At 40.6% G+C, this 140,565-nt stretch overlaps 1 protein-coding gene and 1 long non-coding RNA gene across 3 annotated transcripts; one reads left to right on the top strand and one right to left on the bottom strand.

Moving 5' to 3' along the window:
• The first annotated feature begins 23,931 nt into the window (after positions 1-23,931).
• Positions 23,932-129,217, top strand: PDGFC (platelet derived growth factor C). The gene is made up of 6 exons (XM_082237279.1): positions 23,932-25,310; positions 80,729-80,924; positions 99,745-99,925; positions 115,172-115,373; positions 125,985-126,202; positions 127,349-129,217. Exons 1-6 carry the CDS (start codon positions 25,193-25,195, stop codon positions 127,463-127,465), a joined length of 1,032 nt encoding a protein of 343 aa, XP_082093405.1. The 5' UTR covers positions 23,932-25,192; the 3' UTR covers positions 127,466-129,217.
• Positions 77,711-93,472, bottom strand: LOC309540453. Of its 2 annotated transcripts, none has more exons than XR_014223302.1 (3): positions 93,286-93,472; positions 80,083-80,299; positions 77,711-77,900 (listed from the first exon to the last, which is right to left on the bottom strand). It is a non-coding gene; the product is annotated as an uncharacterized lncRNA (long non-coding RNA). The 2 variants fall into 2 exon arrangements; XR_014223303.1 differs by lacking the exon at positions 77,711-77,900 and adding an exon at positions 77,925-78,971.
• Positions 129,218-140,565: the final 11,348 nt, after the last annotated feature.

The raw sequence follows: 140,565 nt of genomic DNA, 5'->3' as shown, positions 1-140,565 counted from the left end.
CTGGAAATTCTCATTGCTTAGAAAAGTGGAGTAATGGTAACAATATTCCATAACTTTCCAGCTGCTGCAGTCAGCATTTGCTTTCAGGTTATTCTCTCATCCTGGGTTTTGTTGTATGGGTGTCAGCTTATTATTACTGGAAAGCAAATGATCCTCCTGAAAATCAGGTGTACATGGGGTCTCTTGCATTTTTGGCAAGGAGCTGTATCAGCGCTCCCCCCCCCCAGGGGGGATCACTTTACTGCATGCTTTTGTGACATGGACAGGAAGCTTCTTCTGCATTTGATAATGCCGCAACATCTGCATCATGTTGCCACACACATATACGTCATGCACTCCATAGTCTAATGGGTAATTTGTGCCCCTCACTAGGTCTGCATCCCCTGGCAGGAGTTGGTTTTGCCAGCCCCTAGGTAATCTCTGTACCCATGAGCCAAAGAAAAGTCATGACTGTCACCCAGAAGAAGGCATACACTGAATTCTTCCTTTGCATTTTCCCTTGGTATAAGAGCCCCTGCCCACAACACCAGCATGCAACTGAAGCTCCTCAGTTTCACATACTGGACTGAAATCTTTGGCTGCCAGCCTCTAGTATCATCAGGGATTACTAGTTGTTGGGGGTCATGACCACTAGGGTGCTATTGTGCCCATGTCCTCCTTGTGGGCTTTCCATGGACATCTACTTGGCCACTGGAGAAAGAGCATGCTGAGCCAGAAAGGCCTTTGGTCTGATGCATCAGGGCTCTTCTTGTGCTGTTAAGTTTACATGATCAGTTGCCATAAATGGGCTGTAAGTTATCCCCCAGTGTATGCAAACACCATTTTGTTTCACCCACCCACCCACTGCACTGGTGGGCACGCATTCTGCTTCTGAGGAAAGTGGGCATGTGCTCAGCATATGATATCCAGAGATGCCAATTGCCACATAAAATGCATTATTTGGGCACATTTTTTGTTTGCTTTCAGCAGTAACCACACAACTCTCACTGACTCATGAAGAAATTATAGGGCTGCATATGTGGGCAAAAAGAAGGCCCAATGAAGTGGAAGCTGAGAGTTTCCACTTGCTGACCGCAATGCATGCCTACTCTCTCATTAGACGGGTGATGTTTTTGACTGAGCTTTGTCCTTAACTGCTTCTTGATTTAGACATGGTCCACATCTTCGTCAACTACCTGCTAGGCATCAGCTGCCCAAGGTCAACAGAGTGACACCACTTAAAATCTCAGGACAGTCAGCTTCCTTCGTTTGAAGGCAGCAATGTTTTAAAGAAATAATTGCTTTTGGTTTGTGCAGGCAAACAACACAAACAGTATTAATAACTGCAAAGGGGAAAGGGCTGGGTTGAGAATGTTGCGGATGAATGCCATGCAGATCAGCTCTGTTGTTGGTGTTGGTGTTGTTTTAAAAAGGCACCCCTGATTTGGGGAACAAAGGATTTCCAAACACAGAATTATAGAATTGTAGAATTGGAAGGGACTCTGAGGATTGTCTAGTCCAACACCCTGCAATCCAGGAATATGCAGCGGCCCTATACGAGGATCGAACCTGCAACCTTGGCAACATCAGCACCACAATCTAACCAACTAAGCTATGTGTGATGTCTTACAGACATTTTGATAAATATATCATGAAAGCAGTAAAGACTGATCCACCAACCTTAGTCTGACCTCAGCCCTCAACCTGCCTTCTTACAACTGGTCCAGAGAGTGGCACTGCCTGCAAGACTCTTTCTCCTTAGTCTCAGTGTTGCCCTTCTGGAACTCAGTGGGGAGGGGGAGGGCATGTCGACAGAGAAATCCACCACTGCAAGAACCCAGTCTGCCCTGTTGGAGGGGGGTGGGATGAGCAGTGACTGGTGTATGCCCCAAGACTGGGCATTTGGAGAGTGGCAAGGGGGGTGGGTAAACTTTTGCTAGCCATGGATCCAGCTAAGCCAGTCCAGCTACATACCGCATCAGACCTGATCTGAATTTTTCTGCTGTGCCAGCCTGGAGCTGGCGCAGCAAAAAAATAATAATCCTGAATTTCCCCCTCCTGCCCCTCTCCTCCCTTCTGCCTTGTCCAGCACAAGTGGGGTTGGGAATGAGGGGGCTTCAGCTGTAGTGATGGTGCTGGCTCCACCTCTCGGTTAAGTCCTGCTGGGGTTTGGGTTGCTTTGTTCCTACATTACACATAAAGCGAAATTCAAATTCTGAGTCATGTGATAAGCACAATAATAAACCACAACTATTTATTTTATTCTATTTTAAAGGAGGAAAACTTGATCTTCCTAGCATCTTTAAAATTAGCGTGCCATTTATGAATGTGAGTTTTTATAGACTACAGTTCACTTTGTCAGACGCTGACATTGGCTGAATGATAGCAAGCATGTAAGAGCAGTTGCCGAGCAGACCCCATTCCCCCCCAACCCCAACCAGCTGCCCTTATACTGTATACTTGCTGTTGTTCGATTTATGTTAGCATCTGATTAAATGGACTCTATAAAGTTCATGATTTTAAAATAAAATAGGTTAATCTTTACAACGCCAACAAGCATAACGTAAGGGCTGGTTTTCATCCTCATATGGCAACATCACACTCCTTCCAAACAAAACTAAGTTACATGTGAATTAAACCTAACAAAGGCATTTAAACCAAAACACATATTGCTCACAAAGATACCTCATTTTCATTTTCAGCATCACCACTTCAAGGGAACTCTTTAGGTCCACTTGGTATCAATGATTCATATGCTATACAGTATATGTATTGTATTGTATTGTATTGTATTGTATTGTGTGTGTGGATTGATATACTGTAGAGGTATACATAGTCGCTTTGAGTTCTTGTTTTGTAAAAAAAAAAGTGACTAAGTCCAAGAAACAGGATGATGATGATGATATACAGGAGCTGTCAATATTGTACCACCCAATATGTGTTAGCACAATGTGTAGGATCATAATAAAGGACAGCCGCACTAAAACCACCATTGGTCTCGGGCTACAATGGTCTAAAACAGCAGCAGGGAATGGGGAAAGAGGGTTAATAGTGCAGGAATAAGTGAGGTGTGGGGAAGAGGGAATATATTCAGATCAGGGGCAGGGGGGGCACTACAGTAAAGTATATTTGTATGCGGGAGATGCATATGAGCATGTGCACATAGCCTCAACTATGCGCAGGTAGTTAGGAATATGCAAATATTAATAAATGCATTAAACTAATATACTTTCTACCTTGCAGCTGGTACTGCAGTTCTTACCCTATCTTTGTAGTGCTCTTTATTACCAGAGTAATAACAAGGTCAGTCACTGCAAGTTAATTCATTGAAGCTGAATATTAAGAGCAAAACTTACTCCTGTTCAAACAATGTATATTCTCTTCTCCAATTCAGTTGGTCAGAAAAGTCAGAAACTACCAGAAGTAAATTTGCATTGCTTCCCTTTGTTAATGTGAAAGGCATGGCAACAATACCAGTTGAGTTTGGTTGTTTGCCAGTCATTATCTTGGCCTGAAATATTAGTTTGGGAATGAATGTCTCTACCGGTTGCTAAGCTACGCAGAAGTATTCTGAGAAGAATTTTGCACACTGGTTGAAGGAAAACGCCTCCTTCTGGGGTCCTTGATCGCAATGTGACTACATATTTCATGTTAATTTTGCAGAAGGGAAGTAATGGACTTGATCAGAGCGAGCAAAGAGGGACCCAAAAGATGTTCATCGGTTAAAATGGTAAAATTATTGTCTTCTGCTATGAAAAAGCCATCCGAGAACTGTAGAGTTGCAATTTTATACATGCTCATTTGGGAGTAAGTCGTACTCAACTCATTGAAATTTACTTCTAACTAAATATTACATAGGTGCAGGCTGCAAAGCAGCGAATATTAGAGTGTCCCATGGGAGTACCTATACCCAGATGTAAAACTGGATACTAATTACACTTGCTATAATTTATCATACTTGTTGTAAGACAAACCTTGGCACATAAGTGCTGGATTTACATACACCTGTGCTCTTTTTGAGAGTAGCTTTCAACAGTGGCACTCTGGAGGGGAGTTGCTCTACTAGCTATGTACCTCAATGTGTGGCACGGAAAGCCTCAATTAAATGATCAAAACTGAATGAATTGCAGTGTTCTCAGAGGAGGTACAGAAGGGGGGGGGGTTGAAATAAAAACTCAAATGATTATGTGTGGGAATCTATCACTCACGAGCAACTGCACGTCGTATTCGGCAGCAGGGCAGGGGGAAGGGGGATTTAAACCTTTGACTCACTCCATTTCTGCTCCAGATCAATTTTTCCATGCATCTGATTCTGCAGCAGGAGAGGAGGTTGTCTTGATCCAGATCACATCCTTGCACTCACACAATTTACAATGTAAGGAACAAAAGTCCCATTAAAATGAATGGGATCTCTCTCTGTGTGTGTGTGTGTGTTTGTGTGTTTGTGCATGCAATGCAAAGTGTTGGAGTTGGGTCTCCAATCTAGACTGGGGCCACAAAAGAGAGAAAATGGTTAAAGCCGTGTTTGCCAAAGCAATCTTCTAAGAATTCAGTCCCATTAAGGAACATCAGCTGACTATATGACAGATTTCTAGCATTCCTTTATTTATTTTTTTAAAAGCAACATATACTAATTTTATTTATAAAATAAAGCAGCTTACACACACACACACACACACACACACACACACACACAAATGTAAAATGCATAAAATATAGCAAACCACTCCAAATTACTAAAATCGGTTGTATACAATAAAACCAAGAACATGATAAAATAATTCTGCATTGAAACAGGGATGCTGAACTTTAATCCATACTAAAAAAGCTCAGCAAAATGAAAAGTTCTTTGCAGTCTGTCTGAAGCTTAAGATAGAATGAACCAGCCAGGCTTTCCTAGGGAGAGTCCTACAACTTGAGTATCATAACAGAAAAAAATCTGTGTTGTGTCCAATGCATTATGCTTCTGTAGTGTTGTACAGGAGAAACAGCTCCTTCACATATCCTACTGAAATATTAAGGGCTTTGCAGTTATGAACCAACATTTTGAATAACTCCTGGAAATGAGCTGGGCGTCAGTGCAAATAACATGGGAAGGCAACAGAAACAAAATAAAAAAGTCTCAGAAAATGGAACCTTTTTTGAGAAAAAATATAGCAAATATCAATGAGGTTCCCAAGGAAGACCTAATTGTTCAACCCATATTCCGTTCATTTAGGGGGGCAGGGGGTCATATGGAGAGAAAAAAATCCCTGAATACAGCTTGGGGCTCCACTAGATTAGGACAGGAGGGAGGTTTGGGTAAATAATAATAATAATAATAATAATAATAATAATAATAATAATAATATATTTATACCTTACCAGTTTGGCTGGGTTTCCCCAGCCACTCTGGGTGGTTCCCAATAAAATATTAAAAGCACAATAAAACATCAAACATTAAAAACTTCCCTAAACAGGGCTGCCTTCAGATGTCTTCTAAAAGTCAGATAGTTGTTTATTTCATTGACATCTGATGGGAGGGCGTTCCACGGGGTAGGCGCCACTACTGAGAAGGCCCTCTGCCTGGTTCCCTGTAACTTCACTTCTCACAGTGAGTGAACCGCCAGAAGGCCCTCAGCACTGGACCTTAGTGTCTGGGCTGAATGATGGGGGTGGAGATGCTCCTTCAGGTATGCTGGGCCGAGGCCATTTAGAGCTTTAAATGTCAGCACCAACACTTTGAATTGTGCTCAGAAATGTACTGGGAGCCTATGTAGGTCTTTCAGGACTGGTGTTATATGGTCTCGGTATTTGCCATCTCAGGAGTTTCCCCAGCCCAACCAGCCAGTAGTTTTCAGCAGGAAACATCTGCATCCACCCAGATTTGTCCTTTGAAGTCAAGCCTCCATGCAGCTTATATTTCCTAGGCTAAATAGCACCTTTTGGAAAAGGAACTACAACTCCCCCCCCCGCCCCAATGCAAGGGTACGATGGGTCTCTTAAGATAGATGTACGGATGAAGGCTACAGCTACAGGGTCTGCTATCATGCTTTAGTGTTGAGTATGATCAAATCCACCTCCTTACATTGTTTGGTAGTAAGCTGAAGCAATAGGAGTGGCTGGGGGAACCCAGCCAAATGGGCGGGGTATAAATAATACACAAATCCAGCATAGAGCAGCATGGGTCTATAACTAGAGGACATTCTATTTACCCAGGACTAGTGTGGAAGGAATTTGCCATCTGCTTCAGGGTCCATCCCTGAAATTTCACAGCTCCTCCCAAATGTTACCCACTCCAGAGTTTGAAAATCACTTAACTCCAGCAACAGAATTGCTGTTTCTATATGATTGATTCCCACCCTGTTCTGGTGATATAGGATATAGGTTGGATGACATCAGAGGGACATTTTACTTAGATAATTCCATACATCATACATTCTATAGATTATGCTTTTCTCTCTTTGTATTATATGATTACCTCCCTTTTCTGTGGTATAATGGATTTCCACATTTATTTCTTTAAACTTGGAGACATCACCTTGCCGACAAAGGTCCATATAGTTAAAGCTATGGTTTTCCCAGTAGTGATGTATGGAAGTGAGAGCTGGACCATAAAGAAGGCTGATCGCCGAAGAATTGATGCTTTTGAATTGCGTGGACAGGCGGAGTCCCCAGATCCTGCACGGTCCCCCCGTCATGTGGAATAACGACTCAAGACAACGTGCTATGGGATTAAATTGGCCACAACTTTATTAAATTTCAAATGTGGGTAGACCTTGGCTCAGGCATTGGGCGTTCTCCCTCCCTGGTCCCCAGCCAGGGACCTAGGGAGCATCAGGGTTATCTAGTGTGTGTGGGGGGGATGGGCCAGCTCTGGAGAACATATGTTCAAGCAGAGATGGCCGCCCCCGTAACGCCACCGCCGCCGCAGGAGAGAGCAATGACGACCTTTCAGTGTACGGCCAAAGCCTCCCTTCAGAAAACCCCTTTAACGGGGAACCCTGGTATCGCCGCCGCAAGAGGAAGATGGACAAAAGGAAGAAGATGGACAAAAGGCCCAAGGCCTGATACCGCCAAAGTTGTGACGTTTTGTTACGGGAAAGGCGAAACCTGCCAATGCAGGGAAATTCCTTTCCGGCCCTTTAACAGCGACCTTAGCGTAGCAGCGCCCGCATACCTGTGAAGAAAAGTTAACCTGCAAAACCTGTGAAGAAAAGTTAACCTGCAAAATAAGACATTAACTGAGGGTGGGTAGGGTGGGAGAAGCTCTGGAGCCAAGTGAGGATTCCTAGGTAAGATCCTCCCTCTATTGTGTGGGCAGGTAATCCCTCCCCTACCTGGCCTGGTCTCCTTGGCAACGCTTCCCCCAGGTGGGATTGGACAACTGACTGAGGTAGGCGGAGACCTCCAGGTATCACACCTGAGGGAAGGCAAAGCCAAGCCTATGCTGTTGGGGCCGCTCCAGATCTAGGGGCTGCACGCGCCCACGCAAAGGGCGCCCCCCGTTTTAAGCGGGGAGCGGTCATTATGGTGCTGGAGGAGACTCTTGCGAGTCCCATGGACTGCAAGAAGATCAAACCTATCCATTCTGAAGGAAATCAGCCCTGAGTGCTCACTGGAAGGACAGATCCTGAAGCTGAGGCTCCAATACTGTGGCCACCTCATGAGAAGAGAAGATTCCCTGGAAAAGACCCTGATGTTGGGAAAAATGGAGGGCACAAGGAGAAGGGGACGACAGAGGATGAGATGATTGGACAGTGTTCTCGAAGCCACAAACATGGGTCTGACTAAACTGCGGGAGGCAGTGGTAGACAGGAGTGCCTGGCGTGCTCTGGTCCATGGGGTCGCGAAGAGTCGGACACGACTAAATGACTAAATAACAGCAACAACCTTTGGGTGACGAGTGACTAATAAGTTAAATAAAAAAAAACTTACAATAACTACCTCTGCCACCCATGAGAGCATCAGCAGTGACAAGTGAAGTAAACAGTGAATGAACTAACTTTTTTGACCCTATGAGATCACAATATGAAATCTGATACATCCAGAGACAAATACTTTATGCACAGAACCTGGAAAATGAATTTTGCAGACACAAAGATTATCTGCTTCTTTGTGTCACAGATGATTTAAACATTATTCATGGGAATTCTTTTTATTTATTGTCTGCAGATACAACATGATTTATTGAAGCAAAGCGGACTATCATTTTGTTTTGCTTTTGCAGGACACATAGGATTTCCTTGCTTGTTAAAACTGATGAGAGAAAGACCACAAGATTCCATGAAACTGAATTTTAAAGAGCTGCTGAGAAACAGCACTTTACAGAGTTTGCCAAGAGCATCCCATGGATCAAAGCCATTAGATTAAGATACGTTTGTCCGTCGGTTGTCACTATAATGAAAAGATGTATCATCAGCCAACAAATGGGGAGTTTAAAGTTGCTTGTGCAACAGGAGTCTTCTAACTTCAGGTTTGAGTATCAGTCTACAGAAAATAGTTCTTGACTGGAGATCGCTCATCCAAGAAGAAAAGCTTAACATTGTCTAGGCTGAGTTCCCAGATGATGAGATTTCCAGATCTTGAGATCTCTTTATCAATGGCAGCATTGATTCCAATGACATTTCAATTATGAATGGTGTTTTTATTTTATTTTTGCTATAATAATTGATTTGTTCCCATTTTTGTTCTATTATTCTTAGAATGATTTTAAAGAAAGAAATCATCTGGGTGATAAATTTAGCTAGTTAGAAAGTATGCATCTAATAATATACTTTTTTCCACAACACATGCAGCAGACTGGTAATTCTTGTCCAAAATTGTCACCTGTTTCTCAGACAGGGCCAAACTGCACATTAGGTTAAATGCACAATGAATATTTTAATACTTTACCAGGATACGATTGCGTTCCCAAACTAGTCTAGCTTTTTAGGCAGTAAGTGAGCAATAACTCTGAACTCTAAGGATATAGGGTATGTTGATCTGGAAAACATTAAGCAAAAAAACAAGATTGTGTGAATTTTTATGGCTCTTCTACAGCAAAGAAAATAAGAAGTCTGCTTTCCTTTGTTATCTTTATAATTCTGATAAATTTGCAAATACTGGTTTAGTAAATATTGTCCAATGGATTCAGATATGTCTCATATGCTAGGTGACTCCTGTAGGTCTGGCTGAGTTGGACATGCATGTGTCACCTGGCCCCCTACAACATTTTATTTTATTTTTAAATAAACTGTCTTATCAAAAGGGGGGGGGGAGGAACCATCAAGTTGGCATTGCAACAAAATATGCAATGCAATAAAACATCAAGTACCATGAAAACAACACAAAATAATCATAAAAAGACTGGCTGATCTTGAAAATGTATAAAACAACAACAACCCCTCAATAGGCCTATCAGTATAAAAAAAGGATTCAAGAGACATCTGAAAATAAGTAGCAAGGACACCTGCTAGAAGAGTACTCTACAACGTGGAAACAACAAGACTAAATTAACAACTTCTGGTTGGAGACAGATGGACTTCTAAAACACAGAGGACATCTATTAGCACTCCTCTGGATGATCTCAGTGCTTGAGCTGAGATATAAGGACTTAGGTCCTGAAGGTATCATTGATACAAGGTGTTCAGGGCTTTGTGTGTTAGTGCAAGAGCCTTGAACCTAGCCTGGTAGGACATAAGCAGACTTATCTTAGCAGAAGTGTCACATGCTGTTGGCCATCTGCCTTCATCAGTGGTCTAGTCACTGCATTCTGCACTAGCTGGAGCTTCTGGACCAGGCCAAAGGGCAACTCCATACAGAGTGCACTGCAGAAACCTAGTCTTGAGATCAACAATGCAGGGATTACTCTGGCTGGGCTATCACAGTTCAGGAACATCCATAGCTGGCATAACACTCCTAAGCACTCCTAGTCACAAAGGTCCCCTGGGCTCTTCTCTGACAGAACCTCTGCATTTAGGATTGTGACACTGCTTTTCTGGAACTCCCTCTTGACTGAGTTCAGACAGTGCCCCCCCCCCCCGTTGAACTTCAGCCACTTGACACAGACCTTTTGATTCCAATGGGCATTTTAATGAGTTTTCTTTTTGACTTTATCTACTATATGTTTTTTCTTATGCTCAGAAACTTTGGTGATTATTAGTTGGCATCCATCTGTCTCAGGAGATAATGGAAGAGTGGGAGTGAAGTCAAAGCATTGGAGAGTTACAGCATCTTCTGTGGCTGTAGAGACTGATACAAGAGAAACATGTTGCAGCTGGGGGGATGAAGGCACTGGGTTATGCTGATGCAGGTGTACCTTGGCGTTTCCTCTTTTTGTGCTCCTCCCAGTGGTCGTTCCTCCTCTGGTCACTGCTGTGGATACATGAACTGATTGTCTCCAGGCGCTGTGCTCATCTGCAATGGATTCCCATGCAGTGGGGTTGACGTTGTCAGTCTTCATGACACATTTGCAGACATCTTTGTAACAAAGAGTTGACCTGCCAGTGGGCCAGACACCAATACAATACCAGAAATATTCCAGCAAAATGTGTGGGGTGTGTGTGTGCGTGGTGCCCTCACCTGCATTCTCAAAGTTAGGCTCTCCAAGGAGAGACATACTTTGACATAGTCCTTTCAGAGACAACCCAATGGGGTTAGCCAGCCAGTGGTGGCCCACTGGGTCACAGTATCTCTGTTTTTATGATGATACCTATTGATATTGCAAGGACGCGGGTGGCGCTGTGGGTTAAACCGCAGAGCCTAGGACTTGCCAATCAGAAGGTCGGCGGTTCGAATCCCCGCGACGGGGTGAGCTCCCGTTGCTCGGTCCCTGCTCCTGCCAACATAGCAGTTCGAAAGCACGAAGTGCAAGTAGATAAATAGGTACCGCTCCGGTGGGAAGGTAAACGGCGTTTCCATGCGCTGCTCTGGTTCGCCAGAAGTGGCTTAGTCATGCTGGCCACATGACCCAGAAGCTGTACGCCGGCTCCCTTGGCCAATAAAGCGAGATGATTGCCGCAACCCCAGAGTCGGTCACGACTGGACCTAATGGTCAGGGGTCCCTTTACCTTTACCTTTTATTGATATTGCATTTAAACAAACAAACCAAAACTCTTGTACCAATTCTTGGCCCATTGCAGAGAACAGTATTAATGCGATTAGAGTTTTAGATAGGTTCAGGCCCTCATTCCCTTCCATCACTATGATGACGATGGCTACAGAGCAAGCCTTGACCAGCGCTGACCAGCACACGATAACCCATTTTGTGTGTGTATGTTTTGTTCTGTTTTAAAGTAACACTTCAGAAGACAGAAGCTGCTTTGTTGCCTTTTGACCTAAAGTGTCTCCTGACTCTTGAGCTTTCATAATCTATGGTAAATTTCCTGCCTACCTGCCACAGACATCTGATTGCTGCTTTTCCACACATCAGAAATGTAATGAAATTCCTGCCCTGAATAACTGACAATATGATGGTGGTGAAACAGAGGAAGAGAACAAGCTATTGTTGAGGCTGGAAGTGTCTGCAGCCAAGAATAACAAGGATCCCTCTGGTGCCACTTCTTTCATCAACATTCTTATTCTTTTCTATTGTATGCCACTGTGCCAGGAATGTATTATGAACTGAAAGCAACCAAATAACAAATATATATATGTAGAGAGAGAGAGAGCGCTCACCAACTCAAACTTCCAAATGTCAGGCTTTCCTCTGATGACACATGTGAACAAAGAATAAAACAAGACACTCTATAAGAATGTCTATATACTGCTCCCCCCCTTAAAAATGGTTTTCACCAAAGCATCTAACAATCTTAAAAGGTTTCATGTGTCAGCCTTTATACAAACGTAAAATTTAATTTCAAACTTCATTTAATCCTAAGAATCGATCGCAAGCTGCCATCACAAGCCTATTTCTCAGGGAGATATTAGCTTAGTAATGACCTTCCAACGCACAAGAAACTAAAGAGACTGTGAGAGCTTGTTTGATCTTCACCCAGACAGTCTGAGACAGAAAATTCCCATCCATTCTTAACAGAAACAAGAGCAGGCTTTTTTCTTCAGATGTATTTTAAAGCACAAAGCAGAGTTGATTAGGCCTTTCCACAGTTTCTCAAGTACTAGAAGTCAATAAATAACAGCAATCCATACTGTATTTGTTTCTAAAAGTGGAATGTTTAAGCTTTCAAGTTCAACTTATATAGCCAGCTAATTCACTGGTTCTGAATCTTTGCAGTGCACACCCTTGTGCCCAGCTGTCCTCTTCGCTGAATTTAACAGGGAAGCCATTAAGGTCAGGAAGCTCTCTGGTTGCACCAGAACACTCACAAGGAACTGTTGGATCATGATGACACTGTGTCTCTAACCATTACACCGGGTAAGACACCGGGATAAAAAAAGCATACTTTTGCTTTCCAATGGCTGAATTGTGGAACTTTTAACTGGCCCTAGCCCTAACTGGCTCTGTTAAACATGGGTAAGAATTTCCTTGGCCAAATTAGTAAAGAGCATGATAATGGCAAAGCTGACTCACCCACCTGTTGATTTCAGGCGATGAAAGAAAGGATGAGGTCTCAAGCTGAAGAAGATGCTGTTGCTGGTTTATAAAAATGCCCAAGAACTACACATCTAGTGATAGGTAGGGTCTATATGCAATGCATCTTGTATTGCCTAAATTGTCCCTCTCAAAAAAAATGCAAAAAACCATTTTTTCTAGTTTAGGGCATGCCTAGGTTAGTTAAGTAAAAGTGGAAAAGGCATGGCAGGAAAGACAGGGCTGACCTGGAAGGTAGAGAAAAAGCTAAGGAAGGAAACAGAGTAGGTAACTGGAAGGGGAACTGAAAGAGTTTGTAGGTGCTTTATGCCAGCACTGTATACCTGCCACGAGCTCTGCTTAGCAAGCAACCAGGTCTCTAGTTAGTCACAAAATCTTTAAAAACTTCCCAGCTCTATCTGCTTATCCTTATTTTTGTGGACAAACTCTCTGCAAAGAAACCAAATGAAACAAGCCCCAGACTTTCAATAAACTGGGTGGGTACAAACATATAGACTGGTTTTGATTTATGCTCAGTAATACATGTTTGCATCTGTGTAGTGTCCAGTATGACACTTGTGGTAGAAGCCACATCTCAGTGCTGGGGGAAAGGAAGCCAGACAGAGTGTGACTCCGTGTGTGAATGTAAGAGTGTTGGTTACAGTCACAGCCTATGTGAGTGCAAAAGCTTTCAGTGAGGCTTGCTTCCATGTAAGCGTACACAGGATTGCCATCACCCCATCACTGTCAGATTCTCAGCAGTTGTGCTTAACTTTGCAAAGAAGTCATTTTCATTTGTCCACGGCATCATTTGCAAAGATGGCAGCAACTGTTGAGGTGTGCACCAGGGTGAGGGGAGGACACAGAAGTAGCTTCTCTTTCTTCTTCCACTTGGACTACTGGTCACCATTATGTCCAGTTAAATTAAAATTAATGTGGCTTACTTTCCAGTAAACTCACATAGGACAAAGGTCATACTCATGTACACAGCAATAAGACTCATTGGCATCCAGTGGAAGTTACCTCCAAGTAAACATGTGCAGGGTTGAATGAGCCTCTATCATCACTAGAGAGACAGGAGATTTTGGGTGAGAAGGTTGGAGAGGGAGAAAAAAGAACAGAGTTTACCATGCATTGCAAAATCCTAAAACATGCAAGGAGTTCTTATGCAAATGAAGACACTTCCTTCACCTGCTGGAAAGAGTTACAGCTTATTATTTATAATTTATCTTGGCTACAGAAACTTCTAATAAAGTTTTTCATTTCGTAGTCATGGAATGGACATGAAGCTACACAGGAGTCTAACAATTCCCAGGTGTACATTCAAAGTTCACAGGATATAAGAAGAGTGCAATTTTCTTGGTAGGCTTTTGTAAGCTTCCTTTCCGTAGCCTCCATGTGAAAAGTGACTGACAAAAGAATGGAAAACTTAACAGTAGGGCAAAATATCTGATTTATTTATTTGCTGGTTCTTTGTTGAAACACGAATAGATTTGATAAAAGAGGAAACATTGCAGAAGACAAAAAGGCAGGTTTTATTTGATTTATACATCACCGTTCAACAGGTTCCCTGGGCACATTACAAAAGGATAAAAATTATAATAAAACACAGCAATATAAATGAACCTTATCAAAGAAGTCAACACAATTAAAAAGAAACACCAAGCAGTAAAATAGCATAAAACTAGGACTGTACATCAAATTTGGGGCTTGATCTATAACTTTGGAGTGGCCTTGATCTGACTCAACCTGGACTCAGGCCATGAACTCAATCTGAGGTCTTGCACAGTGTTTAATTAGGGTTTTAAACTGTAATTAAATATGTGGTTGAGGGAGCAGGGAAGAGATGCATGCAGGCAGAAGTAAATTCAGTCCTTGTTCTTCCTTTCCTTTCCTTGCCACCTGACCACCTTCCTTTTGACAGGGCTGGGTGGCTTTAAGTGGACCCAATTGAACCCAGGGATTCCTCAACTCTCTCCAGCTGATTATCGGTTCAGCTGGGGAATCCAGTATTTGGCTGGAGCCCATGCACAGTCCAACTTAAAACCAGTCTGGGGGGGGAAAACAACAACAACAGTCTGGGTCTAAGGTTATAAGTAAATAAGATTTCTGAGCCACTGATCTTGAGAGAATAAAGTAAACAAAGAATGAAAGCATTATATACACTTATTGAAGATTCTGGAAGAAAAATCTGACCTCCAAAACATGCACAATGGATTATCGTGTCATACCAGTTACAAAAATTATGCCATTTATTTATTTGCAGAGAGGTAGCTGTGCTAGTCTTTCACATCCAGAAAAAAGTCTTGCTTTGCACTTACCGTAGTTATCATCTCAAAGACTAACAACTTTTTATAAGTATACATTTATAAACTTTCATGAACCCACCCCTGCTTTAGGTGCTGTTATGAAGTGTGGTTTTTTTTAAGTTTAACATTAGTATCTTCTAACACATCTAATTTCACAATGACTTGTTGTACAATGTCTTGTTTACAAACACAAACCACATTTTAAGAAGGTTTTTCACATGAGGACATTTAATCATAGGTTAATTTAATATGCTGTAAGCTATTTTCTTCAAGAAATGTGCGATAGATGGCAGATACTCAAACCTGGGGCCAGGAGAGGGCACCACATCTGTGTTCTCGGACCTTTACAACATCATTACTGGCTCATAATGCTAGAGAAAAGAAGTTATGGGGCATCATGCACAGTGGCTAATATTTAGATATTACTCATATTCCCATTTAAAATTGTTCCTATGCATGCCAAGTCTAGCCTGAAGCAAGTTTTTATGATGTTGGTTATAAACTCCTGAAAAACTAGATTTATATTGGAAATGCTAACAATCTGAACTCATATTGGACACAGCTGCTGCTACTTCCAGACCTGCCAGTTATCCAGGTTTCACATAGAAATGACTTACTATTTGCAAGGAAGTCACAGGAATTTTAGAGACAGATGGTGGCTATTTATTGGGTTGGGTGGTTATTAAGTGCTACAACAACTATTAAATGCTACCTACTTCTGTTCAAACAGGGAACACAGGCTCAATTCTGAATTCGCACCATATTACTCTTCATATAACCCTGGGGCGTCTTAGCATGATTAAAGGAAACACAACCCTATAAAACATTAGCCTTACCATATCTCTGCAAGTCTCTTTGAAGAGACTATTCCATATATTTATCTTCTACATAAATGAATGAGAAAGGCTTGCATTTGCCATTTTAAGCAAAAAAAGAAGGGAAGATATACTCCCTGTAACTACCGCTCAGGGATATATCTAAAACACACTTCTTAAACGTTCACAAATTGGCATGGGCTGTATGGATACACGGCTTGTAACTAGTAATGCCACAGTATTGCTGTGATCCTAGTACAATCACATTCTAATGGGGATGAATGAATCTATCAATTTTGACTTCTCATTTTATCTATCATAGCTTCAAATTGCCCCATTCATTTCTACACCACTGTGTGAACTTAAAATTTTAAAAAAATCTTGAAAATTTGTATGCCTTTCTGTGTGCATTTCCTCCTAATATATACATTTTTGCAACTGCAAATGCATCATATTTTTACTATTGTTCTTAATTTTGTGCACACTTTCCCATAATATACATGCACATTCTTTGGTTGGAGAAATACACCAGAAAATTCAGACAACTGTGAATTTCAAAGGATAGCTGGGTTTTGGATTGTGTATTGATTCAGGAAGTGCAAATTAGGTAGGTTGGCTTTCTGATGTGAACTGAATAAGTTCCTCTTCTATCCCAGCATTCTACTCAGCACTAGCAAGAGATGCAAAAGCTGGAGGATAAACTGTATTTTCCCAGGGTCAGCATATTGAGATTTAAGCAATGAGAAAATGTGATTTCCTTGCAGCAATAGCCTTTCCCTGGAAAAGGGCAGCTGTCTTCTTTACGACAATGAGTCCCACCAGTGCCAGGATTTCCACTTGCACAATGGGGCTTTCATCCCTCCATATGCACTCCCATGTCTGCCCCAAATCAGCCCCCAAGGGTTGAGGGAACTCTTAGAACAGGTTTAGGAGGCATATGGCAGAGAGGGAGAGAATGCACAAGCAGAATTCCCTGCACTGATGGAATGTTTACCTTAGCACAATGCTGAATTACACCCATCATATTAAAAAGATGGTCTCGGCTGAGGTGCCGGGCAGTTCATGCATTCAAGTCATGTACTCATGCAGTGTGGAAAGTCTCTAGAAAAACACCTTTTCCTTGGGGGGTGGGTGGGCATTCCCATGCTTACTCTCTGAGGCTAAGCCATGAAGAGTGCACAGTTAATGTGGGCTCCTACCACCCATTCAAGCTAATGGATGGTCAAGGATGGACTGAAGTTCCCAGCCATCTGTACTGGAAGGATCTGAAGTGGTGAGACAGTGTACACAATCCCCCAAATTAGAGCCATCTGGACCTGACCTAACAGAGAACATATATCTTCTTATTCTCATTCTTATTAATCCCACATGTCTACAAGCCAGTGTTTTCTGCATTCTTCCACAATGGTGTTTCATTTCAGTTGAAAGATTTTACCTTTGCTGCTCCCGTTATAAATGAGCAAATGTCCTCTCCAACTAACAAAGAATCAATCAGGTTCTCTCCAAATGTCCCTTGAATTATCATTTTGGGGCATGGACATGGGAATCTGACAGCAGGTTCACATAAATCATAGATCCTTTGATTGTTTATGCTGCAGATCTCTGAAAACAGATCCACCTTTTCCAACCTCAGATCTAGAAACTATTCTAGCCCTATGTGCTGAATTTCCACAAACATCCAGTGTTGGCAGGGCTCCTTTAACCCAGCAGAAATTATTTGGATCTTGAAGATGTCAGTTCTACTTCTACTGACAGAATGGAAGATATTCACAAGCAAATATGGTATTCAAGCAAGCAGTTCTTGGCAATTGAAAATATCAGATATTGTCTTATTGCGCTTTTATAAATTCCTTTTCCATAAAGCTTCCAAATGACTGGATGGAAAAAAACAAGAACCCACTTTTGTTAATAGCATGGGAAAGAAGTCTTGAAATATCAAAGCTGCTAGTGAAACAATATATATTTTCCAGATATACTGCATCAAATGAGACAGGATGACTACAAAACCCAGGACATAAATGTGGGGCACCTCTGGGGTATATATGGAAAAATGCTGCTCCATTCTGTCATTAAAACTGAAGAATTATAGTTATCGCTGATATTAAAAAGAAAACTCTAGCAGTTCCAGTGGCTACAGAACTCCCACCCAGGTTTCTGCAGAAAGTTAGAAATATTTTACTACAAAGGTTTTATAGTGCATGCCTGGATGGGTCTCCTCATTCCTTTTTCAAATGCAATTGGGGAAAACGAAAACAAGGAAGAAATAGATAGTGCAGTGTGTTACTGAATATTGTGACAGCCGGCAAAACAAGGGTCTTAGGGAAGAGTTGGTGCATGCACCTAGGGAGATGGTTTGGGCAGCCAAAGATATGTTAGACAGAGTTAAATGTCCTGGTTTTGAATACATCTCAGCCAAACTGGAAGTGGTGATATGAATATTGTTATGCAGTTTTACTTTCTACTTCATTTACATTATTAATTATTCAACTAATTTGTTGTAAGTTTTTTATTCAGCTTGTGTACACCAGAGAGCAGTGTAATATTGTGGTGAGCTACAAATTAGGAAGCTATGGTTTAAATGGGGCCTTTGCCATTTGCTTATTAATACTGCAATCCCATGCATGCCATCTCAAACAGAGGTAAGTCCAACTGACTTCAATGGTACTTACTAAAAGTAAATGTGTATACTGGATTGCAGTGTAAGGTACATATACTAACAAAGCAATCCTAAGGACAGGAAGCTGGCAGAACTTGCAGCGGCCAAACTTAAGCTGACATATTACCCCTATTCCAAACTCTGTTCTGGAGCCACTGGCGGAGGAAGAGGAGTGCGGGGGGAGCGCACCGCCCCTGGCAGCACAATCCCAGTGGGGTGCCATTGTGACTGCCCCCCCTGCGTAAACAGTGTTTCCATGCTCTGGTTCACCAGAAGTGGCTATCTGCGGACAAACGCTGGCTCCCTCGGCCAGTAAATTGAGATGAGCGCTGCAACCCCGCGACTGGACTTAACAGTCAGGGGTCCCTTTACCTTTAAGCTTACCAAGGAATGTGGGCACCCATGTATATGGAATTAGCTCATTTCTTATATTGTGCTAACTTTTGCAAATGTAACAAATCTTGGCCAGTCTTAAGAGTCGAGGCTGCTTGAAACTTTACTCATTTGACCCATGTAAAGGCACCATAAATAATTTCTTTGATGAAAAAAAATGTCTATTTGCAAGTCAGACATTCTTTCTGGCTTGTTGATATTCCAAGTCTGACTGGCAAATAGACATGGATATAAATCCTGCCAGCATTTTGTTTATACCACTCCATATCGGCAGCATTCTTTTGCATAAAGGTAACAGAATAGCTAACAGGAAGAACTGGAAAATTTTAAAAGGTGGCACAACTATGGTATCCTAGCCTTTGGTCTGAAGGCTCATCACAATGTAAGCTTGCTGAAGCGAAGCAGGTCTGCACCTGATTGGGATATTGCCTGAGGAAACCTATCCAGATGTGTGTGAGTCCCATGTGAGAAATGTGGGATGACAGTCACAACTGCAACCATTAGGAATGGGCAAGCAGTCTGTAACTTTCCCTCCCCTCCAAAATCAGTGGGGCCCTTTGAACGTTCAAGCTCTCAGCTGCACACTACCTTTTGCACATCTCTTTCTCTCTCTCCCCTCTCTCTGTGTATGTGTTTGTGTGTTCCTGTGGTTAGAGCAAATTTGGTAGCAGCTAATTGAAAATTTGTATTTTAAAAAAGGGTGAGAGAGCCCCTCACCGTTTAGGTAACTAATATTGCTAGTCTTATTTATACCCAAGAATCATGGGACTGAACTAAAAACTTAGCAATTTCCAGCAGCAGTGGTGGATCTTGGGGTCTCAAATTTCAGCGGTGTCCTGTGCAACACCAAAATTTGGCTCCCCCTCTGCCTTTCATGCTCCATTGTAAATCGTTGTTGTGGCATCCTCGAGGCTCCGCACCCAGTGCGACCAAACCAGTCGTGCTCCCCTAATCCACCTCTGCCTGCAGGAAAGCAGGTGATCATGGAGACCAATTAGGCTTCTCTCGTCTTTGTTGTAGCCTCATGCCAACTGGTGCCACTGTTACTTTTGCTAAGGAGAGTTCTTTGTCTTGGGGAGGGAAAGCAGCTAGCAGAAGGCTTGGAGATGGGAGACAAATTGAGGTAGGGTTAACAGACCTAATGAAGCCTTATGGGTTGCATAGGTACAGGTTTTGCTTCAGAAAGGATGGCAAATCCTAAATCACAGAGTCTAGCGGGAAGCAAGGGAAATTGGGCGAAGCAAAATTAAAAGGGTATAAGTGGAGGGCAGTGCAAGTTCACAGGGAGGGGAGAATTCATGAGAAGCTGAGGAGAATCTCTCGCATCCTTTGCTTGTTAAAAAAAAAAATGTCCTGAAATGGGCCACTTCATGGAATCCAACTTCTTCCTCACCTGACCTAATTCCAAGCTTTTAACAATTAATCTGGTGCTATCTTTATAAGAAGATTGGGCTATTAACAGGCTCAGGGAACTACAAGATCCTTCCCTGATAGATTAATAGACCAGGCAAGTTCAGACTTGTCCTAGTGGTAATACACATTCACTGAATCGAGTTGCCAATAAACATCTGGAGGCACTGATACTGTCTGGGGTTATGAGAAACATAAACCAGAAGTAAGCAGTAGTTAGTCACATGCATCTCAACCTATTAGAAACTGAAGCAACTTTGGCCACTGAAAGGCACAAATTTATAGAGGATTTTATGTAACTCTGACAACTTAATATATTCCTAACTCTACATGACAGGCCCTCCAAATACATATTAGAAACAGCCTCTCTTGATGCAATATTGTAGGAGAAAGAGTTAAAGCTAAGTTAGTTTCTTTAATCTGCAGGACATGACTACATAAGGATTTAATGTGAAGTACATATTAAATAAACAACCTTAGGTAATACAGCTTAATTTTAGAACTTCCCTCCGTGCTAAAGATGATGTTGAGACATTGCTTCTGCTCCAGAAGTCTCTTACAGTTTCTTTGTGGCTTGTTTCTTTCAAAGCCATAGCGGAGTGACTTTACCTTCCAGCACCACAAACTGAAACTGATCGTATTTAAAACTTTATATCTTAAGAATGGAAAAAGCAGACAAAAGCTGCAGGCTTTTGAATCTACACATACTTTATAGAAGCTAATCCAGATGGTTCAAATTATCAAATGATGTAAATTGGTATAATTCTTAGTGGGATTGTTCTACTGAAAATGGCCATTCTAAAACAGAACGAGCTTTCTATTGTAGATTATTTTTTTTTTTAAAAAAAATGAAGATAAACTTATTGAAACCATACTGTCCTAAAATAGTCTGGCAGCTTACATTTACTAATAATTTATGATCATATACATTTTTTACTTAGGAACAGCGCATTCCTTTTTTATTTCTGACTCTGGGAGTGACAGCTAGTATCCTATATAATACCTAGGACCTGGGCTCGTCTACTATATAAATTATACACTAGAATTAGACTGAAACGAATTGCTGTTGGAACATACTTGGCAGGAATGTGTAATTAAATTTTATTGCCCTTGCTAAAAAGCATCTATACCTGATTTACAAACTCTTTAGATCACAGTTAAGGTTGGTTTATTTATTATAGGTTGCATATTTAAACTCTGTGTAGGATATATTCCTAATGGCCTCACATGTATGAACATACTTTTGTTTTCATTAGTCTTTAACTGTGATTATTTCACAACTGTATATCAAATAATAAAACTGTAATAATATATTAATGCAATGAACATTGGTATAACAGAAGCAGAGAGGGTGGCTGTTGGATTGGAAGTATCAAAATGTTGCCGTTTTGGTTTTAACTTATTGTGCTCTGCCAGCACACAGCAGTTGCCTCTACTCGTACCCAGTGTGGGACCTTGTTATCTTCACAGGCTGAAGGAGTTTCTCTTTGTAACTGGGGTCCCCGGGCTCCAGTCCTGTTTGCTACAGCTGCCCCACTGCTCCCAATAATTTCCTTGCATCCAAGATAATGAAAATATGTCATTCATTGCAATATTGTATTTATTTTGATGGTTCTGGAGTACTGCTTGCACGTACTGTATGCCCTGTAAAGGTAACCGGACCCCTGACCATTAGGTCCAGTCGTGACTGACTCTGGGGTTGCGGCGCTCATCTCGCTTTACTGGCCGAGGGAGCCGGCGTACAGCTTCCGGGTCATGTGGCCAGCATGACTAAGCCGCTTCTGGCGAACCAGAGCAGCGCACGGAAACGCCGTTTACCTTCCCGCCGGAGCATTACCTATTTATCTACTTGTACTTTGATGTGCTTTCGAACTGCTAGGTTGGCAGGAGCAGGGACCGAGCAACGGGAGCTCACCCCATCGTGGGGATTCGAACCGCCGACCTTCTGAGCGGAAAGCCCTAGGCTCTGTGGTTTAACCCACAGCACCACCCATGTCCCTGTATGCCTTGTAGTAGCGAGTATATTGTGACGAACACATTCGTTGCACTCTGCTTGCCATATATTGTGTCTTTGTGTACTGGCTTGAACCCATCTCCCCACCCCTATTTGTGTATGTCCCTATACAGTGGGTTCCTTATTTTTGTGCTTCAATATTTTGTTTAAAGCAGACCTCATCAACCTGGTGTCATCTAGATGTTTTGGAATGACAACTCTCATCAGCATGTGACGACACTTCCAGTCCATCGGGAGGGCACCAGGTCGGTAGAGGCTTGTTTACAGAGTAATTAGTAGGACTGGACTCATAACAGTGGAGCTTCAGACACTTGATGCAGAGGGAACTCAAATGAAATGATTCAGCCTGGCACTCAATCCTTTACTTCTCCTTTCTTACCCAAAATTACCTGGTGGCAGGCAGGGGGCTCCATTAGACCCTGGAACAGAGATGGGCAAAGCATAGCAGGCCTCTGGAAGTTTTCTATCAGGCTTGGGAGCAGCATCTTCCCCTTCCTCTACCTAGCCTTACTAGTCAACAATTTTTCACTGGTCTTGCTAGCCAATCCAAGAACTGCAGTTGCCAGTGTCCCTGAAAAGAGCAATTCCACAATCTGTGACTTCTATTGTCACCTCAGCAATCTTAAGGGGCAATGATGGCCAACAAAGCAGTGAGGCGAGATTTCATACAAAGGGCCAAACTGTACTACATAGTCTGAGATTTGATCTTGGCTTAAATCAGAGCTTCCCGCCAGGGGGAACTCACAGGAACTCCTCTCAAGTGGGTTATGGGACCTCTCAGGTGAGCCGCATGGAACGAGGGAGGTGTTCATGGTGAGTTTCGGCATCTCTTTTTCTAGAAAAATAGCACTGGCTTAAATACGTTTTAGCAAATCTATAGCAAACCCAGAGTTTCTCACTTCAGACATTATTAACAGGGAACTCTGGATTGAACAAACCAGGACTAGAATTGCCAAAGCTTAATTTGTTACTTGTTTTACATCCTACCTTTTCACCAAGAAGGTTATGGTGGTTTACCTGGTTTCCCTAACCTCACAAAAACTATGTGAGGTAGATTAGTCTGACAGATAGTAACTGGCCCAAGGTCACCCGGGGAACTTCAGGACCCAAAGGAGAACAGGGTTCACACACCCGCACACCAATCCTAGTATGTGAAAAGAGCTGGGGAGGAGCAAAGAGGGGTGAGGACAGTGTGTGTTGGTGGAAAAGCTCACACCAAACCATAGTTTACCAAGTCAGCTTTGTTAAGTGCAAGAGAGCCCACTGAGCTGAACTTGACGTGGGGGGGGACTTCTACCATGCCCCCCTCCTTTTTCCTTTGCTTCAAAACATTCCCCCTGTTTGCATAAGGAAGCTAAACCGAGTGACCATTCTAATACATAGTTGATTTCTAAAAAGGAAGATGCGAGGGTACATGGAAGCTCCTAACCTCCCATGCGGGGAGGGTGGGATCGCTGCGGGAGAAAATGCACTCTGCGTACGCCCAGAGACACAGCGCTCCTGTGCAGCTTCAGAAACCGCAGCAGCAGCAGCAGTCAGCGGTGGAACCCTTGGCCCAACAACGCGCCTTATCATCCGCTGCTCTTTCCTCCTTTACAGCACCTGTTCTTACGCGGCCAGTTGGCAGCCGTCGAGAAAGAGGGAGCGCGCACGGGAGTCCAGCAGCAGCTCGCTTGAACTTTGCACGACTTTTCGGTTGCTGGTGCCGCCGCCGCCGCCTGCTGAACAAGAGCGAACGTCACCCTGCGCCGCAGCCGGGCACGCCTGACTGACTGGCCGCTCCTGCCTGGGCTTCCTGCGCGCTCCTGCTGCTGCTGCTGTTGCGGCGGCGGCGGCGGCGGCCCTTCCTGCAGTGGCGGCGGGAGGCGGGGGGAGGATTCCTTCTCACCACAACCACCTTTTCCCGCCAGACCTGGAGGAGGAGGAGGAAGAGGAGGAGGCGACAGCGGGGCAGGTTGGGGCCGCCAGCTGCGAGTGGAGGGGAAGAAAGGAGGATCTTTGGGTAGTTCGAAGGAGACTCCAGAACTGGCCTGTGATAAGACCATAGAAGGCTCTGCGAGGAGGAGAGTTGGCGCGAGAAGGGAGGGCGCGCAAGAATTCGGGGTGGAGCAGACCAAGACGCCGCGCGCGCGCTCGTGTGTGCGCGCGTGTGTGTGACAGAAAGTAGCTCTGAGGTTAAAAGAAAGAAAGAAAAAGGTTGCTTTTCAGGGGACTCTCGCGTTTTTTTCAACTCCTTCCAAGCAAAACTTCTGGGGCGCAAAACTGAAACCAGGTGCTGCTCCTTGGGAAAGGCTCACTCGCTTCCTTGCTTATCCTCCTTCTCTCCTCCCTCCCCCCTTCCCTGCCGGCCTGCCTGGGTCGTGGCTTGCTGCTCACTTTTATTTTCCTTTCCCACCCATTCCGAGCCTCCGCCCCCTCCCTCCTTCTCCTCCGGAGCGATGAGGGGGAATGGCAGAAACACGTGAAGGCGAGGAGAGAAAAAAACCCGGGACTCCCAGCCAGGGGCTGAAAGAAGCTGGCTCGCCTGGCAGCGTCGTGGCTGCTTAGTCGCGGGGAGAGAGAAAGAGAAGCCGAGAAGGTGGTGTGTGTGTGTGTGTGCGTGCGTGTGTGGTGTCCCCCTCCCCGCTTCCTTTCCTCCCAAAGGGAGCTCTTTTCCCCACCCCTTTCCCTCGGTTTGTTGGGTAGTTTCTTGTTCCCGAAGCTGACAGGTGCTCCTCCGACCCAGCAGTGCCTTCTGGCGCCCCCTTTTCTTCTGCTTCTGCTTCCCCCAGCAACTATTTTCCAGGATTGTTGCGTCCTCTTTAGGGAAGCTGATTTGTGAACCTTAGAAGAAGGAGGAAAAGAAGGAGAAGGAGAAGAAGAAGAAGGGTGGGGGTTGAACCCTGGAGACGCGGAGGGGAAAAGGCTGCCGAGGGAGACAAAAGTTTTGGATGGGATTATGTGGAAACTACCCCGCGCTTCTCGGCTGCTCGAGCAGGCTCACTGCTGCTGCTGCTGCTGCTCCTTTCTCGCCAGCGCTGCAGGCTTCGCGGGCTGGTGGAGGTGGTGAAAAGGACCTGATCTCTCGGCAAGTGCCTGGCTTGCGTTGTGTGCCTGCGAAGAGCTTCAACCCCCCCAGCCTGCCAAATGCTCCTCTTCGGGTTCTTCTTGCTGACATCTGCCCTGGTCAGCCCAAGACAGGGAACCCAAGGCGAGTCGAACCTCAGCAGCAAGTTCCAGTTCTCCAGCGCCAAGGAGCAAAACGGTAAGGAAACCCCCACATCACCCGAGATCTCTCTCTCTCTTTTGCGTGCGTGTTTTTGTTGTGTCTAGAGACAAGGCATAATAAAAGTGTAGTTGCAGCGAGCAACACGCGCTGGGGGAGAAGGAGGAGTCGCCGGGGCAGGGAAGGGTGTTTTTTTTGGTGTTTTTGCATTCCCTTCTTCTTGCTGCTTCTGCAAAAAAAGGAAAAAAAAAGAGCCTCAGGGGTTGGGCTGTCGTGGAGCGGCTGGGTGACAACTTTTTAAAGGGCGCCTGTGTTTTCACGCTGGAAACAAGAAGCCCTCCCTACTGTTTCCAGCGAGGCTGTAAAGATCTCTTTTGAAACTCGCACACTGGGAGGGAAAACATCGCCCTATGCCAGAGTGAGCCTGGAAAGACTGAAGCCAAAATGAATGAGACTTGGCAGGTCGGACTTCACGGCGTGTTTGTCACTCCAGGAAACTTGTCAACCTCGTTAACTAGAGCAGGATAGGTAAAAAGGGCACCAATTAAGCGCTCTAGAAGATAGGGAACTTATTAACTCTTCCTCCCTCCCTCCCTCCTTGAAAGTGCTTTCTGTGAATTGGTTGGTGTGCCTGTTCTAATTACCTTTTTTGTACCCCCCCCCCAATATGCCTCTGTATAGTGTGGGTTCCTGGAGAATGACCTCTTCCTTTGCACGTGCTGGAAACAAGCTAATCTGCTGCATAGGAAATGAGAGTAACTTTTTTAAGCCTTCAAGTGTACCTGAAATGTTTAGAAAACTCTCAAATGCAAGTTCCTTTGGGCTGGGGTTGAGCAGACCTGGAGAAAGGCTCCTTTCATAGAGAGGGCAGCTTCAGTGTGTGTAATTTGCTTAGCCTCCGAACTCCATATGATTTACATTATTCAGATTTTTGAAGGCCTTCCCCCCTTGATCTTCTATTACAAAGCCATTTAAAGGAATACTTTGCAAACAGAAATGTTATACGCCATATGAAACCGCACCACGAATGTAGGCTGCCTAAATTTAGGCTGTTAAACACCCTGTTTTCCAGTGGTGTGTGCTAATGTAAGGGAAAAATGTTTTAGTAGTTTCCTTGCTAGCTAGAAAGATGTGATTTCATCAGGATGCAAACTAGCCAAACAGGCATCAGTAAGAAGGTGGCGGGGGATGGGGGGAAGAGAGAGATCTTAAACTTGCAGTAGGAAAAAGTGAATGTAGTATTGAATGACATATCAGCTTTGAAGATGTCAGTGCAGACCAGTGAAAATCCCTTGTGTTCCTTAAAAATTGGTCTTCCTCCATATATATTGCGTGAGGGATTTTTTGTTACAAAGTTAACAGAGAACCAAATAGTCCCCCACTGTTATATGAATTTGTAGAATGTGCCTTGCACTATTAAATTCAGCAAGAGGGATCCGTATTGCTGTTGGTTTCTAATATGATGACATATGGCACCTGCATAGTGCTAGAGCTACTGATCAAAGAACAGCCCAGGGATCAGAGTGACTGCAGAGGGCATGGGAATATGATCAAAAGAGTCAGAAGCCCAACTCAACATCCACAGAAAACTGATCACACCAACCTTTGTATTTGAAGCTAAGGAAAGCATCTACCTTTCATAACAGTAGAGATTTCTTCATCTTCATTGCCCTCCAGTTCCTCAGTGGGGTGGAGGTTTCAGGGTTCCACAGGATTCTGTGATAACCAATGAACAGAAAACCTATATTATACCGTGATTCTGCTAACCATTTCAATGGGAACATTTCCTCTTGAACAGGTTTAGCTTTGTGAGAGAATGAACATGGTGGCTGATGTTGCTTGTGGATTGCACTGCCTCTGTAATCACATGGGATGTGGGCTGAAGAGATCAAAAGTACCCTTTCATCCTTAGTTGAGATAAAACAGGGCCCCCTATTTGTTGGTTAAATGTGTAAACTGTATTTCCCCTAGGAGTTTGGCGATGAATACCTCCACATCTTGTCTTTTCTGCTGAAGGAGGCGATTTCATTAAGGTCCCTTAAAGATATATTTGTATGACAATATGCCTGAGTTTAACAACAACAACAACACTTTTATAATTTATACCCCACCCATCTGGCTGGGTTTCCCCAGCCACTCTGGGCTGCTTACAGCACATATAAGAACATAGTAAAATGTCAAACATTAAAAACTTCCCATTCCAGGCTGTCTTCAGATGTCTTCCAAAAGTTGTGTAGTTCTTTATCACCTTGACATCTGATGGGAAGGCATTCCACAGGGAGGGTGCCACTACTGAGAAGACCATCTGCCTGGTACCCTGTAACTTCACTTCTCGCAGTGATGAAACTGCCAGAAGACCCTCAGACCAGGACTTCAGAGTCTGGGATGAGTGATGGATGTGGAAATGCTCCTTCAGGTATCCTGGGTCAGGGCCGTTTAGTGCTTTAAAGGTCAGCACCAACACTTTGAATTGTGCTCGGAAACGTACTGCGAGCCAATGTAGGTATTTCAGGACCAGTGTTATATGATCTTGGTATTTGCCAGCCCAACTAGCCAACACTTTGAATTGTGCTTGGAAACATACTGGGAGCCAGTGGAGATCTTTTAGGACCAGTGTTATATGATCCCAGTGGCTGCTCCCAGTCACCAGTCTAGCTGCCGCATACTGGATTAGTTGTAGTTTCCAAATCAGCTTCAAAGGTAGCCCCATGCAGAGTGCATTGCAGGAGTCCAAGCAGGAGATAACCAGAAAATACACCACTCTGGTGAAACAGACTGCAGGCAGGTATGGTCTCAGCCAGCATATCAGTTGGAGTTGGTAAATAGGTGCCCTGGACACAGAATTGACCTGTGCCTCTATAGAGTACAGCTGTGAGTACAAAATGACTCCCAGGCTGCACACCTGCTCCTTCAGGAGCAGTTTCCCCATTCGGGACCAGGGAGTCCCTGACACCCACCTGCCCCCTATCCCCCCAAAAAACCAGTATTTCTGTCTTGTCAGGATTCAACCTCAATCCATTAGCTGCCATCCATCCTCCAACCGCCTCCAGAAACTCACACAGGACATTTATTTGGGGATCACAGGGTGGTTTACAATATTAAAAGACAAAAATGCACAACATAGTAACAGACAAATACCCCTTTAAAAGAGGGGTATTGTTTAATTAACCAAAGGCTTAGAAGAAGAGGACTGTTTTTGCCTGGCACCTCCATAAAGATATGTAACAAAGGTGACAGGCGAGCTTCTCTGGGGAGAGCATTCTACAAGCATGGAGCTGCCACAGAAAAGGCCCAATCTCATGTTGCTGCTCTTGGACGAGGCACACGAAGAAAGGCCTCAGATGACGATTGAAGGGTCTGGGTTGGTTCATATGTAAACTTGTAAGCAAAGAGAAATTACTAGAATAGTAGCACTTTCTATACTACACTTCATAGAGTTTTGATAGTTGCATTTTTTTTTACTTCAGTACCCAAGTTCCACCTGGCATGGAATGAGATATACTAGTGGCATCACTGGGTCTTAAGTGAACCTTAAGTAAATAAATGAACCACAAAACACCCCTTTTTGTAATTATACTGTCTTAAGTCTGTTTATATATCTGAACTGCAGGCTACGTTGATTTATAGTCTCTACTTTGGTAGTGCAGCATGGATTGTAATGTAAAAATTAGCCTAAACCTCCACTTAACGTTCTTATCACATTATTTATTATTTATTAACCCGTTAATTCTGGTTGGACTATTTTAACTTACCATAATTAGAGTGATTTTTGCACCTTAAAACGCTTTGTGCCTGTTAGATTAAGCTACCTGAAGCAAGTAAAACTACTTGAAGTTGCCATTGTAATGTAGCTGTTCTCATGGCATTATTACATATACCGTCTTAATAACAGTACTATCAAGGGTGGTGTTTTTTTTTGGGGGGGGTTGTCTGCTAGCTTGATAGCATGTTTTACTTCAAAGCATGTTCTACTGAGTTCAATGAGATTCATTTCCAAGGAAGTGCACATAGGATTGCAGTGTCACAGTCTGATCCTAATTCTATACATTTGTTCTCTAAGGGAACATAGGATGTTGCATTATATCTGGTCAGATATTTGCCTATCCAGCCTAGTATGTGGACTGGCATTGAATTTTATGGTTTAGGGTTTCAAGTCTTTCACATCACCTGCTATCAGATACTTTTAACTGGAGATGCCAGAAATTGCCCCGGGGGCTTCTGAATGCAATGCATATGTTCTACCACTGCCTCCTAAATTGTGGCCACTGTCTATTACAGGGGTCAGCAAACTTACTGCGCCTCGGGCCGGTGTCTCCAGCACCGATCACGTGGCAGGCCGGAGGGCGGGGGAGCACGTGCCCATACGCATGCACACACACTATTTCCAGCACACTTCTGGGTTGGAGGAGCACCGGAAATAGCTTGTGCGCATGTGCATGGGCCTCCTCCGACTCGGATGTGCACCAGAAATAACGCGCATGCACACAAGCTATTTCCAGTGCTCCTTCGACCTGGAAGTGGGCAGCCGTGCAGCGTAGTGCCAGTAAGAGCGGGCGGCAGTAGTGGGCAGTGGGGGTAGCCGCGGGCCGGATAAACGAGTCCCTCGGGCCTTATCCAGCCCACGAGCCTTAGTTTGGGGACCCCTGGTCTATTACATAACAATATTTTATATGGTTCTTTAGACTAGCCATTACATCATGTCAACTGCTACAATTCCCTCTGACTTTTAACCAGTGAAATGGCTGCAGTAAATGTTGCTCCAGATTTTCAAATTCTTTTTTTGTTCTAAACTTTCTACCTGAATATTAAATAAGGGCACTTGAGTGCCTTTGAGGAATAAGGTCCTTGCTTCAAGTATCTAAATCATTACTGTAATATTACTTTCAAAGCCTTGCATTACACATAAAGAAAAATATTTTTCATAGCAACTTCCAAGTCTGGTGTTCTTCCCCTTCTCCCTCCATATAATTAGCTGTGTTATGAGAAGCATGCATTTTCCATTGCCTCCCAGGAATTCAAACTGATAGGTGTTTTGAGGTCAGTAAAGCTGGGTTTCCTTATAAAACGAATACAGTATAGCTTTATTGTGGGAACTTTATCTTTTGCAACAAATGATGCCACAAACAAGAAGAAAACATTTATGTGAAATTTTACATGTCAGAACTTTTATTGCTTTCAGCTCAAACATTTTGATCATTCAGTTTCTGCTTAAAGTATCACAATATTAATAGGGGATTTCATGATTTTGAAATACAAATTTAAAATATCTGAAGTAAGTTATTCCTTAAATATCTTAAAAGAGAAGTCTGCCTGAGCAGGTCATCAGGTTTATAACCATTGTGCTGTTTCTGCTGCTACTGTTTAAATCATATCCATCATGAGAGGTTCAAGTGTGACGCTATAATTCAAGCTAAATTGAGCAGTTGTAAGTTCCATTGATTCCAATAGAAGTTCGCTAAACAGAATATTAACACTTCCAACTATCTTCCATAGAAACCAATAAGGCTTACATGTGGGTACCTTGGAATGAATGAACAGATAAATGTGTTAAGAAGAAAGACTGAATTAATTAAAGCAGTTTATTTGATATTTTCACTGCCACTTCTTATCTTTGTCCTCGTATTGGGCACAAAAATCATGACTATAGCCTAGAGGCCACACATACACATAATGCTAAACCATGGTTTAGTGTTGTGTGGACAAGTCAGAATGAAGCATTATGCTTGCACATTCTGCCTTCTGTTTCCACCCACATGACTAGGAGGAGGACTTCAAAAGAGATTGGTTTCACTTTTACAGGTTCCTGGGTTATGGTTAATGTAAACCAGCAATCCTGGTTTACAAGAAACTGGTTAGTTCAACAAGCCTACTTCATAACCCATGCTTTGAAGCTGGCTTGTTATGAAACTTGCAAGAGTATTTTTTAAACTGGGGTCCCTGGTTTGAAATAGCAACCGTGGATTTGTAAAAATGAAACTAACTACTGTCAAGGTCCTTCTTTGCTTGGGTTCATTCTTGCTTGCCCATGTATTGCTAAACCATGATTCAACAGTATGTGTGAACGTAGCCATTTTCTTTTCACTGAGTTATGAAAAAAATACCTAACAATTTCTGCCCAGTAGGGAAGTACACAGGTATTTTGTATCATCCAGTCAAATTTTTATGCATTCCTTTTTCTTTTCTAGAAGAAATTTAAAACTAAATTAACAATTGTTAATAATCCGTACATGGAAAGTGTTCAGTGGAACACTTTGTTACCTAGAACTGAACCAAAAGTTATTGGGCAAAAGTTTTTCTTTTTCTTGAAAATCCTCATTGCTCACATTTTCACTTCCTTTTGTTGCCTGTTTGTGATCCTGGCGTGATTCTAACATTGTGTACTATGCTGTTTTTTCCCCTACATTTTTTTCTCAAATGCCAGTGAAAGCAGGAAACATTGTTGCAGCACTGATAATGATTGCAAACACCATCATTTGTAGCCCAAAGTCGTTACTTTGTTCTGTTGCATCTTCCTGACTCATCAAGAGAAAATGGTGTCAACCAGCAAGAGGGAGAACTATTGGCATGACAACAAGGCCACACAACATACATTTATAGCACGTGGAAAGCATTCACCACCCCCAAAACTCCTGAAATTGTATTTTACCTCTCTGAGAACTACAATTTCCAGCACCTTTAAGCTACAGTTCCCCAGATTCTTGGGTAGTGGGTGTAGGGAAACGTGTTTTCAATGTGTTTTTAATGTATGGTGTATACACAGCCTAAGTGTAGCAAACACTTTAGCTCTGTTTTCAGTGCTCTCCTCTTCCCCCCCCAAAAAAAAAAGATTTCAAAAAGCGTATTACTTTTTTTGTAACTCACAAGTTGGCTGATAAAGTTGAGAGCGGAGGCCATTTCAGCTGATCCCTAATTAATACATTAAAGTATCTATATCAGCAATGACTCGCTGGCTGTTCCTTCTGGATAGAGTAGAAATGTTGAAAAGAGCGAGTGAACTTGAAGAGTAAGAATGAAAGTTTATCTCTCTGTTTAATGATAACTTTTATACCTACATTGAGGTTATTTGGTGAATGGTCACTGACTCTAGTATATCATCAAAAACTTCAAAGCAGGGAAAGAGCAATGCATTCTTTGTTTATCATATCCATTCAAAGAAACGTAATGGAATAAAAATGTAAGGAATGTAGTTGTTGAAAGTTGAATGCTAACTAAGAGCACTATAAGCACTGTAAATCCACATCTTGCCAACAACGTCAGTGATTCATAGTGGGTGGCATGTTCTTCATTCTATGTTCATAAAGAGATTGGAATATGTGGTGTCAAAAGAAGAATAAATAGTGCAAAACTTAGGCTGCATACACACCACACTTTTAGAGTGTGACCCCTAACAAACCACAGTGCTTAGGAAGGAAAATCTGCTTTGAATGTGCTTCAAAGGTACAGTTTGTATGCAGCCCTATAGTTCTCTTCATTCTTGCTTTTTTGACCAGCTCAATACATTTTGTTGCACCATCTATAAAATATTTTACAGGAGGACGTGTTTTTACTTGGCTAAATCTACAGAAAATGCTTAGCAATGCAGTATATTGTTATGCAAGGCAAATGTTAAATTCTTTATTAATTTGGAAGTTCGGTCAGTATTATTACTATAGTGAGTCACTGGTCTTACAAGAAAAGGGGCAGGGAGCCTCTAGGACCAGTAACTAGTTTGGCACACTCCAGATGTTGTTAGACTACAGCTCATATCCCTGACATATTTCTGGTGGTGGTGGAAGTTGTAATTCTACAGTTAATGAAGGGTATGATATTATTCAGAAATACTTCAGTAGCCACACCACAAATACATTTCTCACAAGGAAGAAGTAAATTGATACCTTGGGGTTATTACTCCATTTTCTAGAGAGAAATAGGGTGCCATTTTTAGAGTGGAGAGAGAGAGGGGGGGGGACTCTGGGTAAGGGTAGAGTGAATCCTAGTCTTATAATCTGATTACAGTGGTGCCTCGCAAGACAAAAAGAATCCGTTCTGTGATTCTCTTCGTCTAGCATTTTTTTCGTCTTGCGAAGCAAGCCCATTGACGGATTAGCGCTATTAGCGGCTTTTAGCGGCTTATCGGATCAGCTGATCGGATCGGCTTAGAAAAAGGGGGGGAGGGGAAAAAAACCGCAGGAACTCGCAAGACATTTTCATCTTGCAAAACAAGCCCATAGGAGATTCGTTTTGCGAAGCACCTCCAAAACGGAAAACTCTTTCGTCTAGCGAGTTTTCCGTCTTGCGAGGCATTCGTCTTGCGGGGCACCACTGTATATCATAATGGTTGCAGAGCATCAGGCTCCATCTTTCATTCCCCAAGCTTTGCTTTTAATTGGGGTTATTTGCTTGCTCCAGATACTAAGTGTAGATATTATTATTTATTGAATTTATATACCACCCTGTACCTGGAGGTATAGATTCTGAGAAAGCATTTACCAGCAAAGCAACTGGCTCTGCTTCATCTTTCTCCACGCCTTTGGAATTAGTGTTGACATTTCACAAGCAAAAGTAAAACTTCATTTCCCATTGTGTTTACTTCCCAGAACAGGTAAAATCAAAGTCATGATTATTCCAGGGGATGTTTTGTTGAAGACTGATCATAAACATCACATTGAGACACCATTAATAAACAAGAGCAATAAAAATGCTAATCTTTTATCATTGCAAATGCTTTCAGTATCATCATTTGTGGACAATGAAGAGCCAGACTATATGTTGCACTACAGCCATATTTAACATTAGCCCAATAATCCCTCTTATTGCAAAGCACGTTCATGAATGTGCAATGTGTAGTGTCTAGATACATTTGTACAAGACTTCCCCCAATGATCCTTTGTGGTTAAATCTCCCTGGCAGCTCTGTTTATGGACAGAGGACATTGAGGACCACATAGTTTCTTGGGATTAAAGTGTGACAAATGCAAGAAGGGATGGCGTGACCACATTTGAAATGCATCTTTTGTTTCTTGGTCATCAATAGTTCTAAGTGTGTACTTTGGTTAGGTACAATTATTCGGATGTACTAAAATAGTTTTGCTACACCCATATTCAGTAAGATCATGTTTAGAGTCAAATCATTCATAGAAATTGCTTTTCTTAACTCTCTCCTAAGAAACAATGCATTCTACCAGTTTCTTGGCACACCTAACGAGACAGCTCTTGGGTGATCTCTTACACTGATGTAATTTCATTGAAGTCAAAAGAGAGAAGTTTATAATGTGAGTGTATTGTTTCCTAAATTAGTATGGATTGCATTCTCAATGGCTTCAATCCAGTGAAGTCTGGGATATGAGCCGGGAAGGAGTGTACTGATTTTCCCTTCCTGGCAGCCTAACAAGTCTAATGAAATGCTGCTCTGGAGGGTTCTCTGACCTTTGGGTGGCTTTAACAGGGACTGCCATTAAATGGAGAGCTGAATCCCCCTTCCCACCTAACATGGGCACTTGAATTCCAGACATAGGATTTCAACAGAAAGCAGCCCCCAGTAGATATGACGAGTTCTCTGAATGAAAAAGCACAGGAAATGTTTTGTGTGTGTTTCTATATGGTGTTTTCATCTACAAAATACCAAAAACCATGTGCAAGCATTGTTCCAAACATTTCACCAGTGGTGGTGAATTTATATGAGGCCACTTCCATCAGGAAAGAGCTTGTTCAACTTGCTTGTGGTTATGGACCTCATTCAAACACTCTAAAACAAAATAAAAGGAATGGATGCAATAACTTCTTTATGGAAAAACTATAAAAAGTTGCAGGGTTGTGTAAACAAATTGGGTCATTTACTAGACGTTTAAGTGATGGATATGAAATCCAAACTCAAGAGTCTGGGTTATTTTACAGCTATCTTGATTATATTTCACCTGTAAAATCAGGCATGACATAATTTTCTTTTAGTCATTTTATTTAGATGAAGAGTGACAAACTGCATTATTATGAAATTGTGGTAATATTTCATTTCCCATTGTGCTAAAACTTAACTATTGTGGCAAACATATTAGTCATTTTCTTGAGGTTTTCTTTAACAGTTCTAAAGAGATAAATTATGGGAGGATTATGAATTCCAGGAAGAAAGGGGAGGGGGAACCTAAACTGAAGCCTTGGTTTTGAGATGTGGATTATGATTCAGTAGACAGTAGCCATTCAGTTCATGGGATTCTCTTTGGAATGAGAATCACCTTTGATTAGAAGAAATTTCTTAGAATTGGAAGACCAAATATAGCACATACACAGTTATGTTCTAGACGTCTGTTCAGCTGTTCAGCCAGGCACCCGGGCCCCTGCAGTGACGGGGGTGGGGAGATTGATGCTCCTCTCGTGCTATCCTGGCTGCGTTACCAGCTCTGGGCAGGACCACGGCCAGGAGTGGCCCCGCTGAATAATTAGTGACAGTAGGGGCCTGGCCATGGGGAATTTAAACCATGGCATGGCTGGGGCCCCCTCCTCTCTTGTCCATCACTGTATCTCCTAAACCCACCCACCCTCTTTTTTAATGCTTTGCTATGGCATGACTTTTCTATGGACAAATGTCAGCTGCCACATTGTTGGGGCCAGGTAGGAATTACCGTATTTTTTGCACCATAACACTCACTTTTTTCCTCCTAAAAAGTAAGGGGAAATGTCTGTGCGTATTATGGAGGGAATGCCTACAGGTAGCATGCCTACGGATTTTCCTCCTCTAAAAACTACGTGCGTGTTATGGTCGGGTGCGTGTTATAGAGCGAAAAATACGGTAATTCCACTTGGCAAATTGGCACCATCCATTTGGTTTTCGCTTACCTTGTAACAATCGTCACAACTTTGTGAGGTTAGGCATTGGGTAAGTGTTTGAATGGAGGGGAGGTTGTAGCCTCCGCCCGCCCCTCCTCATTAAGGGTATCCTGTTAAAGGGATCCGGGTGTGTGGATTTTGTCTGATCCCAAATATGGGCTAGGGCAATGCCACAACCTCAACGGGGACCTCTCACAGTGCCCCTATTTGATGTAAGTCATAGGGCTCCCCCTATTGGTGACTTACCCTTAGATGGACTCCCTGCAGACAGATATAGCCTGGCTTCACCCAATGCCTAAACCAAACCACTCACATCTGTAACCAATAAATTTATGGCCTATTTGAACCCATAAACCTAATACTCATGTCTGTGTGTTTATTATCCACTAGGGGACTGTGGGTCACAGGGCCCTGGCATTCAAGCTCTCAGACTTGCAATGGTTAGTAGAAAAATTGCGTCAATAAGCTATTGAATATTTGATAATAGCGGTTGATTGACCTAGCGTTAAATGCTTTCTCTCAGTGTTCTTCCTTTGTTTTTTACTTTAACGCTGTTGCCATTTGTGAACGGTCTTCTTTTAATACTATGGCAATTTGGATGCCTTGCTTTCTATTAATGTGCCAGATTATAAAGCAGGGAAGGTACACCTGGAGCCTTCCAGATGTTCTGGGCTCCATTTCCAGCTGCAGTCTTCCACAGGTTTGCCATCACTGTCATAAAGTCTATTTTAATACCCTTCCTTTACTTTGTACCAGAATGATTTTCTTTCTGTGGGAACTTTATTCTCCTGAAATTATTGACCTGAAAAAAGTAGGATGCATAAGTATTTGCTAAACTGGTGAACTAGTTAAACTGAAGCAATTTGTTTGCTTAATGAACACTAACTGAAAGAGTCATTAAAAGTGTCTGAAAACATATCCCCTTGACATCATCAGGAGTAAATAAGGATGTTAGTTGATGGAAAAGTAAACTGAAAATAGAGTAAAGGCCTTCCTGGGAAGCCTTAAAGAGCAAGGTTGGTGGGGAGTGGAGAGTTCTGTAAAGTTAAGCAGAATTGTGGCTGAAAATGACTGAAAGAACATTGTCATTTGTAGCATCCTAGGTCTCCTACTTTATCTGGCCACAGCATGCATTAAAAGTATTCAAGGATAAAGAGGGTATAATGAGAAAGGTATTTGAATTCAGTGTTTAGTTTCTAGGTTGGTATGTTGTAACACTGTAAATTAGTCAAGAGGGGAAAACAAGGCCTTGACAACAAGCAAAGTGAGGAATTTATTGTGCCTGCACAAAGTTGGAAAATAAGCCATTTATGACTGATGGCTTAGTAATATCAGAAAGCTGACATACAGAGTTACACTTTCTGAGAAAGCGAAGCAAAATCTCAAATGCTCGGAAAAAGTGTTATGCAATATGTTTTGGTTTTTTTTTAAAGTTTTGTCTTGTAACACCCAACCACATCTAGAGAGTAATTATCAGGAAGCGGGGAAGAAGGAATCAAACATTTAGTCTCTAGGACAGTAGTAACCAACAATTAAATGAGAAATCTCATTTCTGGTACATTGACTTTTTATCATGTTCCTTTGGCCCATGCTCTGTTATGCTCAGGCCATCTGGTTCCAGAATGCAGTGAATTGGGCTATTTGCAAATGGTGTGGTAGGATGGATTTTAAAAAACCAACACATTAGCTTTATTGGTGGAACGTGATTTTTAGTATGCTTTTTCTTAGTTTTCTTACTTAACAAACACACAAAAAAAATTAACAAAAATGATAAAGTGATAGCATAAAGAAAAACATACATAATTCCATGAATCCGTAAGTTCTTACAAGAAAACTTACACCACCATATTCTTAGTTCCCATTTACTTATCTTTCTCAATAGACTTCCATCTTCCTCAAAGCGAATCTGTCTTATCTTTTTGTTATATTGCTTCTTTGACCATTTCTCCATTTCTTTTATTTTCTGAATGCTATACTTACAATCTTTCTTGTAATTTGTGAAAACTTAATTGAAGCATGTCCAGGGTTTGACTTGAAGACACAGATTTTTTTAGATATTCTTTATAGGTTTCCCACTCTTTTTTGAATCTTTAGTTTGGCTGTCTGCTAATTGTCTCTGCCATTTTTGCCAGTTCAAGATATTCAAATAATTTATCCTGCCATTCCTCTTTTGTTGGTCCTAATTCTCCTTTCCATTTTCTAGCAATTAATACTCTTGCTGCAGTTGAGGCATATAAGAATATTCTCCTTTTTTCATTTGGGATATCTGAGTCTAAGATGCCCAAGAGGAAGGCTTCTGGTTTCTTTATGAAGGTTTGCTTGAACATTTTTTTTCAGTTCCTCATAAACAATATCCCAGAAACTCTTAAATTTTTTGTAGCCCCACCACATATGAAACAGTGTCCCTTCTGCCAGCAAATGTTAGATTTTTGTTTTATATATATTGGCCAGTTTGCTGGGAGTTATATACCACCTACAGAACTATCTTCACTAAATTTTCCTTTAGTGTATAACAGGCCGTAAATTTCCATTCTTTATTCCATAATCTTTCCCATGCCGATAATTGGATATTTTTTACCAAAATCTTTCGCCCACTTAATCATTATTTCTTTCACCTCTTCATCTTTTACCTCCCACTCTAAAAGAAGCCTGTACATTCTGGATATTACTCTTTTCTTATTTTGTATTAATTCTTTGTCTATTTTTGATTCTTCCATTGCAAAACCCTTTCTCCTGTCTATCTTAAAAACCTCATTTAATTGATGATATTGTAGCCAGCCCGTTAGGAGATGGAACGTGATTTTTTGTCCTCCTGCTGTCTCTCCATAGGCAATTTTGTTGGTTCTGGTTTGCCATGAAAGAAGCTGGCTTCAAAGTTTTTCGATACATTTTCAAGGGTTCAGTGGAATCAGACAGGATGCTAATGGGGCAGATTTATGTTCCTTAGGAGGCATTATCAACAGACAAGGGGTAGCTGCCTTATGACCTTGATGTAGTTCCCCTTCTTACCTCAAGATAAGCAGAGCTTATAAGGCAGCTTCTATTCAACTTTCATAAGCCTTGCATTCAACTTTTGCCTTCCTAATGGGATGGACCCTACCTTTTCAGGGCTTGAAAGCCCACTGACTCCTTCACAGACTTGCAGTAGCAAAAAGAGAGAGAAGCTAATGCAGTTCTAGGTTGCATAAACAGTACTGTCCAGATAAACAGAAGTAATAGTATCACACTATTCTGCTTTGAATGATATTGACAAGCTGGAACATGTGCAAAGGAGATTATGAACAGTCTGGAAACCAAGCCTTATGAGGAATGGTTGAAGGAGTTTGGTAGTTTTCTCTGAGCGTTTTTGGAAAATGCTTTAGAAAAATGTGCTGGCTTTAATGAAGATATTCCAAACTTGGAATTACCTTAGCCTAGGTAGCTCCTCTTCCATTGCTCACCTTCTTGTCTGCCATCTTCCTTCCTTCTTTTCCCTCCCTTTCTCCCTTTACTTTCCCAAACTTTTCAAACTTGCAGCTGGAGAAGGTGTACAAGGGGGAACTGCAGAAGCCAAGGGTTGTGTCTTAAAGTTTACAGTGAGGACTTTTTTTTAGTGTGGTTGAATGTCAACAGGAATTCTAGAAATTGTAGTTTTTATTAGTAAATGAGTCAGGAAGAATAGAAACTGCATTTCCCAGAGTTTGCAATGCAGGCTTTGAGCATGCTCAAAAAACTTAATTGCAGAGTGAGAAACTGCTTAGAAAACAGTGCTCTGCTTAACTGTGGCACACGCTGATGTCTCCTAGTCACTGAGTCAGGAGGGAAAAAACCCAACATTTACCAGAGGTTGGGGTTATTTTTTGGTCTTTCAACATTTACCAGAGTTGATGTCATCCCCCAGCTTTAGACTAAGCTGCTGTTTTCTCTCTCCCTGCTCATCCCCACTCCAACTTGGTACGTGTCTGAAAGTGGAAAAGATGGTAGCAGCGGGGCGGGGCAACTGGTATATGAGAAGTTTGATAATGAGCCATTCTAAACTGGGGCAAAATATTTTAATTGGTCTTGACTTGGCTCCTAATAATTCAATGAATACCAAACCAGAATAGTTCATTTCCATTCCTCCATTTCCATTCTTCGTCCCTAGTAATTGTGGGGACATAATATCTTTGTATCAGTTTCACTTTTCCTTTTTAAAAGCTCTTGCACAAATTTTTTAAAGTACGTTTCCGAGCACAATTCAAAGTGCTGGTGTTGACCTTTAAAGCCCTAAACGGCCTCGGCCCAGTATACCTGAAGGAGCGTCTCCACCCCCATCATTCTGCCCGGACACTGAGGTCCAGCGCCGAGGGCCTTCTGGCGGTTCCCTCATTGCGAGAAGCAAAGCTACAGGGAACCAGGCAGAGGGCCTTCTCGGTAGTGGTGCCCGCCCTGTGGAACGCCCTCCCATCAGATGTCAAAGCGATAAATAACTACCTGACATTCAGAAGACATCTTAAGGCAGCCCTGTTCAGGGAAGTTTTTAATCTGTGATATTTTAGTGTATTTTTGGTTTCTATGGAAGCCGCCCAGAGTGGCTGGGGAAACCCAGCTAGATGGGCGGGGTACAAATAATAAATTATTATTATTATTATTATTTATTAAATTGCTTTTTGAATACACAAGACTTTGGTTCTACGGAAACATCAGGAATTCATTACAAAAATAGATCTGCACACCTCTCTCTAGATTATGGCTTGTATCATTCTCTTGTAATGTACAGTGGTTTACTTAGCACATCCATGCTAAACCATTGTTTAGCACTATGGGCATAAACAGGATAGAGCCACTGTGAGTCACATGCTTCTCCCTTCTTCTGTGTAGGCTGTGAAGCTGGCTTGTTTAACCAATCAGTTTGTTTTAAATCATGGCCTCTGGATTGTGCATAATAACAAGCCAATTTTTATAGAAAGTGAAACTAAACTCCGCTGTAGTTTCACTTGTATTGCATATGTGGGAGGAGAAGACCATTGTAGAGAGCAAAGAAGTCTGAGGCTCATAGAGGCTTTTTCCTGCTGATGCATGTAGCATTAAACCATGGTTTATCATTGCATGTAGCATTAAACCATGGTTTATCATTGCATGTAGCATTAAACCATGGTTTATCATTGCATACAAATATGGCCAGTGAAGGAAAGATATATCTCTAGTGGGCAAACCTGTACTCCCACATAATAATTTACTGCAACTCAAGTATTAGAATTTCTGATCAACATGTTTTAAACAGTATGCTTACATTTTGTTAGAATTAAAGTGGCATGATATGAAAACACATGTTGATAAAATACTAATCTGTGTGGATACGTTATAGATTTATTGTTTTTGACCTTGTCTGCTTTCCCTTGCTTTTTCTGGCTCATTTTCAAGAGGGCATATGAGCACAAAAGAATGGCATGTATTTATACATTTGTAAATTCTCTCTTTCTCTCCACTTTAAAACATGCACATTGACCTTTTATGGTCAGTATTGGAGTGTTCCCCTCTATATTTGTGGTGGTTACTGATGAAACCAGATCAAGTATGCTGTTTAATTTAATTTAATTTGTATTTTTTAATGAATGTAACATAAAATGTAAAAAAGACTAGGAGCACTATTAAATTTTTTCCTGTTATCTTCCTTCCTGTTTGAATAGACTTTGCTCTAACAATGAGCATATTCTAAAAATAAGGCTCTGGTTCTTTGTTGCTGCTTATTTGAGTTGAATCATTGTTTCTATTTCTGAAAATAGGACTTGACTATATTTCTTCTCCTTTACAAATTGCATGGATGCTTTTTCACATGTACAACTTTTGGTTTATTATGTTGTGTGTATCTGTAAAGCAATATTTAAAAAAATAGCTGTAGTAGGAGCATTACTAACTTATGATAAAGATAAGAATAAGGTCTAATTAGTGGTTTTAGGGCTAATTTGCACACTAATGCCTACATATGAAGGCTGCTAAAAACAGTCCTCTGTGATGACCTCTATACAGTGGTGCCTCGCAAGATGAAAATAATTCGTTCCGCGAGTCTTTTCGTCTTGCGATGTTTTTCGTCTTGCGAAGCACGGTCCGTCGCAACTGCACCTTTTCAAGCGGCTTTAAGAAAAAAGCGCAAGATGTTTTCGTCTTGCTAAGCAAGCCCATAGGGAAATGCGTCTAGCGAAGCAACGCAAAACCGAAAAACCCTTTCGTCTAGCGAGTTTTTCATCTTGCGAGGCATTCGTCTTGCGGGGCACCACTGTATATGGCTATGTAAGAACTAGCAGCCTGGTGGTGAAATGGGAAGCTGGCAATATGTCAAACAAAATGCCAAGATGGTAAGTCCAAGAACCCAGTTTGTCTCCCACCCTACCCCAGAATAAGAACATGAGACACTTAAGTTGAGTGAAGAGCTCAAAGCTTTATTAACACCGTAACTGCAACTCATGCATAAAAACATGGGCTGTTAGCTCTGGAGGCCTCTTACCTCAGCCATCAACATTTCTGAAGAAACCCACCTGGCTCAGCCAGCCAAATTGTGAACTGCCTCTTCACAAGTGTGAACTGGGGAGGCACTGCTGACCCATCCTGCTTGTGCTGCCTGATGTTTAATGAAGGGAATTAGGTGGTTCCCAAGGGTTAGTACCCTCCCACTTTTCTCAAGCTGGCTAGCAGTGGTACAGGTTGGTGACAGTCCTTCACCAACTACAGTACCTATTTCTTGGGTGCCTGCCATGGCATTCCAACCAACCTTTCACCACCTAACTGCATGTCCTGCTACCTATGATCCAAAAGACCAGATTAACAAGTGTCACCATATAATGCAGGAGGCAGAAAAATGGGACTCCTGGTAGCTAATCAGGAGCTTGACAACAACACAGCTGAAGCCCATACTGTCTGCAGCCCACAACTGATGAGGGAGAGGCAGCAACACACCCAGCCATCACCTTCCTGACTGACAAACTGACACCATAATCTCCCCTCAGCATGATCCCCGTTCTGAGCTCAGGGGGTGGCTAATATGTTCTTATATGCAGGGACTGACATCTTGCCATAGTATTGAATTGCTCATGCTAAGCTACCAATACATAAAGTTTTGGCTTTAACAAGCCACATTGGAATCCTTTTGACATCTTGTGTCAGCTGACTCTAAGTGAGCTGGTAGCTGCAGTACCATTATCTTAAAATCTGCCGTACTGCGGCTGAAGTTCAGCAGAGAACATGGATGAAATCTTGGCTGAAATCAAGATATACTATGTCTGCAGCATTCCCCTGCTCTACCCAGCTACTAACTGTTAAAAAAGGAAGATAAAGTTGGTCTGGCATGACATGTTCTTTAGAAACCCACGCTGGTACTTTATAATTTCAGCATTGTTTTCTGATTGCTACACAACATCTTCCCTATGGAAAGTTCTCTTTCCATTATGATGCTTGTGTTTTAATGAGTGACAACAATGCAGCTTTTCAAGAAAGTTGTTTTCTTTTATCACTGCTGTTTGTTTAGCTGTCTAGTTTTGATCTTCTGTTGGTTGTATTATTATTATTTTGAATAGTTTAATTAGAATTGGTTTATCAGCAGATGGTTTTAGCTTCCTTGAGTATCATTCATTGGGAAGATGGGATATACAGGCAACTGTCAGCTTAGGCTGGAGATACATTCCAGGGGTAGCGCTTAAAGCAAAAATCATGTATAAAAACACATTGGTTCCAATGGTGGGTAGGATTGCCAAAGCCACCCCCCCCCAAGACGCCTGCTCCCTTTTTATTTATTTATGTTTTTGCCAAGTGCATAAAGCTGAATGTGGATAAGTTGCAAATAACCTGTAGATAATTTAATGACTCAGTGAATATGTATTCATTTATATCTATTTTCTTCTTGTATTGGCCTTTATTTTGTACAAAGTTATTCTAAAAGGTAGACTGTATGTCATTAATTGAAATGGTTAAATACAGTGGTACCTCTAGTTACGAACTTAATTCATTCCGGAGGTCCGTTCTTAACCTGAAACTGTTCTTAACTAGAGGCGTGCTTTCGCTAATGGGGCCTCTTGCTGCCACTGCGCTGTCGGCACATGATTTCTGTTCTCATCCTGGGGCAAAGTTCTCAACTCGAGGTAACTCTTCCAGGTTAGCGGAGTTTGTAACATGAAGTGTTTGTAACCTGAGGTGTTTGTAACTCGAGGTACCACTGTATATGTATTAGGCTAGCAGGAATGTTTCGGGAAAATGTTAATTCTCCTTAATTGTAGAAGAGGAAGAGGAAGGCATGCCAACACATTTGTTCTGCAGCTTTAGGCAACTCTCAGAAATAAAGTCTGTCATGCATTTAGATCAGCCTCTTTGCATTTGTGAATAGATAAAAAATAAAATAACACAGCAAATATTTCAAAGAATATAATTTTGTGGGTTTGGGTCAAGAAGTGAGGTATGTATTAAACACATGAAGCAGGCAACGTGACCCGGGCTAATTGCAAGCCAAGCCAACTAAACATGTGTTTGGCTGAATCTTACATTTCTAGCAGGATTCTTAAGTTGCTGCTGTAGCAGGAATAAGTTCAGCTGCTTTTATATCTAAGGATATAAAACAAATGTCCCCCCCCCATTTGTTTACATAGATTTGACAGTCTAGCAGTATTTTTGCAGTAGCTAGGAGTAATAATATTATAAAGAGAGCACTTGATTAAAGTTGTGAAATACCTCTTTCCAGGGCATATAGCTAGGGATAAACTGATATTTCCCAATTCATTCAATTAGTGTTCTGTAGCTTTGCTCCATCCAGAATTCTGCTCTTGCCTGTCCTCCAGAATATTTTTTTAAAATTATAAAATTAATTGTGTAGTTGGTAGATGCACAGTTTGCTCTCAGGTCAAGACTTTTCTTTTTCTGTTAGGTTATCTATGGATATGATATGATACCAAGATAAACTTTTCTTGAAGCATTTTAATATATGTGTGCTTTGGCAACCTATATGGAAGGGGAAATGGATGAAGGAAAAATATAGCATTTTGTGCATGTGCCAATTGCAAAACTAGCTAATTATATAACTAATCCTGCTGAGAAAATGCATTTGTATCTGTCTGTTAATAAATCAGTTACAGAGCCTGCTTGAAAAGGCAGTTAACTAGGTGAGAAGGCAGCAGGGATCTTAAAGGCTTCAAAAAGATAAAGGATTAGTGGGTGGCTAGCTGCAATTTGTATAAAAGGAAAGACTTTGCAGATATGCAGTGTTAGAGAGAACATATGATAATCCTTTAATTTACTAATGGCTGCTTTTCCTCTGCAACGGTAATAAAACAATGTGGGATATTAAAATAGGATATAAAACAGACAGCCATGCTTAGTTTATACAAGTTCAAAGAAGTGACTCTGGGTATTTTCTGTGGTTCAGTTATATTCACAAAATATGGCAATAGAGAGACAAATGCAGCATTAACTGGAGGAAACATGATGTATCCTGTAACTGCTTCATCGCGGTTCTTTGCCAGCATTCTCCCTGTAACAGTCTCTAAAACTGGCTTGGTGGTGATGGTGGTGTGTGCATGTACATCCAATGGAATGTACTTGAGCACGCTGGAACCCTTCATAAGCCCCAAAGGCCCTGGAGGGGTGGAATTTGGAAGGTATTAAATATATACATAGTATGAATATTTGCAGCTTAAAAAAAATGCTTTGCTATGTGAAGGACTGATTGATTCAGGTACCAGACACTTATTGATGGAAAACACCTTAGTAATTTGGTAATACTTCCACTTCTCTTACAGCAATATTCTTTATGAAACATATTGGATTGAAGCCAATGTTGCATAAGTGTTCTGATTTCTCAATGGAACTTCCTCTTCCTCTCCTCCCATCTGCATCCCCTGTGCTTTGCTTGGAAGATAAAAGCTCAAATCTCTTCTGGAGCATCCCCAACCCTCCAGATCAAATGTTGGGGGCACACGGGTGTCTACATGGGGGAGAAGAGGAAGGTCTTACTGTGTCAGCGAAGCTGCTCCACGTAAGCATGGACACCAAAGGTTTTTCCAGGGAAGAGGTGAGGGAGAAGTGAGTACAAAGCCCAGATTCATTCACCAAATGTCAAAATGTGACAGAGCATATGCTTCATCCCATAAAAATAACTTATAATTTGTCGATGACAAGTGCTACTGGGACTGTGCTCATGTTGATGATGTTCCTGCGTGCTGTTAAGGTTTCAGACACTGCAAATCCTTTGGGCAGACGGGCATGTCACATTAGCTAGGAAACGACGATCATATGCATTTGGGCAGCAATAACAAGAAATGCACATGCGAAGTCCTCAAAGAAACATTGAGTTGCTAGATGTTAAAATCTAGGATACACAAGCATTCTCAGCAGTATGAGCTTTTTTTATGTACAGGATCAGCAAGGTAGGTGGTGAGACTTGTGTCAGGGAGAATAGTTTTAGATTTGTTGGGTAAAATGGAATATTTTGGCATAAGCTGAGCCTATATAAAAGGGGTAGGCTCAACATTAACTGAAATGGAATTAGACCGTTGATGCCTTAATGTTAGCAAGAGTTGTAGAGCAGCTTGACCTTTGAAGAAAAGGAGCTGGGAAGCATCCAGTTTGGTATGAATCATCCCCAAGGTTGAAGATTTATTTATAACATTTATATGTATGTCAGAGAAATGGATAAATGGCCTGTTAAAGGAGCAACACCAAACTCTTTCCACACTTGTAAGACAACATTATTTTAGTGCGGCAGCACCTACACTTTCAAAAGCACGTGCCAGTTTATATCAGGCAGATACCTTTGCTATGTTCTTTTTGGCACCTGCCTAAAACATTTTTGTTTAAACAAGCCTATTCACACTCATAGACATTGACCTGCTTTAATTCCTTTTACTGCTGTTTTTAATGGCATTTTAGATGCTTGCAAGCTGTTTTGATTGATAATTCTAATATTTAATTTAAACCGCTTAGATGTTTTCTTACCATTAAGTTCTACTTAACCTTTGTTAAATAAAATGAATATATGTGGTCTTCATCAAAAGACCACAAGGCAGTTTACAACACAGAACATAATAAACAATATATGTCAATTCAAAACATAGTATCCATATGGAACAAACAAAATAATTATTTAAATACAAGTCATAATAAGTAATATGTAGTAATAAATAATATGCAATACATAATGAACATAATGAATGCATATGATGCTGCAATATCAACATTATACACAATGTCATCCCAGAAATAAGTTCCATAATGCTTGTAAAATACAAAGTCATAAATTATTACCTAATTTTCATGGGTGCAAGATTAAAACATGATGCATATATAACTACAGCAACGTCCTGAAAAATAAGGGAGGGGAAAATCAGCAAGGGGATACATAAAATACCTTTATAGTATACAAAACTAGCTATTAACACCCATCACCCTGGAAATGACAGGCCCTCCCATCTCTCACTTGGGAGGGTTCCTTTACTCTCCCAGTCACACCCTGAAAGATGTCCCCTTCCCCACCTCACAATGTCTTTCTACTATCTATCTGTCACTTTCTTATAGGCCCCCTAATGGCATCCCAGAAGGAGAGACACTGAAGTAGCAATTCCCTGTGATGACTCCCCCTCAAGGTGACCCACTCCCCGTCATTGACCTATCACTGCCTACACCTTGTCCAGCTTCTCCCTTTCCATCCTGAAACACCCTGAGTGTGGGTAGAGACCAGTTTGTTTGCCTCTGTGTAGGAGCACTCTTGCCAACCTAGCAGTTCAAAAGCATGTCAAAGTGCAAGTAGATAAATAGGTACCACTCCGGCAGGAAGGTAAACGGTGTTTCCATGTGCTGGTCTGGTTCACCAGAAGCGGCTTAGTCATGCTGGCCACATGACCCGGAAGCTGTACGCCGGCTCCCTCGGCCAATAAAGCGGGATGAGCGCTGCAATCCCAGAGTCGGCCATGACTGGACCTAATGGTCAGGGGTCCCTTTACCTTTTCCCCTTATGTAGGAGCAACTATTTAATACTGCCCCATGCACCATATTACTAGCATGAATTAGAATAGAAAGTTAAGTGGTCATAGAAAATAGCTTCTGTTATGAAGGACAGGGAGTAAGGTGTCTGGAGTTTGTTTTGCTTGATAACCCAGCTAACACACCCTTCCCCTTGCTCCCAAGTTTGTTCATTGTCGTCGCTTACAGCTTACCTGGCTTTATCTCTCCCCATCCTGAAGCACACCAGGTAGGGTCAAGCTGGCCTACCTCTGTGCAGCAGCAGCTAATTAACACTGTTAGTGAACCAAGTTGCTGGTACATTTGTGCAAAGAAAAAAATAATCTTGCCCCGTGGATGTAAAATACTTTACTTCATTCAAATGGAACTGTGGTGAAACTTGTCAGCACTACAGGGCATGATACTGGGTCAAAGGGCCCAAAGAGCTATAGCCAGAAAATGCATGTGACAAAGATATTCGGAGAGAGAGCAATTGTTAGTTCAAATGAGAATGCTTGAAATCTTTTGTGCTAAGATGGGAGATCTGGATATTCTGGATACAGTCCTTAAAGATGGGACAGAGATCTGCATGCTGAGAGTAGCTTTGGTTTTCAAAAAAGTAATAGAATTAAATAAACTAGAAATTTTAAGATGTCCAGACTCCTCCACAGAATTTTGGGTAGTAGGTAATGCCAGGCCCAGAAAGTAAATACTGTAAGTGCTAAAAGAGTCTGCAAGTCTGTTGTGCAAACGGAACTGCAGCAATGAATGCAGACGCTGTGCACCTGTAATTCAAGTATAAAACCTACGTTGGCAATATTGGTTTTACAAATGATTCATTCTCTTTCTGCATTTTATTAATGTTCAAAGATGCACACAAATAGCTTACAAAGGGCTCAAAGGCTATTAGTGTCATGGCTGAAAACACGATACAATTGAACACCAATTGCAAGAACAGTAGCTATGTTTGTGTCTGTAACAATTGCCAGTAGGTTTTTATAATTATTTTAGCACTAACTTAAAACTTGTGATACATAAATTCTGCTTTTTTTGTTTATAGTTGGCATGTGTGGTATATCTTTGTATGTTAAATGTTACACAAAAACGAATATGAAACTGATTTTTAAAATAAATAAAGCTTATATCAACCCCTGAAGGAACTGAGTTCTCAGTTTGCAGATAATGTATGTAACTTTTTAAATCAAAATAATTGCTCTGATAGTAATGAAACAATAGGAATTGACAGTGGTAATTCTTCATTAATAATAAGTATGTAGTTTTGCTTTTGAATAATGTATCTTGTTTAACAGAGGTGTGATTATAGTGTATTTAAGGTAATGGTGATTATGTTTTCATTTCTCAATTGACTTCAGTTCTCCCTATTTATTGCTCAGTTTCATTATCTGTCTTTTTAATGGTCCTAACAGTGTTGTTGCTTGGATGAGAATACACCAGTGAAATGCCGTATAGTACATAATCTTTACAGCATAAATTACAATATGAAGTTATATGTAGCTGTATTTTATTTCATAACTGGGTTTGTTCTTAAGAACATTTACTAGTTGAATTTACTCAAACAATATTTCTTCTGAGCATTTTACAAAATGAGTAAAAGAAGCCACCCACATTTTTCATTGTTGGGGAGAGAAAGAGAGAGAAATCAGTTTTTGGCCTTGAAACTATTATTGGTTTTTTTCTGGAGCTGGAAATAGTAAAGGCCTCTGAAAACTGAATGTTTTTGTCTTAAGAATGGAATTAAAAATAAATGAAGAAGTTACCCTTTCAGCTACTAACTTATTTTGATCACTTTGGTGTACTTAGGGAGCTGGAGAAATGGCTCTTTTCAGACATGAAACTCCCAAAGTCTCTGAGGTTGTCAAGAAAACTCTGAGTGTGTTAATTTTTGGAGGTGACATTGGTGGAGTATAATAGCCTTGGTACCATGATATGATAATTTTGATTTCTCTGTACAGGGAAATTTTCTTTCCAACAATTATTGTACTCTATTGTGTAATAAAAGCCTTGAAAGGTGGTTTTTGTTTTTTTTTTGGTATTACTGTTGTGGCTAGGTCACATTCCTATATTTGGAATGTTAGATTGCTTAGTGTTTTGATTGCCCAGTGCTTTGCACTTGAAATAGAAAAGCATTTTTGTACATTTTAATGCTGAGTAATATTTTGATGATCTGCATGCTCAGCTTACATACTTCAGCGTCTCAGACTTTTCAGAACCATTTATGATATGTTAATATGTTGTAGCTGATATATAAACTTGAAAAAGCTGAAATTTCTGCAAGAAACATAGAAAGTTGCTCCACCCCTAAAACAAAACGAAGACTGAGAACAGGGTACAATGGTGCCCCGCAAGATGAATGCCTCGCAAGACAGAAAACCCGCTAGACGAAAGGGTTTTCCGTTTTTGAGCTGCTTCGCAAGACGATTTTCCCTATGGGCTTGCGAGTGTTCCGATTTTTCCCTGCTCCCCCCTTTTTCTAAGCCGCTAATAGCCTTTTAGCCGCTAATCCGCTAAGCCTTTAATAGCCGCTAAACTGCTAATAGCACTAATCCGCTAATCCGCTAATAGGGTTACTTCGCAAGACGAAAAAACCGCTAGACGAAGAGACTCGCGGAACGGATTAATTTCGTCTTGCGAGGCACCACTGTACTTTGTCATAGATGCAGTCCTACTAGGGTACATTTCCATCATTACTACCATATTGTTTGCATAAGCATTGAGCCAATTGGGCCATACACCATAAATTGTTCTTTCCCTACGAGTCTTCCTGCCCTTTCTCCGTTGGCTTCACTTTAGATTCACAAAATAACAAGGAGAATAAATCTATAAATTCTTTGCTCCATGTCTTATCCTTAATCACTGGGAACAGATTCTCTCCAAGTGGTCAGTGGGATGGGCAGCTCTTGAGCTTTCTTTACACTACCTCCAGGCTGGAGATATTTGGCAAGTCACTGGTGCTACTAAGGCTGCAGCTGCAGGAATGCTGTACTGGAGGGGCAAAAACAACCAAGGTAGAGGTGGCAGATGGGCAAGTTATGCCGGCTGGGGAGTGGCAGACACTTCAGGAACCTGCAGGGCCAGCAGCAGAGAGCACATTCCCTGTTAGACAGCCTCAGGCAGCTGAACCAAAACACCCAGTTATGACCCAGGTACCCCCTGAGAATCCCATGACCTCAAGAGAAAGAGACTCACCATCTGATGCCACAGGAGATATCTCCACTGATGGAGCAAGAACCTATGGCACTGGGATTGGCAGTGGTGGGGCTTTCAGCCACCCCCAGTGGTGGGGCAGTGGCAGACATGATGGGCAGGGGCTCACTCTCCTATCCAAGGATCTGAGCTGAGGGAATGTAAAAATTCAGCCTTTGAATGGGAACCTTGCCCCCTGCCTTTTCCCTGGATCTCAGGATCCATTCCAATCTTTTTCAATCGCCTTGAGCCTTGAAACAATAGCTCTAACACCAGGAACATCATTTTCTTCATCTGAAGAAAGAACAGTAGGGAGTGGCTTCTTAGCAGGTGGATGTAAAATCTTCTCCTGCCCTTTGCTTGACTTTTTTGGGGGAAGCATTGCAAAACTAGGCATACCCAGAAGTCTGGGAGAAAGTTGAGAGAAAAACAAATTATTAAAGCACAATCTCTCTACACTGCAGCACTGCTTCAGTCAAGCTACTGCAATGCAGGACTCATACAGCAGAACAAATGTGCTAAAATCAAGCAGCAAAAATCCATTTAATTATTTCCCCAAAGTATCCCCACTAATCAACAACTGAAGTAATTTATTTCAAAAGCTGTGAAACATGAATCTATGTATAAATAATGCATCATTTATTTATTTTCCCAATATACCCATTGATCAATCCAATTAATTAATTCAAAAGATATCAAATAGAAATTTATTCATTTATAAATATGCATTGATTGATTTATAAATATAAATTCATTTATTTCCCCAGCATACCCACTGATCAACTCAAGCAATCAAGTCAAAAAGGAATGAAATGTAAATCTCCCCCCTTTATAATCATACAGTGGTGCCTCGCAAGACGAAATTAATCCGTTCCGCCAGTCTCTTCGTCTAGCGGTTTTTTCGTCTTGCGAAGCAACCCGATTAGCGGATTAGCGCTATTAGCGGTTTAGCGGCTATTAAAGGCTTAGCGGCTATTACAGGCTTAGCGGATTAGCGGCTAAAAGGCTATTAGCAGCTTAGCGGCTTAGAAAAAGGGGGGAAGCGGGGAAAAATCGGAACACTCGCAAGACGTTTTCGTCTTGCAAAGCAAGCCCATAGGGAAAATCATCTTGCGAAGCAGCTCAAAAACGGAAAACCCTTTTGTCTAGCGGGTTTTCCATCTTGCGAGGCATTCGTCTTGTGGGGCACCACTGTAAAATCATTCTCTTGAATGCAATCTAATGACTAGGGGAAGAAAGGAAGCATGGAAGATGCAGGCCCATGCAGCTTCAACTATGTCCCTGCACTTTCCAACAGTTGCACCAAGGTCCACAGTGCAGAGCCCACTAAGGGCCTCAAAATGGCCACACTATGTATCCTACCTCCCCAATGAGCTTGATGTGAAGAACATAAAACTAGAAGATTCCAGGCTCAACATGCCTCTGCAGACCTGCAGCTACATGGGGAAGGCAAAAGCCAAACCACTGGTTCACAAAATAAGGATCTCAAGAACACTGTGCTGTGTAAGAATCAGCAGTGCGGGGAGCACAAAAGCCAGAAACCAGTGTGTTGCCACACCTTAATGCTGGGCTTCTCTAAATACACAAAACATCAGTGAAGGAAAGTGAGGAAGCACAGGCCAAGGCACAGGCCAAAGCTACCAAAATGTGATGCCATACTTTCCAGTGGTTGCACTCAGCAACAACACAGCATTCCAAGAGATGTTGCTGCGAATCAGGAGGAAAACTCAGGAGGAGCAAGCCTCCTCCAAGCCCATTAGCCAAAACCTACCATGTGGTCAGGAACCAAATGCCCCCTCCCCTCAGATGAAAGCTGCACAGGACTTTCTTTTTCATTGGGGTGGAACAGCCCCACCTCAAGCTAATGGTTTGGAACAAGGGTCCAGAAACATGAACTGTCTCATATAATATAGTTTGTGCCATTTAAATAATCAGTGCATTAGTTACACATTAAGAAACTTATGCAGTTGCTCATTCCCTTTAAACTGCCTGCTATCCATTTCAAAATGTGATAAGCAAATTCCTGGTTTTCCAAAATTCTCACTTTTTTATCCTTCCCCACAACCCCCCTCCCAGAAACACCCACCCACTCTATATTGTTTTTTTTAAACAAAACAAAACAACTTCTTTGTTAATGTAATCTTTAGAGTCTGATGTCTGTTAAATAATTCTAGAATCCCCTTTTTAATGGGTGTGACTGAGGTTCGCCAGGAAGTGATTAGGATCAGCAATGTTTGTGCTCAGTGCGATGGTAGGCTTGCCTAGATCAAATTGCAAAGGATCAAACTTAGTCGTTGAAGTGCTTTTGCTTTGATTCAGACAGATTAGGTCTTGTTTAGGAAATATCTGTGAAAATGAAACTGGCCACAGTGACAAAGGAAAAGTCAGAAGATTGGATTTCAAAGTTAAAGGGTTTGTATTATCATCGGGTGTCTCCTCCCATTTAAGTGAAAGCATTGGCAGCAGCATGAAACACAAGTTCTCTCAATTTTTTGGAATGATTTAGTTAATCCGCTGATGTTGGTGTATTTCTGTTGTTAGTGTAATATTAGATTTTATTGATTGATTGTGGCAAGAGGTTGTATGACCCGTTTCCCACCAAGAAACTGGGCTATGGACTTTTAATGCCTTACATTTTTAAGATTCTATGAAACAAACCAGTTCAGTTGTACAGGACAGCTGTTATATATTTTGAAGATAATGTTTTTGAACATTGCTTAACTCTCTGATCAGTCATGAAAAGCTTGGCCTTTGGTGTGGAGTGGTAGAAAGCTCCTTGTTGAATAATGACAGTGTGTGTCACAATAGATTTTCTAACACCTGCATGGCCTTTTGAAATGGAGAATATGATCAAAGCTATCTAATCAAGGTTGAATGTGAAGGCAAACATTTGCCAGTTGTAATTCACCCCATTGGTTATTGCAACACCGCTTCTTCTTAACTTGGGTTTTCTCTTTTGGAAATTTTCTTGCAGTGCATTATGCCGGACTAATTTACTTGCAATGCATTATGCCTAAGGAACATCAAAATACCTAACGTCTGAAAACAAAATTGTAACAAAACATATCCATAAACTCAAATAAGACAAAATCAGCAATTCAATAAACATAGGATATGTTCAGTATTACAATGACACACACATACACACACAGACACAAATACCAGAGCTAAATTTGGTCAATAATTAAATAAAAACAAATATATACTCCTAATTCTTAGTCTTGCTGCACTCCAAGGTGCTATAAATACAATTCAAGAGTTTTATTGCCATGATAGATGGTTCACAACTGGCTCCTTCATCTCACCTCCAAAGCATGATGGACAGAGACAAAAAAAAGTGCTGGGGGGGCAGTAACAAGTCCTCTTTCCCAGCCTCCTAGATATTCCAACTGCTGGTATTAGTCTTACTGTTCATTCTTAATTCATTCTTATTATAGAACAAGGCAGCCCTGAAACTGAAACAAAGCTACTCTCTTTTATAGCCTGAACATGTCAAGGCCTGGGTAACTACCCAAACTTCTTATAAAGCTACAATGATACAATATTAATATTGTATTTTTGTACTCTGTGTACTATAACTTAGTGAGTTCTTTGTGAAACTCAGAAGCTCTCATTCATAATATCGCTTCCACATTGTTTTGCGTGACTTTTGCTGGCTAATTTCTGTGTGAAACCTACTCTTATTCCCTTTTATTTTCAATATAATTTGAACTGATGAAAATATACCAGGGGTCAGCAATGTTTTTCAGCCGTGGGCCGGTCCACTGTCCCTCAGCCCATGTAGTGTGCTGGGCTATATTTTTTTGGGGGGGGGGGGAGGGAGATGAATGAATTCCTATGCTCCACAAATAACCCAGAGATGCATTTTAAATAAAAGTACACATTCTACTCATGTAAAAACACGCTGATTTCCGGACTGTCCGTGGGCTGGATTGAGAAGGTGATTGGGCCACATCTGGCCCACGGGCCTTAGGTTGCCTACGCCTGCTATATACAGTATATTGAACTAAATTCTTCTGGAACAGTGCTGAGCCTTCTATCACAGGCCCACTTGTCTGACACTAAGCCTCATTGAACCTCATGCACAGTGAGACTCGCTTGAGTAAACTTGCATAATTGCACAGCTCATCTTGGTTTAAAGCCTTGCTGAATTTTTGTTAGCTTTTTAAGGAAGAATAGAGTAGTGAAGAATGGCAGGGTATTCTGGTTGCTCCCTTACTAATCTGCACTGACCCCAACATATCAACTATATTTTTTCTCCTCCCCCACATTCCCCACCAGAGACCCACCACATTCTGTTCAGTTTCTGATCTCCCCCAAAGTAACAGTGACTAAAAGTTCCTTAAATGACTTCTTTAATCTTAGCAATAAATCAGAAATTCTCCGGATAAGCATTACTGCTGAGCGCAGTTGGTGTTCTAAATCTTAAACTAGATTATATTCTCATCTAAATCTCTACTCTCTCCACCAGTTCAAATAGTTTGCTCTTGTATTACGACCTCCTTCTGTAGTTCTTTTTTAGCTTGTAGTGTTCCTTTATCACATAAAATGAATCAATTTGTGTATCCATGCCGGGGGTTACCTGGCTGATTCTGAAACTTCTTTTAAACAGAGGAAACACAGCCAAATAACCACCAGCATGCTAATAATAATTAATTTGCTTGTGCCAGTGAGTACTTTATTAGTGAAAAACACTCACTCAGCATTTTTGTAACGGAAAAAGCCACTACGCTATTCTTTTAGACCTCTCCCTCATTTTTTTGAGGGTGCTATCACTGTTTCCATAATGTGTTGCCTAAGGAAACTGGCTAAGTCTATCTAATGACAGGACTGGCCCCAGGGGCAGAGGAAGGGGTGTGTGGTGGGCAGTGGCGTAGCGTGGGTTGTCAGCACCCGGGGCAAGGCAAGTAATTTGCGCCCCCTAACCCATGGATTTGCGCCCCCTAACCCGTGGGTTTGCGCCCCCTAACCCTAACCCCCGGATGTTGCGCCCGGTGCGGCCGGCCCCCCCTGCACCCCCCACGCTACGCCACTGGTGGTGGGTGTCACCACTGAGGGGGGTGACAAAATGGCGGGCAGCACTCACCGCAGGGCCTGCAGCATGCCCAAGCCACACATCTCTCCTGGGAGTGATGTAGTGGCTTGTGCGCCCACAGGCTCCCTGCTGCCCCAAACGGTCCTCCCGCTGCCTCCCCCTCAGCAGCAGGGCGGCTGAGTGGGAGGAGGCAGGCAGACTCCTCGGAGGCCCCGCGGAACGTCCTGCTCTGGCTTGCCCCATCCCGCAGGCAGCTGGCCCCGCCCCTGGGTGCAGGGCATGAGTGCCACCCCAGGCGCCCAATCGGCTTGCTCCACTGCTGACTGGTCCTATCCTTGTTCCCTGATTTAGGCACTTTAGTGAAGCATCTTTCTGTGGCAAAGAAGCACCTAAAGTGCTACTGGTGATGCAGTTTCAAGAACCAGTGTTGTATAGTGGTTTGAGTGTCAGACTAGTACTGGGGAGACCTTAGTTTAAATTCCCATTCAACCACTGAGCTTACTGGGTGACAGTAGTGATAAAGGCAGGGCAATATGGCTGTTAGGGTGTTGTGACAGACTGAGGCTGGTGCGATCTGGGATCAGGAGGCTCCCTGAATGACCTTTGTGTTCACGCAGCAAAATGTGTGAGAGAGTGAGATGCAGTTGCATAACTTGACTATAAGCATTAATTACTTGAACATAAAGCTCTTCTGGTCTTATAAAGGGTTACTGAAATGTTAGGCTTCTTTCCCCATCCAAACAGGCCAGCCATGTTATAGCTGTACCCAATAAAATGTGCTAGAGGGGAATGAAAAGATTCCACTTGATGTGTTTGACTTGATGAGAAGGATAAGCTGCACCAGGCAAAGCTAATGGCATGGTTCACAAAATGGCATATAAATGTGGTATCTAATTAGAAAGTGATGGTTTTCCTCTGCTTTTTGTGGTCTAGGGCATATGTTAATGAGTAGTATACTAAATGTGTCCTGCAGTTGAAATTACTGAGCAAAATCTCTTTCTAAAAATGTAGTTTCAGGTTATAGAGCGAACTGAAAAATGTGCAGGTCAAGAGCTGCCGGACTTGGGTATAAATCATATTGGCCAAAACTGAAATTACAACCTAGTTTAGAGTAGAATATCTTGAGTAGTAATACATTCAACTTAATGCTGAGTAATTGTGGATATTAGTATTCACAGATCCAATTATTTGTTTCTTCATCCTACAGTAATTTTTTGTTCCCATTTTCAACAAATGTATCACTTTAGTTTGTCTAAATGCTGTTCTGTAAATGTTGAGTATCAAGGGCAACATGCAGTTTATAAATTGTATACCAAACATAGCTTGTTTCCCCTGTAGTGTAACACATATTCCAAATTATTCTCTTCCAACATGGGCTTGTAGTTACACTTTCATGTGCTAATATGACTGATGACTGGTTTGAATTTAGATTGCATTTGGAAGTTATTTTCTTTATGCTTGAAGACATTTTTGTGATTCTAAAAATGTTGTTTTAATTATGCTAGAGACATGTTTGAGTGAGGTAAGTGTTAAATCACACGTACCTCTGGAGACACGCACTCCCTGTTTTATGCATTGGCTGTGCTCATCCATATTCACAGAAACTTTGTCATATGTCTTGTTGGACTTGGTGTAATTGGACATGTTTATTCAAGTACCAGTGTTACTTGGCGGTTGTCAGCTTTTGACCAATTTCACATATTTTTGGACTGATCATTTTAGCATACAGGAAAGGAGCAAAGTAGCACACCATGATGACCCGGGACTGTCCCAAATGACTTGTTCTCTGACTCCTTTCCAAGTCCTTCCTAAAGTATGTTTCCTATGATTGAGGATTATGCTTCAATACTGGATTATTTGGAGGTTGATTCACATGTTGGATGTTTTTGGACATGTGAGAAACATTTTAAGCTTGACACCATACTGTTGAAGCTAGCTGTCTATACAGTGGTACCTCGGGTTAAGTACTTAATTCGTTCCAGAGGTCCTGAAACTGTTCTTAACCTGAAGCACCACTTTAGCTAATGGGGCCTCTCGCTGCTGCTGCGCCGCTGGAGCACGATTTCTCTTCTCATCCTGAAGCAAAGTTCTTAACCTGAAGCACGATTTCTGAGTTAGTGGAGTCTGTAACCTGAAGCGTATGTAACCTGAAGCGTAGTAACCCGAGGTACCACCGTACCAGCATGCCCTCAAACTATGAATTTGCTTCAAGCTTGGGAACAGATGACTGTTGTATACAAACAGGAACAGGCCGACCATGAATGCTAGGTCAGGGCAGCCTACCAGCCACAATCTTTTTCCTCCCAGTGACATACTGGCCTCTGCTCTTGAGAGGTGTCTACTTTCTTCTACGTTGTAGCACTGGGCTCTCAGCTTAGCACTGTGAAGGGGATGAATGTAGCGTTCTTGTATGTGTGTAGAATGTGTGTGGACTGCAGCCCTTGGAATGCTAGCATTGAATATAGCCTTTAACCTGAAATGGTTGCCAACCCTTGTTATGAACAATTTGCACCACTTGGAAATTGTGGTTCACTTTTAGAGCCACAGTATATTTCCTCACCCCTGCTATAAACAAGATAAGCTCTCATGATATGACCTAGTTAAACTTGCTTTCCATAGCAGATGCTGGTTTTTAAAAACTACCGTATTTTGGTTTATTTCATTTTCTAGGCAGTCTCTTGCCCCATACAAAGAAAGAAGAATTGAGGCAGGGATACATATCAATGATACATCTATTAAAACATAACAAGGAAGACTTGAACCAAATCAAATGGAAATGTGGACAGGCGTAACCTTGTGCTAGCAGGCAGAAAATCAACTTCCTGCTTCTAGGCCACCTCACCCAATTCCTTCACCCAAGTTGTCGTGAAGAGAGGCAAAACCATCTTCCCACGAAGAGAAGCTGTAGGCATGTGAGCATCTACCATCACTGCTCAGTGTTTAGCAGGTGGCACCTGCTAGGCCCTAGAAGCGCCATACTAAGCAGCTCCATAAGCTGGTCATTAATACTAATACGGTCGGAACATTTCCCAAGAAATGCCAAAAGCATCAGTCTTGTACAACACCTTAAAAAGAAGTTATCTGGCTTGTGGCCTATGTGGAAAAGTATACCTAGTAACTTAGTGAAAGAGACAGGGATTTATTCAGATGTAATTGACAATTGGCCCACAAGGGATGTTCAGATATATTTTTAAGTATTTTATCTCCAAACACAAGAATCAAAATGTATGATATCAAACACATGCATACCGTAAAGTTTTCAAAATGGATATCAATATGTCAAAACTAACATCTTTTTTTGCATGTAGTTTTGTTATTTTGGCATTGTAAGCCATACAGAAACATTTTCTGCCTGAGTTGCTCATTTTGGGCTTGCCCATAGTGTATGAAGGGAGAAGAGAGAAGGAACACTGAATTATCAGGACTAAGCTCTATGGATAGATTGATCAGATTAAAGCATGCTTATTATGACCTTTTAGTAATCAGAGTTGCATGATGAGTATCTCACAGATTTGTTGGGAAAGTACTAAGAATGGCAAAATATTAAGAAATAGTCAGGCTTACAAAGAATGAAGTACATCTATGAGAAAAATATGCTTTCATTTACAGATCAAATACATAATTAGTTTAATGTAGTAAAGGTAAAGGTAAAGGTACCCCTGCCCGAACGGGCCAGTCTTGACAGACTCTGGGGTTTGTGCGCCCATCTCACATCTATTGGCCGGGGGCCAGCGCTGTCCGAAGACACTTCCGGGTCACGTGGCCAGCATGACAACGCTGCTCTGGCGAGCCAGAGCCGCACACGGAACGCCGTTTACCTTCCCGCTGGTAAGCGGTACCTATTTATCTACTTGCCCCCGGGGGTGCTTTCGAACTGCTAGGTGGGCAGGCGCTGGGACCGAGCAGCGGGAGCGCACCCCGCCGCGGGGATTCGAACCGCCGACCTTTCGATCGGCAAGCCCTAGGCGCTGAGGCTTTAGCCCACAGCGCCACCCGCGTCCCTAATGTAGTAAAAGGTCCCATTTCAGCAACTGTCATGTAATTAATCTTCTGAAAGTGTAAAATGACATGCTTCATAATCTAAACTGACACTGGAAAATGAGAGGCTATATTCATACACTGAAACTTTGGAAAAGTAGTATGGTAGCAAAGCGGTGCTGATGATTTTTTAAATCTCCAAATATTGTGGTTTACAAATATTTGATGCTAGGCACATTAAGCAGTTTATGTATATTGATCAGTGTTAAATTATGTACATGATTCTCTAGAAATTTTTATATGTGCTGTTGTCACTATCATCATTTAAGTAGAAGACAAATCTATTTAAACGTATCTACTCTTCTTTCATGCTCATTTCAGCTACATATATTGCTTTCAGAGTGAGAGGAGTATGAAGAATTGTGTAAGGGTATGTTCTGCCAATGTCTTTGCTAGTCTCCCTGTGCATCTCAATAAGAAGAGTTATAAACAGGGACATAGGAGAAATCTGTTTAGTCCACATTTTAAAGTCAACTGGCCTTATATGCCAGTCTTAAATTTATGTTCAGAATGCAGCTATCAGTGGGGTGACACACTTCTTTGAATTTTGCTATTTTACTTATTTAATTTGCCTACCACTTTATATTTTTGGCAACTCTCAAAGTAGTTTACAAATATCATAGAACATTACAAACAGAAAAAACAAAAGACAATTTCAATAAAATGATACAAACTGAGCAGCATAACACAGTTCCTAACACAAAGTAGAACTGTAGTTCACACTCATAGCTGTTATGCATACATTCTGACACAGTGACCTTCAAAATGTGTGTGTATTTAACCACTAATTGGATTTCAGGGAAATAAAATCTAAGTGAAGCTGATTGAAGAACATTTCTGTTCTCCCATGTTTAATGGGGCATGGTTGCAGCGACTACAGGTCTAAGAAGTTTTGTTTTGTCTACTTTGCAGAGTGGTCAGTGGTTCATTATAAAGTAACCTCAGACTTTGTAATTTCCTGTTGTTCATTTTGTTTAGCTTTGTACCAGCAAATTTACGTTTGGCTCCATTACAAAGTATTAGCATATGAATTTGAGCACGATAAGAGATAGGAAGAATAGTGTACTTTTTAATATTCAACAACTTTGTTGTTGTAGGATTGTAATGCATAGTGCGACAAAAAGATGTGACAAAAGGGTTAGCACTGTTTTATTTTTTTAATGTAGTTGAAAATGTTCAGAATGACATGCAGATGCTAACACATTCTGCTTACCTGTTCATCCATACAGCCAGGGTATTTATGGATGCTTATTAGTGGAGTGTCTGACTTTAGTCCACATCAATGATTGTGACACTGAAACCAATGGTGGTAGCTAACCTACCTATAGCTTTCACTATAAGAACTTGCTATAAATGTGCAATTAAAAGTTTATGTAAATAAATGCACTTAGTTTCATTACTGGATCATTTTGCCAAACTGAAGAACAGTGGTACCTCTGGTTAAGTACTTAATTCGTTCCGGAGGTCCGTTCTTAACCTGAAACTGTTCTTAACCTGAAGCACCACTTTAGCTAATGGGGCTTCCCGCTGCTGCTGCGCTGCCGGAGCACGATATCCTGAAGCAAAGTTATTAACCCGAGGTAATATTTCTGGGTTAGCGGAGTCTGTAACCTGAAGCGTATGTAAACTGAAGCGTATGTAACCCGAGGTACCACCGTAGCAGCAAGACAGTGGTGGAAATCATGGAATCCAGAATTGTAGAGTTGGAATCTCAACACACGGTGCCCCATTCAATTTCAAACCATTTCAGACCCTTCTTTCCTTTGCAAATATGCTTGCAGTTGTTGTTTTTTTAAAAAACAAACCAAAACACTTCCCCAGTTGATATAATGATGTTGTCTTGAATAGGAGCTTGGACATTTGCACGTAGAAGGGTGATTTGACTCTCCAACATAAATGTTGCACTTATGGTAACTTGGTCTTATAATGAAATATTTGCACAGCCTTTGCAGTGAATGGAACATTTTAACATGGAACTCATCTTCCAGCTGTCAGCATCTGATGAATGTGTTTACAGTAGTTTCAGTGACTATGGCTTTTTGATCACAACAGCTGCAAACTACCCTTTCTTACCAGAGACCGACAATATGCAACATGTCTATCATTTTGTCAGACGGTACAATTCTGTCATCAAAATATGTTTTCCCCATTTGTGAGTGAGTGTAGAATTAATATGATGGATGGTGGCAGAAGTGTGTTTTGGTTATATTTTGGGGGTGGGAATCGGATGGTGTAGGAAATGGAAAGAAGAAGGTGGCACTCCCAAGTGTTAAAGTTATAGTCTGCCATTCAGGAGCAAATTGCCTTGGGTGACTTAGTACATCATAGCACTGAACAAGAAGTAACACAACACAGAGTCCTCTGGAACCTTAAAAACACCTTTTAAGACATGCCACAAGACGCTGTGATTTTGCAGCAGAAAACTAACACAGCTCCTACTCTAGATTTTTTTTTTTAGTACGAGAGAGAGGAAAGCAGTTATTAGCACAGTATTAATTATATGCCATTGTGATTCCCTTAACTGTCCTATAATGTTAGATCTTAAGCTCACGATTTGGTTGTATATTTGGAGAAGAGGACAGATTAAGAACTGAACGTTTTAAACTCTTAAGCAACATTTTATTTGAGAATTTTTCTTCTGTTCCTCATATAAAGCTCCATTTGATGAATTGCATTGTTTATGTCAATATAATTTAAAGGTCTGTTGATGAGCAAGTTGGTTCATGTGTTTGTTTCACAGTACAATTTTGCTTCGGAGAACAAAGCCTTTTATTGCCACCCCCATTTCTTCAGCACAGTTAGGTGTGTTTTTCTGCTGCTTATTTGAGTCTCTCTTCAAAGTAATTGCTTGTTCTGTGAACTACATTATACAGGGGAAAAGTCAAACCGAGTTTAAGCTCCCAAAATGGATATCAAAATGTCTGCACTCTAGCAGTTGTAGGCCACAGGCCAATATGCAGACCTTATATTGCAGTTAACAGCTTCCCAATGATATAAATATTGAGTGTTAGAAAATAGCAATAGGTTTTCTTTTCAGCTTTCACTTTTACCTTATTTAAAGGTGTTCATAAACTCAGCATAGAATAGTGGAGCTAGTAGTAAGTGTTGCTTTGCTTTTAAGTTTAAAGATAAAGTTCACCCCCCATAAGACAAATAGATTTAAAAACTGCAACTTGCCACTTTTAAAAAATTTCAGTCATTTATGTACTTAGATGGGAGTCCCATATTGAACTCAATGGGAATTCCTTCTAGTTAGACATGCATAGTATTAGGCTCTAAAAAGGCATAGGTTAACGGGGCCATTAATTTTATATAATTACAGATAGTGCTCAGAGTAGGTTGGTGTCAGTTCAAATTAGGTAAGTCTTGATTAGATACATAGGAAAAAAGTGACATACTGTTCTACATCCGCTTAAAAGTACAGTGGTACCTCGGGTTAAGTACTTAATTCGTTCTGGAGGTCCGTTCTTAATCTGAAACTGTTCTTAACCTGAAGCACTACTTTAGCTAATGGGGTCTCCCACTGCTGCTGTGCCGCCAGAGCACGATTTCTGTTCTCATCCTGAAGCAAAGTTCTTAACCCGAGGTACTATTTCTGGGTTAGCGGAGTCTGTAACTGAAGCGTCTGTAACCCAAGGTACCACTGTACCGATCTCAGAAATACGTAATGGCATGAAACATCATTTTCATTATGGAAATAAAGGTATCTGATAAATAAAAAGCATTTTAGGAACTGAGAAGAAATTTGAAATGATTATTAATCAACTAGTAAAAGGATGCTATCGGAACTATATCAATCTATGTCAAAAATAGTTCATTGCACAGATTGGTCAAGACCCATATCCAGCTTTTCCTCCAAGGAGCTTCAGACGGCATACATGGTTCCTCCTCCTCATTTGATCCTCACAACAACCCTGTGAGGTAAGTTAGGCTGAGTGATAATGACTGGCTCAAGGTCAGCCAGTGAGCTTTCTGGCAGAGTGGTGATTTGAACCCTGGTCTCCCAGATCATAGTCTGCATCAGAATATATCCTTAACTCTGAAAATGTGGGTAATTTGGATGGAGGTGTAATTCAGAGCATGGCAAGCCATGGCATTTTAGCAGAGGACTGTTAGCTTTTAGAGAGGAAGATCATTCTGTCAAACCTGGCAATTGCCTGCACTGGGAATACAGATCCGCCTGGCTTGTAATGTCTGCGTGTATAATTAATAACATATAATTGCCCTTAGTTCTTCTACAGCTTGGAATGAAAAATGAGATCCTGCACATGTGCAGAATGTGTTTTTAGTTTAATACTGTTTTTGTTTAATCCTTGGGCAAAGCTCAGAGGGAGCTAGCAAATGACCCTAAAGAGGTATTTTCTAAGGTCTAGACAACACAATTTCATTTAATGCAGAGCATCATAAAAAGTTAAAAAAACTCAAGGATAGGGAGAGAGATAACAAAGACATGAAAACCATTTTCAGAAGCTGTAAGGAGTTTGGATGATGTAACCATGACATTGATTTACCTGTATCAATATTCACCAACTACTGGAATTCCAGAATCCAACCTGTACAAAAAAGCAAGCCCAGAGCATATCCTTTTAACATGTGCAGAGCCCAATTCAACCTTGGATGGGAGACTCCTATAAAGTTCTGAGCTGTGCCATGCAAGGTGTCTAGAGATAAATATTGAACTTATACAGAATGATCAACCCTGTAACACAACATCCAGATTTATCCCTGCCAGCTCAAACAGGCAATCACTTGGGCAGTTGGGAGATATCACACCTGCAGGATCGCTTGTCTATTCTCTGGATTTGAATCCAAATTACACACAATCAAAGCCAGACATTGTGCATCCTCAATATCTGATGTGGAGGGGGGGGAATCATGATAAGTAAGACAGAATAAGAAATTCTGTTGATATTTATCAACAGAATGGTTGAGTCAGAGGTTTGAAGGGTAATTGCCTCTATTTTTCCCAACAAGGTGAAAGATGAAATATTTAAAATATATTAATTGTGCCTGCTGTTCATTCAGCATTTAAATTCATTCAGGAATTTAAAGTCTTCCTTTATCCTTACCATGTCTACATTATTGGTCACTGTCAGCGTTGGCAGGGGGTATACAAGGAGGAAACCCATTTGTACACCTGCGTTGGCACACAGACATGATGCAGAACCTCAGAAACCTGTGATATTTTCAGATGCAACAACTTCTCTCAGTTATTGATGGAGAATGTGAAAAAATGTAGACCTTTTCTGCACGGCACTTGCAAAAACATTGAATACAGAAAAAATAACTCAGGGTTTACACATCTGTTCTTTCGTTTTCTATTCTCTCTGATCTCTTTCAAGATTAAAAAAAATATTTTGTTGAGAAGCAGGAATTAATGTACAAGCACACCCACATAGTTAAAATAGTTGTGCATTTTGGAACCAAGATACAGTCCCAAGAGTGTTCCATGTATGATTGTTTCTAAGGAATGTCAGAGGATTGATGCTTCTGTCTTGACAGGATTCACTTCAGCTTATTGTCTCTCATCTAGTGAATTACCAGATTTAAGCATTAGCCTAGCTCCTGAGCAGCCTGATTCACATAGTAAAGAGAAACAGAGTTGCACGTCATCAGCATATTGGTGATGTCTTAGTCCAAGCCTCCTGATTGCCTTGCAAAATGGCTTCATAAAGATGTTAAAGAACTTGGAAGACACAAGACTTTGCTGATGAGGTTCACATACATCCCTGAGGAGCACCCCACCACCATCACAAACCCTTCAAGAGCCAGAAGTGAGGGAAAAGGTAATGTCAGAGGCAGTCTTGAATCCATACACCTCAAAATGGCTACTAACTACACCAGTCCTGGGACTAGTATAGTTCCTCCAGCCATGTCAATGGGATGAATTTAAAAATAAAAATATGGAGAAGGGAGGGGGAAAACAGTCACACATTCAGCTGCAAAGAGCTAGCAAGTGGTCGTATCTCCACTATGGTTTTGCTCCCACCATTATCATAGGTTTGTTCTGCCATTAATACTACTAATAACTTATTTGTATCTCTATAGGATGATCACGATGTTATGCTAGGCTGCAGTCTATACTTATCTAGGAGTAGGTTCCATTAAATCAGACATGTATTGAATTACACTGTCAACTTTTTGCTGACTGCTGGGATTGTAGCAGCTAGAATTTTGTAAAATACTGCAAGGAGGGCAATATGTGGTATGGGCAGCTATGGGATTATGCAGCAGTGTCCAAAATTTGAAATTTGATTGATGTAAAGATGAATGGTGGATGTTGAGCAGGTCTAATGAAAAATGTCTTAATTTTTCCTAGCCTAAAGTTGGATGTATGTAATAAGCATTTATTTCATAAGATGTAAGAATGTGTTGCTGTTTTGTCCCCTTCCCCAATACAAAAAAGATAGGTCTACGTTTTTCTGTGTTGTGCACTATGTAGATTTTGTTCATAGGCATCCCTGATGCAACTTTCATGTAAACCTTTAAGGTCATCCAAGTGTCTTGGCATTCCTTTGGCCCAAGATAATACTTATCACCAACTTGGGCAGTCATCTAGATTTATATTTGGGTGGGAAAATCCCACCTACTCTTTGTAGGATTCCCTTTCTTGTCACTGAAACCACCTGAGATCCTTAACTGTCAGCATCCCTACCGACTACTATATCCTCTCCATAAAATGTGAATACTTGGATTTAATTCAGCTGGGTTTACTAACTGGAGCCAGAGCTATAGCAGTAATTAGCTCTTAAAAGGTATTTTTCAGCATTTTGCAAACTGTGGACACAGGTTTAGATCCTGTGTTTACTTTTGTCCTTGCATCCAATATATGCAATTTAAATTAAATCTTGAGTTAGGTTACTGCCTTAATATCACATTACATACAACCTGTGTGTCCTTTTAAAATTGACCCTTGTTATCAGTTTTCTTTTAATTTACCATATATAGAATTAATACACTCCTTTGCTGAAGAGTATGCTTTGAGACTTTGAACAGACACAGGCCAGTTTTTGCAGCTGTGTTTTATGTGACATCTGGAATGCATCCACAGTACCAGCTGTAGTGTAAATGGAATAAAAGAAAACAATGGCAGATGAGAGGGATTCCAGTAAGTTGTGTCATCAAACTTATGAGGCTAGCCTAAACATTCAGGTATTGATAGGGAAATAGCTCTGTAGGCTGGAACTATTATTTCGCTAATTATTTATTGTTTTAATAAATATCTGCAAGCCCAGGCAGATTGTGAACTCATGGGCAGTGTACATAGGAATTTCAGAAGAGTGGGTGATAGTTTCAATCTTCAATTAATTTTTCAAGCTTTCCTTTCTTCAGAGGTAAATAACCATTAAACTCACAGACTTGAAAAGAATCTCTGTGGACACTTGCTTTATCTGTGACTACAACAGTTTACCTGACACTATTTTTGAGATGCTTCCTTGCCAAAGGCTCCCATAGCAGCCCACAGAACAATTTCAAAGCCAACTAAACTACAACAAAATAAATATGTAGTGTTATGAAGGCTACAGTGGTGTTTTCCTCTTGTTGTGATGGGAGTTTCTGGTGGGAAAATGCCACTCTAAAGAGTCCAGGTTTGCATCTGCTCCACCGTTAATTGGTAATGTTTTAACTGTACAATGGTTATCTTGGCGTTTTATAATTCCCTCCCTATCTAGACCTCTTGTACAAAATGTGGATGAAAATCATAAGCAGTTACTGAGGAATGTGTTTCAGAGACTTCAGCTAGCACACTCTAATAAGATCTTGTTCACGCTCCCCTTCACCCCTCCCATTTTCAATTATGTGTTATTTAAAACATAGTAGTGGCATGATGGGACACGGGTGGTGCTGTGGGTTAAATCACAGAGCCTAGAACTTGCCAATCAGAAGGTCTGCGGTTCAAATCCGCGTGACGGGGTGAGCTCTCGTTGCTTGGTCCCTGCTCCTGCCAACCTAGCAGTTTGAAAGCATGTCAAAGTGCAAGTAGATAAATAGGTACCGCTCCGGCGGGAAGGTAAATGGCGTTTCTGTGTGCTGCTCTGGTTCGCCAGAAGCGGCTTAGTAATGCTGGCCACATGACCCAGAAGCTGTACACTAGCTCCTTCGGCCAATAAAGCAAGATGAGCGCCGCAACCCCAGAGTCGGCCACGACTGGACCTAATGGTCAGGGGTCCCTTTACCTTTACCTAATGGCATGACACACAATCAACAAGGCAGGCAGGAGCAGCTGACACATTTGTTCACAATCTTGTTCCTTTCTCCTAGATCCTTAGAATATCTCATTAAACATATTTCATTTCTGCATGCATGCGCACTTCTACCTGCTGTAACCATCATTCTCAGATGTACAAATTATATAGTAGTTCCCTGCCTAGCAAAAGTCTTCTGTACTAAAACTGGGAAACATGATTTGGGGCTGTTCATGACTCTTGTTATGAAGATATCACTCTGTACTCAAGTTTGAGTTACAAATTGTCTCTACCCTCTGTAGGAATGAAAGACCAATTTTATCCTTGGTCATTAAGAGAATTTGGGTGGGAAGAGGCTTACCCCCAAAGACCTGCTCTGACAAATTTGTATTGTGTTTTGTAATTGTTCATATCTGCCGTTACTTGGAAAATAGAGCTAGAGATGTATGTAGCCATGACACCTTCTGGTCTTGTCAAAGATACTTGTCAGCTTCCTCAGGTTGCACAAAATGAAATGCTTCCTGGAGGCCGAAGTCCTACCATCTTCTCCCTTAGATGCTTGTCTTTCCTGGCAATGAAATCAGTCAGGGCTGGATTTGCAGTATGAATATTGGCAGTGGTCAATGCATCATTAGATTTCTTTCTTTCTTTCTTTCTTTCTTTCTTTCTTTCTTTCTTTCTTTCTTTCTTTCTTCTTGAGGTTTGCATCTACTGCTTTTTGTTTGTTATGCCACCAAACTGGTTTCCATGTAAAGATGGGGTACTTAGAGAGAGAGGAGGGAGGTGTGTGCTTATATGAAAGGGGTGGGAGAGAGATGCACTTGGGCAGAGGGGGAGGAGAGAGGTCTCTCTGTGTGGTCTGTGTGAGAAAGGTATGTGTGTCAGTCTGTGAAAATGAATGACTGGGAGGGTAGATGTTCTAAAGAGGGAGCGAAGGGTGTTTGGTCAGTGTGTGTGTGAGAGAGAAATGTAATAATGTATGGTCTGATCACTATGCAGGTGGCATTTTAGATACCAGTTTTCTAGATAGTAGAAAAGGTAGGTAGAGCTAAGCTGCTAAAACCCTGAACAGATGTTTAGGAGGAGATAGAATAGAGTATAACATTTCCTATCCTGTGTTTGGACATGCTTTTGAAGCAGTGTTGTGTGCATGTTGGGAAGAACCAACAGTGTGAGCAAGGAATTTTGTTTTTAAGGTTTTTGTGTGATCCTCAACTGTGCCATGCAGTTACTCCAAGTTAGGAATACAGCTAGGCAATGAAATTATTTACCTTAGCACTTCCTGGTCCCATCTCCTTGCAAGTAAAGTGACCTTCTCCAGTGGAGAAGAAGTGGCCAAAGTCCCTGTATGGTACAGTAGGACAAGGCTTTCTCCAGTCATCTAGAAGGCGGGCTGGGATTTACTCCATACTAGTCAGTTTCCTATTAGGAACTGGGTGGTTTCCTCTAATAAGATTTTCTTTCATGATTGGGGTAGAGATTAATCCATGCCTCAGGAAGGGTGTTAGTTTGCCTGTTCCTGGTTTCCTAATATGCATTGCTTTACTTTCCTAGGTGCAAATATAGGTGGATTATCTGTCTTTGCCAAGAGGAAATAGCACTTTGGAAGGGGCAAATGTTGATTAAATTACCAATGCCTTACTGTAGCCACCCAAGAGTCAGGCAGAGTAGAGAGCAAAGCAGCCTGCTGCTATGACTTATTTTATTATATAGGCCTACAAACCCATGAGCCTGTTTGAGCATTAATATATGCGTCAAGAGGCCCTAAGAGCAGTTGGCCTGGTAGGTACTAGGGATAAGGGTTGGGTTTGCTTAAAAAAAAAAAAACTTTGAAGTTACACACATACACAACCCTCAAAAAAACCCAAAACCAAATACAGGCTGTATAAAATCTGCTTGGGGAAACTTTTTTTTTAAAAAAAACTGCTTTTGGGTAGTGGTAGTATTAAAATCAAAGAGCATTTTATTCATCTGCCTGTTGTACTGTTCCCTGCTCAGAGACATAGATACTCTAAACGGATCCTAAACTGACAACCAGGGAACACAACAGCAAGTCATGCAGCAAGTTTTCAATTCAGATCAGGAGTTGGCTGTATGAACCAAACAGTTTGAAATTGTTTGGAGAAAAATAAAACAATATATTTCAATAAAAATGGAAGGGTGAACTGCCTGAATAAGCAGTGATATTGATGCAATAAATAAATAAAGGAGCCATACTTTTTGTAGGAAAAGATTAATAATTATTAAAATATCCATGTTTATCCCTTCAACTGTAGCAAGGAAATCAAATCAGACAGGGCTCAGGATACCATGTGTGTATCTCCATATATCTGTAGATGGCTATAAAATATGGATTTGTGTATATAAATGTCTAATATGCAATCCTTCTAAATCTCATGTAAGTGAAACAAAAATATCATGTAAGTGAAACAAAGTAACACTTTATCAAAAAGAATCCAAAAGTATCACCAGGAAGAGAATGGCTAGCCAATATGTAGGCTTTGACTCTCATGGCTAAATTGACAAGTGCAAAAATATGGGTACTGATTTGAAAGTTTACAATTGATTGTTGTGGGGAAAATCGTTGCTTCAATAAAATGTCATTTTTCAAATATCTTAGGATACTCATAAATATAAGTAAAGTACCCCCGACAGTTAAGTCCAGTTGCAAATGTCTCTGGGGTTGCGACACTCATCTCGCTTTACTGGCCGAGGGAGTCGGCATACAGCTTCCGGGTCATGTGGCCAACATGACTATGGCCTATTTACCTTCCCGCCAGAGTGGTACCTATTTATCTACTTGCACTTCATGCTTTCGAACTGCTAGGTTGGCAGGAGCTGGGACTGAGCAACGGGAGCTCACCCCGTTGCGGGGATTTGAAGCGCCGACCTTTTGATCGGCAAGCCCTAGGCTCTGTGGTTTAACCCATAGCGTCACGTGCATTCATAAATATACAGTGTACTTATTTGTTTACAAAAGTATCTGTTAGAAATGATTTGTACTTTCTGTTTTCTATTTTACAAAAGAAATACAATGAACAACAACAATAAAAACCTTTCTCTGAAATGATTGTGAAAAAGAGTAAAAGCAAATGGGGACAAAAATAAACTTTACAACAATGTTTACTAGAGCTTTTCCCTTATATTAGAGCCCAGGAGGTTATGTATATTTTCATTTGGTTTTAATGCAAATACATTGTTTAATTTTTTAAAAAACTGCCATTAACAAACCTTTTGCTTGGGCAGTCTAGTTCCTGCCCCCAATTTATGATTCAGACAGAGTAGATTTGGCATCCAGCACTTCATATTTCTTTCTTGACAGCAGTGCTTTGATGTATAGATAATACCTTGCTTTAATGTGGCATATTACAATCCCTTCTTGAAGCCTCCTACTTTAAACAGCTGTTATAGCTTTTAGCTCTCTGATTTTCATTTTATTTTTTAAAATGAAACTGACTTTGTGGTATTTTGGAAATAAAATGTTTGGTTCAGTTATGTACGCAACCTAATAATTGTTTCAGATCTGCTCTTAAATATTTTGAAATGCCCGGGATTCTTTCATGCAGTGCCATGGTGGATTGTGTAAACAAAAGTAAGGTATAAAAGTTTATTAGATGCTTGTGTTCTAAGGCTGATTCAGTCCCGCCTTCCTCACCCACATCCTCTCCCATTATGATAAAAGGGTTGCATTCTGCTGCAGAAGGTTGGTAATCAAATACAAGAATGATGTGCAGCTACCTTGCTTGCTCTCTTTCTATAAATGCTACTTGTTGTGCTGTGCTTTAGGGTTGCCACTGGCTGCAGTCACACAAACCAAGTACTTGGGATTATGGTATGTTTCTCCCTAAAAGGGCAGGATTCATAAGACAAAACTGATTCTTAGTTTAAGATAGACTCATCATCATCATCATCATCATTCTTTAGCCTCTCTTCATCTTAATCAGGCTTCCTCAACCTCAGCTTTCCAGATGTTTTTGGCCTACAACTCCCATGATCCCTAGCTAGCAGGACCAGTGGTCAGGGATGATGGGAACTGTAGTCTCAAAACATCTGGAGGGCCGAGGTTGAGGAAGCCTGATCTTAATGTTGCGGAGTGGATTACAACTATTAAAACTCTTATGTTGAAAACAGTGTCAAACAACTTACAATCGCAGGAATCAGGTGAATCCTAAAGATACGCATCTCACCTGTCAAAAGCCAGGATAAAGAGGAGTGTGTGTTTCATTTTGTGATCCTGGGTGCAAACATCATTTTAAGCTATCCACTTTCTGGCTTGTTTAGCAATTCATGCAGAAGGAGGAACAATGGGGTTGCATGCACTGGCAAAGTTTATTGCACAATGCTCTTAACTTATTGTTATGTCAATACAGCCAGTACACATGAGAGAGAGGACCAAAACAATCCACTTCTGGCTGAATGCAGAACTAAACTGTGTTCATTTCATTATATTCTAAGTAAGCTTGTAAACAGTCACATTTCTGGTCACTGACAGTAATAACAAGTTGCTTCCAGAAAACAAGTTAAACTTTCCAAAAGTAGTAGCAGCAGCAGTTGTTACACGAGGACTATGAAAGACCTAACACTTCTATATAATATACCAGCAGGCTAGGGAAAACTGTGGGCTAGTATTTTCTGAGGACTTATTTGCAGCTCTAGTCTAGAATATGTCAGCATCAACTAATTGGTAACCAGTCATCGTCTGGAAATGGCAGAAGCAGCTTGTGAAGCTTGCACTGTTGCTGTATATATGTAGATGGCCACTTTGAATATGGACAAACAAGGCCTTTCCAGCTTTTCCACATTCATATTTAAAGTGACAACCCATAGCTGATTTGGAACACACATTGTTGAAATTTCAGGCAATTGTTTTATATTTATACAGCTCTCTAGAGAGAAACAATGAAGCAGTCATTGATTTCAGAATTTGTGTGTCCTGTTACCGTAATCCCGTTTGACAGATCTGTCATTAAAAACTAATTGAGATTAAAGCAGCTGGCATAAAGAGATGTCAGCTGTAATGCAGGAAAGATGGTGGATTCCCTCCTTCCATTGATACAATGAAATGAATTACTAGTCAGTTAAACAAAATGGTTATAACTTATATACTAATAATGTTCTTCTTGCAGAAAATGCATTACAGTTGTTAACTAATAAGCAACATTAATAAACAGCTGTTGCATTGAGAACTAAGTACACTAAAATGATGCCAGTCATATGCAAACCCGTCTAGAATTATTGTATGGATTGTCTTGTTTCTATGGCATGCTTATTGCAGCATTCACTCAAATGTCACAAATGAAAATTGAGAGAGACTGCCCTGTTTGTGAGCAGTTTGTCTTGGCAAACAGTAATGGAGCCAACAAGCAGAAAGTGACTGATAAAACTGGCAGCAAGCAGATGACTCAATATGAGGAAAGGTGCAAGGAAAATGCCTGCCTGCCTGCCTGAATGTATACAATGCTCAGGATAGTTTCTAGTAGGTCAAAAACACAACGACATTAAAAACAAAATGTAGAAAATTAAAGATGAAGAGGGGCACAGCAGATAAAGTCAGTGTAGTCTGTACTAAAATACATACAAAACATGTATGGAGTATATTGCATTTGTATAATCTGGAGGACATTGGTCCCATTTTACAGATGTGGGCAAGTGATTAACCTAAAATCAGTCTTGAGAAATCACTAGCCTAGGGGGAGCATGAGAGAAAGCTGCTCTCCTTCACAGGACGGTGGGGTTGTGGACTGGCCCCACACTCTCCCGCGTGTAGTGGGGGCATGACAAGCCCCCGGTGTCATTGGGAGTGCCGGCCTGCGTCACACCTACAGCCATCCAACCCGGCTGGCTGGGGGGGGGGTGCTTTGCTGCATTTAAGCAGAGGAGCAAAGTGGCTGTGTTTTTCTCTGATAGCTTTCATGTTTCCTTTTTCATTGCTAAGCCATGGTTGCTCTAGTTGTGTATAATGTGCCACATCACATGCAGACAAAATGCCTAAATGTAGCAAATATTGTGTATTATCTAAGGGGGGAAATGTTGGGGGACCTTTGGGCTGAAATAGTTTTTCAAAAGAATAGTTTTTCAAAAGAATTTGGTTTGGAATCACCTTGAGCTGTTACTTTATTGGAGGACTGTTATGAAACCCTGTTTTGATTGCCCTCCTTTTCTTTGAGGGAAAGCCAGAAAATAAGGTGAAAGTTGGCAACACATTTAAAAATTGCACATTTTAGGCTCATTTTGGTTAATTTTACTACCTGGAATCAAAAGGCAAGTTGTTTGTTTTTCTAGTAATAAGCATGATCTAAATCAAGGGGTTGTCAAAGGTGAGCCTCTGTAGCAAGTGAAAACACACTTTTTAGTTAAGGATATTTTTTAAAAAGTGTTTCCCTTCCATGTATTGTCCAGAGTTTGCTTCAGATTCAGAATAGGAAACGGAGACAATCTTATCATTGACTTAGGAAGTCACACATTTGAGAAAGGGAAGTCACAGCAGAAGATCTGTCCCCACAGGGGGCAACCAGGATCCTCTTTCCACTATTTCATTAAAAGTGGATGGAATGACAGCCAGTGTGCCTCAGCCAATGGGTGCATGCATATCTACTTAGAATGAAATCTGATTCTGGTCTTCCATATTACTTTTTTGAATTAAGTTGGTGCATTGAGGAAAAGATTTATAGCGCTGAGATTTGAAATTATGCCCTCATCATATTTGGATAGCGTATATGGCATAACATGTCTGTATCCGTGGCTAGGGTGATGTTAAAATTCTTAATAAAAAAAAATCCTTCCAGTAGCACCTTAAAGACCAACTAAGTTAGTTCTTGGTATGAGCTTTCGTGTGCATGCACACTTCTTCAGATACACTATCTGAAGCTCATACCAAGAACTAACTTAGTTGGTCTTTAAGGTGCTACTGGAAGGAATTTTTTTATTTTGACTATGGCAGACCAACACGGCTACCTATCTGTAACTGTTAAAATTCTTGTTCATTATGGACTGCATTCTTCTATACAGAATTCTTCTAGGGATAGATTTCTCAACAAATTATACAAACAGTTTCTATTTTGGAAATAAGGGAGAAAATCTGTTGTTTGCTGGTGGATGTGGGATAAATACTCTACACATGTTGTATCTATGTTTGCCTTGGCAGCCCAACACATCAGATAAAGTTTAATTGTACAGCATTGCACACTGATTGTAATGTGTGAAGATCTCTCATGTGGTCGTTGAATCTTTAACTGTGCCACAGTTTATCAACGCACACACAGAGCGGTGCAGTGTGGTGGTAAAATTGCAGGTCATGACATAGAAATGGTTTGCCACATCCACATGAACTGTTCCTTAGGAACAGTACACAAATACTTTTCTTTGAATTAAGATAAGATAAGGAACATTCTTGTAATTCCTGACCATGCCTTGTTGGAGTTATTGTAAAAATCCAAATCATCACTTTTATACCACAAAACATAAATATTAGCCTGTGTTTTGCCATTTTTTAAAAAATTCCAGTTCAGAAATGCTCTAAAATACTTTAAAATGCATATTCATTAATATATCCACTTTCATACTGTGAAGTATCGTTTCCATCTTATATTCTCACAAATTCAACCTTAGCTTCATACCAGGGTTGATATACTTTCAGGAGTTGTCACCATAATCCTCATAGCATTATAATGAGGATTATAATGATTATATAGGATGACAATGGCTGTTTGTCTTTCCAAATATGAGGCCTGTTCTTTCTGAAATAAATGGTGCCTAAGGGGGAAGAGACCTACTTTGAGATTGACATGACTATACTTGCCCAGTTAAGGTTTTCAGCTTTTGTTTACGATAGCAAGGCTTATCTAATTCTGTTACCTGACATGATTCCAGTTTTCTTTGCTTGGTTATGGAGCCAATGTGTAATAGTGCTTTAAAGAAATTCCAAAGTGGTTTCAGTGATATATGCTGTACCTACAAAAGTCCCCTTGTCACTTGTTCTGAAAAGAAAAGCTGCTATTTGAATGGAAAGTAGGTTTCCTTTCAGTCTAGTCACCAGTAGAAATGGCACCACTGCATTTCCCCCCTCCATCTCAGGATTTACATTGGCATAATATATCTGCCTTTCAGTTTTCAAATATTTCATTCCTTTCTTACCAGTGTAATTTTATGCATGCTCGTTTAAAGTAAGGTCCACTGTTTTCAGCGGGGCTTATTGTCAGAGAAGTATGCATAAGATTGCAGCATTAATCTTCAGTGTATCTCAAACTGAGTAATACTATTTGTCTATCTAGCTCTGTATAATCTGCACAGACTGCTAGTGGCTCTCTAGGGTTTCAGACGTAGCGTTTTTCCCTACCTGGAGCTGCTGGTGATTGGACCTATGACATTCTGCATGCAAATCAGATGTGCCACCACTGCTCTAAGGCCTTTCCCCAAGCATACTTAGTGCTCACAGGTGTGTTGTGTTTGTGTGCTTGTTTACCAGTATGTACAGGACAAGTGTTGAAATGCCGAAACCAGATACCTTGATTACATTAAAATAGGTCACTAAGATATCTGCTAGAACTCTAAGGATCATTTTTACAGGGTTGCCATATTCTGAAGAGCGAAAAAGAGGACACATTTGCCATTCTACTTTTAACAATGGATCACTATGATGACTCTCATTTTACATACCCATGAAAAAGAGGATGTGTCCTAGAAAAAGAGGACATGTGGCAACCTTATTTTTTTGTGCTGCTTTCAGGTTAAGAAGTGTTTTCCACCTAAAGAATTGGTTTTCTCAGCATGCACACAGATGGCCTTAAGCTAAACAACTAAAATAATATTGCTTATGAAGCAAAAACAGAGTACAAGGAGGAGATTCTTAATTTAGGTACCTCATTTGCTTTGTACCTGTCAAATTTGTCAAACATTTCTTCAGAAGATATTTAAGCTAATATTTCCACATTAAATACTGGCTCCAATTGCAATAGAATAACAGATTATATGAGCATTCTGGAAAACTCTTGATGGATTTGTGTTTACCTGTGTCTCAGACTTGTTCCTAATGGAATTGATGATGACATGCTGAACAACACACTTAATACGAGCCTTGCGCTACAATCCTGAAGTAATTTATTTCCACAGGGGCCTTAGTGGTTTATTTTCTTTTTCATATATCCACACTACTTCAGTGACACTGAGGTTGGATCACTCATGCAAATATGATCTGTTATTTATTTATTTAATTTCTATTTATTTATTAAGAACTTATATGCCCCCTTCACCAAAAGATCACAAAGTTGGATTACAACATAATAAACAGCAAAGGGCAGAACACAAGAACTTAAAAAACAAAACAAAAACATTTTAGTACAGCTCATAATAAAAGCAGCAGCATCAAAACTATCCATAAATTACTCAGTCACAGTTTCCTTCTTCCAGCAGCATGCTGGAAGACATGAATCTTCACCTGTTTCCAAAACAAAACAAAACAAAAAAACAATGATGTGGCTAGGTACACCACAGTAGGGAGAACATTCCATAGAACTAGAACCACCACTAAAAAGGGCACCTATACTTTTCATCCTACTAAAGGACCCTTAGTTGGGCTTCTCCACAGACCTTAAGGCATGGGGGCAGGTTGGTACCAGAGCTCTAAGCATCAATGTAAGGATCTTCAATGGGCACAGAAAACTGGCAACCAGTGAAATTCTGTTAAAATGGAACTTGTATGTGTTTTGTCTATAACTCCCATAACCTCTGTGGCCCCCACATTTTGCCCTAGTTGTAATTATACCAGAGTATCTTAAAGGGAAACCTTGTGTTGGCTTACTGAATTGCTGCTCACTGAGCTTTCTTTCTAAAGGCTCCTTCACATGTGGATGTAAATTCATCACCATTTGATGGCATGCCTGTATGAACAGGACCTTGATACTACTTAGGTTAACCAAGGATATATATGCAATAGTGACAGGTGAACTGCCCCAGGATCAGTTGAGATTGACATGAGTAATTACAACTAAAAGCAGAGAATGCTTAGGAAGAAGTTCTCATTTTCATTGAGACTTGTAAATTGGTTTTATAGTTGATGAGCCCCTATATTATATCTTTAACTACTGATGGTTGTTCATACAGGAGGGAGGTGTTCATGTGTGTATGTCTCCCTCTTTCCTTCTTCCTGGCACCTAGAATCCTGTAAGAAAACATTCCTGGCACCAGAAGGTCTAGGAAATGTAGCTTTTCCTGGGTACTTGGCGTACACAGAGGAGTTTTCCCTCTTTCCTTGCACACATTATTACAGGAGTTGCTGCAAAGCAGCTACAAGGTGGGGGAAATAATTCTTGTATTGGAGTCCACTTGGAGGCTTAATATCTTTTCATTGTATTAGTTACCAAGTCTGTATTCTGAGCCAAGAAATTAAAACTCAGCATTCTTAATTTGCATCAGACAATTTTCGTATGATGTGTTCCAAGAAATATTGCCGGTAGTTTGTGCAGGGTCAACAAATCCTATATGCCTTTTCTCAATTAATGTTTCATTTCTTGAAAAATTAATACTAAATTAGTACTTAATACAGAAACAAGTTTAGCTTTATTAGTTTTCCTGAGTTTCACTTTAAGGTTTTAGCATTACTAATATACTTAAGTTGCATATAATCCTCTGTAAATGTGTTCTATGCCATACAAGTTCTAATGGTCAGGCTACACTCCTCACAATTATTTCTGATAACCCCACATGGTTTCAAAACACCCAGATGTGTATTACCTGTGATGACAAGCCTGACCTATTATTCTATCATCCTGGATCAAGTTGTGGCCTGGGGCTAATTCACAGCCATAAGTATGCCATCAAAGCTATTGTAAGACTGTTCAATCATTGAGCTGGCAAAAGATGAATTTGATGCTGCATTTTTCTGACCAAGAGGTAAAGTAGCTCATTGGATTTCTGACCTAGGAATGACTGCCTTTTTGTTTTAGATTATCTGTAACCAAGTAACATAAATATGCTGACATGTTATGTCAGCTGAGGCAGATATATGAATCAGTAGAGATGTTGCTTTTTATTTCTCTCAGTGTAATTTTATGCTTCATGTTAACTAAAAAAATAAAATAATGAAAGGTAAGTAAAACACTGCATTCTGCTATTGTCAAGTGAGAGTACGATAACCCTTTTTGAGAGAGTGCTGTGGTTAGAGATTGGAGGTTGACAATGTTATAACTAAATGCCAGAGTTAAGAATTCTTAAATTGACTATTCCTGATACCAATAGCCACTGAAACAAATAATTACTGTTCCTGACACCAAGTATCACTGGATCAGCTCAGATGTAACAATCCCATTCTGATATATCTTGTTGGCCAGGAAGAAGCTATGTCATCTGATCCTGACTTCATATTCTAAGGAACCCTAACATTACTGTGTCTTGCTGTGTAGGTCATACATAGGAAATTAAAATAGCTGCAGTATCATGGCCACAGACCAGGAATCCTCAGGTGCAAAGTCCAACAGTTAAGGCAGCTGGAGATGGATCCATTCCCTAATCTGTCCCATGTAGAGCTGTGATAAGAAAGGATACCACTGAGACACCACTGAGACAACTTGCATGTTCTGTCTCAGCTGCAAGCTCACTAACCGTGGTCCTGAAATCCTTACCTTGGTCTCTCTCCAAAGTGCTGATCCTGCTTTGCCTCACCACCCTGACTGCCTGGATCCTTAGGACTGTTGACCTTCTTGCTGCTTTGGCCATCACCCATCTGTAGTGGTGGGCATCTCCATGGAACAGAACAGCAGGTTGACATGGAAACAAATGTTCTCTCAAATAACCCAAATAACCTAAATTGCTTAGAATTTCTTCGTACTACTAAATTATCTGAGTAGAGACAGAAAACATAATTTATTTGATGATCAGCACTGTTATCTGAATATTATAGTTTCTTTACCATGTAAACATTAGTATTTGCATTTATGTTTTTGGTAATATATCCCCATCTTTTAAGAAACAAAGGGAGAAGTTTTCTATTTCTGTCTATTTTATTTGTGGTAATGCCATCTTTAATTCTAAAAACAGTGGGACATGTTCTGAACATCCAGGAGAAATTTGGACTTAATTCTCAAGCAGCATCTTAAACCTATTTTGAAAGTGGGAAATTGATATGGTTTGGTGTCTACAAGTGAAAAGGAAAATTCAAAATCCCATTAAGTGCATCTAAAGTAGTTTTCTGGATCATCTTGTTCAGTGTATTCTTCATTGTACAAATCATTGATTCTTCTATTTTTTGTGTATTTCTTTTTGTTATAGGAGTACAAGAACCACAACATGAAAAGATTATTACAGTGTCTGCTAATGGAAGTATTCACAGCCCAAAGTTCCCATATACTTATCCCCGTAACACAGTACTGGTGTGGCGATTAGTAGCAGTTGAGGAGAATGTGTTGATACAGCTCACTTTTGATGAAAGGTTTGGGCTTGAGGACCCAGAAGATGACATATGCAAGTAAGTTACTATTGCTGAGTTCATATAAGCCTATTAGAAGTGGTGATGGATGACGTACTACAAACTTTGCCCTCAACAATGGTCTGTCATTTCAGATTTTTAATTAGACCTCTGCACCCTGCATAGCATCTACAAACCTTTATGTATATAAACCCGGTGCCATATTTTTTTAAAAAAACCCAACACAATAATATCTGCTGGTATTTGTGGGTAACTTTCAATTCTACAAAGCATTGATATAACCGTCACAATGGAGTTAGAATTGCTTACGTATACAATAATCCTTTCTTGCAGAATGCGTGAAGTCAAAGAGTTAAATATGTTGTTAAGTATTTCAGGGCATAACCTGATTATTCAGCAGACCTGCTGGTTTAATGAGATTACTCATCAGTGTTATTTCAGATGGCTGTGTACCATTAAAATTAAATTATTGCTGAAGAAATGATTAACACCTTTGAGAAAGTTCTGTAGTGCATCACATTACACAGTAGGTACATAAAACGTCTGAATAGTTAAAAATTTAGATAACTGGAAGAGTGACTGATAATTCAGATGACTGTGTGCTACAGACACAATGAATTCACATCATCCATATTTTCAGATTATCCCTGATGCAAGAAAATGGGTTCTCCTGTATTGTTTACACACCTGTTTATAAGTAAATCTATAAATTGCTAAATGGCCTTTGATGAAATATCCACAGCTTATATATGAAAGAGACTTGCAACTGGGTGCAATTCAAAAAGAATTATATACATATCAATTCCATTTATATCAAGGATACTAAATCATGCACCACCTTTAATGGATTTGTGCATATTTTACCTGAATCATTTAAGCAGAAAAGGATGCAGATAAATATGGGTTCATGTTTTCTTTCTTTCACGCACACACACTGTCTTAGGTTTGAATCAGTAAACCAGTGGTTAGGACTGAAATACGCTGTACAAATGCACTGTAATCGAAGACTCTGCATGCCCAATGTAATGGGGGGAAAGCTTAAAAATAATAATAATCTGATTACACCTTTAATTCTCCACCCCGAAAGTCAGTCACTGCTCATATTTACAATGTGCATAAGTATAAAAACAGAGGGTACTGAGGCCCCTTGTGAGAGAAGGCATCTGTTTCATAGGGTAAGCACCTTATGAATAATTTGACAGTTTGCAGCTGGAGTTATGGGCTGCTCTTACATAGATCTGGCATAATTCAAAATCCGTTTAACATGGGACATTGGTAGTACATATCATGAATTCATCTCAAAGGACAGCTGTGCACAAAATCTCCACCCTAATACTGCACAGAAAAATTGGGAGGACCATTTCACTTAATTTGGGGGGAGAGGGGTATCATTCAACAGTTTCTTGTGGATGGGGCCCACTGTTTTTTCTTTCTGTTTTTTGTCTTCTTTTTCTGTTGTGCTTCTGCTGCAAGTGACAGCAATAGCAACTGGGTTAGCAGTCTAACTGCCATTTTGCATTCGCTGTTATGCAGCAGACCTCGATTTTGTTCTGGGGGCATTGCTTGTGAGTTGATGGGACATGGTGTGGTGGCCACACATACACAGATGGTGCAGAATATCAAGTGAAAATTCCGCAAAATGGTCTTCTTGCTCCACTTCATTTCTGCATCATTAGGGTGGAAAAAGTGGTCACTAATGCTTCCTTTCCCAATCAAACTGTGTAAGTGTTTTCTCATAATAGGGTAGGCCAGAAAAGGAATGGAAAAACTGAAAAAAGGACAAATATAGATTCCCTTGATAGATCAGAAGTGGTTTATTTATTTTATTTGCATTTATAGTCCACATTTACTCTAATGAGTTCAAAGTGCTCTTTATCTTCACAACAATCCTAATTAGACTCTGAGCTGTTGACGAGCCCAAGATCACACAGTGAGCCTCTAGTTTGAGTGGACATTTCAATCTGGGGGTCCCAGTTGGCTGCCCAAGGCAGCATTCCCATATGCATCTTGGAATTTAGTGAAAATATGTTCCTATCAACTGTGAGTGAAAGTTCTTGGTTAATGTAAAAATTATATAGATTCTTGATCGCTTGTCACCATGAGTCAAGATGGGCTTGAAGCAGGTGCACAGCACTTCTTTCTTCCCACTGAGCCACATTCAGTAAGACACAGAGCACATGAGAGTTAAGGAAATTATTTCAGACTTTGAGTCTAGGAAAATTCTCCTCTTTGATGCTACTTCAAAGAGTGCTTTGTGGTCCTTAGCCAATTTTTGTAAAGACATGTAATAAAACCAAAGTTGGAAGATTGGTCCAGTGAATGACATCAATATCCACAATAATATCTTTGAAGTCAGTACAGTATGGAAGATTCCATTTTATTAAGTTTTTCCCCCCTTTTTAAAATTTAAAATGCTGATAAACCTCTCCCATAGATTACGTTGGTCACTTTATAGAAGCACAATATAAAATCAGTCATATTGTAGTCACTGTAATCATCACATTCTTTTTGTAGGCTTGAATTTTCCCCTTCTAGTTCCAGGAGCATGCCTGAAACTCATTCACTGTCTTCAGTTTTCTTTTTCTGTAACTCTCCATGTGAGGAAAATGAGACTGAATGCAATTAAAAGTACAAGATATTTGGATAATTGACTAAGAAAAACATGATATATTTTGGAATTGATTATTGATTTGTGTGTTCCACTGAAAACAAGTGATACCTTGAAAAGATAACCTCAGCGAAAGAAATGGGTTAGAATCATTGGGTAACCGAATCAATATGTAGGAGAAGATGGCTGATAGAAAATGATGCAGGTGGACTGGCTTATAAAGGTTTTTCTACCAGGAGAGAGAGAGAGAGAGAGAGAGAGAGAGAGAGAGTTTAGCTTGTTTAACAATAGTACAAGCAGTGCTTTTTTCCACTAGAAAAATAGGTGCTGGTATTCACCATGAAGTTGTTACAGTACGTACCACACTTTTTAACAACAAAAAAGAGGTGCCGGTACTGCATACCCTTGAGTACCCGCTGAAAAAAATATCACTGAGCACAAGGAATAAGTTCAATGGCAGGAGGTCAAGTGAATGGCTAGCAGCTAAGAGTAGTATTGGAGTAGACCAGTGACTCAAATCCTCTGTGCCTTATGCTTATTTTGCTGGTGCAATGTTTCATTCAGCACTACTGCACTGGCCATTGCAATAACAGTGCATGTTGTCTGATGGATTTGCCTGTTTGCCCAGCAGAGGATGCCATTGCAGCTACCAGAGCTATATAATAATGGGGTCTAAGATGTGCAGAGAGTCTTGGCTTTAAAAAAATGAGATATTGCAGCATAAAGGAAATTAGAAAGCACTAATGTAGAAAATTCAGATGATGCAAAAGAGCTGCAGGAAAAATATTTGCATTGAACATTCTGAATAACCTGTCGTTGGGAAAGAGAGAGTCATTTATTCCTTTTTCTGGCAGTGATGAAACGGTCATTTTAGAAATTACGTCACCTTATTACCAATTCATTTTAATAATTGGTTTATAAAATGAGCAAGAGTGCTTCTGGAGCTGCTTCTCATCCCTGAATAGTGATACAAATATTTCAGACAGAAACAATAGCAACTACTTTGCTTTCCTTTGAAGTACGTACTTACACAGTGGAAAGTTATTTGCTTAGCTATGGAGTTCATTGAATGAGTACTATGGAGTTGTGAGTTATGATAAACATAATAAATAGACTAAACATTGGGATATCTGAGGGCTCACTGTCGCAAAGGATTATAAAAAACATATGAGCTAAGCCTTTCATGCTGAATACATCAGTGTATATCTGAGAATCTTAACAAGATCTTAAACTGGAAAGCCAGAGTTCTCTCTTGTTGTTGATTGAGCAAAGTTAGTAACCCCTATCTATTATTTCCCACCTATTTTCCGGGGTGTGGCATCTTTTACATGCACGTGAGACACAGCTTTCTGGAGTCCCTCTTAAGTTATCTCTCTTATGGTTGCACCACAAGCAGGAATAAGGAAGGATGAGGTCGCTGGAGTCTACTTGGTGTTTTGCTAAGTATAAGCCATCTCAACCTCTGAGCAGTGCAAGATGCAGTGGAGACTGCGGTATCTTTATGATATATAGTTTATTTACACATATTGACAACCCGAGCCTACAATGGAGGGATTCACAGCATTAACACCCCAAGTGAGTCTTGCTTCTCCCATAGCCATAGCCTTCAAACAGGAATCAGGCATGGTTCTGTCTCCCAGCTGCACAGCCCGCTGCCTGCCAGCTCACCTTCTAGCTCACACAACTCAGCTCTGGCTTTGGCTTTCTAAGTACCAGGTGGTTGAGGGCCCACTGTGACAGACCTACTTAACAACCCATACTTAGGCCATTACCTTACCAGGAAGCTAGTCTGGCTATTCCAGGAATCAAATCTGGGGCCAAGGCATATAGCCTACTCCCCCCGCCCAAAAAACCCTCTTAACAATTTGTTAAGAGGCATTCATTGTTGCTGAACAATGAAGTCATATTTGCACCTCCTCTCTGCTACTTAAAAGAAGAAAAATGGCTGTAAAGGAAAAGCCTTTGGTAAGCTACGTCATCAAGCTTTTTGAAAGTCTTCAGTAAAGGTAAAGATAAAGTTAAGTCCAGTCGCGAATGACTCTGGGGTTGCAGCGCTCATCTCGCTTTACTGGCCAAGGGAGCCGACGTTTGTCCGCAGACAGTTTTTCTAGGTCATGTGGCCAGCATGACTAAGCCGCTTCTGGCGAAACCAGAGCAGCGCACGGAAATGCCGTTTGTCTTCCTGCCAGAGCGGTACCTATTTATCTACTTGCACTTGATGTGCTTTTGAAATGCTAGGTTGGCAGGAGCTGGGACCGAGCAACAGGAGCTCACCCTGTCGCGGGGATTCGAGCCGGCGACCTTCCGATCGGCAATTATTAGGCACAGTGGTTTAGACCACAGCACCACCCACGTCCCTTAAGTATGCAATATCAACTGGATAACCTCTCTCTATATGCTTGTTTATACTCTCAAATAATTTTAATAGGTCAGTAAGATAGGACTTACCCTTGCAGGAGGCATCCTAGCTGTGCTGCAGCAAAACCAGTTATTCTACATGCTTGAGAATTCTATTATTTTCCCTGAACAGATGTTAAGCCAACCAACTTGTGATTTCCTGGGTTATCCTTAGATCAGTTTTTTTAAAAAAAAATAAAAAAAATGATGTTGCATTAGCTACTTTCCAGTCATGAGAGATGGAGATTGATTTTAGGGACAATTTTTTTTTTGGGGGGGGGGTGTATCTTCAGATTGTCAATATTCATGCACATACGAAAACTTTAGGTTTAAACAATTAAAGTGGATATAAGCAATGTTACCATAGCACAACAAATCCAAGAAGAAGAAGAAGACAACTTTGGGCAGTTTAGAAAGTGAAAGTAAAATGTATTGAAACAGGTCAATAACCAGAAAACATGTAAACGCACCACAAGCAAATCAGGATACTACTGCCCTGTAAAAAAAAATAAAAAATCAGGAGAAATGTTAGTTAGTTGAACCCCCATGTTAGCTTTGTGCAAGAAAATCAGGGTGAACACAGAATAAACAGTTCATGGGGAGCAGCCCTTAGAAGTACAAAAAGTTCAAATTTGACAACTATCTTTAAGAACTCTCGGGTGCTATCTAGACCCAGTGATTTGCTATTTCTTGTAATTTGTCTCTCGCCATCATTATTTGCCTCAGTTCCTCAAATCCCTTCTTGAGAAAGTTAAGTTAGGCTTCTGCAATCTCTGATTTCTCCCTTAGCACACTTTTTTGTTTCCTGTATTTTGAAGGAGTAGATCCATGATTGGCTTTTCTAGGGAAGAATATTCAGCACAACGCTATTATAATCATTCCATCAGTGCAAGCACTAGGGCTGGGTGCTATATCGATATATCATCCAAAACTGGTTTGAAGTCCATATCGTAATATTGGTTTCATAATTTTTGACCTGGCAATATATTGCGTATCAGTGTGTGTGTGTGTGTGTGTGTGTGTGTGTGTGTGCACATGTTTAGTTGAACCCCAAGTGCTTCTGTTTTTCTAAAGCCAATCCTCTGGACTGGGAAATTCAGGTTTCTTGATCGAAATTGTACATCCCTACCAGACATTGCTGTGAATAAATAATCCCAGTAAAACTAGCAAAAAAACTATCAAAGCCATATGCTGTGGTAGCCTTTTCAACTATGGGCTCCGTTGTCTACATCTCATCTGTGGCAATTGCTGTATGTCCCAGGTGTGTAGGTGAAGAGCTAATTACACATCTGATAAAATGTATAAAAGTCATAATAGGAGATGCTCATAGCCAAGAGTGATGAAAGTGAATATTCTTTGCCTGAAGAAAAGATTAAGTGTTAACATACTGCCAGCTTTCAGTTACTGAAAAGGATTCCAGAGAGTGAGTGCCTTTATCCATGGATAAAAGAAAATAAAGCAATGATATTTAGAGTGCAGGATGTAGACATATATTAAGGATTAAAGAATGTGTCCTAATTACAGTAGTAGTTTAGTAATAGAATAAGATGCTCAAGGAGATTATGGAATTCACTTCTTTGAAGATTCCCAAAAAGTTAGGAAGGTATTTCTCAATGTATTCTGTAATAGGTCTCTGTTTGATTGTCTCCTAGACCCATCCAGCTCTAATTCTTTAATTTTGATTTTTATCTGGATTTTTAAAATGGAAAAAGGGCTGTTTCATGTATTATATTCTCCCTATGAAGTCTGCCAAAACCTGCTTTCATGTGGCAGTGCTCCATGTAGGGTTATAACATTTATTAGCCACTTATAGCATATGCTGTCTTGATTGATGTTTTATACCAGCAGCTACCAAGACATTTTATTAGATTTAGGGACAAACTATCCTGGGATTTGGAGAATACCATGTGTCTGCTTCGAAGTGGTGTTTCTCCCCCACCCCCATGTATGATTTTCCTAGTCATATGCAAATAAAAGTAAGATTAGATTAGGGTTAGTTTGAAAGCACAACCAAGGAATCAAAGGACAATTTTTTTGGTTGCTACATATGTATAATACCTGACTAGAATGGATTACATGAGTGCCAGTCCAATATTTAGATTGAGTTCATTCATCTAACATTTTGTTATATTTAATGAACACTTCATAGAATGTCTATTTTAATGTGTGGGAATATTTAAACACTAAACTACTGCTTGATTGTAATGAAGCCTTAAAGTGTAGTAAGAGTATTACATATGCCTTTGAGAAATGATTTTCAGAAGATCTCTTGTTGGGATTGTCATGAATGAAGTGGCCCTACAATGCCTAGGAAAAGATGAGGGGGTTTATAACCAACTTTCCATATACTGCTTTTTAAAGTTTTTTTTTTTTAAAAAGATACAGTTTCAGACAGCCTTCCTCCATGTTGTTAATTGCTGTATTCTGCTAACCTAGCAATTCAAAAGCATACCAGTGCAAACAGATAAATAGGTACCACTGTGGCGGGAAGGTAAACGGCGTTTCCATGTGCTCTGGCTTCCGTCACGGTGTTCCGTTGTGCCAGAAGCGGTTTAGTCATGTTGGACACATGACCTGGAAAGCTGTCTGTGGGCAAAGGCCGTCTCCCTCAGCCTGAAGCGACATGAATGCTGCACCTGATAATCACCTTTGACTGGACTTAACCGTCCAGGAGTCCTTTATCTTTAACCTTTACCTAATCACTGTTCAGATTTCAAAAGAGTCCCTTAGATGTTTTTAGAATCTTCTGGATGAAGATGTTTAGTTTGGGGGTTAGATTTAATTGGTAGGTCCTATGAATCAAGTTGTACACAGAGATTTCATACTTTGCAAGCTGTGAACCAGGTTTGAAGTGGTAACATATGTCTAAAAAATGGAAGATCATGCAGGGTTTCCCAAACTTGGATCTCCAGCTGTTTTCCCATCATCCCTGACCATTGGTTCTGCTAGCTAGGGAAGATAGGGGTTGTAGTCCAAAAACAGCTGGAGACTCAAGTTTGGAAACCCTGAGCAGGGCTTTTTTGCATCTGGAACTCACTGGAACTCAGTTCCATCACCTCTCAGGTGGGCGTGAGTTTGGCACAGCCTGATAGATTGGAGATTGGGATTCTAGATGGTGAGCCCTAATGGGGTTCTGGGAACGAGACAGAAAATATTTCCTAGGTATCCAGGCCCCTACCTTTGTCATTAGTTAATTTTTAGTCCAGTCAATTTTGTGCTGATTTGTAATGCAGTCTTCATAACGTAATCAACTTTCCAATTCATAAACAAACAAGCAAAATTAAAAATGTCTATAAACAGAATTGTAACTTAAAGAAAAGATCACGTACATTTTCAGAAAGGTTAATTTTAGAGAAACATTTTAGTGACCCACTTACGTCACTGTCAATATTTAAAAGCTTGCTGCTCACAGCTGTGCCTTATTTATTTGAACAACTGTTCTCACAGCCAATGTAAGGTTAGCATCTAGGTCAGCAAGGGTTATACTATGATAGGCTGCAGTTCTGTACTTATTTACCTGAGAGCAAGTCCCTCTGAACTTAGTAGGGTCCCCCCCCTATTTCTTATTTTTAAAAATTGTATCCTGCTCTCCACCGTGTAGGTTTGGAAGCTGTGTACTTCTGAGTAGACATGAATAGGATTGTACTGTTAGTGTTTTATTTCTTTTATAGTATCTGCAGGATCTGTATCTGCAGATCTGGTTTGGATAATGTTTTATATTTCTTAAAACACATCACTCGGGTGTTCTCTGCTGAACAGCCCATTCAAATGAAGTAAACTAGTTTTCAGTATCAAAATATTTTGCTAAATGAACCTAATCCAAACTGTATTGCTTCTAAAATTGTTTCATGTTACTTTTGCTGACTTTGTTTTTAATAGGGTTATTTTTCCTTTGAAATGACTGGTGCACTCTCAGATCTTGTTTCTGTCAAGAGGATTCTGGGGAAAATTAATGTTGATAGAGCATTTTCTTTCTTCGTTACTAAAAGTAGCACGAGTGCAGCAAAGGGACAAAAACCCACACTCTATTCTGGGTTATGTATTTTAGTTGTACACTGCAAACCTGAACATGTAAGTCTGTAACCAAGAATTCAGGTCCTTCTGTGTGAATTCATAAATGGTGAAGAAAAGAGTTAAAAGCAAGCAGTTTTATAGAAAGAACCATAATAAAAGCACACTATGTATGGGCTCTAGACACAATTTATGCACATATTGGGCACTATATTTTCATTATAGTATAAATGTCCTACCAATAGCAGATTTACCTCTAGAAGTAAGTTTGTTCTGCTGTTTAATTAGCATAAACAGCAGGCACCTAGTCCTAGAGACAGTTGTTTCCTGTCCCATTCCCAGGTCCCCCCCCTTACTTTTCATTTCTTACAAACACTTCTCTTTTTTCCAATATTCAGCACTGCTTATCTAGTTGCATAGAACTATCATTGCTGTCTTCTCAATATAGTGACTATACTGGGGCAGGACTAAAATAATTTGGATGCTAGTAATGATGATCTTTCATAATGAAACATGGAGATATCCTTAACTAAAAATTAATATGGAGTTGTTTGCTTTTGAGGGCCCCTGTTTGCACTGGAAATTTCCCCCGTATGAATGTCTTTTAAAGGTTTATTTAATATGTGTCTGCATGGCATAAAGCCAGGAACTAGTTTAGTCATAAAAAAAGTTCCAGTCTGGAATGTTAAATTTTGCACCAAATAGTACGATATATTCAACATCAGATTTCAATAACAGCCTTCCCCCCAACCTTGTGCTTTCTGGATGTTTTGGGCCCAACTCCCATCAGCCCCAAGTAGCATGGCCAACAGTAGGGATAAATTATAATCCAAAACATTTGGAAGGCATGAGATTGAAGAAGACTGGGCACAATTCTCACTTTGGACATGAGAGTTCTTGGCCTCTGTCAGAAAGATGGTGGATTTGACTGTTAGTGTGATTCAGCAGAGCCCTTTTACGCTCTTAACCCCCATTGCACGATGAATTAAATATTGATTTAATATATGGAATGTTTAGGCCAGCTTATTTTGTGGCCATTTTTGGTACTTGTGGGTGCAAGAGTACACCATAGGGAGCTAAGAAGATGCAGTGGCATATTAGATTTCTGTGTTATTTTTCCTCTTAAACTCAGGTTAAGTAATCTAAGAAAATAACAGTAGCTAGATTTATTTGATTTTAAAATATTTTCTAAGGCTGCTATGCTATAAGGGCAGAATATTGTGTAAATAGAACATCTGTTCAGTATGGAGTAAGGGTTTGGGGGTGTCGAATCATTTTTATTTTATTCCACAGAGGAGTCTGTATGAATTTATGTACTTAATAAAATAATATTTAGAATGTCTAAACTCAAAACATGTCCTTCAGGTTGTCTCAGCATCTGGAAAAACAAGATGGTGTTGGTGGTGGTTGGATGCTGCTGTTTATGTACCTGGTGCTTTGCAAGGTACATGTTGCTTTACATGGTGTAATGTTCTTGCTCCAAGGGGAATACAGTCTAAAAGCATATACGTACAAGGAAACTACAGTAAACAGAAGAAGAATATGTGACTTTTAAAACTGAATTTGGCTTATTTACAACGGAGTTGGGTATATGTGGTTGTTCAAAAGACTTTCTGGGATTGAGGGATTTGAAGGAAGGAAGATTTGTGGTTTCTGGGTGGCAGTTCCTTTCCATTAAATACAGCCATAGAGGGGCAGGATACCTTTAGATGGCTGCTCCCTGAATGGGTGTCTGGTCAGTTTTGGAGCTGATGAGGGCAAAGAAGCTGAACTTTAATCCAGATGAGAGACAGAGGTGTTGTACACTAGCAACCCAGAATAAGGGTGACATTATTGCCCCAGGCTTTCTTGGATAGTACCTTTTCGCCTTTGGAGTAATAGAGTGAAGGAATTTGTCATTTGGAGCCGATTTTATCCTCACTATCTGGTACAGTGGTACCTTGGGTTACATACGCTTCAGGTTACAGACGCTTCAGGTTACAGACTCCGCTACCCCAGAAATAGAGCTTCAGGTTAAGAACTTTGCTTCAGGATGAGAACAGAAATTGTGCAGCGGTGGTAGCGGGAGGCCCCATTAGCTAAAGTGGTGCTTCAGGTTAAGAACAGTTTCAGGTTAAGAACGGACCTCTGGAACAAATTAAGTACGTAACCAGAGGTACCACTGTATTGTATTTATGAAAACCCCTCAACTTTAAATAGGTGGGGATGGAGAAACTGTGGCCCTCCATATGTTGTTGGACTGCTGCTCTCAGTCCAGTGTTAACTGAGGATGATGGGAGTTTGAATCCAACAATGGAGGGCCACAGGTTCCCTACCCTTCTGCTTCGTATAAATCATCCCTGTTTGTTCATTTTACTTAATCCTGATCCTCTCAAGCATTTTTATTCCGTTTCCCGCTTTCATTCCTTGTTTGTACTGGTGTTGGTCTCTCTCATGGCTTGTTAAGATTTCATCTTCCTTTTAATGCAGTAATGCAGGACATGACTAAAAGATTCCCAAACCCTAAATCACATTTACCTTATACCTGCCTACTTCCCTGTTCCTGTTTATTGCAGTGCACTCTGATTGCTGGGTCTCCCAAGGATGCTCATCCAAAAGGAATTATTTGCCTCAGGTGACTGGCTAACTGGAAGGCTGCTTTAAAAATGGGGAGGGGGGTATTATGATGGTGTCATTGGTATTGAGGGCAATTCTCTACTTGGCAACTAGACAGAAATAACAAATAATACACTAACACTGCATGGATATTTTTTTTAAAAAAGCTGAAATGTCAAACAGTTGCTTAAGGCTACAATTTTAAGTATATTTACTGGGAAGTAAATTGCTTTGAAATCAGTAGGACTTAATTCTGAGAAAACATGTGGATACAGAGGAGAGGGGGAGTGCAATAATTTAACAGTTGTTGGACCGTGAAAGACTCACTGGTAAGATAGCAGATTGAAATGGTGCAAACCAAGCTCTTTTAATATGAATAGAGAATGTGCTGAAACATTTCAATTTGAGATGACAAAATGAAGTGGAATTTTGAGTTCATATTTGGTGTTACATAATGTATTTACATACTTATGATTGGTTGATAATGAATCACATTCTGAAGGGCAGATTATTTGCATGAATGACTAACATAATAGTTTCTGCTAAATTAGTTTGGGTTTCATTTTAATTTCATTTATACAAAGACAGAGGAAACAAATTACGTGAACTGAGTAAATTAGATATTAAGGCAAATTACCCAGACTTGAACTATGTGAAAGTGAATTTAATTAAGGTATATTTTATTAGTATGAATCTGATATGAAGTCCTCAGAGATTGTAGATAATGAAGCAGGGTGTTTTTAAAAGATCTGAATATTTGATTTTTAATAGTAAATTGTGATGTCTTACCTTTAAAATATCACTGGTGTATAGTAGAGTCAGGAAGCTAACTGTTTCTAACTGCCATAATTGATGTCACTAGCAAGAAGACCCACTTAACATGTGTCATTTAATTTAATAGTGGGGAACCTGTGGCCCTCCAGATATGGTTGAACTCAACTCCCACCAACTGTAACTAGCTTAGTCAAGGATGATAGGTTTGTTATTAAACTTGTTCCTCACTAACCATAAAGGTAAAGGTAAAGCACTCAAGAGGCTGAGGGCCAACGCTGTCCGGAGACACTTCCGAGTCACGTGGCCAGCGTGACAAAGCTGCATCTGGCGAGCCAGCGCAGCACACGGAAACACCGTTTACCTTCCCGCCAGTAAGCTGTCCCTATTTATCTACTTGCACCCAGGGGTGCTTTCGAACTGCTAGGTTGGCAGGCGCTGGGACCGAGCAACGGGAGCACACCCCACCGCGGGGATTCGAACCACTGACCTTTCGATCGGCAAGCCCTAGGCGCTGAGGCTTTTATCCACAGCGCCACCCGCATCCCTTCACTAACTATAAGTTGTGGCTAATGTTTTGTGCTTGGTTACGGCTTATGGTTAAGGAAGTGAGCGCTTAACTGCTAAGCTAAACCTTGGTTTAGTTGCTGCATAGCACTGAACTAAAAGTACTGGGGAGGAACAAAGCAACTGTGGTGCCTTCTATGCATCCTTTTGGCAACTATTGTAGCCAAGCTGGTGCCAGAGGTATTGCTCTGTTTGGACCACATCAGCGAGGCCTTGTCATCTGGGCAGCCCAGGACCTCCATACACTCTGCCTAGTCTTGCATTTCAGGGAAGTTACTTTGGTGCTGCTAGTGCAGCAGTTTGACTTCATCCCCAGAGGTGCACTCCATTATTTCTTGATACAGAGAGATGCCAACAACTGCTAAATGATTGGCTCTGTATTTCATTTCATTTCACTTTTAATTTTCATGCTGCCTTTCTATATTACTATATACAAGGCAGTTCTGATAGTACAGTCCTACACAAAGTATAGGTTGGGCCATATTGTCTTTTTCGCTACATATGTCTACTCAGAAGTAAATTCCATTGAAGTCCTAGTGAAGTGTGCCAGGAACAGCAACCTAGATGAAGTAATTATATGGCCTTTTATTACACCAAAGTACTTTGAGGCAGAGTTTTCAAATTATTAAACTGGGATGGATGAACCTAAATATAGTTTCTGTTCTATCTGAACATAGCCTTGGATGTAAACAGGAACTATTATGAGTTCCTGTGTTTTATATCCATTAGCTTCTTTTTAAGTTCATAGAAGGTTAATGTTACACAATGAGTATTGAACTGCAAGCCAAGGTAAGCAGTCTGTCCCAACAGATTTAACAAATGAAAACCATGTTTTGAAAAATGAAATAAATAAAATTCAAAGTTGGAAGAAAGTTTATATCTTAAGAAAGTACTTTTAATGGTTCATCATTTGATTTAAGTTTTATGAGACAGAGGAAGGTTCTTGAGAGACACTGAGGCATTTTTGATAATTTCCATACTATGGAGAAATAGTTTCTTCTCAGGTGATCAGTCAAGCAAACCTATTCCTCATCAGCAACAAATGCAAAATAAGAAGCTCTCCTTATATTGTTTCCCTTAGCAGAAGGGTAAATAAAGTGGTTATCTTGAAATTATTCTATAGCATATTAGCAACCTCATACCTAGCATTGTTAGGGAATTCTAAGAAACCAAAAAAATCAGTGCAGCTTTGAAAGGTTCGGTCCACCATCTTGATTCAAAATGATATCAAATTAAATCCAAACATAGACAAAACCTGCTCTTTCAACTCAGGAAAATTCATTCAAAATTTGACTACAATGTGTTGTGTCTAAATGCATAGTGAACGTACAAAGAAACAACTTTCCAAAATATGTACTAGACAATAACATATATTGATTGATGCACTCAACCCTGCATTCACTATACATTTTCCTTATATAAAATAAGCTACAGGATATTGCAATAAAGAATTTACCACTTACTGCTGACAAGTCTCTGTCTCTTGATTACTGTATATATATTTTTTGGCTATGTCTGTTGTTCAGACCAGTCATATCTAGCTTCCATGCTGTGCTTTAACCAGCATCACAGGGTTTCTGTAAACACCTGAGCACCTTTGCAATTTCACCTGCTTCATGATCTCTCACAGCAGCTTAGATTTCAGTCAGCATGTGCAGTACAAGGAGAGTTGTGGTGGACATCTGATTCAGTTGGCAGGCTGTCAAAATACATTTAGCGAATGGGCAAAGTGCCACTTCATACTGTAAATGCATTGTCTTGTGAAATAGACAGTTCATGCCTTATATCATTCAGTGTGTGCAGCACACTAACCACACTGAAGGGCAAAAATCTTGAAAACCTTACTGTGAGATTTTTGCCCTTCAATTGTTACTAAGGAGATACATATGGACCAGAGTTTTAGTAAGGTTGTGCAATGTGGGTTTTCTAGGAGTTATTCCTTGTCTGTTCCTCCATTTGAGTCTTGAGGACCAATCAGGCTTGAATGGGTGGAGCTGATGGAAGGGTGTGATGGATACTTGAGTATCCTAATTTCTGGAGGTGCCAGCTACCACAGGCAAAAGTTTTTTTCTTTTAATTCTTTTCTTTTTTCTCACTGTTAGTTACAGAGAGCATAAGTCACTTTAATTTATGTACCACAGAGTTTAAAATAGAAATATTCAGCTGTATGGTTTGGTCACCTGTAGGAATGAGTTAGAGACCTGATTTGGTTTGCATTTAAATACAAATCTACCTGATTCACACTTTCCAAAACAATGAGAATCAAAACACAGCCATTCTTCAAACTTTGTACTTCTCTGAATTTTGCAGTGCAGTTCTCCTGCCAAGTAACGTGGACTAGAAGGCATATGTTAGGGTAAAGTATGCATTAAAGTGCATATAATTGGCAAAAATAGCATGCACTTATTCGAAAACAGTTGCATTTAAAATATTAAAATGTGTAAATTAGGGGGAAATGCACTAAAATACTGATGAACATTCATGAGGACTACACACACACACACACACACACACAAACTCATGATGAAATATTGAGAACTGAACTTAAGTTTGGGAAAATGAGAAACCGAAGGAACCCAAAATTTATAAATTTGCCAGGCCGTTAAAAACATGATCCCTCCCCCTGCAAAATTCTGCAGTTCATGGTAGTGTACCCCCAGGATGAAAAACTGTCAAGAGTTCAAAAGCAGCCGCTTAGCATGCTTTTGTTTCATTGTTCTTAACTGATGGATACTCTGGGAGGCACTTTTGACAGGGTAGGCCCAGTATCTTTTTAGAGCTTTATTAAAACAAAACCAGAAGCATAAATGTGCTTAATGACAAAAGAGACTGTGTTTATAATTTAAAAAAAACACCAGACTTGTTTGTAAAATATGAAAGAAAAATAAATCCTTTGTAAGTTCTCAAGAATAAGTCTGAGAAGTAGTCATTATAAGCCACTTAGTTATACATGTACTGTATCATGTTGCTGTGAGAAACTCACATTTGATTAGCCAATAAAGCAGGTTTAGTAAATCCTTTAAATGCTGATTTGGACTGTGCAATACAATACCAGTGGGTATATTACAGGGATTACAAAGTCTCTGAAATGATCACCTGGGGACATGTGGGGTTCTCTTGTCAGTGATAGTTCATTTCACTTCGTGTGTCAGGTGTTCTGTCATATCACTTTTCCATTTCCCTGGACTTTTATTGATTCAATGTGTGTTTGATCTCCACATGCTACTTTGAAAAGCAGATTTGCAATGAATAAAGAACAATAATTTACATGGATAATCAAAAACTATTTTTGCCAGTAGTATTGTAAGTCAGGCGAAGACTAGCTCATGAGCCAGTTTTGCATATTTAACAGTTCTCAACTTTCATTTTGCTTGATAATATACTTTGCTGTCTTTTCTTATTTGAGTTATTCATGTTTTATGTCCTGTAATCTGTATTGTTGAAATAAATAGTGTTAATAGTATAATGAGAGGCACATTTGTCAGGCATAACATTAATCTATATTTACAATATTTTAGTTAATCACTATTTTCAAATCAATACATTCATTTTCTTGCAATTTTCAAAAGAAAACTTTTGCCAGACATCTGCAATCTTTGAAGAAATATTATATTAACTTGCTAGGATTCAGAGTTCTCCTTTGTTCACGTAAAGGGTAGGGGTGATTTCCACCAGCTGTACCCCCTCTTCATAGCTAAAATGATTCCCAAGGACCTTCCAATATTCAGGAGTAGATTTTTGGCGTATGTAGAAAGCACAAATGTGAACCCTATTCCATTTGTGGAATAAAAGTGAGGACCAAAGCTACTGTGTCCTATGTATATAGGGAACAAAGGTGTGTTTTCAAGTCATTGTACCCCACCTTCTGTAGCCCTCAGAACTACCACTGTTTTGAAAACACTGGTGTCGTTTATTAAATCCAAAATAATACTTTTTAAAAAATGGAGTTAAAAAGATTTACTAAGTACTTCTGCTTCCTAGAACTCTGGGAAGCAGCTCTTGTGCCTTCTCTACATTGCATCCTTTGCAAAATGCAAAGAGTGAGAAGGGCAAGTCTCTTGAAATTGCAGGGTGTGAGACACAACTAATAATTGCTGATTGCTATTGCTCTTCATTCCACGTTATTTGCAAAGGAACTAGGAACATAGCAAACTGCTTTATACCAAGTCAGATTATTGTCTATGTAGTCAACTACTCTAATTCAGGTGGAGGTATTTCCAGTCCCACTACCTGAGATTCTTTTCCAGGTGGAGTTGTGTAAATTGAGCCTAGAACCTTGTGTATGCAAAGTATCTACTCGACCATCCCCACATGCTGTGGCAGAATTCCTTTGTCTTATCTAATATTATTCCCAGCCCCATCCAAGTGGACAGGAGAACTGTTCTGCAAGTCTTTCCCCTCTCTTTGGAAGAGAGAAAACACAAAAATGGAATCCTCAGTTTAGTTGCATTTTATTTATTCAGAGTTGTTTAAAAACAAAATTACAGCTTTGCTTACTAAGTTTTTTAAAATAACTCAAGGCAGTTTACAAAATACAAATATTAAAACAACCAAGAACAAATCCATTAAAAGAATATAAGCTACAATCAGCGGAGGAAAAGATAAACTACAAACATAAGCAAAAAATAAATAAATAAAAAAGCAAGAATGAATAACAGGGTAAATATCCATAATGATAGCCATAACAAAAACAAGGCTAAACTAAAGACAGAAGCAAATTCAGTTTAACAGTCACCCAAAAGTGTCAGCATTTCATCTGGTACTAAAACTGTGTAGTAAAGTAAAGTAAAGTAAAGGGACCCCTGACCATTAGGTCCAGTCGTGACCGACTGGGGTTGCGGCGCTCATCTCGCTTTATTGGCTGAGGGAGCCGGTGTACAGCTTCCGGGTCATGTGGCCAGCATGACTAAGCCGCCTCTGGCGAACCAGAATAGTGCACGGAAACACCATTTACTTTCCCGCCAGAGCGGTACCTATTTATCTACTTGCACTTTGACCTGCTTTCGAACTGCTAGGTTAGCAGGAGCAGGGACCAAGCAATGGAAGCTCACCCCATCATGGGGATTCGAACTGCCGACCTTCTGATCAGCAAGTCCTAGGCTCTGTGGTTTAACCCACAGCGCCACCCGTGTCCTTAAAAACTGTGTAGTAGTTGAACACAAATCCTGTGGACAGCATTGCACATCTGGAGGATGCACCTGTAGCAAGATTTCTAGTGTTGAAAGCAGGGCATGAGGTGATGCAGTGAGGTGTCCCAAGCCATCTAAGGCCCTTTAATGGAAACCTGAAACAAGCAGGTAGCTAATGTAGAACAACAACAACAACAACAACAACAAATGGGCTGATGTGCTCTAACCCAACCAAGCAGCTCTAGCCAACAACTTGGCAGCAGAAATGTGTACAAGTTCCAAGTTTATGGGCACTTTTCAGTAGTGGACCCTACAGTAGCTAGGACCACACAGTAATAAAGCATGGAGGTGATTAAAGGCTGTATGGTGATTAAAGCCAGTGTGGTGTAGTGGTTAAGAGCGGTAGTCTCGTAATCTGGGGAACTGGGTTCGCGTCTCCGCTCCTCCACATGCAGCTGCTGGGTGACCTTGGGCCAGTCACACTTCTTTGAAGTCTCTCAGCCTCACTCACCTCACAGAGTGTTTCTTGTGGGGGAGGAAGGGAAAGGGGAATCTTAGCTGCTTTCAGACTCCTTAGGGTGGTGATAAAGCGGGATATCAAATCCAAACTCTTCTTCTCTTCTTCTGTATGACTCTGGTGAGATAAGATCCAACTTTCCCAGGAAAAGGGAGTAGTGTGTTTTATTGTTAGCTTATGTATTTCTTCTTATATAATTCTGTCGTATAAAGATTATATAGAAAGTAAATCACCAAGTGAACAGTGTCTATTTTTTCGTTGTAGATATGACTTTGTAGAAGTTGAAGAGCCCAGCGATGGCACTATTTTAGGACGGTGGTGTGGCTCCACTACCGTTCCAGGAAAACAGATTTCCAAAGGAAACCAGATCAGAATACGATTCGTTTCTGATGAATATTTTCCTTCTGAACCTGGATTCTGTATCCATTATACTCTCCTCGTACCAGTAAGTATTTCTACCCTCTTGTATTTCTAGCTCTTAGACTTCCAAGATGTAATGATAAAGAAAAATAATAAGAAGTGTAACAATATGTTATATGCTGTATAATGTTTCTTGTAATCCGCTTAGAAGTGCTTCTGCCTCAGGAATGGGGCAGAAGCTGGAGTAATTTTACAAGGAGGGACTTGAATGGAAAAAACAACAAATTTGAGAACTGCTGTAAAGATAAAATTGTTAAGAGCAGAGCAATCAAAAATGACAGGAGGAGGGAAAATGAATGGCAGGCAAACCTTTTCCTATCCCCTGCTAGACTCATGTTAGCAGAGCAAAAAATTAGGTGGCGTGTGTGTGTGATGCTCTGCAGTCTAGGTTTTTATTTTTTTGAGAGCCAGTTTCACTGAAAGGGTGTAAACTACAGTATCTCCAGCCTCGCATTCTATGCTCCCCATTCCAGGGAGAGCTATGAATCTTTCTCTAGGCATGGCTCTGGAATGCACCCTCTTTGTTCTCTCCACCCTGTCCAAAGTCAGACCTCCAACAGTAGAGGGGAACTGGTGGTGGACCTTTCTATAGCTTCACATAGCAGGCATCTTACACTGGATCTCCATTTCAGAGGACACACCCCTCTCTCTCTGAGAGGAGGTTCTGATGGATCCTATGGCCTCTAGGATATGCATCCCACACAGGAACCACAGAATTATGATGAAAGAGAGCTGAAGTGTGTTTGAAACATTTTTTCATTTTCAATTTTTACAAACATTTTAGACAAAAAGAACAAAATCATTTCAAATTTCATGATTATATCAATCCTGCTAATGTTTTAATTTGTTTACAATATGTCCTTAAATAATAAATAAACTTTCCCCATTCTATTTTTAAAAGTCTTTCTTCTTGATTTCTTATTCTTCCGATGAGTTTTGCCATTTCTGCATATTCCATTAGCTGCCAATCTTCCTTAATCGGAACTGTTTCTTCCTTCCATCTTTGGGCAGAAATCATTCAAGCAGCTGTGGTAGCATACATAAACAATCCCCCCCCCCCCGTTCAGTAGGTACATCCCTACCCATTATACCTAAAAGAAAAGTTTCTGGTTTTCTCACAAAATGAATCTTCAACATTTTCTTCACCACATTATAAAGTGTTTGAAACATATTTTGTGTTGGTCATATAAAAAGGTTAAAGAGTATTGGGAAATGATTTATGATGAGATGAAAAAAATGTTTAATATAACTTTCCCAAAAAGCCCAGAGGCATTATTGTTAGGATTAGTTCAGGCAGAAGTTCCCAGGTGTTAGAAAAACTTATTTATGTGTGCAACAATAGTGGCTCTAGTTTTGTTAGCCCCAAAATGGGAAGTGCGGGAGGTCCCTTGTAAGGAGGACTGGCCACTTAAGATGATAGAATATATGGAACTAGCAGGTCTAGCGTACAGAATAAGAGAGCAAGAAGAACATGTATTTAAAGAGGAGTGGGAATCTTTTTTTGAGTATGTGGAAAATAACTGTACACAGTTGAAAATGCTGGCAGCCTTAAGATAAACCCTACTGTGTAATTAATATTTGAGTGTTGTACGATTGGAGAACTGACTAAAATTGTCATATTAAAATATGCAGGTGTAATAGACAAACAAAATGAACCATGGGAGGGGAATGAGGGAAGTCACTGATTATATGATATTATGTAAAATGTTTATTTTGAAATGTTAAACTGAAGTCAATAACATATTTTTTTTTAAAGAAACACATTTTAATGAATTGTCCCTAAGTGGTAAAACATCACTTCCTGCTTAAATTCTTGAAGATGAAAAGACAGAATAGATTGAGAGAAAATAGACTAAAGACAAACTAAGAAAAATGAAATTGAACAGTGTGCATTTTTATTTGTTATTGGAGACCACACACAGTGAAAAGAACATCTTCCACCACTTTCAGAACTGGAAAGTGTAGGTTTTTTTAAAAAAGAAAAGTATCTGCTACAATATTTTTAATTTTAGTAAACTGTTATTGAAGAACAACTTCAAAGTCCATTAAGCATCTGAAGGATAATTGGTAAATCAGCCAACTTAGTGCAGACAGAAGGAAAATGAGCAGAGCAGAGGTCACTAAATTTTGGTCATTATTTTGCAACAATATTTCATTGCTTTCTCCTCTAAGCATTTACACTTATAAGGAAACCCACCTGATCTAAGAATATTGACATTCATAATAATATTGTGAATAAATGAGAAATAGAAACGTTTTATTTTCTACCACAAGCTCATCCTAGCATTTCATTGGTAATGCATTCCTGAAAACATCACTTCGAATATAAAGGTCTTTGGAAACATTATTTTATATACTGACAAAAAATATGGTGACATATTACCCATCTTTGGATCCACGCAATCATTTTAAGGCTTGGGGTACATAATAGCATTAGTGTACATAGGTTCCCTCGGTATGCAAGGAAGGAAGTGACTTGCCAAAAAATTACTTTAAGAAAGTCTAGCCCAAGTCTCTTCGATACTGATATGATTTACATAGCAACAGTATGCTATGTAAACAGACGTGATAAAAAATTCCAATTTGGGTCTGGGTAATATTCCTTCTAGCGACTTGTTTAGTTTAAATTATGTCAGTTACAAGCTTGGCATAGAACACCCACCCAAGTGTAGTAAAGTCTATTGTTACTTGGGTGGGGGGGAGCGGGTGAATGGGACACTTGATGCCTGAAGTGCCATTAAGGAATGCATGACTGATTGCCAAAGGAGTTATTAATTATTCGGGGCACTGAGAACAAAGCAGCTCCAGTTGAAGCTGAAGTTGGGGGGGTGGCTAGATCCCCCCCCCAGTCTATCTTGGCACCTGGTAGTACGTCATTTGTCATTCAAGATCATGCCAAATTTTCTTTACAAGAAACTCACTTTACCCCTCTTGCATGGAAGCTGAGATGGAAGATGGAAATCCAAGAAGCTTCTGAATGACCAACCTAGTTTGAAATGTATTTTCTGAAATGTTTTGAGCTTTGTATATGTACCAGACATTCACTTAGAAAGATAGCAATTTGCGCTGGGTTGTTATTATTGGCTTAAGAAACATTTCTCAGCCTGAGGCAACTGGAGCTGTAGTTTAATGCAGATATTCAGTATAAAGCTAATTAGTCACTCCTTACTACTAGAACTTAAGGCAGTGGAACTGTCTTCTTTCTAAAAAGAAAATATTTGCCTTAAAGATATACACTTCTTCATTAAACAACTTTTATTTGCATTTTTATCAGTTTTGCATTTTTATCAGTTTATATGCCATATGCCATTGTGAATTCATTGTGAATTCATGTGATTTGCCAAGTCTAATAAACACAGACATGGTATATGCATTTTCCTCATGTTTTTAATAAGTTGATTAGATGTATCAGTCTGATATTATATAATATTTCTAGTCCAATTCACACACACACGGCTATTACCCAAGGGCAAGAGCTCTAATTAGTGCCAAAGGGAGCATCCATTTCCATGACTAATAATAAACAAGGAAGGAATAAATTTGTTGGGATTATGGTTCACAAGCAAAGCATTAAACCATCCCTCACTACTGTAATCCCAATGAAAATTGGGGGATGGGCTACTAGGAATTCTAAAAAGCATCCCTGATGTACTTTAGAGTTATGTGTTCAGTGCTATGAGAGCAGGGATGTAAGCATAATAGAACATGTTCAATATTTGTTAAAATGGCTCTGAACACAGATATTTTTTACGTAGCTCTAGCAGACTTGTCTATGAAAATAGATTAATATTTCATAACATGTTTTTATAATACATTATAGAGATTTCTTCTTATGAAATACGAGGGTGTTTTGAAAAAGCAAAAAAAAAAAAAAGTGTTTAAACTCCAAGGACATGTCTCAGCCAAGAATGTCTCTTCTGTTTGGTTCAGTAATTCCCTGATTATTCTACATGAAATATGAATCAGTAGAAATTATTTTAATTGCTTATTTTTACACAATTCATTTTTGAAACGTAGTACTTTGTTGGTATGAAAATCTGTCGTTCTTTTTTTTTTAAAAAAAATATTTTTTATTGGTTTTACAAAATTTTTTAAACAATACAAACATATAAAAAGACATACAAACATGTATAATTTCATAACCTTTTTTTCATAAACCTCGTTTCTCAGACTCCCCCATACCTCCCCTTCCTGCATCCCAATGTCCAAAATTATTTCAGCAACTTCTAAATAATTTTATCAAACATATGTCTTCCTAATCTTTCCTTCAACCTAACCTTATATCGCTGTAATCTCCCTTTCTTTCTCAAAACCTCGGCATTTTAGCTAGAAAATCTGTCGTTCTTTTAGGAAGAAAACAATTGTGTTACTACAATATATTGAGAGGTATTTGTAAAAGTTGTAGTAACAAAATTGTTTTCTTCCTAGAAAAAAGGGGGTGGCTAACCTGTGCCCCCACCAGCTGTTCCTGGGTTACATCTGCCATAATGCTATACCACTGGCCATGATAGCTGGGGCTGGTGGAATTTGAAGCCCAACAATACCTGGAAGGCCGCAGGTTAGTAACTACTTCTCTAGATAATATTAACTCTACTGAGCTTTTGTGCTACCTGCTGTGATCAACAAGATCAAAATTAGCCAGTCTTAGCCCACCTCATAGCAATTGTCACAACTTGGCGGGGATAAAGAATTGAGTTGGATCCTTAGCCTGTTGGGTACCCCACTAAAGGGGCCCGGAAAGGGGTGTCTTTTTCTAGGAGTCCACATGAGGACTGATGGGCCATAGTAGCCTTCCAAATGGGATTCTGATGGGATTGCCCCATTGATGTATGTCATAGAGCAAGTGTCAGTCCAGGATTGACCCAGCCTTTTTTTTAATCAACCAGCCAGATACATTGATGCCACATACATTCCTAGTGTCTTTGCCAAAGCCTACTTAAATCTGTAATCAATAATAGTTGTGACCTATTTCATCCAGTACTGATCTCCTGTCTCTTATTTCTTCCCTTGGCCTGGTTCTGCAAGATATTGTTGTATCTTTAGTGTTACAAGCAAAGGTGCTCAGTTCCCCAGTGTATTTTGTGTGAGTTTTATAATTTTATTTTATTTTATGTACATTTACTTTTTTACTTCTTGTCCTTGATCAAGTTCTGTATATGCTGCTAGACCATTGATTTTATGATTAATTTAATTATACACTTATTTTTTTAAAGTCTTTAAGGCACTTCTGAAGTTGAAATATTTATTTATTTAAAATACTTTTATAAGCCCCTTTAATAAAAAAAAAATTCAGTAGGTGGTTTGCATAAAATTAAAAAGAAAAAATACCTTAAAGAAATAAATGGGTTCAACTAACACAAGACCAGATATTGGGACTGATGAGGGAAGGAGTATGCCTTGAGGTATTCAGTGAAGGAGAAAGTTTTACTAGGCGACTCATTGCTTTATAAAATTTTATACATTACAGAACATGTTATGACCTGAATGGGGGGAAATGGCACTAGCATTAAAGTCTCCAACTCTCTTGGAGCATATGCCTTAAAGGTCATTAGGAATAAATCTGTGGGTATACTGAATGTATAAGTAATTTTTGTGGTGGAAAAAAAAGTTTTAACTTGAAAGCTGAGACAGAAGGATAACCAGAAGTAGATCAGTTAATTTTGTAACGCAGTTGCCATTTGTTTTTGAGGGGGTTTTTAAGCTCTCACCCAGGTTATTTGTTTCTCATTTTGGTCATAATAATGCTAAGTTTGTTCAGAAAATATGTGGTAATAATTCGTTTCTATTCCAGGCCAATCATTGTTCAACTTTATTGGCAAAAATAAGAACCAGCAGGGATAGTTCATTAAAACCTCAGAGCAGTATATAGTAAATAGTCTATAAAACCATCTGACTTGTTGGTTTAGGAGTCTCATTCTCACTTAGGTCATGAGAACATTGGCTCAAATGCCATGCAAGGCCTGTCCCAATAGTGGTTAGATAAAGATACTTTCAAAAATCCAAAGAGTCTTCTACTGCCTTCCTTTGCAAGTAATTTCGATTGGGACAATACAGGGGTATGTGGTGGCAGGCACTGTAGGCCTTGATGAAGCATCTTTTTCCTGCCAGGGGTAGCAGTACAGCTACCAGTCTGAGAATATGTAGGGAGAAACAAACATTTGAGCTTGCTTCTCAGAATCTCAAAAAAAAACTGTGAGAACAGAAGCCTAGGGAACTAATGTGACCATGTGCAGTGGAGAGTGATTCAGTAGAGAAGGGAGTAGGTAACAGTATTCTTGTGTTGGCCAACTGTGGTATGTGAAATACGTGTGAGTACTGCATATCCATAATGTGAATTAACACATCTAGTCTACTGAGGATCCAAAACTGTTTTAAACTATCTGAAAAATACATGTATGTTTTTAGAAGCAGTGTTTTAACCCACCTCAGTGTAGGAGAGAGACGCATACTGGGTTGCATGGAAGTAGGCCATAGGAAGCCATATCACTAGGGGTGTACTACTATGCTTAGAATTAATTGCCAAACCACTAGAAACATTTGGCTTTTACAGCCAAACGGGGAGGGAGTAGGGACCAAACAGAAAAAGTCTTCCATGAACGATGATCAAGAATAGTTTCTGAATGAAAATATGTCATGACCCAGACCCTTATTGCTCAAGACTTCATAAATTGTTTTTCTTTTCCCGCCTAGGAAGGCAAACACAATGACATTCAAATTAATCTTTTAAACAAAGTCCTTTGTGTGTTTCCTTTCAAACTTTTTCAGTAGTCCCCAGATCCTTTTAAACTTCTTGTCCTTTCATGCTGTAAAGATAGCTGGAGAAGGGTAGGAGACTTGGGCTTTGCACCTTTTCTCCTGCTTTGACACAGTGGCTGATCTGAAGTCCCATATCCTTGCCTAAGAGTTCCTGAATATTATTGTTAATCTGCACTATGTTACATCACCCAGAACATTAATTCTGAGCTGATTTTTTATTGTTTTCCAGTTAGTCTTTCAATTCTGTTAGTATAAGATTTGCTAGTTTAGCAGCTAAAGTTCAAAATAAGTGTGAAATGAAGCAAATTGGCACAGGAGATAGCTAAATGCTTTGATTACATATGATTTACATATATGCTTTTTATGATACTAGAAATCCAGGTTATCCATGTAATGTATTGGTAGTAGGTTCAAGGGAGGCAAAAAGAGAGTCTTGAGTGAAGAATTAACTTACAAAATTCATTTCCACTGCGTGCTCTGATTTCAGTTCCAAATGTGGCTCTGAAAAAATATTAGAGAAATTAATAGTGGATAATTGAAAGAGTGGATACAGAGAAACGCTCCTAAATCATATGTAACTAGGAACTTGTGATCAGCCAATGGAGTTGGTAGGAGGAGAAGAGAGGGATAATATAATACATGGAATTCACTGTAATTTAGATTGTTTTTTGGGGGGAAACAGCAGGCAAACTTGTGGAAGATAGATCTAACAGTGGCTATGAACCATTTTGGTGAAACCTCAATGCACAGTAGCAGATGTTGAAACAAATGGAGGCTGTTCTTCCTTTCATGTGTTATGTACAATAGACATATATATGGTTATCTGTCCTGGAAATGAAAGTCTTATAGAGAGTTCCACTGGCTATGGAATTCCCTTTGACTAATTTCTTCCACCAAGTAAATACATACTTTTTATCCTGGGCCTTTGGATGAAATCAGCTGATGCTCTTTAATGTTTCAGGGCTTTTTTTCCTGCACTGCTGCACTACACTTTTATTTATTTATTTACCAAATAACAGACCACCATTCATCACACAGAGTTACCTCAGGGTTGTTTCCAACAAACATATTCCATTCCTAAAGCAACAGTAACACACAATACAGTACTTGAAAACCAATCATTATTTTAAAAACAAAAACAAATAAAAGTGTGGTTTCAAGAATCTCAGTACAGTAGTTCTAGAAAGTACACCAAAGATCAAATATAGTTCATAAACCATTTGTCGCCTGCTCCCTGATACAGTTCTGTGAAGTGGATTTCACAAATAGATTTACGGTTAGAGCTGATTAATGCCTAACTCGACATATAGTGGCTCTCTTAGAAGGATGTGCCAAGTGCAATTAATTTTCAATTTTATGTTGAGATGAGTGCTCAGAGATGACTGCATCCTTCCTGTGGTATATGATACATTGATCACTCTCTCCCAGTGGCACTGCAAAGTAATCAGTTCACAAGCAGGCTGCTATGTGAAATCTGAGAAAGACAAACATGTTCTCAGACTCCAAGCACATTGCAGCTAGCCACTTACTTTTGGTTTAGCTTTGATAAAGTTTCCCATATTTTGATTCATATGAGTAGTTTTTTTTAAAGCTCTTGAAAAGAAAGCATCCTTTAATTGTGGCTGACCACATCCCCATCATATAAGTACGCAAAGACTTTGTTACTACTGGGTACAGCTCATTTATAGCCTTTTAGGATAATAAAGTGGTATCTCGGATTGTTTGTTCTGGTAAGCTTTTAAATGTTCTCTGTGAAATAGAGATAAAGATTTATATTTATAAACTTTTCTGCCTCAGCTGTATGTTTCCCCCCCTCTCTCTCATAATACATACCTATGTTAGCTAAAGCTGTAGCCCAGGAATTAGCATCATGAAGACACTGTCTACAAAAGTTCTATACAAACCTCTGCATTCTTAATATACTTCCCTGAGACTGGTATAAAATGTGTTATTTTAAAAGCAAATGTCAAATTCTCCTTCTTTGAACTTTTCATTCCAAAGCTTCCCAAAGTACTTAATGCAAAATGGGTGCAATGAGTATTGGCTAATTGTCTTTATTTCTTCAAAATTTACAAAGTTTGTTAAAAAAAAGGGAGGGACCCAAGGAAGAGGCAGGTGATAAGAGATAACTGATTTGTTAATTGGTTAAAGGCAAGGAAGGAAGTTGCAGCAGAAACCTGTAGGGCTGGTACACAGAAGGAAGAGGAGTCTAGAAAAGGGAAGTCCTTGCTTGACCTCTCTTAATTTACTAGTCGATGAACATTTTAAAATGAAAGTTCTTCCTTCCACTATGTTAATAAAATATGTTTAAAAAGAGAGAAAATGCATCTTTATTTTATGAATCGGGATGTTGAAGTGTGTGCTACATTATTGAGGAGAATTATTGTGGCTTCAGCCCCTTTTCATGAAAACCGCTGCTCAGAACAAGCTTGACGACAACCGACTATTAAATGCCAAGTAGGTCAATAGACAGTAGTTTGGAGGAAAGTGGAAAGCACTTTGCACATGCTCATAAGTACTGCCCCCCGTTCCAGAACTCAGCGCTGATGTTGAAAACAGATTTCTGAGCTGAGGTTTATTGAGCCTTAGCATAAATTAAGTCTAGGAAATGTTTGGGATGGAGAACTTTTGCTATAGCAAGAAGGAGGGGCAGCTGTGAAAGAAAAAAAAAGTTTTGTTTTCTGCTAGGAAAGTGAAAGGGAAGCATTGAATGGCTTGTTTATGTTGGGAAAAGAATTTATGTGTTAATGGTAATAGAGATGGGGCTGGTATCTAAAGATATGTTCTGGGCCTGAGATGTGTGTGTATAAATGGCATGTTTCCTGAGTGCAGTTGCTGCACATTTTATCCCAATGATTTGGCATTAATCCTGTTTTTTATTCCGTCCATACTTTGCTTCTTTGTAATTATTCTTATTTGAGCAAATAGTTGATGGCTTTACAAATACTTTAAGAAAGTACTTTTAGTTTTCCTTAGTTCCTTGGGTTGTTAGCCTTCTTACCAACAACATTGGTAACAAAATTCTCCTGCATGGGTTTGGATTAAGAGGTGATTGTCTAGATATGTTTCATTGCCTGAGCATAGACAGCTGGAGCTTTCTGCTTAGACACCAGTCCAGAATTTGTTTAAAATCTATTTATGAGGTTGACGCCACCATCTTAATGGGATGTGATTTACATGGCTATAACAGCCTGTTTATCCCCTCCCCAAGTGAAATAAGAATTTTGTGCTCAAACTGCATGTTAATTCTTGTATGCATAGATATATAATGATTTCTAATGAAAAAGATGGTATCTGGCTTGGTTTAAGATATGAGATCACAATTTACTGGAACCTCTTTAGAACTTTGAGTGAACTGTACTTGACAGTGCCAAGGCTTGTTAGGATACATTTTATAAGCATCGAATTCCTGCAGTTTCAACCTTGTCACATATTTTATTTCTAGGTTATCCTTTCACTTTGTTACTTAGAATAAGTGTGCATTTTCTGTAAAGATCCTCCATATTCCATTATAAAAGCACAACATATATCCAGTCTTCCCTCCTTCCATCACTCTTACTTAAAAGGAATAGCATAAAGCAACTCCTTATTGCAAGCTTTTCTAAATGAAATGTTTTAGTTAGTTGTGAGTATAAAAAACCCCATGTTAAATAAATTATTCCAGGGCATTAGTGTGTCCAGCAATGTTGTTCCTGCCAGAAACACCAGTTCTCAATCTTCTTAAAATATTTAACATTCAGATTAATGCATAAAGCTTTGGTATAGCTAAATAGGAATATAGATATGTTTCATTAAGATGAACTTGGAAGACACTCCCCCCCCTCGCCATGCTGAATTAATATTTCTTACTGTATAAAAGTACAGTAAGCGCAATAAACATTCCTAACTAACCATGCTGGAGTTATGTGCTGGGTGAAAAGGCATCTTATCAGTTTTTAACTTGCTGTATATATTTGGCTTAGGAAAGCTGAGCCTTTTTTTCTTTTTGAAGTTCAGAGACTAAAATATTTTGCATGTGTTGCTAGGACACACAAGGTAAACTTACATTCTCTGAGAAGAGTATGTGTACGTCTGGAGCGCGAAAGAACGACTCACTGTAAATGAGAAATATTTGAATTTATATTGGCAAGAAAATAGCTAATATATGGCCATGTACTTACCAGAAGATAAGCAAAACTGTTTTGAAAGCAGTAATAATTCAGATATTATTAGCTGCAAATAGAAAATTGGGCTCTTTCATTAAAGAATAAATATATATTTATTAAGTAATTAATTTTTGCAATTTACTGTTGAAGAACTTCTTGGTGATAAAAAGCTTAAATGAAAAATGGCAGGAAGCATCTTTGTTAATTCAGTCCTACAACACTGACATATTTCTTCAAGTCTATTTTTGGCCATGATCACATCAATCTCTTTTCAATGAAGCCACTGAAATTTGACTTTAGGCAGCACTGCTTCCTATTTGTATCTTTTTTACACTAGTTTGTGTGTCAGTTTCAGAACTACATATTACCACCTTACAGAGAAATTAAATACATGTCTATTGAGAATTGAGCTTCATTGAATTCAATGGGACTTGCTTCCAGGTGAGGATAGCAGCCGGGATCACATAGATCAAATTCTCAGCTTGCAGGATTATATGCTGAGAAACTCTTTTCGTACACACTTTGCCAACATCTAGGTATGCTACTGAGTGGTTCTTTCCAGATTGAAAAGCCAATTTTTACTATTATAAATATATTACATTCATTTATTATTTGCTGCAGATAAAATATATTGGCATGATTTCACAGTAAAAATATCAACCATAAAACCTTTTTAAAAATCATATGTAAAAATAAATGAAATGAAATCCAGTACAGATACAGGCTGAAATAAAGATCTCCACTTAAGACTTGTTGAACACGGAGGGTCTTCATTAGGTACCAAAAAGCAATAGAGACACCTCCTGTTTGATATATAGCAAGGAGTTCCAAAGAGCAGGTGCTGCCACAATAAAGGCTCAGTTCATATATCATAAGGAGCTGACCTACTGTTGAGATGTCATCTGTAGAAGGCTGACTCCTGCAGAGTATAGTGATCAGCTGGGTGTATATGGGGCAAGACCATCTTTTAGCTACCCTAGTCCCAAGCTTTGTAGGGCTTTGTGCACCTACACCTTGAACTTAACTCAGCAGCTAGTTGGCAGCCAATGCACTTCTTTCAGCAGTCACATAACATAGGGGCAATAGTCTGTCCCAGTGAGCAGTTATGCCGCTGTATTTTGCACTAGCTGCAGCTTCTACATTGATCTACTCCAATGTGATGCTGTGCTAGTCCTCACTGGAGACTGCAGTGAATGTAAATATGGCAACAAGATTGTTAGGGAGGCAAGCAACTTTACCCTCAAAGTGCCTTGTAAATGAGTCGCAGGGAGATCTAAAACTCCATTTTCTGGACTAGATGTTAAAACCTGAGCAATACAAAAAGTTCAGCTAGACAGCTACTTGAGTATGCAATGAAGGCAGAGGAGTGGGTTGTAGAGGTGTTACAAAACTAGTCATTGAATCGTAGAATTGTAGAGTTGGATGGGACTATGGGGGTCATTGAGTCCAGGCTCCTGCAATACAGGAATATTATCATCCTTGCATCTCTTTGAAATAAAAAACTAAGTTTCCAAGATACATAGTTGCCTTGTCCTAATAATGTCTTCCAGCATAGTGGTGGTGTCTTCAATATGACTTACAGAATTGGTGGAGTAATGAATTATGTCCTTGTCCTTTGACTGTTTCATTAAAAGCTGCTAATGGCAGAATCTTTATTTGCTCTGAAGGGTTTTCCTGTACAAATAATCAAGACAATCTTTATTTTAATATTTTTGCTCCGTTTAGGTTTTCAGAGCATAGTTTTTATTGCCCTCAATGAAAGCACAAAGGTCTTGCAGGAAAAGGTTTTCTCTGCATTGAAGCCAACTATATTTTGATAGCTTCAAATGTGTGCAGGAAAATGCCGTATAAATAGCAGAACAGGAAATTCCACTTGATCCAATACTAATTGTCATTTTTGGCTTCACTATAAGGCAGCGGCAGACCTAAAGTATTTATACATGACTTATAGTTTGCTCTCCTATTCCCATACAGTACTATGGCGGAGATAAAATATTCGGAACTATCTAGTATTTAAAGATGTTTTAAATGAATGTAAATAGATTTCTGGGTATATATTTTTTATTGCATCCTGCCCTAATTGGCAAAAATCAGGATGCCCTGTTGACTACTGCTTTATTTTCAGTTGCTCTCCTGTAGCCTTTTCTATCACAGGCTTTGCCTCTTTTGCCCCCACAACATACTGAATTGACTCATCCAGTGAGCTTCTTCTCACTATGACCTCCACTACCTGTCTTTTCAGTAATGACAATAACTGAGAATTGTGATCAGATATTTCCCAAACTGTAAAGTGAAACTTAAAGAAAGAAATCGGTCTCCTTCCTGGGCAAGGCTGGATCTTTGAAATTTAGGGGTGCCCACATAAGGCATGCATGTTTGTGTGTAAACAAATATTCAATATCTTCATAAAGGTAAAGGTAAAGGGACCCCTGACCATTAGGTCCAGTCGTGACTGACTCTGGGGTTGCGGTGCTCATCTCTCTTTATTGGCCGAGGGAGCCGGCGTACAGCTTCTGGTTCATGTGGCCAGCATGACTAAGCTGCTTCTGGCGAACCAGAGCAGCACACAGAAATGCCGTTTACTTTCCTGCTGGAGCGGTACCTATTTATCTACTTGCACTTTGATGTGCTTTCAAACTGCTAGGTTGGCAGGAGCAGGGACCGAACAATGGGAGCTCACCCCGTCGCAGGGATTCGAACCGCCGACCTTCTGATCGGCAAGTCCTAGGCTCTGTGGTTTAACCCACAGCGCCACCTGCGTCCCTTAATATCTTCACAGAGTTATGTGAAAATCCTTACAAAGCAATATTCTATATTTAAGAATCCTGAAAGCAGAAACACTGGATTTTTTTCCAAGGCTCAGTGTAGGTGAATCTTCCCAGAATTCAGACATGGCATGTGTATTCTTCAACCTGGAGTTAGGGATTGAGAATTTTCCTTTAGCTGGGCTTGAGCTGGAGCTGGGAGTACAGAAATCAAGCTGCCATTGACCAGGCAAAAATGGATGTCAGGCTCTAACGGTAGAAGTAGCAGTTCTTGTGCTCCAGAACCATGCCTATACCGATGGTTACTTCTGTTGGCAGTAAGAGATTTTGAACAGCTCTTTTGAAACTGGAATGGGGAATCTTGAATGCATATCATTCATAACTGTAATAGCCACGAGCCACGGTTGCTTTCAATTGTTGGTGTTAAGTTGTGGGTGAACATATCAGACGACGCAGCGATTCTTCAAACAGCTCTTCTTTATTCCGAGGCCAGAACAGAACTGAACTGAACTGAAGAGCTCAGTCAGCCTGCTTATATAGAGCTCCAGAACAATGTAACTGTAGCAAATTTCTAAAACTATCCAATCACTGAATGTCACTTTCGATCCTTCATTTGCATAACTATCTACAGTATTCCCCTGCTGGCCCAGGGTGAGAACTTCAGTACATAACAGTTGGCATATTGCAATCTAGGTTTCTATTACTGAGAATATTGTCTCTCTTACTGCTGGTATTTTCATATAATTGCTCAACAAAATATATAGACCAATTCTGCTCACTCATCAAAACAGCTTTTACTAATGCTAAATACATGACAAATGTATGTGTTGGCATTTTTGCAGGGATTAATTGCATGTAATGGAATTATGTTTTTCCTTCAAAGCCTCAGAGTGCCATTAACTTTAATTGTTTACTGACATACCATTTATCATTTTGTGTCAGTCTATTGAGTATATTTGCCAAAGTTGTACAATAGTTTGTTTTATAACCCAGCTTTGGTAAGAGTGAACTGTGTGATGAAAATAAGAAGAAACTGTATGTAATATGCAAAATAAATATGTTGCAATCTTATGCAGATTTATCTAGGAGTAAGCCCCATTGAGAACAGTAAAATGCCTAAGAAAACATGGAGATGATCAGACTAGTCCTAGATTATCACTATTTTTCACTTGACTTTGCATTTATTGACAGCATTTGTATGAAAACTCCCCCCCCCCAAAAAAAAATGTTGTCTGATTGCCTTGTAGAAATTTAAAGACCAAAATACAATATAGAACAATAAAAAAGCATAACAAATGTTATTTCTGGCAGATATATAGCAAAACACAAGCCATAGAATGAAAAGCCCAGGAGTTTTTAAGGTGTTGGTGAATTATAAGCCTTCACCTAGGGGCAAAAAAGATCATAAATATGGTTCTAGGCAAACTTCTCTAGGAAGGCTTTTCCATAGATTAAAGGTATATTGGTCTCAACAGATATCATTGTGTGTGTGTGTGTGTGTGTGAGAGAGAGAGAGAGAGAGAGAGAGAGAGAGAGAGAGAGAGAGAGATTAACTACTATCATTATATGCACCTAAGATGCTTGTTTTTCTCCTTACAACATCAGACAGAATCTGCCAGCCCAACAATATTACCACCTTCAGCTTTACCATTAGAGTTGCTAAACAATGCTGTTGCTGGATTTAGTACTGTGGAGGAACTTATCAAGTACCTTGAACCAGACAGATGGCAATTAGATTTGGAAGACCTGTACAGACCAACCTGGCAGCTCCTTGGAAAAGCATACATTCATGGAAGAAAATCTAGAGGTAACCAGCGGATTTATCTCTTGTGCTTTGTTTTGGCATGCTAATGTTAATCTTTTGTTGGAATTTGCATGAAGTATTCTTTATTTGTATTGATTACAGTTGCACAGTCCTTACCCAGCAGCTGATGCAAGTATTAAAATGCATGCAAGTATTAAATTGCTTTGTGGACTTTCTGGAACTACATTTCTTCTTGTTTTACTCTTTTAACTGAGTGTTCTTGATTCACCAACATTTACTAGAGTGGAGGTTAAACAAATCAGCTCAGTGTGATTGGGAAACTGGGTTATCCTCATATCAAATACCAGTGGACAAGCTAAAATATGTTTTGTATAGGCACAGCAGAGACTAGTTGTGATGATCACTCATAGCTTCTAGTGTGACTGCTGTAGCAAGTAGAAAATAAGATTAAAAAGTGAGCTTTTTGGAAAACAACAGGAGCGGTCCTTTAATGAACATAGTTCTGTCTCATTCAGAATGTCAGCAAATGTATTTGCATTCTTGCCATTTCCTATGTAATCTGTAATAGGTGATGGTCACTGCTTTGCATGGCTTGTTGAAAACCATTTTGTAGTTGAGATCTAGTAGACTGCAATCCTGTACCCACATTGTGGCATAAGCTTCATTGAATTCAGTGGCACTTACTTCCACATATACTGTGATTGTGCTGTGAATGGACTAAATCTCCTGTACTGTGACCCAACTAGGCAACTCTTATGCTCCTAAATGCCAATTAAAGCTCTGTTGACTAGTGAAGCAATTAACCTTTCTGGGGGTAGAAAGGGAGAAAGGTAAAATAACAGCTGCATTAAACCTCAAGGGCAGATTTATTTAGTTCTGCTCTTCTATCTTATCAAAACAATAGTGGGCAATTAAATTGTTTAACCAGTAGAGTTGAATTTTCGTGTTAGAACCTGTTTTCTTACATGAGAGCAGTACTGAAAAAGAGTTTCCTTTCACTTCCCTTTGAATTTAGTATCAGACTAAATCTGATTTAGCTGTTAGGCACTAACTGCTATAATTTTCAATGCATTTGATATTTAATGATAGGGAATAGACAATATTCCTGCCCTTCTCATGCATTATCATAGAGGATAATCAAGCATAACTATGACTGCTTGAATAGTGTTAAATATAGGGTTTTGATAATTGCAAGGATATGCTAAGACTGGATCTAGGCTGAATCTTTCAAGAACCTATTTCATTTGTTTGATTTGATCCCTAGAACACAGCATAGATGTCTGCCTCTGTCCTTTTTTGCTTGCAGCATGTAAAATGTAACTACAGTATCCTATGTGTGGACACGCGATAGGATTTATTAAGATTAGAATATTCATTTTCTGTTTATTTATTTATTAGGATTAGAATATTCATTTTCATCTTTCTATTCCCCTCCCAATATATATATTTTAAAACCTTAGATAAATCAAAATCCCATCACTGGATGGCATCTACACAAAACCAAATCCAGGAAAACTGTGAACACCCCACCCCAACAAAGAAAACACCATCAGCATAAAACTTTTTAAAGAGTTTTAATTGGACACTAAATTAGAATTGCTGTTAAATAAACACATACTGAGTATAGTCATATCCATCTTAAAAGGACCACCCTCAGATTGCATTACGAGAGTATGCAACAGCCTAAGGCAGAAAATGTGTCCCATTGAGATGACATGGTATTTGCTGTAGACATTCATAATTGTTGCAGAAACGCAGTGTTTGGTTTTTAATACCATGTGATGCCTTTTTGAAAAATCTCACTAAAGTGGAAAATGTTATTTAACAGAAAATACAACTTCAGCTTTAAACATTATTGTTTGATATAGTAAATAATTTTATAGCAACTATTGTTGGCAGCAGTGAAAATAAACCTGGATGAATTATACTGGGTGTGTGCACCCATCTTTGTTGCAAATGCTGTAGATTTTGTTAGTTGCTATTATCCAAGCAATGGATTATATTATGATGCTTCTGGCAGAAACCATAACAAGTTCAGGTCCAGACAACATTGTGTTTCCCTAGTTGTGTGTTCAGACCCAGAGACCTCCCCACTAAATAAAGTCACACTTGACTCAAATTTTAGTTTTGGTTTTTTGCAGAATTTAGGCCACAGCTTTCTTGATTACAGAAGGTGAGTGGTTGCATAGGCTCTGATTCAACTAGCTCCCTGCAACCTTTCAGGCAGCTCTGAGGACATGCTGTTTAGCTGTTCTGAATGCACAAGCCAAAACAGGAAGCTCTGGGCACTTGCATGGGTATATAGAGGTCCATCGATCCATTTGGACTGCGCCCCATTGGCCAGATTGAACCCAACATTGAGGGACCTACCAATCACATGTTGTGGCTATCCAATCTTACCTACCCTGGAGTTTGGTCTCCAGGTCTCACTGCAACACATGCCCTCTTTTAGGGAGGACACGATTTATATAAATTCACACAAATACTAATATCAAAATACCTTAATTCTAGCCTTAATAGGAAACCCCTTTTTCATTTTGAATGAAATTTGGATAGGGACAGGAGGGATGGTTTTCTTTCAGATATTGCATGCTTTGTCTAATTCAAAAGTCAGCAATACTCCATGGAACTTGTAAGATAGATGCCCATGGATTCAGACTCTTTACATCCTTTAAATCCTATCAAGGTGGAACGTCCTGTGCCCAGGCACAGATCAGTTGTTACCTCTTTATATCTGGAAGAGTGCCATGGTCATGCTGTACTAAGAGCACAATCCAGGATGCCTGCTTTTGGAAGCCTCCTCCAATTGCCCCAGGAGGGTCTGCAACTATGGCTCTTCCACTGCGAATGTTCCAACAGCATAGGGGGCAAAAAGAAGGTGTTCCAAGTGGGGATCTTTTTTAAAAAAAAAACATCAAGGGAAATGAGGCAAAGGAACAACTGCTTCCTTCTCTTCCCATCTTCTGCCTTGGTAGCAGAAGCCTGACAGGGTTTTGGATTTAGTGGTTCCTGTACCTTGAATTATAGTTTTTCTCTGCCCAGTGAGAATATCACTCCTTGGGGTATATTTCATGGCAAGACTAGCATATTCTTAAGAAGTCATCATGATGCATACGTTTTTATTTTTCCTGTTTTTATTATTCTGGAAGTTGCGGAGCTCTTAAAGATCTGTGACTTTTAGAAGTAGATTAGTAACTTGTTTTTCATTTAGCTACCATGTTTAATGAGGGAGACAGTCCTTGACCCATTATGCAAGTAGGAAGTTTTCTGCCTTGGAATGAAAGCAAAATCCTGTAAAGGCAAATTCCCAGGCTTCATTGGAAAATAACTGGATAATCAGAAAGTTCTAATACAAACAAACATGCAACTGTTTCCTTCCCACACTTGTTATGAAATACAATATGCAGTAGGCTAGAATCCTGCATGGCAATAAAAGCACCATCATATAGAAGCTTTCTTGTGGATACCAACTGTTAGTTACAATTAACTTTTCATTTTTCATTTTTTTCATTTTTTCCCATTTTAAGGGCATTTTAAAAAAAATAAAAATAAACCTTATTGCAAATCTTACTAGTTTATTCTTACTAAAGCTTGTTCTAGGTGCCAAAGCTTTTATGTATTCCACTTGCAGAAATTTGTTTTTAGTAATTAGCGTTAGTGACAAACATTTTTATTTGAAGCCACCCAGTCTAAGCATTTCCCTGTTTGGGTTGGATTTGTTTTTCAGGTAATAGCTTTGATTCATGAAGTTACTTTGCCATTGCAAACAACCCTGTGTTCTTTCTGAGGTTTTTCTGAAACGTTCTTTTGACTACTGTGTCAAAGTTGATGAATGAATGGAAGCCCAGTTCAAAGGGTGTTTAAATTTCCAAATTATAATAGGTTTTGTAGCTCAGCTCACTTAATAGATCCATATAACCTTTTCTTTTGGTTAAGTAAACATTGTAAAGGAATACACACACACTTTTTCAACTAGCCTTATGCCCTACAATGTGTTAAAGCATAGTTTGAGCAAGACAGATATGGGAAAGGAAAAGAGGGATGCAGGAATTTTTTCACTTCAAAGACTTGATTATACATTCACAATGTGAAACTGCTGGTAACCTATTCATGTAAAGTGTAGTATCATAGAAAGGTGCATATTGTATTATAATAATGTGCTTTGACAAGGTGATGACATCTGGTTTTCCAAATACAAATAGTATAATGCAGTCTGTCTATTGGTTTAAACTCTGTTAAGGTTATTACAATTTCGATAAAATGCATAGCCCCAAAAGCTTAGTTTAACGTTCAGAATATGACTAGCGATCTAATCAAAGTCATGCTGAATAATTAGAGTCAGACAGACAAGTGTCAGCTAGATTAAAAGAGCAGAGTGGAAGGAAAGGAGGACCTTTTTCTGCCTCCCCTCTTCCACCTACTCTCTGAAGACTGGAGAAGAGACCCTCTTAGGAATATTAGGGGGGTGGGCAGGGGAAAGACTAGACCATGGGGGAAATGAACATAATATTTTAGCTGAGGTTCATTCGTTTTGAGCTTTGTATTCTTGTTATAAAAAAGTGCCTAGACATTCCATTGTTGCACCCATAACCTAGGTTGAAGGTGCCATTTAGCTCCTAGCTTTTGTATCTCAGTTTCTAACATTGGCCTCAAAGCTGCATGATTCAAGTAACATCTTGAAACACTCAATGAGAGTGTCTAGCCATTTTTAAATGGAAGGAAAGTTGTTTCCTAATTCTAAAAGTTGCAGTTGGCCCTTAGTAATTTGGAGGTTTCCATCCATCCCAATAAAAGGCTTAACTACTCAGCCTTCAGGTAGTAAACATATACTCAGTACTGAGAATTGTGACTTTATAGCTTAACTTAGAAAAAACATTTGTGTTTCCAGAATTTAGACTTCATAAGCTCTGCAGTGGAAATCCACTAGTCCAGTAACTCAATGAAAGGTTTGGTGGTATCAGGGGATGATTAGCTGCTTGTGCTTAAAATAGTGCCCCTTCAGAGTTTGTGCGACCCCACAAACCTCTGTGTGTGACAGAGCTCCTCAGACATGTCTGCTCTAGTCACTTGTAGAGTCCGACAGTGGCTGTCTGCGGAAGCGCTTCCAGCAAAGAAGTTCCTTAACGGAAACGCGTCTCCTGGACTCACGACGTGACAGCTTCCGGCGAAGCATAGGTCTCCCTGCAGTTGCTTCTGACACCTCCCCGCTATTTTCGCTCGAAGTGTCTCTCACCCCTTTCTCTCCCCTGCTGCTTCCTGCCTGGGCTGCTGCGTCTCTCTCAGCATTACTGAGATCCTCCTCCAGAGACCCCGCGCTCCCCCTGCTGGTCCCTGCTTTGGCTGTTGACTCTCTCCCAGTCTCTGGGAGCCCTACCACTTCCCTTTCCTCCGATGTCAGTTCCCTGACATCCACCTCCCCTCCAGGGCCCCCCTCTCCCCCGCCCCAACTCTCTCCTCTGGGCGGTGAGGAGCTGAAACCCCTAAAAGAATCCTCTTCATCTTCCGACGTCTCGAACATTTCCCTCCATCGGTCTTCGTTCCGACTCGCTGAATCCTCCTCCACCTCGGAATCAGCGAACCCCTCCAACTCTTCTTCTTCGTCGGTGGTGGCGAAGTATTCCCTCCGGAACCTCGCCACTGGCTGGGGTTTCCGAGGGAATCTCTGATGAAAAGTTTCAATCAAAACCTCGTCATCTACATCCTCTGCCCTGACCCAGGTGTTTTCCGACTCCGGCTCCCCTTCCCACATTACCAAATACTCTACTTGCTCTCCCCTCCACCTGGAATCGAGAATCTCCGCTACATGGTAGCTGTGTTCTTTTTCCTCCATAGCTGGTCCCCTATTGACCCTCCCCTCTCTGTCCCCTATATACGGTGACAGCAATGATCTGTGGAACACTGGGTGCAACTTCATGTGGTTCGGTAACCGGAGTCTGAAAGCCACTGGGTTGACCTGTTGCGTGACTTCAAATGGGCCCAGCCTTTTGGGTCTTAACTTCTTACAACCTCCTTTAAATGGTAACCCTTGGGTGGACAACCACACCTGGTCCCCCACCCTAATGCTTTCTCCTTCCCTTCTGGTTTTGTCTGCCTGCCTCTTATATTCCTCCTTCGCCCTGTTTAAATTAAGTTGGAGCTGGCGATGGATCGCTTCCATTTCTTCAACGAACTGTTCTGCGGCTGGAACGCTCCAGTTCTCCCCCTCCCCCCCTGGGAAGGCTCGGGGATGACACCCGTGATTGGCCAAAAAAGGGCTCATTCCCGTGGACACGTTCTCCGCATTGTTATAGGCAAATTCTGCCAACGCCAGCTTCTCCACCCAATCATTCTCTCTGTCATTCACATAACACCTCAAATATTGCTGGAGGACACCATTAGCTCTTTCCGCCTGCCCGTTGGTTTCTGGATGGCGGGCAGTGGAAAAATTCACCTCTACATGCAATAAGCTCATGAGCTTCCTCCAGAACCTGGAAGTAAATTGTTTCCCTCGGTCCGAAACCACCCTCAAGGGGGCACCATGCAATCTAAACACATTTTCCACAAACAATTTAGCGGTTTCTTCTGCTGTGACCGCATGTGAGCAGGCTATAAAGTGGGCCATCTTGGTTAACAGGTCTACCACAACCATAATGGCTGTCTTCCCTTTGGACCTGGGCAGATCAGTCATAAAATCTATTGCCACTGCCTCCCATGGTCTTTCCGGCGTGGGTAGTGGTTCTAATAAACCTGCCGGTGCCCGCCTCTCCCCCTTGGCTCGTTGACATCGGTCACACCCTCTCACATACTCCCTCACATCTTCCCTGACCTTGGGCCACCAGAATTCCCTGGTAACCAGCCACATGGTTTTGTGTTGCCCAAAATGCCCTGCTGTGGGGCTATCGTGCAGTTGCTTGAGTACCTTTTCCCTCAATTCTCCTTCAGGTACGTATAACGCTCCCTTGTAGTACAACGCCCCGTTTCTCTCCTCAAAACCCCCGGGTTTGTCTCCCTCCCTCCTGAGACCCCTGAGTTTGTCCTGGGCATATTCATCCTGCACCGTTCCCTCTATCAGTTCCCTTAGCCCCACCAATGCCGCCCCACACACCCAGCGGTCCTCGGGAATGACATGGGTTTCTTCGGGTGCACCCTCTCCCTCCAAATATTCAGGTTTGCGTGAGAGAGCGTCCGCCCTAACGTTCTCCGGGCCTGGTACGTAACAAATCTCAAAGTTAAATTTGGAGAACTGCTGGGCCCATCTCAACTGCCGTTGGTTGAGCACTCGCGCAGTTCTCCAATACTCTAGATTCTTATGGTCCGTGCGCACTTGCACCTTCTGTTGTGCACCAATTAGTAGGTGCCTCCATCTCCGGAAGGCCTCATAAATCGCAAGAAGTTCCCGGTCGTACACCGTGTAGTTTCTCTCAGATTTGTTCAGCTTTCGCGAAAAGAAGGCACACGGTCGCCACTCGGACCCCTCCTTCCCCGGCTGCAGAAGAAGCACCGCCCCTATGGCTCTGTCAGAAGCGTCTGTTTCGACCCTCAGCTTTTTTTGTAAATCCACATGTAGAAGTTGTTCGTCAGAGGCGAAGGCCTTTTTCAGTTCCTCAAACGCTCGCTCCGCCTCCCCCGTCCAAACAAACTTCCTTTTGCTGCTGAGACAGTCCGTGATGGGCGCCGTCAGGTGAGCGAAGTTTCGGATGAACTTACGATAAAAGTTTCCAAACCCTAGGAACCTCTGCACATCCTTCTTAGTCTTGGGTGTTTTCCATTCCAGCACCGCTTGAACCTTGCCGGGGTCCATGGCCAACCCCTTGTCTGACAAGCGGTACCCCAGGAATTCCACCTCCTTGGTATGAAACTGACACTTCTCCAGTTTCACCCACAGTCTGTTGGCTTGCAGCCTGCTCAACACTTCTCTGACGTCTCTCACATGTTGCTCCTCATTCTCCGAATACACCAACACGTCATCTAAGAAGGCCACGCAATTCTTGTAGAGCAAAGGCCCCAGTACATGGTTCATAAAGGCTTGAAAACACGCGGAGCCTGCTTGTAATCCAAAAGGCATAACGAGATATTCAAATGCCCCCAAAGGGGTGAACATGGTGGTCTTCCATTCATCCCCTTTCCTTATACGTATCAGGTTGTACGCCCCCCTTAGGTCCAGCTTTGTAAAAATCTTTCCTTTTCGCACCCTGATCAAAATATCATCAATCCTGGGCATAGGAAAAGCCACCGGCTCTGTCACTGCATTTAGGGCCCGAAAGTCACATACCAGCCTCGGCTTGTCCGTGTTTTTTTTATCCACAAAAAACACTGGGCTCCCCCCCGCTGCCTTGGACTCTCTGATGAAGCCTCTCTTCAGGTTCTTGTCAATGAACGCTCGCAACTCCTGCATCTCCCTGTCTGACATGGCATACAACCTGCCTACAGGAAGCTGTGCTCCAGGGAGTAAATTGATCTGGCAATCAAAGGGCCTATGCGGGGGTAGTTGGTCAGCTTCCTTCTCGCTGAACACGTCGCTGAGATCAGCATACTGTGATGGCACCCTCCCCTTCTCCATCACTTCCGTCCCTGCTAGGGTGGCTTGGGCCCCTGCTGACCCCTTTTCCCCCCTGCAGTGTTCTAAGCAATGTGCAGAACCGAAGGAAACCACTCTTTGATGCCAGCCCACCAGCGGATCATGTAGGGCTAGCCAGCTCATTCCCAAAATAATGGGAGCGCCTCCCAAGGTGGCCACATTAAACGCTATCAGTTCTGTGTGCCTTGCCACCCTCATTATCATTGGGATGGTCTGCAAGCTGACGCCTCCTCCCAACAGTTCTCTGCCATCGATCGTGGTCACCTGCAGGGGGTTGCTTAAGGGGATAGTCTGTATCTGGTGTTCAGCAGCAAACTCCTTGCTCATGAAATTGCAGGAGCTGCCTGAGTCCAACAGCGCCTTTATTTTTAGTGGGTGTCCATTTTGCAACTCTAGCGACACTTCAATCACTAGAGCAGGTCGAGGAGCTTCTGGCACTGGCACTTGGGGAAGGGGCACTTTCACTGCTCTTTGGCCTGGCTGCAGTGCCCTGCTGGCAACCAGGCGTTGGCTTTTACCTGCTCCGTTTCTCCCTGCTCTTCCCCCTCAACAGTTCCCACCATCCCTTGCCATTCCTTCCTCTGGGGGCAGACCCTGGCAAAGTGGCCTGGCTGTTGGCAGAGATAGCATTTCCGGGGTCCCTTTCCCTCCTTCTTCGCCCCCTCACTGGGCTTTGAAACTGCGCGCGCGCGGGCTGTTCCGATTTCCATCGGCTCTGCCGGCGGGAAAGCTGGCTCAGGAATGTCTGGAATGCGTAACTCCTTCCAACGTTCCCCTCTCCCTTCCCGCCTCTCCAAGGCTCTTGCCTCCTGGCGCGCTCCAATGGTCAGCGCAGATTTGGTCAGCTGATCCATAGACACCGCCCTGGGGCTCCTGGCCAGCTCGTCTTTCACAGCTGAAGAAAGACCTTCTTCAAATAGCATCTGAATGGGTGCTGCCGATAAATCCCACCCCAATTTGTGAATCAGCATGGTAAATTCAGTCCAGTACTCACGGACAGATCTGCTTCCCTGCTTGCAAGCCATTAGCTGTCTGCGCACTACCCCCTCCTCAATATCGCTGGAGAACATGATATCCATTGCACGAAAGAATTTCATAGTGTCCTTCAGGATATCGTTGTGCGTTGCCATCAGGGGTCGAACCCAATCTCGCGCCCCCTTCTCAAGATGCCCAATTACGAAAGCAACTCGGGATTCCTCATCAGGGAACTCATCAAACTGCACATTCAGGGCATATTGCATTTCAGTCCTAAAGGCATGGTAATCCTTGGGGTCCCCCCCAAACTTCTGCACTAATCCTGGTACCTTTCTGGGGAACTGAGTGGTTCTCCCCTTCTTGTCTGCATCTTGAGCCCTCCTCTCCTCGAGCCTCGCCGTCTGCAGCGCAAGTTGGACCTCCAATGCTCGGTATCTGTCTTCCAAGCTTGGACCAGCTCCACCCCCTGCGGCTCCGGCTCCTGCTGGGTCGCTCATGATGCCTTCTCCTGCACAGGCAGCGTACAGAGACTGTCGGACTGCTATCAGGGGATTATTAGCTGCTTGTGCTTAAAATAGTGCCCCTTCAGAGTTTGTGCGACCCCACAAACCTCTGTGTGTGACAGAGCTCCTCAGACATGTCTGCTCTAGTCACTTGTAGAGTCCGACAGTGGCTGTCTGCGGAAGCGCTTCCAGCAAAGAAGTTCCTTAACGGAAACGCGTCTCCTGGACTCACGACGTGACAGCTTCCGGCGAAGCATAGGTCTCCCTGCAGTTGCTTCTGACACCTCCCCGCTATTTTCGCTCGAAGTGTCTCTCACCCCTTTCTCTCCCCTGCTGCTTCCTGCCTGGGCTGCTGCGTCTCTCTCAGCATTACTGAGATCCTCCTCCAGAGACCCCGCGCTCCCCCTGCTGGTCCCTGCTTTGGCTGTTGACTCTCTCCCAGTCTCTGGGAGCCCTACCACTTCCCTTTCCTCCGATGTCAGTTCCCTGACAGGTGGCATTGAGGACAGGTTGTTGTCTCCTAAAAACAGCTTGATGTTCTTCACTTGCAGCAGGTATTTTTATTGTTGAAACTTGATGAATAAATGACAAAAATGTTTGCCTTTTTAAATACTTCAGTTGTAGATCTGAATCTTCTGAAGGAGGAGGTACGAATGTACAGCTGTACTCCACGCAACTACTCAGTGTCACTACGGGAAGAGCTGAAGCGAACAGACACCATCTTTTGGCCACTTTGCCTGCTGGTTAAACGTTGTGGTGGAAACTGTGGCTGCTGTCAGCATGCTTGCAGTGAGTGCCAGTGTGTCCCTACCAAGGTTACCAAAAAATACCATGAGGTATAGTGTTATTTCTTATTTTAAAGTGTTTAAAATTTCGCACACACATATATTCTAGCAGAATAATTTTATTAGGACAAATATTTACATTGCGGCACCTGAGATTTCAAGCCACAAACAATGCTTCTTCAGAGAGGTTATAAGAAAAAGACCTCTCAGCCCAGCTGTGGTATTAAGCCAGTGTCATCTCCATTTTTTTTCATGACCTTTAGGCAAGATATTGTCAACATGTACCCTTCTACTTTATTGGGCTTTCATACTTCTGATCTCATTTGATGCTGTTTGCTTGCTAGGGAGATAGCCAGAAAGTAAGTGGTGGTGACAACTGTTGCTGTTCATCCTTGCTGTTGTCACTGCTCATTTGCACATTCCTTCTAGGTGTGCAGAGGGTAGATGTGTAAACATGTGGCAACAGCAAACAGCAGCAGTGGTAACACCTAACACCTCCTGCTGGGCCATGGGCCTTGGTGGATGTTCAGTCATGGTTGCATTGTGCTTCACTTCAGGTTAAGCTTAAGCTTGTAGGTTGTTTCCATATTAAGATGGCATTGATGAAGCTTTTGCAGACTTGTGTGGATAAAAACTGTGCCTTACACAGCTCCAGTGGAACCTCAGGTTACGTACCTTCCTCCTTACGAATGCTTCTGGTAACAAGCTCTGCTAACCCGGAAGTAGTTGCCCCTAGTTGCAAACTTTGCCCTGGATGCGAGCAAAAGTCACACGCTGGCGGTGTGGCAGCAGCAGGAGGCCCCATTAGCGAAAGCATGCCTTATGTTAAGAACGGTTTCGGCTTAAGAACGGACCTCCGGAACGAATTAAGTTCATACCCGGAGGTACCACTGTATTGTAATTTTTGGCTTTGATAGAGAACTTCAAGAAGCAGTGAAGAAACCTCACTGTTTGGAGAATGTGACATATATCAGAAGCATTCAGCAGACCCGTTTCTGTGAACAAGAGACATTCTCACCTTTAGAAGCAGCCTGTGTAACACCCATAGGTAACACACCATGTAACGGTTACAGCATGAGTTTGTCTGTTATGCACTGATGGCTTCCAGTTTACTAATAAGGAATACTGTAGATTCTGTCTAACAATGAAGGAACTTCATGGCTTTTTAAAAGATTATATTGAACCCTCCTTTTGCAGGTCCTGCAGCTGAAGCCCAGGAGCGGCGTAAAAGGATTGCATAAATCTTTGACGGATGTACCTTTGGACCATCACGAGGAGTGTGACTGTGTATGTAAAGGGAATACAGAAGGATAAAAGGAACTTCATGTGCTTCTTTTACAGCACGTTCACTCAGTGGCTGATTCTCTTCTGGGGCTTGTGCATTAATCTCCTTCTGTAATCTCAGTTGTCTGCTTTTGAGAATCTTCAGTGTTCAGGATTGACAGTTCTGGGGAGAAAAAGAAAGAAGAAATCAAACTGAGATGTATGCAATGTAACAGCAGTAACCTGAAGGCCCACTACTAAGGATGAACAGAAGGCTTCAATGAGGGATTACTCTCCCACCCCAATTCTATACCTATGTCTATAGCTATATTTATATCTATATAGAGATATAGATATATAGATATAATATCATCTCTCTTACTCGTATTGAATTTAAAACGTTTAAGTTTTAGAAGTCTAGGAAAAGACAGTGCTTAGGCAGGGCCTGGACTCTCCTGGTGGTCTTGCTTCTGCAAGTCTCTTACTTCTCTTACAGTTCAGAACATCTGGAATCTCTCTTAACTCGGCTCAGCAACTCCTGTACATTTCAAATCAAAGTGTTAATTGTCCTACAGACTGTCTTACTCTGAGTTAAACTCAATTTTTCACTGATGCAAGTCGAAATGACCGGACACATTCTCTTGGTTTCTTCCAGTAAAGTGTCTGTTGTTTAGAAAACCTGAATGGTCAGTATATGTGAGAAAAGAGGAAAGGGTCAGAAACCAAGAAGTGCCTTTATCCTTCTCACTATGACCTGCAAGTATTGCGTTTGTTTATATTTTTTATTGTGTACATTTTTATACTCTTTTTGACAGCATAACTATTTGCTTTTCTAATCTTGTTAAATATATCTATTTTTTGCCAAAGGTATTTAATATTCTTTTTTTATTATTATTGCAGCCTAGATAAACTGCTTTTTCGTTTTGTAAGGCTTTGGAATCAGAGTTATAGAAAGAGGGAAGGAAGATAGAATTCTGTTTCTGCAAAGCAAGGAGCTAAAAGGTGCATTTGCACATAAAAAGATAAACAAGATAGGTTAGTCTGAATTTACAGGTGTGTGTTACTAGCTCCATGATGCTGGGATAAAAAGAGTAAATATAATAGCTGTTAAAACTCTCTTCATCATAACCTAGTGCCTCAATCCAAATAAGGAGGTATGTGCACAGAAACAAGGTTGCACATACATACATATCACATTTTTGCATCAGGGGCAAGTGGCATAATTCTGATAAGCATCATAAGGCAGATGTTCCCTGTCCATACTGCATTATTTTCAATGGATTGGATATTTGTGTGCATTCGAATGCACATTCTGATGCAATAATTTATGCATAAATAGCCTTTTTACATGTACTAGTGATGGATCACAGTGTAGGTTTCTTCAAAACAGTCATAAATCCAAAACAGAGAGGCCCTAAAAAGATAAATTCAGAGTGATGTCCAGTTCAATGGGACCACTTACTTCTTAGTAAACACTTCACTGTTAAATTAGAAGGTGAAAGATCTTGACAAGAGCACCACCACTGCTGACATTTCAGTGTGCTCTTGCACCCATAATAAAATGGGGTCATGAACAAGTCGCACATATTTATTGCTGCAGGTGTAAGGGTTTTTTAATGTTATGAATGCCAGTTATTTCCTTGTAAAGGGCAGTGGGCTTCCAATATCTTAATGATGTAAAGTACAGTTTTGATAAAATGTGGTTTTGCTGATGTACAGTCTTTATGTAAACCAGCACATTTATCCCACCCTTTGCCCAACTAGGAAAAAGCAGTAAAATATTTTGCTTGTAAAATGCTTCAATACTGTCCAGTGTTGTGTTCTGTGTTTCTATTTATTGTTTTATGTATTTAATGATTCTACAAAGTAATGGTGCTCATTGGGAGACAGAAGAAATACTTCCCATATCCCTATATGGCATTTAATAACTATCTAACAGTCCAATCTTCTGAACTTCCATATGCTTGTTAAATAATAAAAATGGATATCGGAGTAACATTGTAGGAACAGAACAGCATTGTATGGTTCTCATGGAATTGTGGCCTAATACAGGGGCAGCCCCAGTGTGCTACCCTCCATCTTTCCTGATCATTGGCCATGCTAGCAGAGTCTGATGGGAGTTGTAGTCCAACATCATATGGAGGGCATAACATTGGCTATTGCTGTGCTAATAAATGGGTATCAGATTAGCATTATAAAATTAAGACAAGGAACTCTTAGAATCTTCATAATTGCACAAACTTTTGCTTTTGCTCCATGTGCTAGGTGAGCCTTCAGCTTAAAATAATGTTGTTTCCAAAGTTGATTAAATGCAAAGGAGTTTATGCCACAGATTTCACCCATTCCCTGTACTTATACAAAGTACTCATTTAGATATTTACCAATGGTACAAATTCCTTAATGGAAACACACTGAAGGTTGCTGCTGCTGCTTCTGCTGCTTTTATAGTTTATTGCTGCATCTTAATTTTAGCCTCAGTGAAATTATAACTTTTCAAGAAGACAAAACATCAAGTAGAAATCTTTAGTATTTTACAGTTTGGGGCCCTTAAATGTTTGACATTTTAGCGTGCATACCAAACCACCTCCCCACCAGTCTCCATGCAGTATATTGTTGTGTAATGAATTCTATTTTCCTGCTCACCTTTTTGCTGGTGACAAAATATATCTGGCTTGGGAACATGCATGGACTTTGGCCCTTTGCTCCATGGGCTTCAGCTTTTTTTAAAAAAAAAAGTTTTCCCCAAAGCTGATGGAATAAAAGGGTGCTCATGCAGTAAATTTTACCCATTCCCTATACTTATACGAAGTACTCACCCACATTCCTGGCTTGTTACCCCCAGAAAGTTGCCCATATTGAAATGCAGCCTAAGAAGTGAAGAGAGTTCTCTCACCCAAGGAGTGAAAAGAGTTCCTGTGTTCAGATGCTAACTGTGTGGAGTGCAGGTTATTTGGTCCTTGTGGTAATCATATATCTAGCCTTCCTCTCTGAGTGATGTTTTGTATTAGCTAGAATCTGGTACTCATTCTTTTCTTGATATGTTCTGCAGACCTCAGTATTTTCACTCTTTTTCATTCTGTACTCGTTATTTTAGGAGGGCTGAACATTTGTCCAAAAAAGGATCAACAATGGGCTCTTGGTTCAATATATTTATATCTCCATGCAGCTATAAGGTGCCTTTGTCAAAACGTAGAATTCACCCAAATCAGAAATCTGGAGCACATGTTAGTAACGCCAGTGGAGTTTGGAGGGTTATTTTAAAGAAAAAAGAAAGATGTGGCCCAGATGCTGTTCCCATTAATGATGTGTTGTTTAGGATTGACGAGTTGTGCTTTCATTGTTCCAGTGGCCTGTGATGAATTGATTGATAATTTAAATCATCCCAGTGTCAATATGCAAGTAATATATATGATTTAGCTTTAAAATATCATGGGAAACTATTACCATTTATTTTCCAGATTTGATGAGTAACAATCCAGCTGATATGGAGAAATACGATACTGAAATGTTTTGAAATATGTGTAGGAGATTTTTGTTACTCTGTTTTCTGCACCAAGATGAATGCATGGCCATCACAGTGGGCTTTCAGCATTCCTATCTTCAAAACCTATGCCAATTATCAAAATATGATTGTGCAAACCATCATAGACAGATTATATGAAGGCACAATTGCAGTACAATCAATTGCATTTTTACGTGAAAGGAAGTACCAATGTGTTCAGGAAGGTTTACTGCTTTCATTCCCGAAACTTTAAGCTACAGTGATATTTATATTGGTTAAATACTTGGTTAAAATCCTGAGCACACGTTTACCTAAGGGTAAATTCCATGTAATTTAAGAAGTCTTTCTTCTGAGTAGAATTGTATAGGATTCAGTTGTTAGAGAACTTAAAATCCACACCTTGCTTAAATGCATTAAAATGAAGGGAGCAGTTCAGTTTTACTGACTTCACTGGAGCTAGACTTGTACCCGTTCATTTTGAATATATATTTTTAAAAGTGAATGGCAGTTAAGTATTAAAGATTCTTTTAAAAATGATGTTTAGGTATTAAACGCTGCTAAGAAGTGATGCATGCAAATGTACCAATTCTACTGGATCTGCAAAAGATTTGTTTGCAGTTTTGAAGACCTGCACTGATATAACTGCCTGCAATACAGTGAAACATTTCTGCAGCAGCATCACAATTTCACATTTGGTAATTAACAATTTATTCAAGCACCCTATCTATTTAGTAAAGTTGATAGACTTCTTTGGGAATGTCATTGTGAAAAGAAGAGGAGTTCTAAAGATCTCCAAGATAGCATAGAAGACAACTTTATATACCCTTTGAATGGATTAAACATTTTTCCCTTGAGAACATCTACATTTTTAGCTTATCATTGAGGTCTCATCTCTTATTGTCCTTGTACTTGTGCCCTCCCTTTCCTTCCATAATCATGAAGGCCACAGCATACAGCTTTTCCCATGGTTTGAGAAAACTACAAAAATGAGAAAGAAACAATTATTCTTGCACTGTATCTGTTGTTTATGAAAGGCAGTAAAACTTAACTGTATCAAAATATTCCAGAGAAATGCAGTAGTTAAAGCAGTCCAGTAATTAAATGCTGCTTATTCCACTTTTTTAGGAAGCAGATTTCAAAAAGCTTGCCAATTACATATTCAGGATTAAGCATCTGCATGTGTGCAAAACATGGTACAGTGTAAAGCAGCATGTCCTGAATCCCTGGCCTACCTAGCAGCAAGTCAAGGTGTCAAGACCAAAGTCCAAGTCTGGGGGTCAAGTCACACAAGCGAAGTCCAGAGGTCAGGAAACACAGTCCAGGGTCAATCCAAGTAGCCAAGTCAGAAGTTCAGCAGACTAAATACAGTCCAGAGCCAAACCTAATCCCTTAGAGGTCCAGGAGCATCCAAGCCAAGGTCCATTAACACAGCACCTCAGCTCTGCTTCCCTTTTGTACTTGGCATTGGGGATTCCAGCATCTGGGCTTGATGAGACATGTGACCCTCACCTGTTCCAAGCCTCCTCTAGCTGAGGAATCACACCTCTCCTCCTAGAGCTAGCAAGGTCCACCTGGCCAGCTAGAGAGCTGGGCTCTGGACCTTTGCTTGCCTCAGCCTCCTAGAGTGCCACTGTCACTGCTCCCTGCACCTCAGAGCCCGCTGTGGGGACAGGGATGCCACTGGTTCTGCTGATGGGTCCTGCTTCTCTGGTTCCTGTGGACTGACCTCCATCCCCTCGCCAACATCCATCACCCTGTGAGTACTTCCTTCGCCATCCCCTGCTTGCTCTGGTGTTTCCCAGTCCTAGCTACACCCCTCGCCGGGAACCTCTTCCTCCTCCCTGTTGTGCTGCCAGTTCATGACACAACATATTTAGCATCATAGTACTTAGCTTTATTTGAAATATTTTTTTGGGGTGGGGGGAATTGCTCAAATGTAAATCAATTATCTACATTAGCAATACATAAGCTTAACAGCCAGTGAATGCAGAATTGCAAGAGAAAGCTCTTATAACAGTTATCAGGTAAGAACAAGTTTTTGAATAGGTCAACAATGTTGCAAATGATCTGCACACTCTTGAATATTATTGACTTGCAAAAAAATGAATTTGCAGCTTTATGCCATGAAATAAATAAACTTTAAAGGGGTTATGAATTAGTACTGGAAATTATTTTCTTTCTTTTTTGTTCCTTAACTGGGGGGGGGGGGCGATGACAGAATTTGAGTATTCAGTTACCTGGTAATGTTTGTGATCTGATAGCTGCAGAAGGCTTTTCTTCAGTTTTGCTTGCAATATCCTTCTGTTCTGTGTATCTGCTTTGTTAATCATTACTCTAGAGTTAAAACTTAAAGATAAGAATGTGAGATTACAGGGTGGCCACATGATAGTAAAAGACCTGTGCCTAGAAAAATAATCCTTTGTGAAATCACACCTTTATTTTTCAACCTGGCTCAGGTTTCTAGAAGGAAAGATAGTATTTGAACTGTTGCCAATGACTTCCATGCAATTCTGTTCCAAAATGGAAAATAAGAACACAGAAAACAAAGAAAATATAGGGTGCAATTCAAAACATTGTTACTCAATTGTATTTTTATTTACTTCAAAGGGTAAGGATTGCACACTTAAGTCTTTTGGTTTTCATTCAGAAGTCAGGAGTTGGAGCTTATGATGATTTGGGAAATGGTAACCAGTTAGCTGAATTTTCATAATTATCAACATGCTACTCACAGAAATGATCATTGGAAGAATGATTTGATATACAGTAGGATAGTCCAGTTTGTCATGAGCAAAATCTATGATTCATGAAGATCAATGACACAATTGCATCGATTTAATGTACCTTTAGTGCGTCATAAAAACAGTATTTATCAATGTATGTTTTATTCATTTATTTCATGAAATACACTGCTTGATTGTAAAAATCCTCAAGCGTTTTACAAAAACCATAAAGCAATCAAATAAGAAATATTAACAACGAGATTTTGAAAAAGTTAAAATAACAATAGACTAAGAACATTAAACATTTGCATTATTTTTTAAAACACCCCCATCATCATCATCATTATTGAATTTATATACCACCATATACCCGGATGTCTCAGGGTGGTTCACAGAAAAGATAAACCTAAAAACCACAATATATATAACCAAAATAAAAACAACAACCCAATGACATCTGGGTAGGTATATCTAAATGCCTGCATTGCAAAGAGTGCAGCAAAGGTGTCTGTATAATTTCAATAGTTGGGGAGTTCCAAAGTGAAGGTGCTGCCATGCTAAAAGATTGAGTTCTTACAAATGCAGAACGGGTATTTTGTGGTACCTGTATGCGCTTTGCCAATCAAAGCAGTCAAGTGGGCATAAATGTGAGCAATCTTGTAGGTAAACTGGCCCCGTTGTTAAGGGCTTTATATACTAATAGTAATGCCTTGAACTTGGCATGGTAGAAGATCGGCAGCCAGTGCATATCTCTTGAGCACAGGCCTCAATCCTGTCAGTAATCATGCTGCAGCCTTCAGTACTAACTGCAACTTCCAGATCAAATGCAAGGGAAGCACATTGCACTATTCTAGTCTTGAGGAAACCAATGCAAGAACTACTGCGACCAAGCTTTACTGGTTCAGTAATTGCCATACCTGTCAAATCAATTGCTGTTGGTCAAAAGCACGTCTAGCCACTGAGGTTATCTAAGGCTCCAGTGTCAGAGCTGGATACAGAAACACCAGCACGCTGCAAACCTTGTCCCTTAGGGGGCGTGCAGCACCATTCAGGGTAGGCAGTTGACCAATTTCTTGGACAGGGGAATTACTCACCCACAGTGTCACTGTCTTTCCAGGATTCAAGCTCAGCTTGTTTTTCCTCATCCATCTCACCACTGCATCCAAGCTATGGCCCAGGGACTGCACAGCCTCTCCTGATTCAGAAGTTATGGAGAAAGAGAACTGAGTGTCATCAGAATCCTGATGGCAGCTTGCCTCCAAACTCTTAATGACTGCTCCCAGTGGCTTCATGTAGATATTAATCAGCACTGGAGATAAGATAGCGTATGAGTTTTCTGGGCCAATGGATATCGGTTTTGTAACAGAGCTTAACTGAAGCCTACATGGATTAGCTTGGGCTGCCTGACTTTTGGAGTGATGTAAAAGTTCACGTCAAGGGTCCAGTCCCAAAGCGCCCATGATAAACTAGGCCAGAGTTGTGTGGAATAAAAAGCCTTTCTGTTTTCCTAATATTACTACTGTTGACATTGTAATAGAATTAGGGAGCATTTTCTTTTTAACCTAAAATGAGCACGCCAAGCATTCTGGTTGAATATTATTTGTCTACATTCATATTTTACAGTATGTTAGAATACTTGAGCTTCGGGTCCTGTTGGTTTTCTTCTTCTCTGAGCCTGGACTTGGGCTTACAAATTCATGCTTGTAGCTTATGGTGTATCTGTACATGGAACTAAGACACTGATCTATAATGATCAAAGTCTGCAATTGTTGCTCTATATGTAATTGTAGCTACTGCTGCATGGGCGTTTTGTAAACTTGTAACATGAAACACTTTTCTTAATTGAACTGTTCTTATCAGTTTAATGTTTGGTGCATTTTCTACTTAGAAAGCTGCTTATTAAATTGATTCTTTGAACACTAAGGGAACGCAGGAGATCATTTCACCCGCCCCTTCATCACATATGGCTACCTTTCTCGGGGAATTAGAGAGACCAAAACAGAGTAGGAAAGAGAAAACAAAACTGCAGATATTACTTCTCCTAAAGAAAAATGGGGGAAATGATTCTTCAAGGGAGTATGCTGATAGATTGGCTTAGTTGTTTGTGATAGTAACACGGGGACCTGTGGAATGCTGCACATCGCTGGAGCCTTAAGCCATAAAATGCTTTCCTAAGTAGAGGCTTTGGGGAGGCTACAAGGCTGTACATTCCCCTAACACCTTTAACTGAAACATAAAATAAAAATAAAAATAACAGAGACAGAAGGGAGGTGTGGAATACCAGGGGAAGAGAAGGCTGGAAGGGCAGAAGAGCTGACTAGGATTAACACAAACCAGGCTAGAAAAGATCCCATGAAAGACTAAGGTGTTGTTTGTATCATGTAGGGGAGGAATTTACCTTGGAGGGAAAGAAGGACACTGAAACACCAGGCTTGGGTATACTGTTAGGATGAAAGTTGATCACTGCAGGTGATGAGCGCAAAGGTCCACAGTGTGCAAAAAGGGTACGATGGGCAACTTTCAGCTGTCAGGATGGGAAATCTGTGGCACTCTAGATGTTGTCAACTCCCACCAGCCCCAGGCTGCATGGTCAATGATTGGGTATGATGGAAGTTCAACAACATCTGGAGGGCCACCACCATTTGCCTTTCTGCTGCCACTGCATTCTTAGGGCCTGAAGCTATTTCAGTTCCATTCCCTGAAGAGAGACTAAATAATCTCATCAGGTTCATTACCTACAAATGTCATGAGTGTGAGAAAGCTGTAGAGCGTGCTGTATTATTAGGTACAATAATATGCACACTCTACAAGAATATTGGAAAAACAGGGATGCTGCAAGATAACAGCTGTAAACTTCAAAGTAGCCCCATTAAATTAAGCCAGAGCACATGGCTATATCTAACATATAACATGAAGTAAAGTAATATTATATTTTGTTACAAACACTAGGAGTAACATGGTTGTCTCAAAAATATTTCCAAGCCTCAGCTAAGTCTCAGCTAAGAGCCCATTAATTTGGGACTTGCTCAGAGCTGTTGCCCTGAAACCATTTACTCTGGGTTAATTTAATGGGGCTACCTTGGGTAAATGGTTTGAAGATTACAGCTGCTACCTTGATTCTTAATTGGCAGTAAATCCCATTTGTTTCCATGGAATTGACTTTTAAGTACGTGTGCTTAAGATCACAGTCAAAGAAAGTCATTCTGTCTTTCAATGTATTATATCTTGTGGTGATTATTAGTGAAGAATGAACAATGAAAAACCACCTGTAATCTAATTGCTATAAATGATATAGTTCTTACAACACCTGGCCTCTGTTTTTTTTTTTTTTTTTTTTTTTGGCCTAGAAAGTAAAGATTACCAAAGCAAATCCATAAATCCAACAAGCATTAACTCAAGGTTTGGGCATGGCTTTGATCTGTCAAACCCCACCTATGTTTCTTCTCTTTATAACAAAATATATATTGTGAAAAGTAGAATAGCTTGTGAAACAAAAGGGAGGGGAAGAAATTACTGTAAAGCCATGATGGATGGTCAACGGCTGTGCCCAGCCATCTCTTCTAATGTGTTTGGTCCTCGTTCCATCCAAATAGCATTCATGCTTCAAGAAAAGTTCTGAAAGGCTGATGCATGTTAAAATATCCGCTAAAGATATTTGGACTTGTTTAGAAATGCACTTATCTCTAGCAGTGTATACGTATCAAGTTATGTAAGCAGAGGGAGAGCGTGTTTGCATTTCTCTCCAGATTTTAGAGTACAGTCGTTCCTTGGAAGATGAACAGAATCCATTCTGGAAGTCCATTTGACTTCCAAAACGTTCGGAAATCAAAGCACAACTTCTGATTGGCTACAGGAAGCTCCTGCAGCCAATCGGAAGCTGCAGAAGCCCCGTCGGACATTTGGCTTCCAAAAATAGTTCACAAAACTTCCGGGTTTTCAGCATTTGGGAGCCAAAATGTTGGAGAACTAAGCTGTTTGAAAACCAAGGTATGACTGTACTTGCATCTGCTTCTTCATGTGGATAGGGCATGTGTTGTTGTTGTTAACTTTGCTGTCTTGTCTTTGACTGAAATAAAGATTGATTGATTGATTGATTGATTGATTGATTGTTAAAATGTTAATAATTCTGGCCTTATTTACCTGGTCAGATCTCATCTGGAATATTTTCCCCCAGTTCTGAACAAACTGTAACATGGGCAGAGGGTAGTGTCAGCAATAATGAGGGGTCTGCTAGCCAGGTCATAGGAGAAAATATTGAAGGAGTTTTGCGGGGTTCTTCTTGAACAAAATATTAGCCACCTTAAAATAATTCAAATAGCTATATTTAAACACTTTATGTGATGGAAGGGATTAGATATAGGATTAGGTTTACTTCATGTAGTTCCATAGAATAAGACCTGAACCACATGGGTTTAAATTATGAGGTGGTTTCAAGTAAGCCTTAGGGAGAACATACTATAAGAGTATGAGCTATTCAGCTTTGGAACAAGAGGTGGCAAATTCACTTTCATTGCAGGTTTTTAGAAAAAGGCTGGACTGGATGGTCTTTGAGCGCCCTTCCATCTCTGATTCTATGACAGTATTTCTGAAGCAAAATCAATCCATTAGGAATTCTCCATGGTTCAAATTTTCATTCCAGGATTGGGCAATTACCTTGAGAAAATGGCAAAAAACAGCAGTTTTTTATATGATTGTACGATCAGCAATAAGAGGATTCTTTTCGTGTGGTGTTTCAACAAAGCATAAAGATGTGATGATGATCATGATCACAATCATGATGATTTGAAGAAACAGAGTTGGAGAAATGTCATGTACTCAATGTGTGCAAGTCCGATTACACACTGGAACCATACAATGAACTGAAACTTTTTATAGACTGTCGAATCACTAGAAGTAAAAGAGAATCTGAAACTACTGGCATTACTAACATTCCCCTGCATCTTCTCTTTGTGAATTACTTACTAGAAATGTGCTATTGGGAATGATAGACTGCTGGTTGAATGACTTTCCTAGAAATGTTTGTGCATGTTGGTTCTTGCTGGTCACTTCAGTGCATTTTTTCAGCTTTTGCCATAAATGGAGGTCGTGCCCCAGAATTTTCTGCAACTTTACATGGATCTAGGATGCATTTTCTTTTTTCATAGGGTCCAACAAGGTGCTCCCACCTTGGGTAGAATTCCCCCTGTTGCTGTTTATTAGAGTAGGTTGCAACAATATAAAAGGAAAAGGTACCCCTGACCATTATGTCCAGTTGCGGACGACTCTGGGGTTGTGTGCTCATCTCGCTCTATAGGCCGAGGGATCTGGTGTTTCTCCGCAGAAAGTTTCTGGGTCATGTGGCCAGCATGACTAAACCGCTTCTGGCGAACTGGAGGAGTGCATGGAAATGCATTTACCTTCCTGCCGGAGCGGTACCTATTTATCTACTTGCACTTTGACTTGCTTTCAAGCTGCTAGGTGGGCAGGAGCAGGAACCGAGCAACGGGAGCTCACCCTGTCGCAGGGATTCGAACCACGGACCTTCTGATCGGCAAGTGCTAGGCTCTATGGTGTAGACCACAGCGCTACCCGCATCCCTCAAATATAAAAGTACAATATTAAAATCAGTTCTGTTTTCCAGTTGACCGCCTGTGTGCTAGGGTTCTTGGAGGGACAATATAATGTTTTGAAGGCAGTTCTCATAGAAAGTGATAGTAAGCTCATCTCAGCAGAAGGAAGGTACAGTTTACTTCTCCCTTTGAATTTTGCACATCAATTATAAATCAACAGCTACTTCCACTTGAAAGTTGCTCCTGGGCAAGATTTAAGTATTATTTTTTTTTAAAAAAAATGGAATGATTGGAATGCCTTCCCTGCTTTTAACTAAAGCTAAATTACAGGCAACAAAGCTAGTTTATTGAAATGGCATTCTTGGGTTGATTTTTTTTGGTAATAAATTCAATCGACATTGACCCAGGAAGATCGCAACATCTTCAACTAATGATGCAAGGTCTTCGGGAAGCTGTGGATGGGGGAGAAATACAAGGTAGCTGCGAGTGGAATCTATGCTGTAGGGTTGTTTTAAACATTCATTTCAGATTAACAATCCCAAATGCTGCTACACACAAATGTATAAACCTTTAAGCAAAATATCATGTAGGCCTAAAGTTCTGGGCTACGACTCCTATAGGAAGGGTGCCTTTCATAAGGTAAGTTACTAAACACTATAAATAAGGATTCTATAAATTGTGGGATTTACTCTCCTGTAATGTAATAATGATGGGACGCGGGTGGCGCTGTGGGTTAAACCACAGAGCCTAGGACTTGCCGATCAGAAGGTCGGTGGTTCGAATTCCCGTGATGGGGTGAGCTCCCATTGCTCGGTCCTTGCTCCTGCCCACCTAGAAGTTTGAAAGCACGTCAAAGTGCAAGTAGATAAATAGGTACTGCTCTGGCGGGAAGGTAAACGGCGTTTCCGTGCGCTGCTCTGGTTCGCCAGAAACGGCTTAGTCATTCTGGCCACATGACCCGGAAGCTGTACGCTGGCTCCCTCAGCCAATAAAGCGAGATGAGTGCCACAACCCCAGAGTCGGTCACGACTGGACCTAATGGTCAGGGGTCCCTTTACCTTTACCCAATGTAATAATGGTCACCAAATTAGATACCTTTAAAAGCAGATTAGGCTAATTCATGGAGGATATTGCTATCAGTGGCCACTAGCCATAAAGGCTACTGTCAGGGGTTCAGGAGCAGAGACGCAGAGAAGGGAGGAAGCAGAGAGCGAGGGGGAGGAATCCGAAGGGAAAATGAGTGATGATGACGACCCGAGATCTCCAAGCCTAAGCAGTGAGTCAGAGGACTCCCAAAAGGGAGCCCCAGTGAGCAGAGCAAGGGGGGGATCCGGGGGGACACCCCAGGAGGAAGGGAACAGAGGAGATTCAGAGAGTAGC

Source organism: Podarcis vaucheri, assembly GCF_965113315.1.
Source record: "Podarcis vaucheri genome assembly, chromosome: 9".
NCBI classification, from domain to species: Eukaryota; Metazoa; Chordata; class Lepidosauria; order Squamata; family Lacertidae; genus Podarcis; species Podarcis vaucheri.
The sequence above is the reverse complement of the archived record's forward strand: the minus strand, read 5'-3'. Positions and strand labels throughout refer to the sequence as shown.

Bases quoted from the DNA above. Each gene is read 5' to 3' on its own strand.
- PDGFC (XM_082237279.1), top strand. From the start codon at position 25,193: ATGCTCCTCTTCGGGTTCTTCTTGCTGACATCTGCCCTGGTCAGCCCA. The intron at 80,925-99,744 runs GTAAGTTACTAT...TTTTCGTTGTAG, and splicing joins CCAGAAGATGACATATGCAA to ATATGACTTTGTAGAAGTTG. The intron at 126,203-127,348 runs GTATAGTGTTAT...CTCCTTTTGCAG, and splicing joins TTACCAAAAAATACCATGAG to GTCCTGCAGCTGAAGCCCAG.